The sequence below is a fragment of the Typha angustifolia genome, chromosome 4 (genome assembly GCF_048772165.1).
Source record: "Typha angustifolia cultivar Huaian chromosome 4, ASM4877216v1, whole genome shotgun sequence".
Classification (NCBI taxonomy): Eukaryota; Viridiplantae; Streptophyta; class Magnoliopsida; order Poales; family Typhaceae; genus Typha; species Typha angustifolia.
Window position 1 is genome coordinate 9,318,483 of NC_133242.1, and position 105,209 is coordinate 9,423,691.

Genomic DNA, 105,209 nt, shown 5'->3' on the forward strand with positions numbered 1-105,209 from the left:
ACACCTTTTGACTCATTTTCATATAAACGCCATTATTTATTTATTGTGACATTTTTTATCCTATTAACTATCTCATACCTCTCAACCATCTAAAGATGTTAAAAGACAAAACATCAAACAACTATCTTACTCTTAATTTTCTATCTTTTTATCTTTTAATATAGAGTAAAATAGTCTCTAGATGGATAAAATTGATTGCATGACATTTTTTAATAGAAAAATTAAATGTATAACTAATAAAAAAAGGTATTTGAGAGCTTTTATTCATATGAAACCAATTATACATATATAGATGGAGATGAAGAGACAGATAATTCCAATTTTGATTATGTGGGGCTTGCAAGAAAAGTGCACTAGTGTAATAAATGTAGCTCTTCATGCAACCTTAACTTTTAATTTGTGGGACTTTAGTACTAGATTGTCCACATATGCTCACTGTTTTGTATTCAAAATAGAGAAAATTACAAGTAAATGCACTACATTTTCTCTATATTACAAATAAAATCTTCTCCTTTTATTATTTGTGAATAAAACTCTCTGTTTGTTAAAAACACACCAAGCTATCTCAGTCATATGATAGATTATAATTTAACCTGACCATCAAATTAACTTAATTAGAGAACTAAATTAAGCCTCTAAAATACTAGATTTGAATACAAATAAGAAATAGCATAAAATTATTTCTTTCCCTTTATTCCTATAATTTTATCTATTTTTTTGTACCTTTAAATATAATGATCCTAATAAAATTCAAACAATTTCTTGTTAAAGAGTTTACAAACTGGGCATAAGTTTCCATGAGAGAGAAAAGGATGAACTCTTCTTTTATTAATTGGTAATAAATGGTTTGGTGAGTTCATTCATAAGCATTACGGTTGCTATTTAATTCTCGATCACAAAACAATTAAACTAGTCAAATTGTTCACAACCTCCTGCTAAGTAAAGGATAATATGGGGGATATACCAATCACATTATAAATCAATGCCACATAATTATGGGTAAAAAGGGGGTGTTAGTGTTAGATTTTTTTAGTTCAGAAGATCAATGTGTTATTACACAATTATTCAAGAAGTGTCGATGTAATTCAACCTAAAAAATAATGTACCAAAGTGAAATTCATTTATTGTGGAATAAGAAAATTCTAACTTTGATTTAAGACTCCTTATATTAGTATAGCAAGTAAACAACCACTTAACTTGAAAGTAGTATAATATTACATACTTCTCTCTCTTCTTTTCCATATAATATTTTTATATTTATCAATTACTATTTTACCCCTAAAAAGATATCACTTTAAATGAATATCATTTCAATCATTCTCTTCCTTTCCTCTTTCTACTCATTAACAAGAAAGTGAGAGTCAAGGTCAAAGAAAAACTCTATTTTCTCTCATCTCTTCACATATCCATTATAAAGAGTATTCTAATCATTTGCCAAATTATTATTTTAATTTTTTATCACCTCAAGTAAAATTGTTACCCACTATAACAAATGAACGGAGTATGTGATTGAGGACGTAACTTATTTACCTACATAGAATAGTATTTATCAATTGATAAAAAATAATAATTTAGTAAGTGAATCTAGGTACACGTAATAAATTGGAATCGCTTAACTCAATCAATTATTCAGCACCTTCACATGTTAACGAATACCAATTAAGAATCTCTCGTATATGAATTAAAATCGCTAACTCAGACAGTAATTCATATATTTTATTTGCATAGACTAGAAATAATTTACTCTATGTGAATAAGTTCGAGTTGGCCGACATAATGTCGGAGTTTATCCATATATAAAACCTATTGCCAATCACATACTAATCCACTCAATCTAGCTAAATTCTTTGGACTCCATATTTAGTAACATGGAACCAAAGTTTGGTGCATTCCACTCATCTATCTCTATTGCATTGCATGGCCCTACGTATAAATTTTTATCGGATAACGTGCCTGCTATTCTCTCACAAGTTGTCTCATGCTCCTCGTACTTATGCGCGTCCACCAATGCATCTCCTATAACTTATTCCAATAACAAAACAATAGAATAGGAATAGGAATAGAAAATAGAATAGAATAGAGCTGGATAGAATAATCCCTGGGACTGAGATCGCTGTCGTCTGCCTCGAGTTCTGTGGACGATGTTGCTCAGACTTTGGTGGGTAAGATGGATTCTTCTCTCTCTCTTTCTCTTTCTCTTTCTTCAAAATTTGGGTCATGTGAACATTCTTTTCCCTTCGTCATAAGGTTTGAGTTATTCTCTCGAGAGATTATATTTTATTCATTTATTTATTGTGAGAATAGGTGATCCAATTCGAATAGGAATCTCTCTCTCCCTCTCTTTCTCTTCCACTCGGGTGGGTGGTGAGTGCTCAGTGGGGCCACTGCTCATCACTCGTATTTGACCCAACTTTTCTCTGTCTACTGCTCAATTGGCTCCAAGGCATTTTAAACTTCAAAAAAATTATATATTTTTTTCTCATTTTATATAATTCATTTTTTTAGTACTTAGTGAAAAGTATAGAGGGAGTGAATTTTTTTTCCAATTAGTATATAAGAAGATGAATAGAAATAGATCTGAATGCTCTAAAAAGATGAATGTCTGGGGTTGGGCTGAGCTTGGGAACATATATTTGTGAAGTTTCCCTATCAAATTGAACACCCTCCATTCCTTTTTCGTAGCATAAGCTATTAACATGTAGACTTCCACACACTTATATACAAATTGCATTAAATGTAAGCATGGAATAACAATGAATGCTTAACAAGTCCATCCTCACTCCTAGTCCTCGGACCTAATTAATTTCTTTGTCGGCTTCCTCTCTCCTCTCTCTAACTTACTTTACTCAAAGTTTTTGCATAGGTTGGGGATCCATGGACTGGACCGCTACAAATCCATTTCTTCTCTCTCCTCTCTTCTCGATCTACTGGTGAGCCGTCTAAGCTCAGCTCAGCTTGTTTAGAACTCGACTTGATATTAGAGTAAATTGAGGTCGAGCATCGTCTTAGCTAAAGCCAATTTTTGAGCCGGCTCAGGCTCAGGCTCAGGCTCAAGCTCGGCTCATTGTTGCTTTACTCTCTCTAACTAGTAGGAAATGAGCTGTCTCACATGGGTGTGGGCAAGAATTGTCGTCCCAAAGCAATGACATGCCTGTGGCTAACCTAACGGTTTTCCAATCCAAATGGAGAGCAACAGTAAGAAGAGAGAGCCCATCTCATCTCGGAAGCCCAATTAAATCCACCTTCTCTCTCTCTCTCTCTCTCTGAGTCCACATGCTTCGTCTTGTCGCTTTCCAGTGGAGAATTTCCTTTCTTTTCTTTTAAGGAAGAGAGAGAAAGAGTGAGAAACCTTGGGAGCCACACCCCCACCTCCACCTCCACCCAAAGGATTGTTCTTTGTTCTCTTCTTCCTCTCTCTCTCTCTGCATGCCTTCCTCGGGATTCCCTCTTCCATACACACTACTCTCTCTCTCCTTCTCTCTCCTTCTTTCTTTCTATATATACACGACTCTCTCTGTACTTTAGAATTCTCTTCTCTCTCTTGGCCCCACCACTACTAGTAGTAATACGCACAGCTTCTAGCTTCTTCATCACGAAATGCTCGGCAATGGAAGGGAGGAGTTTGGGTGGTAGGAGTCTTACAACCCTTTCATCTACTGCTACTACTACGACTACCAATATGTGGCCACAGGTTCGGTTCGGTTCGGTTCCACTCTCCACCCACATGCATGCCCACCTCTCTCTCTCTCTCTAAATCTCTATCAGCAGCATCTGGTCAATAATAGTGCACGCTTCTTTTGTTGTCTAGCTATTTGGCACGGAACCTTCCTCTATGTTCCATTATTCACCCATCCATCTCTTTTATTCCTTACTTGATCTCTTTGTCTTTCTTCTTCTTCTTCCTTCTCCTCTCAGAGTATGGGCAAGAGGCTTCTGATCCCAAGCAACACCACCACCAGTACGGCGGCGACGACGACGACGACTACTACTACTACTAACAACGATAATAGCAATAGCAATAGCAATTGCATCAACAACAAGAAGAGCAATACTATGACGCAGGTTTCATCGCCTGCGAGGGGGAAGGAGCGCGCGCTCGAGTGCCCAAGGTGCAATTCGTCGAACACCAAGTTCTGCTACTACAACAACTACAGCTTGTCGCAGCCCCGCCACTTCTGCAAGGCCTGCAAGCGCTACTGGACGCGCGGCGGCACCCTGCGCAACGTCCCCGTCGGCGGTGGATGCCGGAAGAACAAGCGGGCGAAGAAGCCTGCGCCGATAACCTCCGCGGCGACTCCTCCTCCTCCCGCCGCACCTCTCCTCCCTCCTCTCTCGCTTCCGCCTCTAGAATCCTCTCTCAATCCCCTCTTCTTCTCCTCCGACATGGGTTTCTCTTTTCCTCTCCCTCCTTCTTCTTCTTCTTCTTCTCCTCCTCCTCCTCCTCCTCCCTCCTCTTGCGCTAACTTCGATCTCCAACCTTCTCATCTCAACTCGCTCAGCCTCGGTTACCACCATTTGGTCTCACCGCTGAACAACTCGGATCTTGTAACCACCGACCATAACTTGTTGCAATTCGAGGAGAATGCCAACTCGGGCATGATCAAACTTGAAGCTGGAGACATATTAGCCAGCAGCAACTTTGGCATGGGCATGAGCATGGGCATGGGCATGGGCATGGGTATCTCTTCTTCCACCTCCATTCCTCTTGATCCTTCTTTCCTCTATTGGAACGCCCCGCTCTTTTGATCTTCCTTTCTCCTTGGTGGGTTCTCGATTTCCTTGTCGTTTTGTTTCGATTCCTAGGCTTTGTTTTGGATCGGAGAGATCATGTCGGTTGCAAACTTCTTTTTCTTTTCTTTTTTCTGAGTCATTATGTTTGCTCTGAGAGGAACCTCGGATCCAGGGTTGCATGCACCGCGGTCATTGAATGAAGCAGGAGAAGTAAGTTAAATTAATTGGCTTTCTTTTATGTTATGTTTGTAGATAGGCATGGGATAATGGGATACTATATGTATTATTATTGGTGATGTTAGCTGTTGTTCTCCCATTAGAGGATGTCATGATCTTAATGAGAAAAGAAAAATCTAATGAGTTATTACTTCTCTTTCCTTCTTTCATTTATTTCCTTTTAAAAGGTTGTGGGATCGATTATGTTTCTCAATAATGTGGGCTTTTATCTTGTACTCTCTCTCTCTCTCTCTCTCTCTCTCTCTCTCTCTCTCATGTTAATTTGTTTTGTTCTCTTTGGATTGTATTGATAATTGAGGCCAGATACCACTACTTTTTTAAAGTTTCATGTCTGCAACAAAGCTCCTTATGATCAGAAGATAGTTGTAGTGGAGAAGGAAAAAGGTGGCTCTTTTGCTTTCATGCATGTCAGAATAGGAATTGGAGCAGTTAGGTTAACTTGGCAGTGATCAGAATGGTACAAGATACTACTAGTCTCCTATTGGCATTCCCACAAAGTATGGTGCAGGATTAATCTTTGTCAGCCTTAACACTAGTGCATATGTATATATATATATATGTATGTTGGGATCTGTAGATCACTCAAAATGCTAATGGTTGTACCAGATATATTTATGTCGTTTGAAGGACATGCATTTTTGAACTGTGGTATACTAGTTATTAGTGGATAATTTATTTTTTCTTCTTGTCCAAACTAATTATATTTTTATCTTAAACCCTTCGAACCATTAAAACCCAGTTGAAGCAAGACTCAATTTTTTTTACTTCTATACATCTTCAGCTTTGTACACCTCATGATCTTGATTTGGATTACTACGTTCATGACATAACCCTTGACTTTTAATTTGACAATCAAAGATTGTTGGGTTCTTACAATTCTTGGTTCTCAGTATGTTGCATGACTTTTAAACTTTTAATTAATGGCTTTTGCCTTGACTTTGACTTCAATTAGGATTCAGCATCAAAGTTATAAATATATGCCTAACTTTGACTGGGAAACAAGTGCAAGATTTATCTTTGAAAACACCAAATCAGGAGAAAAGGAAACAATGCTTTTAAGTCATTGTTGCTCCTATATGATCAAATATAACTCCACTTCATTTTTGTTGTTCCCTCAAGTATATTTTGTACTGCTATTCTAGTGAAAAGCAAAGTCCTTAGCCTATTAAATGTTTCATACCTCAACTTTTTCAGTACTGTTAGCTATCTGCTCTTCTATAATGTAGACAATTTCTTGCATTGCTTCCTCTTCCTCCATTGTCCCTTTCTTTGTGCCAGAGATACCATTTCGAATGACTAAAACGATACGAGTAGTTAATGCATGGAAGGATGATCAGGGCCAGAATGCTGCTAGAAGATTTAATTTCTAGTTTTGAAACTTTCAATGATCATTATCGTTAGTACAATGCATTATGCTCTATAGAAGATTATTCGTTTGTGTGTATATACGCTGTTAAACTTGTTTCACCTTTTCTTTTAAGGAAAATTAAACTTGTTTTACTTAAGTATGATACGGATTTTCTCAATTAAGCATGCAATTAATTATAAGGTTTCAACCATAAATCTATAGATCTCATTGCACCTTTGAAATAATGGATCAACATAATGCTTTCTTTTTCCTTTTCCATTATAGATCTACTCATTAATCTCTTATAATTTTGGCGTCCTCTATGCATCAGATATAACAAAAGATTCAAACTTACCTCTAATCTCTCTCTCTCTCTCTCTCTCTCTCTCTCTCTCTCTCTCTCTCTCTATCTAAGGAATATTGAAATTGTATGAAAGTCTATAAAAGTTACCAGAAGTACACTAATTACTAAGACCAAAAGTACTGGTTAATCTTTCAATGTTTTGGGTTAAATATTATGTTTATTTCCTTCTCTCTTTTTGTGGTCTTATGAATCAAACAAAATTTCTAGCTAGCTAGACTAGTGTTTTTCAAGACATACCCACCAAGAAAATTGCTACATAAGTTTTGGTAATTAATTAATCGGTTAGTCTAAGTAATGCACGTAAAATTTCAATTTTAGCTCTTGATAGATCTAAGGGAAAAAGAAGAAAGTCTTAGCAATTTATATTATTGAATCATTGCTCGTCAGATGTCTCCTAGATTTGCTATATCTTGTACTTCAATTTCTTTCTCTTCGTTCACTACCTCTCATGAAGTACTTCAAGTTCTTCATAATTAATTTCTTTTGACTCATGCCTTCCCCTTGTCATTATAACATCCATCCATCACCAATATACGTTATCTTTGTTGAAGTATTTAAGGGATCTCAACCTGGTGGAACAGTTTCTATCGTCACAACTGAGGCTTTGATACTAGATATAACTACTATAAAGAATATGACTAACAATCTAACAAAGAAGAAGATGAACAGGTATAGAAAGACATATTTCGATTGTCGAAGATATATAGCATGAGGATAGTAGCAATTGATGATTTATTTGTGTCTTATTTGCAGGAATTGTGGAATGGATATGGATCGTAAAATTAGATCCCAATTAGAGTCTTCCTGGTTATGTTAAATTCAAACCCAATTAAGCATTTATATTCATATCAGGGCAAAAATTGCCTTAGGGACACAAGTTGGACCACCTGGACGGGCCTATGGACTCGAGTTATTCCAATAGACATGTAAACTCAGGATTGAGCTCAAGTTTAGGCCTAGAAAATCTGTGCTGGACCCTACACTTATGCCTTCAAATGTGTATTACAAATAGCTAAGTGCCCATCAAAGTTTCCATCTAGTTAGACTGACTTGGGTCATCAAAATTTTGGAAACCTAACTCTATGAAGGGAGATATGGCCAAAGCACCTCTTGCTTTGGCAGGAGGGGACGATAGGCCTCCTTGGCCAAGCCAGCCAAAGGCGCACAGAGGGCTTGTGGAGGAGTTTGGCATCAGTTGCTATAGGTGAGTCACAACAAAGTCACTCGAAGGGGTGCATTTAGGAGGAGATCCTGTCTAAACTTAATTTTTAATTCTCAAACGGAAGATTGTGTGGTAGTTGACCCTATGGTGTTGGAAAGGTGTAAAGCAAGATGGAAGCTTCCTTTATTTGGAAGATTTATGAAGAAAGGAGTCCGTCTATAGAGGTTGATATGATACTAGCAAAGCTGTTGAACAACGTAGAAAGGTTTTCTATATCGGATACGGAGGAAGACTTCAATGTGTTCAGATTTGAGGAGAAGAATCTCAGCTATGCTTGCCCGCACAAATGACCTATGGACCATTCTAGGTGAAGTCCTTAACCTTATTCCTTGGGGGAACATTTTTGCCCATTGTCAGAGGCTTTACGATGACTATATATGGATACAACTCTATAACCTTTCCAATGAATATTGGGAGCTTGAAGCCCTCATACCAGTTGCAGCCTACTTTGACAATATGCTAAGAGTGGATGAAATCACCCTAGAGTCCGTGTCAAAATAGATTTCAAGAACCCTCTCAAAACACTTGTGTGGTTGGGACAGAAGTCGGAGAATTTAGATTAGAGTGAGTAGACTAGTCATAGCGGGGAGCAATGCCCTAAAGTTGGTCGAGTGGGGTTCAAGGGAGAAAAAGATAACATACTTAATAATTAAGGTGGAACTGAACCGAGAAATAAAGAGGACAAAGTTGAGAGAGGACAAAACTCCACTTATGGGCTATGGTGTACTATCTAGTGACAATGACATCTTAATTAGGGTGTGCCACACTAGAGGCAACATGATGTGCCAACCAAACCTAATTCTGCAAAGAAGAGTAGTAAACCCCATGTTTCTAGTGAAGGTGGGTCTATTCCATCAAAAGGAATTGAGACCAATAGGGATAGAGCTCCTCCCAATGCAAGCCACCCGATCCATTGTCATGAAAGGACTAGAGGGGAGAGGGTGCAACAATTTGCACGACATAAAGAGAAAGGTAAGTTGGAGGAGGTCCAACCTACCTCGAGCAAATCGAAGGAAATCTCAACGACACATTAGGCCTAACATGCCATGCACATTGTTTATAGCTTAATCGAGTCACAATGGGATAGAAAATACTATAGATCTCCTCTCTAGTGATAGTCAAAAAGTTATTTAATGTGAAAAGAGGAAAACATCAAGTCTTGGATAGAATATTCCCTTACTAGAGGTGCTTGTTCCTAATTAGGGTCTAACCATCATTAATGACATTCCCATTCGGCTTGGATTAGGACACCATTGCTTGTCTCCCTTGGTGTATGCCAAGACAAGCAAAAATAAGGATCATGTTAGACCATGTGAAGGGTTCTATCCAAAGGAGATCCTTCAAGATGTTTCCTCGTAATGGTTGGGTCTGGTCCAATCTTACATATGTAGGAAAACCCCTTCTACTCACGAGGAGGGGGTCATGAACCTTAAGGAGACGTTGCTGCCTACTACGACTGCATAAACAGTGGAGGCCATGGAGCTTGACTAGGGACAATTTTAGTTAGCTCTAGTATAATCAATAGATAGTAAACCTAACATAGTGATCGCAATAGACAAAGAGATCTAAAGTAGCGAGTAGTCTTTCTCCTAGCAAGGGAGGCTCGAATGAGTGCCTCTCTTTCTCACTCCATTCTTTTAATTATCAAAGGTGTTTTTTGGAATTGTAGGGGTGCCCTAAAAAAGAAAGCATTGGATAGATGAAAAAATATGAATAAAGACCACAAGTTGAATATCTTGGTGTCATTAGAGACTCACATTTTTTGCGAGGCATCTTGATCAATGGCTCATGCCCTTGGTCACTGTTAGTTTTGATTTGGCATCTAAAGACATTGTCACCCTATGGAAAAATGACCTAGGTTGGGTGGATTTGGTGGCGACATCTTATTATGCTACTTATATGGTGAACATAGATCACTTTCGTTACATTTGGCTATGGTCTATGGCGTATGCTAGTAGGAACTTGCAGGCATAGCATAAGCTATGGGAGGAGCTCAGAAATAATGCTTATATCGATATCTCTTGGATCATCACTAGTGATTGGTAAACGAGAAAAGAAGTAGGGGAGTCATGGAACTTGGCCATAAGTGCAAAGTCTCTGTCAAGTTTGTGGATAAGGTGGGGATTTGTGACCTTGAATATGAGGATCTCTCATACACATGGTGCAACAACCAAATGGGCCGAAATCTCTTCTAGGTTTGGCTTGATAGGGTTCTTACAAATGTCTCTATGTGTAAGGTTCACCACCTAGCTAGATGGACAACATACCATGTATCTCTCCTTCTCACCTTTCTAGTCTCTCTCACCTGAATAGCTTGTCTTTCTTGGTTCGAGTTATATTTGTTTGGTTATGGGACAGTGAGTATATAGCATCTAAGGCATGGAACCAATACACATGTTAAAACCCTCTATATGGATGCACGCATAAAATGTGCACCATCCAAATTGCTCAACATAACTAGAACAAAATTGTGGTAGGTAACCTTGAAAGCAACCTCCACACCACCAAGAGAACCATCTTGGACCTTAAAAGATGTGATACTACTAGGTAGATAGATGAGGGCAATCTCCTTAACTTATGGAATCTATATAATCATAAATTTGCTCTCAATAGACTCAACATAAAATGGCACCAAAGGTCTCTCCTCAAATGAGCGACAAGAACATCAAGTTCTTTTACCTCTCGGTTTCAATCCATCAGTAGTGCAACCATATTTCAAGTGTTATGAGGGCATCTGGATTTAGGAATCAACAAATGCTAACTAATTATTTGTTGAATTATATTGCAAGTCTCGGTAGTTGGATGAGTGTCCTTATTCAAAACAGCTTTAGTGGGCGAAGTTCCCATCGATCTCAACTGAGGAAGCCCAAGGCCTATTGGAGCCTATGATACTGAATGAATTAAGCATGCACTACGATACGTCTCCCTCATGGTAAAGCATTAGATCCGATGACTTATAAGCTGAAGTATATATTTGCTACTAGGTCATCATTGGGGTGAATATATTTAAAATAGTGGAGAATTTCTTCACCACTATCGTCTTACCTAGTCAATGGCGCCAAACATACATGAACCTCATCCCCAGGAAGGACAACTTGGTGGAGATGAAAAATTATAGGCAAATTGTGCTCTACAACATGGTCTATAAGGTTATTGCCAAGGTGATAGTTGGACAGCTAAAGAACCTCTTAGCAAAGCTCAGTAGGCCAAAGCAAGTTGTGTTCATTTTCGTCAGTGCATTATAGACAATACATTAATTGTGCAAGAAGTGGCTCACTTGATGATTATCAACAAAGGTAGGTAGACAATCATGATGGTAAAAATGGACATGGAAAAGACTAACGATCACGTAAGCTAGGAGGCGGTGTTGGGAACACTCTCGTGCATAGGTTTTTTGGTGACCTACTGCTTATGGGTGCTTGCATCCATAATGCCCCTCGCTTCGCATTGTTTATTAAAAACTTGGTACGAATAGGCAATTTGATTAGTAATGATTTTTAAACAAATTTAAGGATAAAACTTTCGAGAGTTATCACAAATCATCTAACTGTTGGATCCTCTTAAAATTTAGATATATTATCGCTCTAGATGAGAGCTTTTTAAAGAATCAACTCAATAGATCGTGAGATATCAATCAAAGAGTGGGTGCGGGTTGGAAGCGACATACCAGAAATAGAGGCACAAACTCCTAGATATGGGATAGATATGATGGGCCATCAATGATGGGATAGTGCTAGAAAAGATGGTGGTGGTGGCTTGAGAATGCGATAGATGATTAAAGGCTATGATTGGCCTACAACTATAGTAGCAGACAAAGATAAAAATCGTATGGAAGATATGGACGGTTAAGATAAAGAGAGACAAAGAGGGATACGTTAGAGATGAATAAAACAAGAGTCCTAAACCACAAATTTTTTTAGAGAATAAAGATTTGCAAATAGCAAAAATATAAAGTGTAAACCACAAATTTTTTTAGAGAATACAACAAAAGAGTCCTAAACCAAATAACAAACCAGTAGCTTAGATAAGCTAATCTTTCTTATCCTTCTCAAAATAGTGTTTCATTCCGCCGTAGATAGAGTCCGAATCTAAGAAAACTTAAATATGAAAGTTCTACATCACGATGTCGCCGATCTTCTACAATTAGTTTTATAATATTTGGATATTGAATGAACTATGAATATTTTTTCAAAATTGCACAAAATTTAATTTAGCTAATTAAATAAATTCTAACATACTAGGGGTCTAACTAAACTATAAAAGCAGATAAAAAAAATAAACTCATCCATCAAGCCTAATGTCTTCATAATGTGATCCGATTTGACTCGATTCGCATTAAAACTAACCTTCCAAATGAATCACACTTCACTAGGTTCTATGTTAGGGGAATCTTTTGTTGTTATACTTTTCATACTCGTCTCTCAGCTACTCTCTAACCTACTAAACTATAAGGTTATATTTGAGGAACTAATTGGTTTCTAAGTGGGAGACACTCAACTCTCCTATCTCCTTAACTCAGATGACTTGCTCATAGCCCAAGCCACCAAAGCAAATGGGGAGTGCATGCTTGTATGCTTGGATCCTATTCAACGCTCTCCAATTAGAAGGTAAACTTTGACAAGTCTGAGCTTTTTCTCCTTGATTAGCTTGATTCTTATAAGAAGTCTCATTTATGAGAGACGTTGATGGTAAGAATGGCAACCATGCCATTTGTTTATCTTAGAGTCATTATTGCAAGAAGACGAGTTAAGATCAAAGATAAGAAGCCACTAATGGAAAGGATGAAGAGGAAGCTAGTGGGATGGACGCGAAATAATTTTTCATGGCCAATGGATTAATGTTAGTGAATGCCACCTTATTGGCCATCCCTTCCTATTGGCTAGATAGCATTTTGCTTTTGGACTTAGTTTTGGATTCCTGATGCAATGACTAGATCCTTTTTGAGATAATGGAGGACGGAGAGGTATGCATTTTATAAACTAGGACATGGTGACAACTGTTACAGAAGAAGATGAACAGGCAATCTACAAGATCAAGTTGGCGAGGGTGGTAGCACTAGGAAAATTGGCCTTCAAGGCCATCAACACAAGATACATCCTGTGGATCAACCTTCTACAGAGAAAATATGGGAATCTGAATCCGTGGAGATTGAGATGCCCCCGTCCTCATCATGGGTTTGGCATGCCATCTGCCATACTATTGTTAGTATAAAGTGTAGACGTCAAAAGTTAATAGGAAAAGAGTGCACCACCGTAGTTGACCTGTTACTTTGGCATTCGGAGACACAATAGAGTCATCAACCCAAGGTCATTAATCAAGTCCTAGACGAAAATCTCATGGTGACTAATCTCATTGTCGAGGACTCTTGGAGGGTGGACAAACTTATAAGAGAAGCGGGGACTGAGCTTACATTTAACATTGCATCTCTTCCTCCAAGTAATGCCACCATCACCAACTCTCATCACCACCACCACAATCATTACGAATGAAGATAGACCTCTAAATGGTCGAGAATAGGAGTAAACTGATTGTAGAGATAGACTCCTAGAAAAGTAGCCCAAATCCTCTATGGCTTGTCGACTTGCATACGAAGGATTAGAAATATTATTAGCGAGTGTTTGAGACTCATGATATGCTTTGATGTTGTTTCTATTACACATCACATCAAGCACATGCATGTTAGAAATGACAATAGACAAATAAGCCTACATAGAATCTCCTTCAATCTAACACCTATTGCCCTTTGCTTTCATTTAAGACTAGAATATCTACCTTAGTCAAATGAAAGAAACACAGTATTCTCCTTTTTTATATTATTAAGTTCGCGCAAGATTTTTTTATAAATTTAATATATAAAGATTCAAAAGGTAGCTGGCAAATAATAATAAATACAAAAAACAGGGTGATGGTCAGCAAGTATGATGGTTCTAATGATGATATTGCACGTATTTTGTGTGTATCTCATAGGTGGATTTAAAAAACTCCATGAGTTAACTCGGGTTATAGGTGTAATTTTGGCTATATTGACTGCATCTTTTGATGTAATTAGTTATTCCTTACCTCGGGACCAAATTGGTTATTGGGTAGTAAAAGTATCTATAAATTTTCCTGTATATTTTTATTGGGCCCTTGAAATTTTGTATCGAATCATTTAAACCTAGATTAGTAATAATTGCATAAAAATAGGGTGGATCTTATATACCATCACCAAGCTTGTAAAAGTATAAGCTACCTAAGAGAGAACAATGATTTTATTCATTTAGGTGGCTAGTCCTTAAAATCTAACTAATATTAAATCTCAATTTTTAATGTTTAAATATAGTATATCCGTATGTATCCAATTACTTTTAAGTGTTTGGTTGTAAAACATAGCCATTCCACCTAGCTATAAGGCATATAACTCTAATCATTATATCATAATCAATGAAAAGTTATTTTATGTCCATATATCATTATCATTTTTTGACAAATCAAATCACAGCCCTTGTTTTATTGAAACTTAATTAGCGGTGATCTTCCACCAAAATTCACCACAAGTTCAAAATAAGAAAAACCTATCAAAGCAAATGAACTACAAATAAAAGGTCCTTCAAACATCTCCTAACAAAAACACTCTAGCAACCATCAATAAGCTACATCCAAAAAAATGAAAACCAAGCAGTCTATCAAGCAATGTAATAAAACCATCTAATAACACCAAAACACTTTTCCAAGTAAACCAACACAACATCAGACAAGATAGTCCTAGATAGATATAAAAAGATACAAAGATCATAGAGCAGCTTCGGTCATCTTCTAGATCCACCGCATCCTCTAATGAGAAACCTTGCTTCAGTCGACTAGTTTGCTTCACTGCATCTTCTACCTAGATCCTTGCCAACATAGGAATAAGGATATCACTTTATGCCCAAATGCATCAAATTAACTTAACACAATTATGAAAAATTATATTGTTCCTTTTCATCCATATACTCCACATCAATGCACTGAGCCAAATAAACCATCACTTTTTATTTTTTCAACTTCAAATTATCTATTCGGAACGACTCATTCACATGTTTAGATGACTGAGAATTTCCACAACTCTTTTCATTTGACTCAGCACATAATCATCATATTTATAAATTAGGAATAAGTGATCTACCAACTCATCCCTTGAACAGAAAATACAAGTAGAGACTTTGTTCAACGTCTTTTAATCAAATTATTTATGATAGACACTATAGTTACACACTAACTAGAGGAAAGCTCTAACTTTTAGAGGAATCTTCATGTGCTAGATTTTTGGCAAACCTTTTGAGATCATTGAAGAATCTATATAGTGACTTCATAGCCCATTCTTCTCAAAACGCCATTTTATCTTAATCCCTTCCTCTATCATCCTCATCACAATGTTCTTCTACAAGATTAATGAACTGTTGGTCTTTCAAAATCAGATTTTCATAGTATTCTTTGTGTTGGTCTTATCCTTCTATACTTTAAATTCCAGCCTCTTCTCTCAAACCAAACATCACTGATGGTAACCTCTTCATCCCACATAATTTAAAAAGAAGGGAAATCATACCACCAAAGAGCACTCCCTCATCCAAATATCTTACCAAAATTTTGTTATTTTGCTATTGTTAGCCTCCCATTGTACCTAGGGGTGAAAACGGATCGGATACGGATCGGATAGTGCTCAACCCGTATCCGGATCCATATTTTTAGTTTGGATACGGATTCGGATATGGATATTGGACGGATAGTAAAATTTAAAACCATATCCTAACTAAACGGATATGGATAATTTTCGAATAAAAGATCGAATCTTAAACGGATATTAATTGAATTTAAAATAATTATAATATTTTATTCAGATATAATTAACACAAAATTATTAAGAGTTTTACAACAAATAATTTTTTTTAATATCAAATATATAAAATTAGGGAAATTAATCTCTATAAATAATATATAAATTATTATTAGTAACAATATTAATATTTACTATTTAAAATAAGCAAACTAAAAACTTTAAATCATTTAAAAAAATATGCGGGTAAACGTATATCCGATATCCGTATCTGAATCCGAAAAATATATCCGATCCGTATCCGAATCCATATCCGAATTTTTTTCAAAAATTCTATCCGTATCCGAATTCGTATCCAAATCCGATCCGAGTCGGGACGGATAGCGGGTCGGGTCGGAGTTAATCCGACCCGTTTTCACCCCTAATTGTACCCCAATCCATATATCATCATCAAAGGGCATATATGTGAATCTGCAGAGTTTGTATATTTGAGACAGAAAGTGTATATCTACTGTCAGGGTATTCTTTGTGTTGTTCTTTTAGGATGTCAATTATATATACGTACCTAATATCTATCGATCTATCTATCTATCTATCTATCTATCTATCATCTATCAACTTTATAACCACTGATATCTACTCTCCTGCATGACTCCATCCACTAGTGCTTGGTCTGACATGGAAGCCTTTTACTGATTGATTCCAACCCACAATCCCCCCACTCATTGCTTCCCATGGGAGGGATGACAGATCATTGTACCAAATGCAACTATTTTCTAGATTGGAATCCAATCTCTCTCCACACTAATGCCTATTTGTTAGTTTTTCATTGTGTTGGCATATTTATAGATAACACCATGTATTTTATCTTTATTATTATGAATATCTCAATTTTCGGACATTAACGATTCTGTTTTTTTAGGAAAATTTATATATAACACCCTATATGTAAGAAAATTATGGTTTACATCCTACATTTTTATTTTTTTTATAAATCGGGTTTAATAATTTAGCAAATATATGTAGAAAATATCATACTGTTAGATCTATTAGTTAAACTTAACCAAATCTCTAGCGTAAGTTAACTATACTAAGACAATTATAAAAATACCCTCAACTAAGTTATACTAGGATATTTTAGTTATTTTAAAAATACAATATCTCTACTTAACGTAATATTATCGCGGTGTTATTTCAAATCTAATATAGGGTCTTTTTTTACACATATTGGTTAAATCATAAGGCTCGATTTAATTAATAGTAGAAATATAGGATGTAAATCATAATTTTGTTAAAAAGTAGGGTATTATATGCTAATTTTCTCTCTTTTTTTTCTAAACAATACAAAATAAAATAGAGATGTCATATAACAAAAATAGAGGGTGCAATCTATAAATTTTCCTACTACTACGATTATGGGGACCCAAAGGATGTTTGAATGGAATCATTTAGATCTGGATTAGAATTAATTGTACAGAGGAAGCCAATAGAATTGAGCGTAGGTGAGGAACAGGTGGATGGATGTTTCTCTCTACCACCATCACCATGCTCCTAATATTCAAATCATCCACGTTTATATTACATTAATCTAAATTCAAACTATCGATGTCGATAATGATCCAGAATTGAATACGGAGATTGTCAAACTTTTGCTCATATTCTTCTCTAACAAGTCTAATGGTGACGTCTCATGCATGCAATAATTTATTAATGTTGGTTGGTGTCTAGATCCATACCTTCTATTAGCTTCCATTGATCAATAGCTTTGAATAGTTTCTCTTTAATAAATCACATTTTTTTTATTCCTCAAAAGAATACTGTGGGATTAACATTTGTTTTTAAGAAATGGTTATCATATAGATGAGTAAATTAAGTATAGATATAAAATATAAATCACATTTTTATAATATAAATATTTTATCCTTGTATTTTACTTTCAATTCCTCAAAAAAATAAAAAGAAAAAGAAAAAAAGATCCAGATAAAGATAAGATAAACTGGGAGAACTGAACATAAAGTGGTTACAGCTTCAGAGCTGAACAAAATTACTTCTGGTTGCATGAAGATTCAACAGAGACATAATAAGAGACATGCAAATAAAGTCAGCATATGCTCGACCTGCTAGCATAATAGGAATCATATTTTGTTGCAGCACAGATCAAGGTCAACTGGACCTGGCTCTTCCAGAATGTTTAATTTCTTTGCAATTTTAATGTAAAGATTCAATGAAAGAAGCATATCTGAACCAGAAAACCTGCACATCTATATTGGTTCCTTTGACTTCGACCACTGCTACAACAATAGAACAAATAACTAAACACAGTTACAGATAAATAAACAAACTTCAAAGCCCATCTAAATGCATCAACACATAGACCAACCTGGAAAGAGAGTTCTGTCTATCAAAAATAAGACTAGCTCTGGGGTTCATGACAAGTGAGGCAGTGAGTGATAAAATCACAAAATTTAGGAAGCTGAAGTGAGAAGCAAATAATATAACTTAACATTAGTTTACAAAAGGTAGTACAAGAATTTCGAGAACAAAAGTCACCATAACAATTCCCAGAGACATGTTCAAATATGGCAAAAGATAGTATTAATTCAAGGACTTGGAAGAAAAGGGGGAACCCACTCTCTACCTTTGTCTTGTCATTGATTAACTACTGTTGGCTTGTAGTTGACACTAATAAGCTTCTCTAGCGCAGCCAGGAATTAATTAGCAAATTCTACATGCACCCCATACTTAGCAATTCCTTCCGCACTTACAAAAGTGCGTAACACCTTGATGAAAGTTCTCTATGCTCACATCCCTTCCCCTGCATATCAGTAGACATGTATATAACTGAGACAACATTTTTGCACCATAAAGAAGATCTATTTCAATTTTTGGAAGGTGACGACTAATTTTAAACTTCACTTACAATTAAAGTGGTCCACTCATGGGTCCACCACGCCCATGAGACAAGCAAATATGAGACAACATTTTTGCACGATAAAGAGGATCTATTTCAATTTTTGGAAGGTGCTGACTAACTTTAAGCGTCACTTACAATTAAAGTGGTCCACTCATGGGTCCACTCCCATGAGACAACCAAATATGCCCGAAGTCACAAAGGTAAGGTATAAACATCAAACCAAGTTTATATTAGAATGAGGACTGTTGAGCTTGCATATGATTGGACCGAATATTATCAATGAGGGATGTACCACCACTTATTTTGCAATACCCCGAAGGAACCGAACATGATCATTTTTCACCATCTGGCTCGAGCAAGAATAAAAAAAATAACAGAAATAAACCCATAAAAAATCTATATTTTATACAATAGCACATATCATATAAATTTAATGACTCTATGTAAGAAAAGATTTATCAGATTCTATTTTCCAGAGTTGCAACTACAACTATTTATTGCAAAAAATTCTGTTCATATGCCATTCAACATTCTTGATATGTATAAAGCTCCTGAATTACATGGCCGCAGATGGTTTTCTAACCTCTAGAGGTTCTAAAGCTTGGCTAAGTACGTCATGCCATGCTACTTAATAAGATCAAGGGGTTCATGCAAGTATTGACTATGACATGCATGTGACAACTAGATGTTCATAAAATTTGTAAACTCAGCACAGAAAGATTAAAGTAGGAAGGATATGATATATAAATATAATTATATTTTGGGTTTTCTACATACTTGCCACTTAAAACTTTGAAAATATCAGAATTGCCATTAAAATCTTTAGACTCTTCTAGGATTGACATTATGATTAGCTTTTAACAGAATATTCATGACAGATTCTCATTAAAGTTAACAAATATATAAATAACTAACATATCCTTCTTTCTTAAAGTTTAGAGCGTAAAATATTAATCCATAATTTTGCCTTGCATTAAAAAAGATATTTTTTTTTCTTGTACTAGGATATTGGGTTGTATTGGATAGCTTTTGAATAATTTAAAAATAACTTAAATTTTATACAAAGGCAAAATAGTTTATTCTCTAATCTAAGTTCAGTTCTAATTATAATTAGTTAAATTTAACTAATGGAATGACATTTTTGAAGAGTACAAAGATTTGGTGGCAATAAGTAATTATGATATTTTGAAAGCTTTTAGTAGTAATTAGAAAAAAAAATTCCCTATAATTTTTAGCCTTGTAAACAATTTTAAGTCAACTATGTAAATGGCTATTCCTCAAGATTGAGTCCCCGGACTAGCTTATCATAGATCTACAAATATAAGCAAGTGAGCAACAATAAGTAAACTCTCAAATATAGTTCTGGATCAGTCAGTGAACAGCATTAACGAATTACACCTGCTAGCACATAGCAGAAGTGACTTTCAGGTACTTCTTATATCTCATCAACTAATTCAAGCCTTTAAGAATGGTTTAAATTGCAGCATGCTGCAAACTATAGAGGCTCTGCTGCTCATCATGGGGGTGCAATTGGTAGGCGGCAGTTACTGCTTTAAGCCCATATAAGTATGCTTCAGAAGATCTTCTCAGTCTAAAAATTGCTACAAATTTTTCATAATTTATGTATAGGAGGCTATTACTGTTATATGGAAATTTAGAAGATAGAGCATTTCTCTAATACAACAATAATTAACTTCTATGAAACCTGATCCCATGTGAGCTCACCGAATTGCATCAACCACGAGTTTTCCCAAGATGAGTAATAACAATAACAATGAGGAAAAAAAGAACATAACAGGCAAAGTTGCGATGCTTTACAAGCATAAAGGAATGTATGACCTTTACTTCAGAGACAAAAGAACTTAACATGCAAAGTATGCTAAAGACTAGATCTAAAACATTTCGCCAAACGTAAAGAAAAACAATAATCCTAAAGTTGTTAAGACATTTCTAGTGAACATTTGATCTTATTCTTCTTGACAATATATATATATATATATATATATATATATATATATATATAATTAAATCGAACTAACTCTCTAAAATTCTCCAATTTCTCCAGAAACCCTCCTTTCCCCCAACAAGTAACAATTTTTCACTTACCCACATAAACAATGTCACAAATATTATAATGCAAGGAATCGACCAATTGCCCCTATTACCCAACATCACAAATATAACAAATTTCACAAACCAATCAAAGACCAGATTCAAATCCTACTGATGAAACAATAGAGTTGAACAAAAAAGAGAAGTCTTAGTAAGAAATGGATTGAAAATAACAGAGGTTGAGATTGGTGAATACCAATGGAAGGTCTTCAACTCTTCATGGGTTCTTTGAGGGAGACAAGGTTGGCATCCTCTGGTGTGACATCCTCCTTGAACTTGGCCAGCAAGATGTGCTTCACCACTCCCTTCGTGGCCTCCATTTCTCCCTAGCCTTTCTCCTCTTCTGCTCCTCCTAATCTTGTTGGTGAGACAAAGTGAGAGAGAGAGAGAGAGAGAGAGAGGTGTGATCAGTGATTACTACTGAAGAGGGCTGTAATAGGATTTAGAATTATATCCAGAATTATTTGATCCACTAAGTCAGATATGGATCTTAAAAATAAATTTTAAAAAAAAGGTAAATTACAGTTTACTCCCTTGATTTAGATCAATTTTTAGCTTACCACCTTGTATTTCATTTTTAAGTACTTAACCTTCTATGATTCAAGCCAAACTGCAACAGTTACATTTTCCATCTAAAATTAACGCTGTTTCATTAGCATCAAACTATGAATAAATTATATAAGGATAATTATACTTAACCCTCCTGAACTATCATAGTTTTTCACATTCACGCTCTGAACTATTACCATTTTTTTACATAGAACCCCTAAACTAAAAAAAATATCCACATAGGTCTCTCAACAAAGAAAAAAAGTAACTACACGGATTCTCTGAATTAAGAATTTGCTTAGGTAAGAAAGTCTATGCAGTAATAAAAAAATGTTCAAATGTTTGTGGAAAACAATAATTATTTAGGGGGACTAAGTGTAATTAACCTCAAATTATAAAATAATCAAACTATCCCTACCATTTCTCGATGTTTTGAAAGGTGGAATAGGTAGCTGCCATGGCGGGGCGGCACATCGGCCGCCCCACAATGCTAAAATGCGTCGGCAAAAGGTGTCTTGCCCCCTTAGCAGGCCGCCTAGGCGCTAAATAGCGCTAGGCCAGCCGTGTGGCCTGAGAATATGGGTCAGGCAGCCCGAGAAAGCAAGCCGGCACTTTAGCCTGCAAAGTCGAATGTAGATATTAAGTGAAACAGGTTGGGTTTTATAGTGAATCGGGTTTAATAACTAACCGATATATAAAAAAAATATCCAACTCCTCTCTCTCGTCTTTCCTCTCGATCGGTAATCTCTCTCGTCTTTCTCTCTCTCTCTCTCTCGCTGTAAACCCTAGAAGCTACTTTCCTTCCACGGCCGGCAATAGTGAAGGTGACGACAGGTCTTTCGCACAGTAGAGGTGGCGAGCGGCATCATGAGGCAGCGGCCAACAACGTGCATCTCTCTCTCTCCCTCTCCCTCTCTCTTTCTCTCTCTCCAAGTTTCCCGAGCTTACTAGCTTAATTTTCTAATTTCCCCTAGCTTAATTTTTCAATTGCTTACTCTTAATCTGCTATGGTATCCAGCTTAGGAATTAATAAGAAATTTAGAGGAGTTAATTGCTAATTGCCTAATTGGTTTTTGAATTATTGAATTAAGATTTACGATTACTGATTTTTTATTTTTTTCACTGTCTTGCATTATTAATTGGGGGAATTACAGTTGATTGCCTGCTATTAAGTATATATTAATTCCTGATTAGAGGATTTAGGATTTTGAAATGTGATTCTGATTCATGTGAACAGTAATTACTAATTAGTTTCTGATTACTGTTTTAGTGTTTTACTCTTTGTTTTTTACTGATTACATTTTTAGAGTTGTCATCACTAATTAGTGTTTTACTAATTATTGTTTGGACGAATTAAAAATGTGAAATATGAATTATGTTTGTTTTTTACCTTTATTGCCCAATTTCATCTATAGCTAGTTAGATATGGCCACTAATTCCTCTCAAACAATATCTGTGGCTGAATCAACATCATCTGAGTTTTTTGCAATGTTTTAAAAGGCTACCGCAAATGGCCGGTGGTTACCTCACCGCTAAGCCCTAAGGAGGAAGGTAGGTGACAAGACAGACTAGCATTTTTTTATTAAAAAAATAAAAAAATTATATATAATAAATCTATAATTTTTAATACTAATTTAGTATATATAATATTTATAATGATGCACTATGCCACAATATTAAATAACATAATCATAATTCACAACTATAACAAGTTCACAAATATCATAACTATATATCCAAAACAAATAATGATCAAAAATTAAAAATTATCAAATTCAATAAAAGTTCACAAGAATCACAACCAAATATCCAAAACAAATAACTTGACCAAAGATTTAAAAATATCAAATTCATAACAAGTTTACAATCATCACATCGAAATATCTAACAAGTTCAAGTTCACAATCATCACATCCAAATTAATAATAAGTTCACAATGATCACAAGAATCACATTCATAACAAGTTCACATTCAAAATTAGACTTTTAGTCTTCTTCACAAACTTCAAGTGGAGCTTCATTTGTCAATAAATTGTCATCTAAATCATTATCAAGCTCTAACTCAACATCATTCTTTGTTTCCTCATCTAACAGATCAATTGCTCATCTAGAGAAGTAGGAGTGCTACTAGTAGTAACTTGAGCAACTCTAGCACTCCTCTTTAATAATAAAAATTCTTCCACACCTAATACTTTTGTCATCATCTCCCAAGTCAACCCTCCACCTAGGAAGATCTCACCTCTTGCTCTTGAGAATCATTATCCAACTAATCAATTGCATTATTTCTCTTTTTTAAAGCCACGAGATTCTTCTCTTTCGCTATCTTTCAATCTTTCATTAACTTACATTAAATTGTACATAAACTAGATCATTCAATTTTTTCACTTCCAATATATTTGTCTTCTTTGAATAAATTTGAAATAAAAAGACCAAATTAATATGAGTCAACTATAATTTAAAATTGACAACTTAATTAATACAATGATATATTACCTATTCAAATAAGCTCCAATTTCTTTCACATCTGAACGAGATATATGCTAAATTAAGAATCTTAACTACCATGTTTTTCAGGTAAGGGATGCCAGCTCCATATACACTCCACTAATAAGCTAATAACCATACAAATTAGATAATAACTTAGTAACATATTAACATTTATAAACGATAAGACTAAAAAATATATGATTTATTACATATTTTAAACTATTAAAATATGCCTAGGTTGAATTCATCATTATTATTTTTTGCCAATCTTACTAGTGGTCTCTCAAATGTTCAATAACATTCTTATATGCTTTCATTTTCACATTTGTAATATGCACTTGAATAGATAGATAAGGATAAAAATTCTCAACATAACTAAGAACACCATCCATTATATTTAAATCACTCTCCATTTCATTATAATCTCTATTAAAGTAGTATGAATTAAATAATATGTAGTAGCATGAAAATGTGTATCAAGCTTTCTATTTGTGTAGTGATCCATTGCATCGAGAAAGGCTTAAAAGAGGTCTCATTATTATTAAAAATATTTTTAATTTCTTTCTTAGCATCTTTCAATTCACTATATATAAATCTTACACCATCAACAATTCGAAGCAACTTTACCACGGAAGAAAATTTTAATAGATAATGACACTTGCCTCCAAAATTAATTATTGAGAATAGTAGAGTAAGCTCAAGCTCTCTTTCCCCTAGCAATTTTTGACCATTTGCATATTGAATATTCCTCAACTAAACATAAGCCTTAATTTTTCTTTCTTTTCCAAAAGACTTTGTAATGTAAGAAATGAAGTGGCAAATCTTGTAACCCCGAGTCTCACAATCTCCTTTATTTATGTAAACTGACGCATCAAAGTCAATATCTTGAGATGTCCATAAATAAAAACAATGACTTCCCTCTCACATTCATTGAATATTTAATCCTTCTTTCCTTTGATATTATCTCCAATATTAAATTTATACATCGAGCAGCACAAGATGTCTAGTATATATAAGGATATGTTTGCTTTAGTAACTGTGCAGCTACTAAATTAGCGACATCATTATCAATCAAAACTTAAAATACATTTTCTTCTCATACTTCCTTAATACCTTTAACGACAATATGATGGATGTATTAATCTGTATATGAATCTTTAAAACAATCAACTGAATATAAAAAAATTAACCCCTAGCTCACAATTGACATATAAATTCATAATGCTTCTTCTTTTTCAATCTGTCTAAGCATCAGTCAGAATGAAACAATCATTTTTCTTCCATGTATCTCTATGGTTCTTCAAATCTGTTTTAGCCACTTCCTTCTTTAAAAGTGGCTCACATTAATCATGCATTTATCAGTGCCACCATTAAAGAGAATGCCGCACTTATAAACCCAATGAGCTAAGTACATTAGCACTCTATCTATTTGTTCTTTTGCAAAAGTATCTTTTATACTTATTTATACCATCTTCTCCGACTCTCTAATTGCAACTTTTGGTCTTTTACTTCCAACATTTAAATTTCTTTCTTTCTCTTCTTCAAATATGTTTACTTTTGCTCTCAATTTTTCTCTTTTGATTTATCCTCTTTTCTCTTTTTGTTCGCCTCTATATGCTCTTTAATAACATTTTTTGCCTCATTAGTAGCTTTTGAAGAAGACACAATAACACCTCTAATATGTGCAATATGCTTTTTGAATCTACTAATTTCTTTCCTTGCGACCTCACAAAATTTGCATTACATTGTGTTAGCATCATTTTTATTTGGATTAAGGTATCCATATTGCTACCCTAGATCGTTAGAACCAATAGGCAAAAAAAACCAATGTTTTGAAAGGCGGAATAGGCAGCCGACATTGCGACTCCTATGGTAGGGCGCACCGACCGCCCCGCTATGCTGAAATGCATTGGCAAAAGGTAGCTAGCCGCCTTGGCGAGCTGCATAGGCGCTAAATAGTGAAGTTGCTTTGAGTTGTTGATAGTGAAAAATAGTCACTAATGGGATTTATATATAATGGGTTAAAAAATGCTAAGAAAGAAATTAAGATTATTTTCAATAATAATGAGACTTCTTTCAAGCCTTTCCTCGATGCCATTGATCACTACACAATAAAAAACTTGATAACATCTCCATACTGCTAAATATCATTTAAATCCATACTACTTTTATAAAAATTATAATAAAATGAAGAGTGGTTTAAATATAATGGATGATGTTCTTAGTTATATTGAGAATTTCTATCCAAATCAGTCCATTCAAGTACACATTATAAATATGGAGATAAAAGCATATAAGAATGCTATTAAAAATTTGGAAGACCACTAGCAAGACTGGCAAGACAAGTTAATAATGATGAATTAAACCCAGATATATTTAATAGCTTAACATATGTAATAAAGTATATATTTTTTAGTCTTATCACTTATATATGTTAATATGTTACTAAATTACTTTCTAATTTGTATAATTATTAGCTTATTAGCAAAGTGTATATAGAGCTGGCACTCTTTATATGAAAAATATGACAGTTAAAATTCTTAATTTGACATGTAGCTCATTTGGATGTGAAAGAAATAGAAGCTCATTTAAATGGGTAATGTATCATTATATTGATTAAGTTGTCAATTCTAAATTATAATAGACTCATATTAATTTGGTATTTGTTTTCAAATTCATTCAAAGAAAAGAAATAGATTGAAAGTGAAAAAATTGAATAATCTAGTTTATATACAATTTGATACAAAAATGAAAGATCGATATGTAGCAAAAGAGAAGGATCCTATGACTTCAAAAGAGAGAAATAATATAATTGATTGATTGGATAATAATCCTCAAGAGCAAAAGGTCTTCCTAGGTTAAACTTTAGGAGATGGTGACAGAAGCATCAAGTGTGAAAAAAAATTTATTATCAAAAAGGAGTGCTAAAGTTGCTCAAACTACTACTAGTAGCACTCCTTCCACTTTTCTAAATAAGCAATTGATCCAGTCAAACGAGGAAATATAGAATAATGATAATATTGAGCTAAAGCTTGATAATAATTTAGATAATAATTTATTGGCAAATGAAGCTCCACCCAAAGATTATGAGGAAGACTAGAAGTTTAATTTTGAATGTGAATTTGTTAAGAATATAATTCTTGTGATGATTGTGAACTTATTAGATATTTGGATTGTGATGATTGTAAACTTGTTATGAATTTGATAATTTTAAATCTTTGATCATATTATTTGTTTTGGATATTTAGTTGTGATATTTGAGAACTTGTTATAATTATGATTGTCTTATTTGATATTGTAGCATATTGCATCATTATAAATTTTATATATACTAAATTAGTATTAAAAATAATGAATGTTATATATATATATATATATATTTTTTTTTGATATAAAAATGCTAGACTGCCTTGTCACCCGCCTTCCGCCTTAGCGCTAGGCGGTAGGGTGACCGCCCGCTATCCGTGACCGCCTTTCTAAATATTGTCATATTTGCATTAGACTATATTTATGTATCATTTTTTTAAAAATTTAATATTTGTCTCAAGTTAACTGATTGAATTAAGTCCCAATAAACAGAAGGCCTTCATTTGATATTATATCCTAATTAAAATTTCACCCTTGTTTGATTCAAAATGATCCTATTCTAAGGGTTGTTTGGATGTCTAAATCGGATTGAATGAGGATAAATCAAATAGATTAGCCGATTCATAAATATTTCATGCATGTATCAATAATTAGTTTAATTTTGTTGATAAATGAATCAATGATTACAAATAAACTACTTATATTGAATCTTATAAACGATATAATCTAAATTACTAAAAAGATCCAATCAATTTTAAATCCGACAAAATTAAATAGGTCCAATAAGCTTCAGTAGCTATCTGCAAGTATATATTCCTATTCATCTCTATCAAGGAAGCAAAGAGAAGTACGTATAAGACAGTAATGTTTAGCAAATTAGTGAAGGTGCAATATTAATACGAAATGGAATATTACTGATAGTATGTGACTGATTATCTATCAGAATTATTTTTTCCATGATGAACAGATTAATAAAAATTAAAAGCATGAAAATGCGTGCGATAATTTAGACTAGTAAAAAAAGCTTCAATAGGATATTTATCCAAAAGGGTATACAAGTGTAGCAGACAGAGGCCATGTTATTCATAAAGTAGTTTTCAGTTGTACAACATCTTCCAACTTCTGCAGTCCCTCTCCTATTTCTAAATTATAATACTAAATCTTTAGCACCAAATGTTGTTACGCATCAAGTTGTTTTCAGCCTTCTAGGCAACAACCAATAAATACTCAAACTTGGGGCTATAATCAAGTCTGGTTTTCTTCAGTATACAAGGAGGCCAATCCTTTTTATTTGATATTTCGTTACTTTGTGATTAATTGGAGATATGGAACTGTTGAAAAGGAAAGGTAGAGATAACAAGGACAAACCTTCATCCTAACAACTTCCTGTTCACTGTCGCAGCAGCAGCTTGTTCAGAGAGCCAAAGAATAATTCTCGACAAGACCACATACCACTGATCATTTTGCATCCATTTATCAGATTAAAGCAGCAACATTCACCCAAGAATGCATGCTTTATGAAACATTGACTTGATATGGTAAGAGAGTTAATTCAGAGCTTAGCCAACTCCAACCAATACCGATTATCGCTTTCTTGAACATGTATATCTGCAGGACAGAAATGAATTCAATCATTTCATTTGAATGTTAATCTCATAATAAATATCGAGGCCACAATCCTCCCATCAAATATTCATTCTTCAACAAAGATTACATGATCAAGAAGCCAAGGTATATATATTAAGCACCCGCTAGTTCAACAGGATGCAGATCAGGGCTCAGTCTTCCAAATGATTCATCTACTCGTTCCTCATCATGTGGTGGTAATTGTCCAAAGAAAGCTAATTTTTCTGATAATCTTTTCAGAGACTCATGCTTGTTTGCAAGCTGCATTAGAACCTTAATCCTCTTGAATGAAACATTGCTTGGCTTCTGCCCCTTCTCAACCATTTGATGAAAGCACCTTTCTGCCTCTTCCAACTTTCCCTCATCACACAAGAGATCAAACAAAACATCGGACACCAATGTGAACGACCCGAACCCCTTCTCGACCATGTCATTCCACAAATCAAGAGCCATTTGCACCTTATCTTGTCGACGGAATAACCTGATAAGAAACATGCAAGACTGTGTACTCGGCAAGCACCCCTCAGACCGCATTCTTTCATACAACTTCCAAGCATTTCCGAGATCATTAGCCCAATAGAAGCAACGAAAGAACAGATTGTAGCTAGTAGCATTTGGTGCTAAGCCCCTTGCCACCATCTCATCCATCAAGGAAAATGCATCTCCAAGCCTCCTTGCAATACAATAATTACGAATAGCTGCATTATATGCCGGAACATCTGGATAGCACCCCAACTCCCTCATCTCCTTCAAAACTTCCCTAGCCTTGTCTGGCTGACCAATCAACCCCAGACCGCCTATCAAGCTAGTGTATGTAAACACATCCGGACAAATATCCTCCTCCCGCATTTTATCAAACACCTTTTGTGCTTTCTCAACCTCACGGTTCTTACAGTAGACATCAACCAAACAATTGTAAGTCACCAAATCCGGCTTCACTCCGAGCTCCCCCATCTCTGCGAAGAACCCTTCAGCTTCCTCTGCTGACTTCCACCCCGAAAGCAGTATGTTAAAAGTCTGCAAATTTGGCTTGAACTCCCGTTTCAAGCTGTGGTAGACATTCCTTGCATCATTCATACTCTTTTCCTGGCAAAGAGTCCTCAGCAAAGCATTGAAGCAATCAGTGTCAAACTCCATGACAAGCTTTTTAAACTTCCGAAAGCTCTCCACGGTTTGCCGCACCGAGCAAACCTTTGCAATCCTACCAAGAATGATCATAATGGTTCTAGTAGTGATCAAGGTAGGATCTTTCCGCCACATCTCTACTAACAACCTCCAACTCTCTTCAAATCTTCGACTCCTACCCAAAATATACAACATAGTGTCATATGAGAAGGAGGTGTGGAAGAACCCCTTTCGCTTCCCCGCCAGATCAAAGAACTCGAGTGTGCGGAAGGGGTTTCCGTGGCTGAACCGGACTCTCTTCAATACCATGTCGATCAAATCGTTGGAGAGGAAGATTTTGGACTCCTTGAGGGATCTCGCCATGGACTCTGTGGAGGAGGAGGTAGAGATGATGTGAAAAACTGTCGCAACGTCGTCGTTAGGGTTTTTGGCTTCTGGAACTGGGAGAGAAGAGCAGGGTCTTGACAAAGATGGGATTTTGGAGAGATTGGATAGGAGATGGAGAAGAGAAGGGGAAGAGGAGCTTGTGGGAAAGTTGATCGGGAGGCGTTTGGGTACCATTGCCGGTTGTGGTTTTGCTTCTCCGATTTGGAGTCAGTTTTGGGTAGTGGGATTTAAGGGCGAATACCAAATTGATCAAACCTAACAAGATATGGCCAGAAGTTGAGGTAGATTCAATGGAGGAACTTCCTGCAATAGATTGCAAAAATTAGTTAGAGAACACATAGAAGCTAGTGAAAAATTACTAAAATGAATCGTATAAACTTGCACTACATTTTAAGTAGACCAAACAATTTATGCCATTACGACGAAATATTACAAATATAGTGGGCAGTCTCAGTGTAAATTATTGAGCAAAGACGAAACCTTGAGAGTTACTATCACAGTCGACTGGCAAACAATTGCACCTCTTACGTTTAGGAATCCATCTAAGAGAATTATAATGAGACGTTCTCTAAATAATTGCACCCGAAACACGAAGAAAAAGAAGAACGATCGGTAAAATCTCCACTCCAAAAGACAAAAGAAAGTAATCCACCAGAAAGAAAACCCCAAGAAACCAAAATCGCATATCACCCCGAGATCAACTCACCCCACGAGCAGCAGGAATCGATTGCATTGGCGACGAAACCCTAAGCCAAGAGTTCCCTATCGTCCGATTTTCCTTTTGCTTTCTAGCATCAGCTTTCGGTGTCTCCGACTCTCCGTTGCTTCGGCGGGCAGCCTTCGAGCAGAGGTGGCGGAACGAGAAATGAGAGGATTTACGATGGCCGTGGGATAGAGTTAATAGGGTAGGGCAGGGAGCCCGCTTAAAACTTGGGCTGAGTTCGAACCTAAAAATGAGGCTCTGGCCCGAGTTGGTTATTTATTTTGACTGCCTATTAGTAGAGATAATACGGGTTAGGATGGATTTGATGACCCACCAAACTTTAACTAGTTCGATTTATAATTCAGAAATCTACCAGCTCAAGAAGAGGCTGTGAGAAGTTTTGTGCAACAATCTAACAAGCAAAGTTAGATGAGATGAATTATATATTTCTTTTTAAAAAGAAATTAGAAGATTGCTTTAAGAAAGACGGAGGCTCAAAATACATCCTACCAGCACCCAAAAAAATACCCATTTCAAGTGCGTCACTATTCAAAATGGATTGGAATTCAGGCATCTCTGAGCTATCCCAACAAAAAGTGAAATCTATACATTTACTGTAGCCTGCTAACTAATGAGCTACTTTGTTTGCAATTCGATAGACATGTTGAATTTTAAAATTATATCGAATTTCCCAAGGCAGTCATAAAGAGACCTCAAACAACGGGCAATGTTGTAATCAATAAAAATATGCTCAATGATTTCCGTATCTAAACCAGAACCAGACATGTTACATCTAGGGTTCACTGGAATGCCAATTTTAAAGAGTATATTTAGTCGACAATCTTCCCCTCATAAGTTTCCATAAAAACTATTTAATTTTCAAGGCAACATTTATTTTCCATAAGAAATCCCAATTTTAAAGAGTTTCTTTTTAAGAAGAAACTTGTAAGCAAAATTCACAGTTAGAAGGCCCTTATCATCATATTCCCATATCCAAGAGTACCGTGTAGGGAATCTTGGCTACTGTATATCCAAAATCAAGTTCCAAACAGCGGTCCAAACTAAAGATAAACTCTACCGTCATTCTAGATGCCACGACGCATTAATCTAATCACCTTCTTAGATCCAAACTTAATATCCATATTTAAGTAAGTTAGCTTCCAAGCAATTGGCAAAGTGAAAGTCCATGAAACCTGATAGATAATAGTTGATCTACCATACCGAATAAAATGAGTAGAACCATCCCTTAGCTGAATAGCAGAGTTATATAAATGTTTATAAAAACACAAAACAATGTTATCTTTTTCCGTTTGCCCCATAATTTAAACTTTTCATACTTAAAAACCATTAACCTAAGCCACATAGCATTATCATATCTAAGCATCTAAAAATTCTTTGGAGCCATAAAAGTCCACCGAGCAATTTTAAGATCCCTAATATTCAATGCATCTCTATCTTTAGGCAAGTTTACAATACTCCAATTAACTAAATGCAAAGCTTTAGCTTGCTTAGATTTCTCCGAGAGAACCGCATGGTAATATCATCAATAATACTAATCGGCATAACAACATTACTCAATTTGAAAGTAGGAATAACACTAATAGTAGAATTTATGAGCACAACTCTTCTTGGAAGAGATAAATTATCTCAACGCAAGTCTACTGCCAACTTTGGCAGTAGTATCTTCCTAGTCTCTAACTCTAAACCTCTTAGGAGAGAGCTCCACCCCCAAATATCGAAAAGTAAAGTCCTCATGCTGAATATTTAAACACATTTTCATATCTCTAACTAAATCATAATTGCACCAAGAACGCAAACAAAAGTAGACTTATCTCTATTTATCTTCTAATTAGTAAGGCTATTATATATCTCAAACACCTCATTAATGCACTCATAATTTTCCTTAGTAGCGTTAGTGACAACAATAATATCAACGGCATACATAAGATGATAGATTTTAAGATCTTTATCGACATTAAAACCATCTAACTTACTCTGCAGAATTCTATCATTAAGAAGATTAGATAAAATTTGCAAAATCAAAATGAACAGATAAAGCGACGAAGACTCCCCCTCCCTAATACCAGACTTACCCTTGATCCATTTAGAAGTTGAGCCATTAATAATAAAGGAACGAGACAAAGAAGAGATGCAATCACATTTCCAAGAAATCCAAATTGAAGGAAACCCATCCAATCTAAGATAGAAATATTGGCAACTCTACTGTAAGCTTTTTCAAGATCATTCTTGTTTGCTTCAAGAGAATGGGTTATCTCTTGAGCAAGTAAGATGTTATCTCCAATATGTCTCCCTACCATAAAGACAAATTGCTCAGGAGACATGAGCTGCGACAACATAGGTTTTATACTATTAGCAAGCAATTTAGCAAGAAACATATAAGCCACATTACATATAGCTCTATAATCCAAAGTAATGTAAGTATGGTTCCATATTGTTGGGAGGCTACCAGCAAATCTGAAATGATCGTAAAGCTCTACACATCTCCGACCCCATATAGTCCTAGTACTTGCTAAAGGCATACTCTACAGTGTATCTCTGATTTCCTTATCAGTAAAAGCCGCGGTCAACTCATCATTACACAAGGCAAAAATATAGGGTAATTAAAGCCAGTTTGTACCTACATCACTAACATCCACATGTTTCCAAAGATTTCATAAAATGTAATAAAAGCATTTTGAATAGCATGCATATTCTTAGTATGCATATTATCATCTAAAAGCAAAGATTTAATTTGATTTTGCCTTTTTTCTAATCAAAGTGGTAGTGTGAAAATACTTGGTATTTCTGTCTCCAGCATTACCTAGTTATTCCAGGATTTAACTTTCCATTGAGTTTCCAATTGTTTTATCAATGGTTCATGCTTGTTATACAAGGATCTTAATTCCAAATGACAAGTGGGGGCAGTGGACCTCAAGGAATCCACAGCCTCAAGATCAGCTATATTCCTCTTAACCTCTTCAAGGGTATTTTCTAATCTACCTAGGTCTCTTTGGTTCCACATCTTAACCTTTCTTTGAACCTCGCGTAATCTGGACATGAATTCTTTAGAGGTATCCATATTGCTAAAAGCATCCTTGACTAAATTCTCCACAGCAGGATAATCCAACAAAAAATGTTCAAATCTAAAAGGCTTCGGCCCCTTTATGAACCCTAGGACGAGGAATTAATAGTAAGGGAGCATGGTCTGAAGCAGTTTTTACAATGTGTTTAACTTCATATTTGGAAAAATGTGCAACCAATTAGGATTTACAAGGACTCGATCAATCCTACAACAAACTCTACCCTCATGCTCACGGTTATTAGACCAAGTAAATGGAGGCCCAAGAAAACCTAGATTAACAAGGTTAGATTAGGAAATGAAATTAGCAAAGCATTTATTACCATGATCCTTAGCAAAAGGCTTGCCCCCTTTCTTGTCCTCCGGATTAAGAATCACATTGAGATCTCCACCACACACCCATGGAATGTTCATGGATGCACAGTGGGAAAGCTCCTCTCAAAGAGAAAATCTAATAAAATGCATAGGGCTAGCATAAATACTTGAAACAAGCCATGAGGCCTGAGATTCCCTTAAGGTAACAATATTGTGAATAGCTTGATTCATGCTCCTAATCATAGTAATTATCATTTTCAAGGTATTCCACAGTATAATAAGACCAACTGAAAGACCCTACTAGAGACAACATAGTGGCCCAACGTCTACCCAACCTATGAGGCACTAGATTAGCCTTAGTAGTAGAAATACACGTCTTTGAAAGGAAAATATAGAAATCCTATGATCTCTAATAAAATCAAAACAATAATTCAAGGTTGCTCTTTTAAGAGCACCCTTACAATTCTAGAAATTGATACACATAATTAAGGAATTGGCAAAGAATTCCCCTTTGGCCTACAGGATGGCCTTTCAGTTGCCCAACGCAATTTCTTACCTAACAACCTAGATTTTGCACCTAAGCCCTTCTTTCATTTAAGTAAACCACTCGAAGCCTCGAATGCCATCTGAAACTTCATCATTTTTCGATATCGACATGCATCTTTTGATATTTTAGCAGTTTTAATTTCTTTCTCCTCCCCCAAGTCCTAACCCAGACCTGAGTTTGAGAAAGCAAATTGCATAGTTGCAAACACCTGCGAAGCCCTAGCTACCATGGCTTCATGTTGAGCCTCCAAAGTAACATTGCTTTCATTAGTAGTTGCAAATCAGGCTTCCACGGGATAAGATTTAAAACTTGTCCTCTAATAGTACATGGGCCTTTAGTTAATACCCTTATCATGTCTTCCTCCGACGCTAGCCGAAAGAGGTAAAAATTATCTATCAAGTTGGAGACTCGAAAAAGGTCCAAAAACTAGCCAAATTTGGCTAAAATTCTTCAAAGAATTTCAATATTAAGGAACTTACCATGAAGTCCAAACTTCCATTCCTCCAACTTTTCACAAGCAACTCAAGATCGGTCTCAACTGAGTCATCCTCATCTTCCTTGCTTATCATTTCCAAGATGTGTCTTGGTATCTGATACGAACTGGCTTGAGCCGATTCGAATAAGTTTATGGACAGAAATTTATACGGAACTTTAAAGACAGTTTTCTGTATATCCTATCATTGGATCGATATGAATTTGGTAAGTTGTAGTCCTAGAAAAGATCTTTCTAATGAATCTAATTTTGTATAGATTGAATAGTTAGATTAGAAGATATCTTTAGAAAAGTGGATAAAAGTCGGAGGGTCAGCTCTAATACCAATATTACGAACCAGATCTAAAACTATTCGGAAGTAAAAAATTATAAAAATTTAAGTAGTATATCCTCATAAGATAGGGTTCTAATGGATCTAGTTTTACATCAATCGGATGTCTAGATAAAAAGATATAATTAAAAAAGTAGAGCAATGTTAGAATAGTAAATGTCTGATGTTGTGGCGATCATCAGAAGGTGGTGGACGGCCAAAGGTGGTGGTGGACAACCATATAGTAGGGTGCTGCTGTAGAAAGGTGGTGGCTAGGTTTTGGGTGCTTGGAAGAGTTCTGTGGTTATGATATACTCCTATAAAGATAAAAACAATCTAATAGCTATAATAAAAATGGTAAATACGATAATAAAAAAATAACTAAACTCAATTAATTCTCAATGCTTGGATACTTGAATGCTTAGATTAATAAACTAAGAAACTTAACCCCTATATATAGAAGTCGGGTATAATAAGTTATACTCGACCTTAGCCTTAAAAACTTATATGATTCAAATTAGGACTTACCTTATAGGCTTATATGATTTAATTAAACTTGCTTTAATGACGTACCTAACTTAATTGAATTTGTCTTAGTAACTTTTATAACTTAACTAGACTTATCTTAAGGGCTTACATAAATATGAATCAATTAAAAGATAAATAGGCTTAATCCATCGAGCCCAATGTCATCATGATACGATCCAATCTGATTCGATTCTCATCAGTATAGTGTGTGGAGGACATGGCCTAAACTTGAGGTTCATCGGATTATTCCCCATAGCCACCTAAACCCAAGTTCTTGGTGGTACTCCTCCTTGTTGAACAACTTGGATAATCTCACATTTAACCCTTCCACTCTTTGGATCCACCTTAACAACTTTCGGAGTATCATTTAGCTCCTTTGCAGTAGTTAGATCTCTCGGCTTGCTACTTAGTTTAGTATCCAACACCCTCTCCTCTTAGGGTTAAGGGGTTGAGGAGGGTAGGCTTTGGTGAAGTCGATGAGTCAATTTCATCTATAAGAGTGACAGACGGAGTAAAGACAAATCGTAGGGTTCACCTAACCCTAGCAAAGTAGTGACTCAAAGCTCTTGCCTTTCATTTGTTCCTCTAATGTCTCATTATTCCTTTAGTTCTTTTAATTATTTTATTATCCTTTTTTTATCATTCATTTTCCTCCTCTTCTTATCATTATTAGTCTGCTCTTTGCATAAGTTGCAATTCAGCCATGATTTTGAAATCAATCCAGCAGTTCATCCCATCCCATGCTTTTCACATTAGGCTTGCTTGTGCTTGCGCTTGATCTTATCAATATTTATCCTTTACTACTTTAGAACTAAAATTAGATACTCCTATTTTAAGGATCCCAAGCACTTACTTGTAAACCCATAGGGCACACTTCGATAAACAATAATATGTTAGACATTATTTTTTATAGTGCAACATGCAATGTCGGATATGACATAAGCCATATGATATTGTTACCAAAAGAGACATAAAAGATAGATTTTTAATATCACTTTTTGTTGGATTGACACGTAAAAGATTTTAATTATGATGATTATATAATGTGTTACAACTACTTTAATTTTCGTGATGGGATATGTGTAAATCGATGCAAAAATATATATTTATATAAATAATAGTATTTAGCGACAATACAAAATAAGTTTATGATAAATATTAGTGCGGATAGTGGAGAAAGAGAAGGGTGGTGAACCGGTGATAAAGAAGGAGAAGAGAGGGAGAGAGAATGTGTAGAAAAATAATGAGTAAGAGTGGATTATTATTATTATCATTATTATTATTATTATTATTATTATTATTATTATTATTATTATTATTATTATTATTAGGAAAAGTGTGCTTTCTAAGGAAAATAATACTTCAAACTTTTCTTATCCTAAAAAAAAAAAAAATCTCCTAAGTTTATAGGGATTTATGCTATTCAAACCCTTCTTTAAGTGGAAAGTTAAGTCGTTTGACATTATCATTAATGTTGCCTGGACCAAATTGGCTGATTGAAAATGCTCTATGGCTGATTGAAAATGCTCTACCCTCTCAATTGTGGGTCAAGTTACCCTAATTAAATCCATATCTATGCCCACTCTGCCTCTTTCTATTGTGGCCAAGAATATGCACCTTGTTGGTTGGAATAAGGTTTTGTTCTTGCTAGAGACTGGTGGGTTTGGTGGGGATTCCTGACCTCGGGGCCTCATGCCTTAGTTTGCCTAGCTTTTGATCTCCAGAACCAAGCTAGAAAAGTGGGCCTATCTCATGCTGAACAAGTGTGATGATTAGGGATCTATGGGTTGCGGGTTAATCGGGTTTGGGTCGGGTCATGGTAATGCAAATATGAACATGGCCCGATTATCAAATGAGTAAGGATTTCTAAACATGACTTATTTATTGAATGAGTTATATAGGCCATAAATTGGATTATACGGTAACACAAACTATGAATTTCTGTAAGTTATTTAGGTTATAAATAAATTTATTTAGATTATAAATAAATTTTCTCGTGTCATAAAAATATTATTCGGGTAATAAATAGGTTATTCGAGTCATAATTGAGTTATCATATTATAAACATTTTATTTTGTCATAAACGTGTTGGTGGATCAGATTATAAACGGATTAAAGAGTTAAGATAATAAATATGAACACAACTCGATTATCAATAGGGTTATACGGATTGACTCATTTACGATCTAAATCTAATTAGATTAAACTCAAACTCATCTAAAAGTCAAGTTATCATGTCTAGTTATCAGATCAAGTTAATTTTTATTGCCCATAGTGATCGACGACTGTCCGTCGAGGGTTCTTAAAAACTACAGATAACAGTGCCTCTACTAGTGCCCTGAGATCCCTACTTCTCCACCCTCTGAGCTCTGAAGCCTATTAATGCCAATGCAAATCTGGACGTTACCCAAAACCTACATACTACAATACTTATGCATCTATGATCTAACCAAAGACATTCATACACTATGCGAACACATACACTCATGTCATAGATAATTAGACTAATAAGTTAACTTAATTTGGGTGATTATCTAGTTGTGCTTCACAGAACCAAAATTACGAATAAATTTTCATTAAAGTGCATATAAAGGTAGCATCAAGTTCTAAAGTAAGTCCCAAAAATAATTACAAGAAAAGTACAAGAGACATGAAGTTATTAAGTCGACCCTAGATAAGACTATGAAATTAGGTACGTCTTAATTAAATTAGGCTAGGCCATTGGTGATGAAAGAATCTGTTAAAGTTATTAATAAGTTTGACTCCATCAATTAGTAGCTTGACCAACCAACTCTAGTAGAGTTAGCAGGTATCTTGCTCATGAGGTCATGAATTCAACTCTAACCCTAAACAATATTATAGAAAAATTGTTTGGTGGTTACTGGTTTGGTGACTCGGCTCAATTCAGTTGATGGTTCGACAGTGCAGTTAGCTTGGAAGAACAGTTTAACAATACAATGGCTTAGAACAGATCTCGGCGGCATTTGGTTCGAAGCAAATGTTTGGCGACGCATACGGCTTGAAGCCTAGACTAGACAACTAAAAGCTCGGTGGGACTTAAGTGCCTCTGTTCAATTAGTAACTTGGTAAAAATGTTATAATTAGTGCAATTAATTGCATAATCTAGATTATTTTATGTGGTTAAGACACATTATTTACAGAAGATCCTATCAGGTGAAGATAAATGAAAGAAAGAAGAAGCAATGTATCAAACACTGATCAAAGGTGTAGAACTGTTTAACAATCAAAAGATAGGACAATATGAGTAGCATTTGAATTAAAACTTTTCAGGAAGGCTAATTGGTACATTCTCTTGTTGGATCTTCTACGACTGTCAGGGGCAGTTGAGGAGGTTAAGAACACAGAAAAGGATATGGAGGATCCCTCATATTGGCAGACTAGTTCTATATTTCTAAGTCAGACTAACAATGTTTATGTGTCTTACAGTCTAGAGTTTGTAATAGATGAAAGCTAGTAAATTTGATATATGGGCCCAACAAGTCAACAACGACCAAAACAACTATAATAATGAGTCCAGGAGGTGGATGAGGAGGAGATAGGTCTACCCAAAAAGAAACTACTTCGACTCGGGTTCAATTTGAAATTCAAATCAAACCTAAATTTAAGGCTCATGCTTGAGCTGCTCGATTATTTTGACACCCCTTACAACAATGATCGGGAACAACCATAAAAATAAGACCAGAAAAAGAGATCACTTTATTTTTATTTAATTTTTTGTACCTACAAAACTTTCTTCTTGGTTTTCTCTAATTTCTCATAATATAATACACTTATATAAAATATTTTAGTAGTAATTGCTATATATTTTCTCCTCTATTTTACTAATTTTGTTTCCATGGGCTGTCATACATTGAACTGTTAAGGAGATACTTGCAAACAACTTCATCCTATATAATTAGCCAAAAGCTTCTTCGAATTAAAATAAAAATAAAAATAAAAATCATGCCATTTACTTTCACAACCATTTGTCCTTCATGAACTTGGCCTAAAAATTGCTGAAGAAGAGGTTATTTATTTAGGGGCATTTTTATCTCATTTTAAGAAAAAAGAAAATATTTATCAACAATTTTTTATCTCATATTAAATGAGATATATTTAGCTGTAGTATAATATTAAATAACTTTTAACTATTTTTTAATCTAAATTGTGTCTTAACTATGATTAGCTAAAGTTAATTAAAAAGAGGACAATAATTTGAATGTAATTATGATATTTTGAAAATTGTAACCGCAATTATGGTATTTTGAAAGATTTTAGGGGCAATTACATAAAAATCCAATACCTTTATTAATGTTTGGCTAGTAGTCACGTGCAACAACATGCCAAGCAACCGAGAATTGTCGGCGATAGCGTTACATATTTTACTAAATTTCATTAAATTCTTTATATATTACCAAACGCATCCAACGGAACTCGGATCTATAGTATATCTTGCTCATGACCAAAGTAGCCATGAGTTCAACTCCAACCCTAAATAATAATGTGGAGAAATTATTTGGTGGTTAGCAGTTTGATGGCTTGGCTCGATTCGGTTGATGGTTCGGCAGTGCGGTTAGCTTGGAATAACAGCTTGGCAACGCAACGGTTTGGAGCAAGTCTCGACGGCGTTTAGTTCGAAGCAATTGTTCGGTGACGCATATGGTTTGGAGCCTAGACTAGACAGCTAAAAGCTCGGTGGGAGCAAAGTGCCTTTGTATCTAGGGATGGTTGACCATTTGTCTAACCCATATCTAAACTTCGGGCTCATAAATAATAAAAAAGAAAAAAAAATTGGATCCAGAGAATTTGAGATCTTTTTTTTATTTTTTTTATTTTTAAGTTTGTGATGTACAATTATAATTTTCTATGTATTATAAGTAAAATTATTGTAAAATTTAGCATCCTACCGTATTGTGTTAAAAACAGGCAAAACTTAACCTATAAGGGATTTATTATATAATAGAAGTGAGTGAGAGAATGAGATGGACTAATAGTGTATTAAGGACATTATATTTTATAATTAATTTAAATCGTCAATATAATAATTATTAGTTAAGTGGACTAATTTGATTTTTTTTAAAAATTATATAAAAAAATATAGATTGTCTTTCTAATCCTCTACAACTTTGTTTACGAGGATATTCAAATTTAATTTTTAATTTGGTTAAATATATTGGAAAAAGTAAGGGTTGTACTCTAATCTATATCAAAACAGGATAATATGATATAAATAAAAAATATAAAGAGGGTGGAGGGAATTTAAGCCTGGATAAAATATAAGAAAATTAATCAAAATGAGTTAGTTAGTTTTTTTTTTTCTTTTTAAATTTTCAAATAAGTGGATGTAAGTCAAATATAGGGAATTGAACTTGATCCCCGATTCTACTCTTATAAATATAAACGATATTGAGTTTAATTGTTTTTATTATCTTGTGTTTATTTTTTATTGTTCTTATCTTCGTAAGAGTAGATCGTAATCCTATGTCCATTCAAAACCTTCAAACCCTATCACTACTATCCTTTATTATGAGCCACCATACTTTACGGTCGTCCACCACCACCCTTAGCCCTCTGCCATCCTCCGACAATCACTGCAACGTCGAAAAATTACTAATTTATCTATATTCAACATTTCCTTACTGCTTTAATTTTAACTTTTCACTCCTTCGAATTCACATGAAACTAAAGCCAGTAGATCACGATTCTACCATCCATAAAAAGCACACAATTTTTTTACGTCAGATCAGCCTATATCTAGTTCATAACACAAAAACACCTTGCATTCCTCTTTTATTATTGTTTACACCTTATCTTATCGATATTTCTTAATAGGAAGTAACCATATATATATATATTATTTAACTTAACCATAAGTGAAAATGATCAAAATACTCTCTCATAACTTATCCCTCCACTCTTCCCCAGCCAAGTACAAAACGAGGGATAACAAAATATTCTCCATTCCATGTAGGTTAAGTTTAACTTAGGATATTTTTAAAGATTAATAAATCGTATAAAATATAATGAAAAAAAATTAAAACACACAATGTTTTTGATTAAATCCTCTAAATTATATTTTCCCCTTTACTTAATAATACTACAACACAGTGGGGCAGCTCGTGACCAATCCACCAGTTGAAAGAAAGAGCTTGCATAGTTGCATACTTGCATTGCATGCCAACAAAAGAAGCCCAACACTCCTCCCAGGTTCCCTTGTCCATTCTTCCCACCAAACAAAACCTCCTCTTTTATTGTCTACATCCCTCTGACACCTCCAACGCTCCCACATCCTCTTAGCTTTATTAAACTCTCTCTCTCTCTCTCGTTATTAATTTATAACATGTGTCAAGTATCACAGCATGAGTAACAGTAAAAGAGTAAATTCCAGAATCTAACTCACGTTCCTGGAAAATATTTGCTTTCCGTAGTACATTGCCAACTAAGAGCATGATGAGATGAGAAGAGAAAGAGGAGAGAGAGTGTGAGATCTCAACTCCATGGGAGGCAGAGACTATCCCACCTCCTGCTTATCTCTCTCCCTCCTCTTCCTCTGCTTATTCCTCCTTCTCCTCCTATTCCCTTCTCCTTCACTATCCGGTAAGGAATAATTCCCTCCCCCGGGCTATTATCTATCTATCTATCTATTTATCCCCCTTCCTATTTATCTGTCTCTCTTTCTCTCTCTACAGCGGATAACGCTCCGTTCGTGGGCGTCAACATCGGCACCGACTTATCCGGTCTCTTATCCCCGTCCGACCTCGTCGCGTTCCTTCGATCCCAACGAATCACCCACGTCCGCCTCTACGACGCCGACTCCGCCCTCCTCTCCGCGCTCTCCGGCACCGGCATCCGAGTCGTCGTCGGAGTACCCAACAACGAGCTCCTCGCCCTTGGCTCCTCCCAGTCCACCGCTGCTACGTGGGTCTCCCGCCGCCTCCTGCCCCACCTACCGTCCACCCTCATCTCCGCCGTTGCCGTCGGGGATGAGGTCTTCACGTCGACTCCGTCGTCTCTTCCCCTCCTCCTCCCCGCGCTCTCCTCACTCTCGTCCGCTCTCGCCTCGTCGAACCTCTCCTCCGGCATTAAGCTCTCCACCCCGCTCCCCTTTTCCATCATCCGCGACCCGTTTCCGCCTTCCCAGGCATTTTTCAACCAGAGCATGGTCGCAAATTTCGTCCTCCCTCTCTTGCGCTTTCTGTCCAACACCTCGTCGGCGTTAATGCTCAACCTTTATCCCTACTACTCCTTCATGCAATCCAACGGCGTCATCCCCCTCGACAACGCCCTTTTCAAACCCCTCCCCCCTTCTCTCGAAATGGTCGACCCCAACACTCTGCTCCACTACACCAATGTCCTCGACGCCATGATCGACGCCGCGCACTTCTCGATGCGCAACCTCAACATCACCGACGTCCCGGTGCTTGTCACCGAGACCGGCTGGCCATCGTACGGCGACAACAGCACGGAGCCGTACGCGACCAAGGACAATGCCGACAGCTACAATTCCAATCTGATCAAGCATATCCTTGATAAGTTCGGCACGCCGCTCCACCCGGAGGTCACCTCCAGTGTGTTTATCTACGAGCTTTTCAACGAGGACCTGCGGCCGGGGCCGGTGTCGGAGGCGAATTGGGGGTTGTTTTATGGGAACGGGACGCCAGCGTACTTATTACATGTGGCGGGCACCGGAGGGTTCTTAGCGAATGACACGACCAACCGGACTTACTGCGTGGCGGCGGACGGTGCGGATTTGAAGGCACTGCAGGCTGCGCTTGATTGGGCATGCGGACCGGGGCGCGCCAATTGCTCGGAGATACAGCCAGGAGAGAGCTGCTATGAGCCGAATGAGGTGCGGAGCCACGCGTCTTACGCATTCAATAACTACTACCAGATGGAAGGGAGGGGTGCAGGGTCTTGCTACTTCCAGGGAGTGGCCATGATCACCACCACCGACCCAAGTAAGTCTTTTGTTTCTGCTGCATTTGTCCAATTGTTAATTTTGTTATTGATGCCACATTATTTCGAATACTATGTTAGGAGTATGGTTGCTATCTTGGTAGATTGAGTAATGGCCGACTGGGACAGCTCTTGTTTTTATCTGGGTGTGGGGTCTTCGAATAATAATTCTTCTTTAGGGTGATATATGCCTGAGATTTGAAATTTTTGGCTAGCAGAGGGACAGAAGATAGGAGACTGAGCTGGATCTGGCTGTAAATTTTGTTCTTTACTCTGCCCAGATCTGAAGGACAAGAGTCGTGGATAGAGGCATTGGTTCAAATTTGAATTTTTTTCCTTGTGGAGAATCCTGGGGGTATTGGCCTTTTGAGGGTCTCTATCTTATGTCTCAAAGTTGCATAAGAAAGAGAGAATTGGTAGATATTGATTGATTACTTGTTAGTGGGTTTAACATTGGAGGATAGAATGACTAGGGAGAAGTGTAAGAGCAACTGCATACCTAACATCACAAAGGGACCAAACAAATCCAATAAGGTAATTAAGTATTGTATTTGGTGCAAGATGATCTTGTTGAATATCATAAATAGAAGAATACTATGGGCATCATCCATTAACTATGGTGTTTGAAATGGGCAAACTTCTTTGTCTGTGACATCATTCTCCTTAGCTGTCGTAGAAAAGAATATTGTTGTTCTTTCCCATTACTGTGATGGTGGTTTATTTCCAGATCTTGAATAATGTATAGGTTGTGACTTAGCTTTCATTGATGTATGGAACATGTGAAAATCCATTGGAAATGGCCACTAAAGAGTCTAAAAAGTCTGTCTATAAAGAATTCAGGCCTTCTAATGGAAGTTTGAGGCAGTCATCGTAGAGGAACATATAATTTGGGTGAAGGATCAATTTGAAGGTTAGGTAAGTTGATTTGCAATTTCTTCCATTAAATGATTTATATAACATGGGTTGGTAGCTGATATATTAGTTTAAACATCATCTTTGAACATTTTGGTGTCTTTGGTAGGTTAAATGCTATAGTTAGCTGGATAGACTGCTAATTGGTTGTTGTCCCTATTTGTTGATGAAATGCTCATTAGTAGATCTTTTTTCCTCATAGAATTGTTCTCCTTGTTAGTCAATCTATACACTATCAGATGTATCGGGTCGTATTTGGTTCACAATTACTGCACGAGTTGCTAAATCTCTTATGTCCATTTTAGTATTCATAGTAATAAAATTAACTTGTAGAGCATTCTGATGCTATCTTGCTAATGTATTCTTATAATACTGTAGTTAGTGAAAAAAAGAGCGGAAATAATGAAACCACAGTGTCCTCATTGTCTGATGTTTTTTCGTTCTGGATGTGTACCAGACTGCTGGTATTTTGTGTGAAAGAAACCTTAATATTTTTGAGTCTCTCATCCCCAGTTAGGAATTAAACTAAATATTAAAATTGGTTCCTTTTTATAACCCTTTTTTTTTCTGTTTCAAGAAAGTTCTGGTATTATGTAGCACGTTCCCTTTTGAGACAATCAGATGTTTTCATTTGGTTTTTTCTTCTGTTTTAATAGTCATGCTGTAACTGCAGCATTGTGATTAGTTTGTTTGCTCAACAAGATATCTTGCAAAATCCAGTGGCCTTATGCAGCTTAGAGATGCCATGACAATGAACGAATATACCGCTGCTTCTGCAGAGTTTTCAGTCTTTTCCTATCTTTTCCCCATTTCTATCAAATCCCTAATGTCTACGTCACTATAGCTTCAAGAGTGTATGCATTTTTATTATTATACTTTGCGACAAAAGATTAAGATAAAATTACAAGTAATTTTCCTATTTTAACTCTGAAACCTTATATATCCACATACTAGTGTACCAAGTTTGGAGTACAATTTTTTTCCTTGAACAACATAAAGAAAGTGTAGTCTTTTTCTTTATAACCTTTGCTGAAAAGGATATTGCTGCCTCTGCTTTAGTGATTCTATTGTTAGATTGCTCTTCTCTTACGAATTGCATCTTTTGTTCTAAGAGATAGGATGTCAATTAAGCATAGAAATACTTTCCATTTAAGACTACAACTTGATGTCTGATTATCTCCAAAAGTACTTGTGTTTTAAGAGCTGACTGAATGATAAACATTTATTTATTAATATCCTAAATATCTTAATACAAGGTGAATGACTCAATTGCACAAGTTAATCTTCATATTTTGGCTTTTGTTTTTATTTTTCTCTTTTGTTGCTCCTGTTTAAATTCAATCAATACTTCATATTAGAGGATTTGATGCTGAGAAATGTCTTGGGTTTGTGTTGCAGGTCATGGGTCCTGCATCTTCCCGGGAAGGTATATACCTCACCTCCACACTCTATCCACTCTGAAACATCATATTGATTTGGCCATTTTAATATTTTTCTTGTGACAGATTCTCCTCGCTACCTGAAAAATTGTTAGATCTTTTCCAGAAGATACAACTTTGTTCACCTTGGGATAAGGATTTTTCATATATCCAGGAAAATCTATAGCTAGAAAAGTCAAATCTCTTACCAAAGATTTATCAGTAATGCTATGATATATGTATGATGCATATATATGAAAGCTAGACTACAAATTTGATATTAAATCTTTTGAAAAAGCTTTAACACTTCCATAGCAATCGAATGCATCTCGAAAGTATTTTATTTCTCTTCCCATTAAGATTAGGTATTTACAATCTTGAGACACAATCAACAGGTACGTCTTAAAACATTTCCCAGATTTACACGTTTATTATATAAATGTACTGCTCTCGTACTTGTGTGAGGTTGTTTCAGCAAAATGTCATCGGGTAGATGTAATGGTTCTAAGTTAATGGATGTATAACATTTAACAATCTCATACCTTAAAAGTGCCAATTATGTATATTCATGGAATAAAATGCCACTATTAGAAATGTATATAGATCATCATCATCTTGTAGTACTTTGATTGCAACATTCGGAGCCACTATAATGTCTCAGCTGATTACTCACCTTATTTTTCGTGCTCATATGAAGCAAGATGTTTTGCTGGAAAATGTTGGTAACTCTAAAGTGATGAACCTTTATTTTAACTGTTACTATGCAGCAAGCAGGCGAGCAATGTCACATTGGCTGGCAAGAATGGCACTCAGAGCAGCATGGCTGAGGGATCCACCATACTTCGATTGCGAAAAGGAAGGGAAAGTGCCCTCCACATGCTTCCCATAGTCTTGAGCATTTTGGTGACCGTGGCCATGACCACTTCCAACTTTTGGACCTGACATTAGTAGAAAAGCAGAGCAACTAGAGGCCTAATAGAGCATTATTTCAGTCTCTTCATCAGTTTTGTAAAAGCTCATCTCATGCTCTCAATTTCTTCTGTATTAAAATTCTTTTTTTCCTTAATAAAATGTTCAATTTTCTTCTTAAGTTTCGGTGATATAACATTGAATGAAATACTTATTGACAGACTTTATCTCCTCTTTGGGAGAATGAAGTACTCTTTCTTATCGACTATCTGGTTAGGAGTCTGTTTGGTTTTTTTGAGAGAACTGAAGTAATTAGGATGCCACAAATTCTCACTCTCTCTCAAATAATTCTCTCTTGATTACTATCTTTGCAGCAAAAGCATCCAGTTGCCAAATCTTCCAAACCTTCCTCTTCTGCTGTCACTCAAATAAATTTATGAGGTCTTCAGATGATACTGTTGGGATTCAATTTATTATTATCACACAAAAAATAATTATTCTTATTGGTAAAATATATCCACTCTTCCTTTCAACCCATTCTTTTTCCAGATTCTATCAATAATATCACTCCTTACTTTTACACATGGTGAAACAAATTTAGAGTTACTGTAAATACCTGATTGAAAGTTCCAATTCATCAAATAATCTATTTTGGACTGCCAATACTAGTCTTTGTTAGAACACAAAGCAGCATCTCAATTTCTTGAGTTCTGACAACACACACACACACACACACACACACACACACATATATATATATATATATAGAGAAAGAGAGAGAGAGAGAGAGAGAGATCCATTACTTGGTGCATATGGTCAAGAGCAATCCAAAGTGATCACTAGGCAGAACTGGAGCCATCTTTCCATACTTGTTCTTGGCATAAAGGTCAGGTATTGGATCCAATCCAATCATCTCGACACTGACCAAACAAAAATCCCTCAGTTTGCACATGAACCTATCCAACCTCTTTTGCAGTCTCCAGTGCCCTTTCAGCATAGGATTAGCTATGGTGTCAAAAGTCCATCCATCTTCACCACTACCACTCTTAAGCTTTGTCCATGCATCCACCCACCCATCCAGCAGAGGGAAAGGTCCATCAGACTCTTCATCCCAGTTCATGTCGCCCCCGAAGACGATGTTCGTCGCAGAGTTGAGAACATTGATGGCCTTCTCTGCCTGAGCTGTGTGTTTCTCTTTATGCATCTTAGGAAACGCTGGGCTCTTCAGATGCATGGTGGCAACGTACAACTCCTTGGGCAACCCAAGGCCTATTTTGGATATAATGATTTCTTTCCCAATCTCCTCCGTAAATTGCTCGCAGTCCAGAAAACTTGCAGGTAGGTTACTCAACTACAATGACGTAATTAAAGTAGCATTTGTTAATTGCTATTGAGCTGAATGTATTTGTATTAACCACTACAATGAAGTAATAAACACTGTATGTTAGGAATAATCCATGAATATTCTCTTAAAATCAACCAGAATATCGTTTTTAAAAGAGTTCAGTAACCGGCCAAAACTGAGACTGAAATGTTTCCTTTTTCTAAAACTTGAAACCTTTGTAACAAGGATAATGAAATTTGTAAAGTTTTCAATGATGGTATGTTAAAAATGAACCTATATGTACTGTCTTAAACAAGAAAATGTGTCCAGGAATATGAACCTAACCTTTCTAAATTAAATGTATTTGAGATATAATGCATTCAACAATTGCCAAAAGTCTGTTTGAATGCAAAATTACCTCCCATGAAAAGAAGTGGCTGAATTTTCTTTTCGAAATATACGGTCTAGTAATAAAATATTAAAAATAATTTATATATAATTCCTGTATCTAGTGTATATAGTATTTAGCATAATAAACTAAAATTGCGAAATAATATATATAGAATAATCATATAATTACTCAATAAATATTTTCAAGTATGAGAAGAGAAGCTGCGCAATAAAACTAACTTGCTTTTTAAAATAATGAGCACTTCAACACGGTGGATGTTGAACTGCTTAAAAGTATACCAGCATTGGAAAATATTTCTTGGTTTCAGCCTCATCTGGTGAAATTGAGCAATTATACAATTTCCACCATTTGAAGCTCCGGAATATCTCGTAGATTTCTGGAGTAATCTCCTGCAGTGGAAATCATCAATTTGCAATGTGCCATTGAAATATATATATCTATATATATATATTAGCAAACATCAAAGATGGCAACATAAATCTCATGCCTGAAAGAAGACAACATCTGGTGAATGCTTCAGAATGAGGCTACTAATCGATTTCATCCGTGCGTGGATTTCGATATCTTCAGGCCAGACATTATAACTCATAATTTTTATCATTCTTGGCAACTTATATTGTTTAGTGTTTCCTGACATAGAGAGCGGATTAATCAAACAGTTCTAAGTATTTGCATATTAAGGGTGGCAAATAGGTCGAGTTAGTCAGATTCAAGTAAATAAGTTAGAAACAAATATAAACACATCATGCTTAGTAAATAAGTCAGAATTTCTAAACAGAAATACAACTCATTTATTTAACGAGTTAGTCGTAAATGGTTCCAATGCAACAAGTTATTTAAATTTATATAAATTATTTGTTCATATACAGGTTTATTCAAGTCATAAATAAATTCTTTTGTCTTATAAACTAGTTCCTTTTTATAAACGATATTCGGTGATATACGGGTTATTTGGGTCATAATCAAATTATCGTATCATAAACATATTATTATGTCATAAACATGTCGGTCGGTAGGTCGGATCATAAACAAGTTAAATCAGTTGAAATAATAAATGCGAACACAACTTGATTATATATCGAGTTAGACGGATTGACTTTTTTATAACCCGAACCTAACGAGACTAAATCTAAACCTATTTAAGAGTTGAGTTAACATGTTGGATTATTTGCTCAAGTTAATTTTTGCCATCATAAATTGTTATCATACAATTGGGAAAAAAGAATAAGGATGCAAATGCTTTAACAAAAAATAGAGCACCAAACTCGATAAGATCAATTCTGATAAAATATAGCTCTATTGCTACTAGATATAATCATTGGTTGGTCGGGCCGAGTACAGCTCAGGCTTTTCAGGACAATCAGGCTTAATATTTATTGACGGCCCGACCTACCAATTACTTGGGCTAGGGTTGGGTATGTGACTTAATATTTGTTCACTGCCTATTAGCCCATTAGATATGCGGCTTGGGTTGCGTAGAATTGGTCTAAAATAATTGGTTAGATATAAAAAAATATTATATGTAACACCCAAATATAAAAAGGGGGAAGATGCGGGGCACGTTGTCACGGACTAAGTCTTTGAGATAGACAAAGACCGCGCGGTACTCAACTTTCAAGTAGCAAAGTTTAGTCAGCCGTTCGCTTCACAAGCGATGCACCTGTTTTGGATTGCGACAAAGCAAAGACAAGCAAAATACAATGTTTGGCAAACAAGTTCGCGATTCTCTATTAATTGGAAAAGAAGTTACAAGACATGCCAACGACAAGAAATTTAAAGGGGCAGGATAGCCATCGAGGGCAAAATGAACACCATTGAACCAGTAGCACTTCGGTTGCGAAGCTGGCTCACTTAATGCTTCTCGATAGTTCTCCTATACTACTAAGTATGAGCATCCCCAATTCTACAAACCCGGGGGGTTCAAAGGTCTTGTGGGGCGTTACGTTTTGAAAGTAAGCCCCATTTGGGTTTTGGCCCATGAGTTTTATAGGCACGTGCGGGGAAAAACCCAAACTAGTGTTGCGACGACACTAATATTGCGATCCCAAGGTTGCTTCGCAAGGAGCTCTTGAAGGAAACTAAAAGACACTCAAAAATATGCAAAAGACATGGGGTTGGCATCCCATTTACATACTCAAAAAGCGAAAAATACAATAGGACCGACATTGCGAACAAAACGGTCCTAACAGACTCCCCCACTTAGACTCTCGGCGTCCTCGTCGAGGTGATCTTCGGGTGCTACCAAGTGATGCTTGACTTCATCTTGACGTGCTCGCCAAGTTCTTCTTCCGGTAGGCTTGAACCTTGTCTTCTTCATGCCTCAGAGTTTCTTCAAGTTCCCAACTAGCTTCAGACATTGGACGATTCTTCCACTTGACTAAGTATTCGATCTCTGTAGCTCCATTGGGTAGAGTTCGCACTCTGTTCGCTAAGATGGTGTCAACCTGCCTTTCAAGCGACGCCGTTGTGGGGTTTGGACGGTTTGACACATTGCGAGAAGGGTCTTCGCGATCGACATGATACGGTTTGAGGCAACTCACATGAAAAACCGGATGGATTTTAAGCCAAGCGGGGAGTTGCACTCGGTAGGACACATTGCCCACCTTGTTGACGACAGAAAAGGGGCCTTCATATTTACGAGCAAGTCCTTTGTGCACCTTGTGAAAGAACTTGAGCGATGCCGGTTGAAGCTTGACCAGCACCAAATCGCCTTTCTTAAAGTCTCGCGGCCTTCTATTCTTGTCCGCCCACTTCTTCATCTTTTGTGCAGCCTTCTCAAGATAGGCTTTGGCAATCTCCGCATTTCGATGCCACTATTTGGCAAGGTGATATGCCGAAGGGCTGCTGCCTGTGTAACCCACCACCAAGGTATGCGGTGTGGAAGGTTGTTGTCCTATGATAACTTCGAAGGGGCTTTTGATAGATGCAGAGCTCCGCTGCAAGTTGTACGAGAATTGGGCAACGTCAAGTAACTTGACCCAATCTCGCTGATTGGCACTAACAAAGTGCCGCAAGTATTGCTCAAGAAGAGCATTTATTCTCTCTGTTTGGCCATCGGTTTGGGGGTGAAGGCTTGTGGAGAAGAAGAGTTTTGACCCCAAGAGTTTGAACAACTCTGTCCAAAACCGACCCAAGAACCGAGGATCCCTATTGCTCACGATATTTTGTGGAACTCCCCAATACTTAGCCACATGCCTTAGGAACAAACGAGCTGCTTCATCAGCGGTGCAATGCAGCGGAGCCGGAATGAAAGTCGCATACTTTGAGAACCGATCCACTACCACCAACACTGAGCCAATATCCCCGACCTTTGGTAAGCTCGAAATGAAGTCCAAAGAGACACTTTCCCATGGCCGCTCAGGAACAGGGAGCGGTTCCAACAACCCACAAGGCTTCGCGCACTCCACCTTGTCTTGTTGGCAAATGAGACAAGTGCGCACATACTCTTCGACGTCTTCCCCCATCTTTGGCCAATAATACGCTCTTTCCACAAGAGCCAAGGTCCGATGTACGCCCGGATGACCTGCCCACAAGGTGTCATGACACTCTTTGAGTAGTTCCCTTCGCAAGTTGTTCGCCCGGGGCACGTACACGCGGTTTCCTTTTGTCATGATGAGTCCCTCCTGGACCCAAAACCGCCGCGTCTTGCCTTCATCTACAAGCTTCTTGAGGGTCTCCACCATCGGATCACTTTGCATCCCCTCCCGAATCTTTTTCAAAAGCGACGCTTTTACTTGGCTTATACTCTCGTTTGCCACCGCTTTGCGAGTAGCCAATTCCGCCTTGCGGTTTAAGGCATCCGCAACTTGATTTGTTCGACCTGGTTTGTATTCCAAAACCATGTCAAATTCCGCCAAGAAGTCTTGCCATCTTGCTTGCTTTGGAGAGAGCTTCTTTTGAGTTTGAAAGTAACTCAAGACTACATTGTCGGTCTTCACAACAAAGCAAGACCCAAGGAGATAATGCCTCCAAACACCAAGGCAATGTACGACCGCCGTCATCTCCTTTTCATGCACCGTATACCTCCGCTCTGTATCATTCAACTTGCGGCTTTCATAGGCAACCGGATGTCCTTCTTGCATAAGAACTCCTCCAATAGCATAATTCGAAGCATCCGTGTGAACTTCAAACGGAAGGGAGTAGTTTGGCAATTGCAATACGGGCTCTTCCATCACCGCTCTCTTCAAATCAGCAAAGGCCTCTTGACATTTGCTAGACCACTCCCATGAGCGATCCTTCTTCAGCAAATCAGTCAGCGGCGCAGCTCTCCGCGAGTAGCTTGCAATGAACCGCCGATAATAGTTGACAAGTCCCAAGAATGAACGAAGTTCTGTCACCTTCGAAGGGGCTTGCCACTCATGAATGGCACGAACTTTCTCCTTGTCCATGCGAATATGTCCTCCGCCAACTTGGTGTCCAAGGAACATGATTTCCTCTTGTGCAAAATAGCACTTCTCCTTCTTCACAAAGAGGGAGTGTTTCTTTAGCACTTTGAAGATGGCTTTGAGATGTTGGATGTGCTCTTCCAACATCTTGTTGTACACCACGATGTCGTCGAGGTAGACCACCACGAACTTGTCAAGATACTCATGGAACAGCTGGTTCATGAGTGTACAGAAAGTTGCAGGGGCATTCGTCAAACCGAATGGCATCACCAAGAATTCGAATGCGCCATAACGTGTCACACACGTTGTCTTTGCTTCATCGCCTTCCGCAACTCTGACTTGCCAATACCCCGACTGCAAGTCCAATTTGGAGAAGTATCGCGCTCCTCCAAGTTGATCAAATAAGTCCGCAATGAGAGGGATTGGGTACTTGTTTTTTATCGTCACTTTGTTTAAGGCACGATAGTCTACACATAATCGTAGACTCCCATCATACTTCTTTTGAAATAGCACCGGCGCCCCAAACGGTGCCTTTGAGCTACGGATCAACCCGCCTTTAAGCAACTCATCAAGTTGCTTCCGAAGTTCCACCAACTCCAGAGGAGACATGCAATATGGTGCACGGGCTGGAGGTTTTGTCCCTGGCTCCAACTCGATCTTGTGATCCACCGCTCGCCGAGGAGGCAAGGTCTTTGGCAATTCGGGCGGCATGATGTCCCCAAACTCCTTCAAGACCCTTGCGACCCCAAGAGGAATTGGGCCATTCTCCAAAGGATCCGCCTCTAGCTTCAAGGCCGCCAAGAATGTTTGCTCACCCTTCTTGACACCCTTCTTCAGCTGAAGTGCTGAAAGTTGCTTTGTCTCCTTTGTCGTCGTCTTCGCCACCGGGATGACACAAGGGGACTCATCCCCCATCATGCATAGAGCATTAAGAAACGGCATAGGCACTCCTCTCGCCGTTTGCAGAAATTCCATCCCAAGAATGACTTGGAAGTCATCCAAAGAAACCGTCATGAAGTTGGCCTTGCCCCTCCAAGACCTAACCGCAACATGTACGTCCTTCGCTTGCTCGGCGATTGGTTGAGACTTCGAATTCACCGCCTTCATTCGACTTGAGTCCTTTGAAAGGAGCAACCCAAGTCGTTGTGCTTCATGATCCGCTATGAAGTTGTGAGTGGCACCAGTGTCAACCAACGCCTTCGTCGACTTTTCATTGAGCTCAATGTCGACGAACATTAGCTCATTTGGCTTCCGGTTCTTTGAAGGCAAAGTCTTCCGCTTCTCCCCCACTTGAGCCTTGAGTGCATTTAGAAGCCGCAATGCCCCCATGCGAGGGCCCTCAGTCGATTTCTCATCGTCGCTCTCCGAACTTTGCTCTTGGGCTTGCACTGCATTGAGCGACTTCCTTTGCGGGCAATTCTTCACAAAATGTGGCCCTCCGCATAGGAAACACCCCTCCTCGGGACTCTTGCTCGATTTCGCACCCTTTTGCCATGACCCTTCTTCTCGCTTTGCATCACCCCTTTGCCTTTCGGCCTTTGGGGCTTTGCATTGCTCATCGAAGGCTTCTTCTTTGGGTTTTCAGGTGCTGAATAATCCGTCAAGCGCTCCGCCGCAGCTTGAGTCGCCGCTAAGTCAGGAATGTCCCGACGTCGCAACTCGGTTTGTGCCCAAGGCTTCAAGCCTTCCAAGAAGTGAAAAAGCTTGTCCTTCTCTGACATGTCCCGAATGTCCAACATGAGCGTCGAGAATTGCTTGACATATTCTGGAATCGACCCCGTCTGTGTGAGATGTCGCAAACTCCGTCTTGTGATAAACTCCACATTTTAAAGAAGGAACTGCACCTTTAGCTCCCTCTTCAGATCCTCCCAAGTATTGATGTTGCAGCGGCCATCTTGGATGTCCTCATAATGAGTTCGCCACCATAGCTTGGCATCCCCGTCAAGGTACATCATTGCGAAGGTGACTTTGGTTTCTTCCGAGTCCGGTCGCACCACCCGAAAGTATTGCTCAACATCGAAAAGAAAGTTCTCCAACTCTTTGGCATCCCTTTGCGCCCTTAAACAGCGTGGTTCCGGCACTCTAACCCTCCCAGAATGTCCCTCTACGTGTGCGACGGGTTGCACGGTGCTCATGGCTCTTGTGAGTACCGTCACCCTTGCGGAGAGGTCCGCTAGCTGCTCTTTGAGATGTTGGACAGCTTCCTTGGTGTTGTCTCGCAACGTCTCGACCTCGTCGTCGATGTGTTGCTGATACGCCTCCAAGCGATCCACCCTATCGCCGAGAGTGTATATTTGAGCAACACTGGCACTCAGTTGCGAGATGTGTCCCTCCATGTCGTCAAGCCGCTCCCTGTTACTTTGATGCCTTTCAAAATCGCTCAGATGTGGTTCTGTAATCAGCATCGCTGGTCCTTTGCCCAAATCTACTGTATTTGCCGCTTGACTTGTCTCTCCACCTTGTTTGTGGCGCCCCATTTCGCAAGGATGTTGCTCTTATTGACCCGCTCTGATACCATTGTCACGGACTAAGTCTTTGAGATAGACAAAGACCGCGCGGCACTCAACTTTCAAGTAGCAAAATTAAGTCAGCCGTTCGCTTCACAAGCGATGCACCTATTTTGGATTGCGACAAAGCAAAGATAAGCAAAATACAATGTTTGGCAAACAAGTTTGCGATTCTCTATTAATTGGAAACGAAGTTACAAGACATGTCAACGACAATAAATTTAAAGGGGCAGGATAGCCATCGAGGGCAAAATGAACACCATTGAACCAGTGGCACTTTGGTTGCGAAGCTGGCTCACTTAATGCTTCTCGATAGTTCTCCTATACTACTAAGTATGAGCATCCCCAATTCTGCAACCCGGGGGGTTCAAAGGTCTTATGGGGCGTTACGTTTTGAAAGTAAGTCCCATTTGGGTTTTGGTCCATGAGTTTTATAGGCATGTGCGGGGAAAAACCCAAATTAGTGTTGCGACGACACTAATATTGTGATCCCAAGGTTGCTTCGCAAGGAGCTCTTGAAGGAAACCAAAAGGCACTCAAAAATATGCAAAAGACATGGGGTTGGCATCCCATTTACATACTCAAAAAGCAAAAAATACAATAGGACCGACATTGCCAACAAAACGGTCCTAACAACGTGCCCCCTCATCCTCCTCCTCCCCTTTTTCTAACCTTGCCTGACAAAGGGCTTTATCAAGGTGTGGGAAGGGCAGGCTAGCCCTCCCCCTCCCCTCCCTGCACATGCCACCATTAGCGTGCGCCGAGGGGGGGCCGGCCTCGAGCAGAGCGTTGCCACTTCTCCCTCTCTCTCTCCCCTCTCTCTCTCCCTCTCTCCCCCCTTCTTCCCTATTTATCCCCCTCTTAGAGCTCTAGCATCAATTACTTCTCTTCCACCATTCTCCCTCCCACTCCGGCTGTCGTTGTGATCGTCCCTAACGTGGCCGGGCCTGCGTAGTCCTCGTCATTGTCGATAAGTCCTCTCCCTCCTCGTCTTCTCTTTTCCAATTCGGTGATAATGTGGCACTTTGGGCTACGCGTCGTCACCGCCCCTCCTTCCCCTACAAGGCGGTGAGTGGCCATCGGTCCGGTCCCTTGGTGGGGTGGTGGCTTGGGGGGAAGGGGATGTGGTACCTCCCCGGGGCATGCCTACGTCGGGTTGGCTCCCACTAGCCCGAGCGCGGCAGGTGCGCTCAAGCGTGCCCTCCTCTAGGTAGGATTGACCAGCTCGGGTGTGCATGCCTCGGGCTGGCTCGGCCAGCCCGGGTGCACCCGAGCACTAGGCTGACTTGGCCTGGGTTGGGCCTAGCCAGCTCAAGCGTTAGCCTAAAGCCTGGCTAGCCCAAGCGTTGGGTTGCAGGTTGGGCCTGGCCATCCCGGGTTCGACCCTTGGCTGCGAGCTGGGTTTGGCCTAGCTTGACATGCTTCCTCTAACCTTTTCTTCTTGGGCTTTGCCTCACATTTTGGGCCAAGGTAGGGATTGAACCGATTTTCTTTCCCCTTTTATCTTAACCCACAGCATTTAATACTCTTTATCCCTATTTTTTTTGTCCCCAATAAACCCTTTTCAAAGTTTTGGTGCTAACTTAGTGATCCTGTCGTAGAGCATCTTGTGACTAGCGCTCAGTCTAGGGCCGACTGTGATTAGGTGGGGACTACTTTTCGGTAGGGACATTTTAGCGAATCTAGACAAGTGGTCTATCAACTTTTGATTCCTTATTTGATGTGATAGCATAAGCATATATGACCTGCTAATCTTGGTATTTTAGTAAATACCTATCTAATTAGTATATTGCTTGACATAATTTGTTATTAATTTTAATGTGATGTGCTGCATGCTTAGAAATCTTATTTACTATTCCGTTATGCTAAATTTAATTACCATGTCATGACACTTGCACACGTGCACAACTCGAAAGGTGATGATTCTACATCTCGATAGTACTCGACACCTCTCTAGCTAGGGTTAGGAGCGAGGGATATTTTATAATATATATATTGTAGGGCCTACGCCTGAGATCTCAATCTTTGGATCCCAGACAATCAGGCAGCCATTTTCGCTGAGCGATAGGTGGTTTACTGTCGATCGATGAGAATCAACCCCCTTAAGAGTGTTTAAACTAGAAAGTAAGGGTAGGATGACATAGACCTATTAGTACCCGATTACACAGGGTAAAGGTGTCTGTGAGTGATGGCTCATAAGATTTTCACACTATGGCACAACGATGTGGAGCCGCAGGCTTAGAGGGTCGTATCGATGTGCAGTACCGACTTCGATGTGGGCTTATGATTGGGGTCCTTAGTCTGCTGGGGTAGACGACCGATTATGCTATTCACTGGGTTATCGGCATATGATTTTATCTCTAGGCTCTACCCTCCCTTGAGGGCCTGTGTTAGGAGTCGTACCATGCTTAAAGAATGGATAATTAGTTGTAATCCTATTGGACCATACTTGCCAGTTAGTGATATGTATACTTCATGTTATAATGCATATTGCCTTATATAGCGCACTTTACTATATGTTGTGTTGAGTTGGGTGTGATATTATTGCTAATGACTGATTAGGGATAGCACCACTTGCTAAGCGTTAGGCTCATTTCGTGTTGACATTGGATGCAGATTGACTTATACCGTGGCGAGAGGTCTGGCAGCAGCTAGCTAGTAGGGCAATAGGCATTTTAAATTTTATGTTTTATTCTGAACTTACATTCAGGGATTTGTGTCCTCATTTTGTAGCTATTTTGATTGTGTACTCTTTTGTTTGGGATGCTTACCCCTTTATATTGTAGTATGGATGGATTTATTGTGGCCTGTAGGCCCTTCTCTGTTTTTGCTTATTTATTTGGACTTCTTGTTTGATGAAGTGTTGACGGGTTTCTAATTCCCCATGTGACTCTTATGTGAGGGGTAAGCCCGTGAGAGCCACGTGGCGGTATTGGGGTGTTACAACATAGTATCAAAGCCAAGTTTTCAAAAAAAAAAAAAGAAAAGAAAAAGAAAAAGTAGTCCGACAGATCTATCTGAGATACAATACCTTCGAAAATATACAAAAAGGTAAATAATAATGATAATATTCAAGACCTATATGTTTTCCTTTTAGGTTTTAATGAGTTGTCAATTTGCGAATCAAGGATGCCACCCTGTCATCATTTTATCGTCGTCTTTGAGGGCACGTCAACCCAGTTGGGAACCCCAATGTAGAGGCAACAACGGTCAGCATAGAAATATTTGCACACCTGGTCCAGTAGTAGGAGAGATTGATCGAGGAGTTTCTCCATGTCTGTGCAGCCTCCTCACAAACTGATGAGGCTCCCAGCCACCCCGAGAGTAGCAGAGGAGGGACATCCCTGAACCACTTCATGCAGTTGAACCCCCTGATTATTAGTGGCACCACTGAGCCATTGAAGGCTAATAGATGGTTAAGGGATGTCAAGAAGATTCAAGATACCCTGGAATGCCATGATCGACAGTGTGTCTCATTCGCTATCTTCCTTCTTTGCAATGATGCTGAGTGGTGGTGGTAGGTGATAGAGAGGCTGATCCGGCAGACACCCTGGCCGGAGTTTATCACTTGGACCATGTTTTCAGAGGCATTTAATTAGAAATATTTTCCTATGGTAGTGAAGAACAAGCTGCAGAGGGATTTTAATGATTTGAAAGCAAGAAACAATGATAGTGGGTTAGTATGAGGCGACATTCGATGCCCTATCTCATTCGCCACTTACCTTGTTCTTGATGATGGGGTCAAGGCTGAGTGCTTTCATGAGGGCTTGGGTCTTGGCATTAGGGAGTGATTACTTATTCTGGGGCCCCTTCCCTATGCCATGACTATTGAGCGGGCCTTGGTCGTAAAAGATAATATTTTAGAGCAAAAGGTCTTGAACTAAGATCAGGAGCGCTCCGAACGTCGTTAAGGTCGGGGGCGGGATGGTCGCCGCTCTAGTTTGAGCTCAGGGTTGGGTGGCTCCTCCCAATCGAGACCAACTTACCATCCATACCAGGCAGGTAGTTCTACCTCGAGTCAGCTCCTCCTAGTGTGAGCTCCCATAGTTCGGGGCACATTAGTCGAGCCCTCGCTCAGGCTAGCATTGGTGGTCCCATGCGGGGCACCTCGACTGCCATGGGGACCAAGCTCATACCTAGATCTTCCAGGACGCGGGGTTGTTACAATTGTGGCCATGAGAATCACATGTCCAGAGATTGCCCTCATCCACGCCATCCCGCCCAGTGCTTCCTGTGAAGCCAACAGGGCCATCTTTGCGACCACTGCGCGATTTGCCCCCTCTTCGCCACCCATTGCTATTTTGGTGCTCGAAGCCTCTCAAGCTTCTTTCCTAGGTAGTCAAGGTTGTGGATTTGCTAGAGTCGGCCTATCACACTAAGGTAGAGGCTCACGCATCGGTCGGGTATTTGCTATGACAAAGATGGATTCTTTGGCTTCTAATGAGATGGATACAAGTACTATGACCTTATTTTCTCGGCCTGCCAAGGTCCTGTTTGACCCGGGGGCCATGCATTCATTCATTTCTTACACTTTTCTACCTCATACTGACCATCCTACTGAGTTTCTTGATAAGCCTCTCCTGATATCTACCCCCTTGGGGGACGCATATGAGATTGGCCATGTCCTCCATGTTTGCGTCATTGGCTTCGGCGAGTGGGACTTCTGGTAGACTTGCTGCCCTTGGAAATGCAAGATTGTGACATTATTCTATGGATGATTGGCTAGCATCCTACCATGCTAGCATTGACTACTTTTGAAAGGAAGTTGTCCTGTAGTTGAGCGGGGGAGCGGTTTGTCGGATTCACAAGTCACGCCTAGGTCTCTTGGTTCGCATCTCTTCCGCACTCTAGACCCAACAGTTGGCGCTGAACTACTACTCCGACCCTTTCTCCTTGGACTCAGCTCCATCTGGCGGGCCCTTCTTTCTTACAGATGTGGCCGTGATCTGTGAGTTCTTAGATGTCTTCCATGAAGACATTGTAGGGCTGCCCCCTGATCGCGGAGTCGAGTTCTCCATAACTCTACTTCTAGGCACAGGGCCCATGTCAAAGGCACCCTACCAGATGGCACCTTTGGAGATGGCAGAACTTCGAAGACAGATTGACGATCTCCTCCACAAAGAATTCATTCGCCCTAGTGTATCTCCATAGGGCGCGTCGATCTTGTTTGTTAAGAAGAAGGACGATACCCTACGCTTATGTGTCGACTACTGGGAGTTGAAATGGGTAACCGTGAAGAACAAATATCCCCTCCCTTGCATTGATGACCTTTTTGATCAACTCCATGGTGCCTGTGTCTTCTCAAAGATTGACCTATGGACGAGTTATCACCAGCCCATAATTAGGGAGGAGGATATTCCAAAGATGGCGTTTCGCTCTCAGCATGGTCATTATGCATTTTTGGTCATGCCTTTTGGGTTGACCAACGCACCGGCCATTTTCATGGATCTAATGAATTGGGTGTTTCACCCTTCTTAGATATGTTTGTGATAATGTTTATTGATGATATTCTGGTTTATTCTTCCAGTGAGCAGGAGCACGAGCAGCATCTCCGGTTAGTGCTGCAGATCTTGAGGGAGGAACACTTTTTTGCCAAATTCTCTAAATGTGAGTTTTAGTTGGAGGAGGTGGTCTTTCTAAGCCACATTGTGTCAGGAGATGGCATTTGGGTTGACTAAACAAAGATCAGCGGTGTTGAAATGGAAGCGGCCGACTAGTGTTGAAATGGCATTTTCAAAAGTTGCCTCCCCTTTTTCTAGGTTGACCCACAAAAACCAACAGTTTGTGTGGGATAGATTGTGAAGAGAGCTTCCTGGAGTTGAAACATTGGCTGACGATGGCCCCTTTCCTCACGGTACCTCAAAGTGTTATTCCAGGTGTACCATGATGCACCCATTCGCGGCTTAGGATGCTCACTAATACAAGAAGGGAGGGTGATAGATTATGCCTCACGTCAACTGAAGGACTAGAGAACTACCCCATTCACGACTTAAAGTTACCCGCAGTTGTTTTTGCTCTCAAAATTTGGCGACACTACCTTTATAGGGAGAAGTGCGAAATCTTTTCTGATCATAAGAGCCTCAAGTATTTATTCACTCAAAAAGATTTAAACCTTTGTCAGCGGTGATGGCTGGAGCTGGTCAACGATTATGATTGCACCATCAACTACCACCTGGTAAAAGCTAACATTGTGGCGGATGTGTTGAGTAGGAAGTCCTCGAGCAATCTTGCCTTTATGCTTACTAAGCAGCTAGTTTTTTTGAGGGACTTGTGGCATCTGAATACTCCAATACTAGCTTGGAAGGGAGGGAGGAGACCCCTTAGCCAGCTCACAACCAAACCCACCCTTCCGAACAGGATTAAGGCGGCATAGGGAGATGATTCCACTTTTCTCAGGTGCTGAGCAGCAGGAGGAACAAATTTAGTTTGGACTCAGCAGGAGTTTTGAGGTTCGTAAGAGGAAATTTTGGCGAAAGCCTATCAGTTTGCTTACGCCTTGCATTCGGGGGAAACCAAGATGTACCATAGCTTGCAACGACATTTTTGATGGCACAGTATAAATAGGAGCATTGTAGATCGACATGTCAATAGATGAAGATCGAGCATCAAAGGCCTGCAAGTACCTTTCAACCGTTGACTATTCCTGAATAGAAGTGGGAGCACCTTACTATAAATTTTGTTACTGGGCTACCAAGGACCAGGAGAAAGAAGGATGCCATATGGGTAATTGTAGACAAGTTAACTAAATCGGCACACTTCTTGCCGGCCAGTATCTCTGACTTGATGGAACAGCTTGCCATTCAGTTTAGGGATGAGATATTTTGCCGGCATGGGGTTCCTGTCTCCATCACCTCTGATCGGGACCCTAGATTCGTGTCCTTTGGGACTAGGTTGTAGTATAGCACAGCTTACCACCCTCAAACTGATGGGCAGACTGAGCGTGTCATTCAAACCTTAGAGGACATGCTTAGGGCCAACGTTGTAGATTTTGGGCCAGGTTGGGACCGGCATCTGTCGTTAATTGAGTTTGCATATAATAACAACTATCATTCCAGTATTGTTGTGCCTCTTTATGAGGCCCTCTATAGATGCAAATGTCGAACGCCAATCAGTTGGGATGAAGTGAGGGAGAGGAAAGTGGAAAATGTAGTATTGCTACAAGCAACTATCAATAAGGTCCGTTTAATTCGGGAGTGCCTACGCACTACTCAGAGTTGACAGAAGAGCTATGCAGATCGTCAGCATCGTAACCTCGAATTCATATTGGGGATAAAGTTTTTCTCTAGGTATTGTCTTGGAAGGGAGTCTTTCGTTTGGGAGAAAGGGCAAGTTAAGCCCTCGCTTTGTGGGCCTATTTGAGATACTGGAGCGCGTTGGACCCGTGGTGTACCAGGTCACCCTACCCCCTGATTTAGCCCAAATCCACAATGTCTTTCATGTTTCCATGCTGAGGGGTTATGTGCATGACCTTTCCCATATTCTCCAGTATGAGCCCGTCCGCCTCCAGAAAGATTTGAGTTATGAAGAGCAGCCGATACAGATTGTTGACATAGGGGTGAAGACATTGAGAGCCAAGACCATACCTTTAGTCATGGTGCTCTAGATGAACCATTCAATAGAGGAGGCCTCATGGGAACATGGGGACATGAGGATGAGATGAAGGCAACATACCCTTTCCTTTTCAAATTACTAGGTGAGTAATTAAATTTGGAGTCAATTTTTTTTGTAAAGGTAGTAGAGATGTAACACCCAGAAAAAAAAGGGGGAGGATGCGGGGCACGTGCCCTCTCATCCTCCTCCTCCCCTTGTTTGACCTTGGCCTGACAAAGGGGTGGGGAGGGTAGGCTTGCCCTCCCTGGGAGGTGTGGGGCGCAACCTCGGGGCAGAGGGTCGCCGCCACTCTCTCTCTCCCTCTTCCTACCTATTTATCCTCCTATGTTTGTCGACTAAAAATATTATAGAAATATGCATGCATTATGGTTAGGTTATAGATGAGAGTAGTGGATTAGGCTTTTGGGTTGGGCTGGACGGGCAATGGCTTAAGCATAAATCGCCCCGAGGTCGCTGCCTATCTCTCTCTCCCTCTTCCTACCTATTTATCCCCCTCTGTCTGTTGACTAAAAATATTATAGAAATATGCATGCATTATGGGTTAGGTTATAGATGAGAGTAGTGGATCAAGCTTTTGGGTTGGGCTGGACGGCAATGGCTTAAGCATAAATCAGGCTCGGGTCAGGCTTAACCTGATTAAAACCGAGGTGGTTCATATCGAATTTGCACGAATGAGGCCTAATGATCATGTGTAATTACTACCTTATTAGCTATGAGAGGGATGGAAATTAGACACGTCTTATCCGAGCAATTCTTTTCCTTCAAAACCTATGGTTTTAATTTGTGTGGATAAACTTCACATTTATTTTTTTGACAACAATTAGTTCAAATTTATAATAATTTAGCAAACGAGAAGTTATAGATCTTATCTAGAAGGATTGTATACATAATAAAGGGTATTTCCATCTTTTAACAACATAATTCGATGAAGGATATAAACAACCTTAAGCTGTTATTAACTTAATTTTGAAGAAAATTTACCAAAACTTTGCAAAGAAGTACTCCGTCCATTACTGCACGACGACGACGACGACGACGGAATCACGGCGGCGAGCATTCTCTCGTCCATGTTGTCACTCCTTTCCGATGACGATGATGATGACGTGGCGAGTCTCCTTGAACGGAGGGCCCGAATAGCCGTCCCTGTGACCCAGAGCCAGAAGACCCATTCCGGCGCCAGGATTGCCGTCGACCCGGTGACCAAGAGCCAGAAGCGCCATCCCATCTCTCTCAGACTTCTCTACTACTACTCGTTACTTGATGCTCTCCTACTTTCCTCTTGCTTTTCTTAATGGAGTTCTCATGGTGATATATATATAGTTTAAAAGCTATCTAATATTTCACCCGGTATCATGGTACACAAAGAATATAGGTATATTACGAAAGAATGGCACTTTAGTTATTAGGATTATTTTTATTAAAATCTAATTATAAAAGTGGTTCTCAAATAATCAAAAAAATTTAGTGACAATTAAAATATTTTTAATAATATATAATAATAATTATGATATTTTAAAATTTTCAGTGACAATTATAAAATAAATAACTAAAATCTTTAAAAGATAGTTCAAGTCTAATCAAATCGATGGGAATTGGATTCATTCATACAATATACAATATGAGCCCTTTAACCGCAATATTCTATAGTCTTAGTCATAGTTATTCCAACAAACTTAAAAGCTAAGTTGGTTAGAGCAACTTCAACCAAGCTTAACTTCAAATTTAGAGCCCCATCAAAAGAAAAGCTTCATTTTTTTTCTTAAGTTTTTTAAAAGTTCCAACTTCGTCCAATAAATATTTTATTTAATAATTTTAATTTTATCTGTATCCTTTATTAAATAATTTAGTTATATTATTAGTTTTAACAATCAGTTCTTAACAAAAAAAATAATAACGTTAGAAAAGTCTCATCGAGACCTTTAAAATAAGTCAAATATTAAATTATTTTTGAGTTAATTTAAATTTTAATTTTTTTATTATTTATAAAATAAATATTTTTATTACTATTTTAAATTTATGTGTCCTAAAGTATAATTACTCAAAATTATTTTTCAATAAAAATACTAAATATTAACCGGAAGCTATGGAGATGACTTACCAGAATATTAAATATTTATTATTTTTATTATTAAATATTAATTACTGCTTATTTTGTATAATATAATTTTGATATTTTTAGTTAATAACGCATAATGCTTATTTCGATATTTATTTCATGTAATGTAATTTCAATACGTTTAATTAAAAATTTAGTAATTTAAAATTACTTCTGAAACTATTGGATATTAGTCTTATTTTGAAGATCTCGATGAGATTTTTCTAGTCATATATTTTTTATTAAAAAATAATAATATTAAAATGACCTATAAAATGATTTTTATATATGTAATATTAGTTTGGAGATGCTCTTAGAGATCATGTCAGTCGATTATTGATTCTACTACTAGATCACCCGATTAATTACTAGTTTTATCTAAGAAAATTTTAAGATATTTAAATAATATATAGATAGTTCAAAATATTTCAAAAATCAACAAAATAAAAATCTACAAAGCAATACAATTGTATATCTCTTATTATTTAGCCTTTTTAACTGATATTTCTATTTAAGTAGATCAAATAATATGGCTTATACAAAACAATACCTTAATCATACTTTGATTTTACTTTAGGATTAAATAACTCCAAGGAGAAAATAGGAAATAATCAATTATTAATAGTTCACTAGTTTACCCTAGTGACTACTCGGTCCGGTTCCGATAACTATGGTTAAATAATATTTTGACTATAAAGTGACAAATTTAAAATTTATGTTCAAAATGACATAAATTATAAAAAGATACATAATAAAAGCATCACTCCTTTATCTTAACATGGAGCAATTCCATCTTGGTGCTCTTTTCCAACTTTTCAAGATTCGTTTGTACAGGATTCAAAAAAAGAAGTATAAAGTTCATTTACTTAGTCCAGAAGTTTTCTATTGGTTTTGGAGTTCTTAATTTCCAAGATTAGGTAATACCTAAAACTAGGAACACTAATACAACACGAGCTTTCTTTAACTATTTGAGTACTATCTAATTATAGTAAGTCATAGTCATAATTATCATAATTAAATCGAACATTTAATTGGATCCGAATTAGGTCAGTGTGCTATTGTTCAACTAGTAGGTCACTCGGTCTAATAACTGATTTAATATAAAAATATTTTTGAAATATAAATAATATGTAAGTAGTTCTAAATAATTTTAAACAAATATAATTATATATCTCGTGTTATTCGCTATCTTTGAAGAATTATTTTCAATAGAACTTGCTGATTAAGATAGCGAACTTTATTAACTGTCTTTTTTGAAAGTGATTTGCTTAAAGAGATCTATATGAACATCTGGTAAAAACTATATAGTAGTTTGATAAATTGTTTAAAAACTATAGTCGAATGATAATAAATTTGGGGAAGAATAGCAAAAAGATATAATTTCAAATATGGGGGAATAAAGTTGTAAAAGGAGTTATACCAGGTTCACTTAATCCACTTTCAAGAGAAAGAAAGGGGTTAGTGATATCAACCAGCTGCTAGAACTGAGTCCATCTTTATCCAGATGGAAATCATGGGATGAATACTTGGATACTAAGTCTCCTTTGCAGTGATTATAACTTGGATAATAAAATGGTCAGCATCGTGGAACAAAAGCTAAAGTCACCCCAATTAATAGTGGATTATTATGTGCCTTTCCCTGAGTAATATTGGCAATAAAAGACCAGTGAACCAAATGCTTGAAAGCTAAAAAAAAAATTAGAAGTTAGTTTTCTAAATGTTCAATGATTGTTAGTTTTCTAAATGTTCAATGATTTTAATTTATTGATATTAATGGTTGAAACACCTAATGCTAAGTTGAGAAGTTGAGAGTTTGACTTAATGGATGTAATAGGCAGATTTGTTGCTCTCTCCTACTTCCCGTTTGTTTTCCTTTTCTTCGTTGCTTGTTCTAGGTTATGTTCTTAGATTTATAGGTCTTCTCAAATAGGGTTTTCATATGCTCTGTTAAAATCACTGGACTCCGTCAGTAACGAGCCTATATTCCTGTTTGAATTTGCTCCTAGCTTGAATGCTCAATCTTTCAAAACTCATGCTATTCTATCTATAGTGTTGCTCGTTGGCTAAGCAAGAGGTTTATTTCTAGAGCCTCTATTTTACCTCCTCTCTTATTATTGTGCTTAAATACTTCTTTTGATATTTGCTTTTAATATTGTTCGGACTATAGTAAAACCAAGTGTGGGGCTTGTTGTTAGGGGTGTAAACGAGCCGAGCCTGCTCCGGCTTAGGCTCGGCTCGAGTTGATCACGAGTCGAACTAGAGCTTAAAATGAGCCTATCATCAATCCGAGCCGGATCAAGCCAGATTGAGCCTAAACTGAGCCAAAGAAGAAGAAAGAGGAGGAGGAGGATGAGGTAGGGCACCGCAGGTCTGTGGCTACTTGCTGCTGCCGAAGGAGGAAGAGGGGTGGGGCACTACGGGTCCGCCACTGCTTGCCGTTGCCGAAGGAGGAAGGCGGGGCACCACGGGTCCGCGACTGCTTGACATTGCTGAAAGAGAGAGGGGCGGGGCACCGTGAGTCCGCGACTGCTTACCGCTGACGAAGAAGAAGAAGAAGATGATGAAGAAGAAGGATGAGGAGAAGAAGGTGCACCATGGTGGAGGACGGCTAAGCGAGCCGGCTCTAGCTTAGGCTCGACTCGATATTAATTTTGAGCTGATTTTAGTGGCTCAGACTTGGCTCAGCTTTGACTGAGCTGAGCCGGGCTTGAACTTTAGCTGAGCCGTGCTCGAGCCAAGCCCGAGCCGCTCGTCGAGCTTGAATAGCCCTACTTGTCGTTACGGCTCTTGCCTATTCTCCTTTCTTCGATTGTATTAAGTTGTATTCAGTTGATTGAAATGAATGATATGATCGATCAGATAGACTTTCTTAAAAAAAGAAAAGAGTATATGAGTATGTCATCAATATGCAATATATCTCATATGGTTAACTATAGAACTTTAGGTCTCGTTCGGTTTGAATTCAGGAAGGGTCCCTAAACTTAGTCAGTAACTCTTACCTTAGTTTAGTAACCAAATGCCAAATTAACTTTATTTTCCCTAATCAAATTCAATCCCAAATAAACAAATAAATAATACATAAATTCTATTTTTTTTATTTTTTTAACATAACTTAAATTTATCAATTATATATCTAGTAAATGTTATCTCTTTTTTCTCTTTTCCTCCCTCTTCCGAAATCTCTTTCTATCACTATCCCATCCCACCAAACCTATCCTACAATTCTTGTACGAATGAATATTTAAAAGTAAATAAATGGTGGAGCCACTAAAAGTGTAGGTCAAAGTCAATAAACAACACTTTAAAATGACTAATACCTTTGTTTCGAGGTATACACTGTAAAATATTTATTAATAATTTTTATCAAACAGCAAATAAGCCTTTTTTTTTTTTTATTTGTGTACTCCAATATTAGGTTATTTAATATTTATAAATCCAGTTCTATAATTTAGTGAATACTTACAAAATAAATAATACTGTATGGTCTACTAGTTAAACTTAACCAAACATCTGTATCAAAAATGTGTTATACTTAGCTAATCTATACTTACTCAACTCAATCCAAATAAATCTAATCTAACCCAATCTATAATAAAGACATTTTAGTAATTTAAAAATATATTATTTTTAATTAGTAGAATATAATTTATAAATAATAAAAATATATAATGCAAACCATAATTTCACGGAAAGGGATGGTGTTACATTCAAACTTTTTTCTTTTCTTATCCTCCAATTGTATAAAAAGCCCATAAGAATCTTAGAAAGTCCTAAAGGGAGTGATTTGTATGCGTCTCACCGTGAGAACTCCACCCAAACGAGAGAAAGAAAGCTAACTAGCTACGAGAGCAAGTAACTAGTAGTGATAGCAGTTGCAGAAGAGAAGCCTGAAAGAGATGGGATGGCCGTTGTTGATCGCCGCCGCAGGGGCGGCCATTATCGCCCTCCGTGCATGGACGAACCTCGCCGCCAGAAAGGAAGAAGACGAGCCCCAGTCGCCTGGGAGACGTCCAGTTGGTCGATTTCCTCCCACCTTAATTAATTCCTCCTAGCTTGATATTTGCATATATCTCTATATATATGTGTCTCTTAAACTTCTTACTTTCTAAGTGGATAATATAGTTCTTATCCATTATGATTTTATTTTAAAATCATTAGTATTCTTAGGGATGACTCTATTTAGATTCCTCGTAATTTAAATATATATATATATATATATATATTTAAATTAATTGGTTACATACAGTCAAGGAGATCTCAATCATGCAGTGCTTAGTTTAATTTTTTAAGTCCAATTAAATTTAAGGAATAATTTTATTTTCACCGCTAGAACTATCATTACATAATTTTTTCTTATATATATAATGACCTCCTAAACTTTTATTTTTAATATCTAATGACCCCCTAATAGAAAGAGTTAAATGAGGTATTTCTGATAGTTCAAGCAGTAATTATATACCAAAATAAATATTTATGGAGATGATAGTTCAGGAGGTGAAAAAGAAACTATCCCTAAATTTAATTAAAACTTGAATTATTAATTTTAATATGGGCGAAGCTTGATTTAGATTGAGCTTACCGTAAAATAAGCTTAAATATGTAACAAAATCAAACTACAAACCGTGTCATTAATTTTGTCAATTATTAATTATTATGTAGATAAGTAAAGATAACTATAAATATAAAATAATCTTAATACCCTTAAATTAGCATGTTTAGGTTAAGATAAATATAATTGGAGAAGTATATTTTAAAGTCATTGGAGGGATATTTTATTTTATTTTATTTTTAAAACTAACGAAAAATATTCTCCACTCTATTAATTTCTAATACCGTAAAATTAACTCGGGATATTTTTGAGGAGTTTTAGGAAAAATTCACTAGTCAAATAATAAATATCCAAATGATAGAGTATAAACGATATTAAAAATAAAACAATTGTTTGATTAATTCACTCTCTATCTCAGAAAAACTGATCAACATATATTGCCAGGAATTATAAAAATTATGAGTTACAATGTTTGGTGTAAAGAAATTGAAATCCACAGTCGGATGGAATCGATCAGCAGGCTTATACTGAAGCATTTTCCACATATTATCTTTTTTCAGGTATAATATTTGCATTGCCATCTTTGATATTTGCCAAAAGTCAGTCTTATGTTGTTCAATATATATCACATTGCAACTTGATGATTTCTATCTTGTACTGCAGGAGATTACACCAGAAATCTATACGATATTCCGATGCTGTGAGTGGTGGGATTCGTATAAATGCTCAATTTCACCAAATGAGGCGACGAAAAGGAAATATTTTCCAATGCTGGTATAGTTTTTAGCAATTCAGTATCCAGTACTATGTTGAATTGCTACTTGATCTCAAAAATACTTTTAAGAAATATTGGCAATCGTTTGAATGCAGTCAAACACATTACATATAGGTTCCTTTTTTAACGTATCATCATTGAAAATATTTTCCAAGGTTTGAAGAAGTTTTAGAAAAAAGAAACATTTCAGTCTCAGTTTCGGCCGGTTACTGAACTCTTTTAAAAACGATATTCTGGTTGATTTTAAGAGAATATTCATGGATTATTCCTAACATACAGTGTTTATTACTTCATTGAAGTGGTTAATACAAATACATTCAGCTCAATAGCAATTAACAAATGCTACTTTAATTCCTTCATTGTAGCTGAGCAAGCTACCTGCAGAATTTCTGGACCGCAAGCAATTTAGGAAGGCCATCGGCAAAGAAATCATTATAGCGAAGATAGGCCTTGGGTTGCCAAAGGACTTGTTCGTTGCCAGCATCCATCTGAAGAGCCCAGAGTATCCTGAGATGCACAGAGAGGAACGCACGGCTCAGGCGGAGAAGGCCATCGCCCATCTCGACCCTGCGACGAACATCGTCTTCGGGGGCGACATGAACTGGGATGATGAGTCTGATGGACGTTTCCCTCTGCTGGATGGGTGGGTGGATGCTTGGACAGAGCTTAAGGGTGATAGTGGTGAAGATGGATGGACTTTTGACACCATAGCTAATCCTATGCTGAAAGGCAGGAAGCCATTGTTGCAGAAGAGGTTGGATAGGTTCATGTGCAAACTGAGAGATTTTAGTTTGGTCAGTGTCGAGATGATTGGATTGGATCCAATACCTGACCTTTACGCCGTGAACAAATATGGGAAGATGGCTCCAGTTCTCCCCAGTGATCACTTTGGATTGCTCTTGACCATTTGCCTCAACTAATGGGTCTCTCTTCCTCTCATATAATATATATATATATATATATATATATATATATATATATATATATATATATATATATATGGTTTTTTTTTATTGGAATTTGTGCAATGTTTAAACTCAAAGTAATTGAAATGCTGCTTAGTTGTGTTCTAAGTATAAGCGGGGTATTGGCAATCCAAAATAGACTACTTAATGAATTGGAAGTTTCAATCAGGCATGGAAATTCTTATTTTTTAATAAATTTATGATTTTTTAATAAATCAAATTTTATATTTTAGTAAATATGCGTAGAAAATATTCTTGTGTTAGATATGTTAACTAAAGTGAATCAAACCTCTAGATTAAATTATCTATATTAAAAAAAAAAGAGGGCCGTTGGATATTTATCGACTTCTTAGAGTGAACGAGTAGATAGATTGATCATGTTGACTAGCGTATAAAATCGATGGTGCTCCAATGTAAAAGGTTGATTTATAATTATTCTAGAGTTAGGGTTTATTTCACGAGTCGTATAAATAAAGATGCAATTAACTAGTCTAATTTTTCAAACATATAAAACTATAGTTTGGATTGATACACAAATGGAGCTAGATTGTACCATGTGTTTAAAAGTGAATACTTGATGTGTAAGGACCTTTATAAAAAGGATAAAAAAGGAAAAAAAAAAGAAACTACTAATCCCTTCGCACCTAAGCTAAGCTAAGCTACACATCTTATTGTAGGAACGAATCCAAGAAAGTATTATTTTAATTTAGACTTGGATATCCAAATTAAGGTTACTTTGTAGGACAAGTGGAGGAGCCACTGGGATATATACCTCGTTTGCTTTTGAGTTATGAGAGTGTTCTGAACTTGGTTAGGGATCTCTAACCAAATTCAGTTAACTAAATATTATTTTTTTATTTTGAAGGAAAATTTATATATAATAGCTTATTTTTTTATAATTTATATCTTATATTTTTACTATTTATAAATCGAGTCCTATGATTTAGTGAATATGTGAAGAAAACATCTTGAGATAGATCTGAAATAACACTGTAAAAATATTCCATTAAGTAGAGATATTTTATTTATAAAATAACTAAAATGCCCTACTTAGTTGAGGAAATTTTTGTAATTTTTTTAGTCTAGTTAATTTAATTCAGATTAAGTTTAACTAACAGATTCAACAGTAGTGTGTTTTCTGCACATATTGTGTTAAAAATTGACTAATCCGATAATTTAGCCAATAAATCATGCAACTTAGAAGAATTTTTGTAAATCAACAAAATTGCACATTTTTTCTAAATCTACCAAGTTGTCTTTAATCTCTTATTATTCTACTGTTTCTCCCAGTTTTTTAGTCCTAAAGTCAAAATATTTCTTTAAAAAATTGAGGTATAATTAAAATATTTTTAATATAAATCCTATTATTTGATGAGGATTATTTTAAAAAGGATAAAAAAATAGCACATATAGAATTATATTTCTCTTTTAGATACTTTTCACATATTATTATTATTATTATTATTATATATCACCATGAATTCCATCAAAACCAATTAAGAAAGCCTTGGATTAAATCAAAGGTTATTTATCGTAATTTTTTTAAATTTTATATTACATTCAAAATAATTATATATTTTTATTCTAGAAATTATTATTATTAAAATAAAAAATTATTTTAAGTACAACAAAAAAAAACTTATTATAAAATTACCTTTATTCATAAATTGCCTTTCTAACACTAATATCGAGCCTTTTTATTGGGCTCAGCTCGAGCCGAGCCTGGGCCGGGCCTGATCGAGCCCGAGCATGAAATGAGCCTATTATTAAGCCTCATTCAAGCCGAGCTGGCTCGAGCCAATTCAAGCCTATTGCCGGCAAATGGAGGAGGACGACGCGGCGGCTGCTTGGAGAAGGAGGTCGAGGCAAAGCTTAAACGATGGGTGCTGACTACTAAAGGAGTAGGAGGCGGCGAGCGACCGCAGCTCGAGGAGATGAGCATAGGTGCTGAAGTTCTGAACTACCCATTGTCGAAGGAGGAGGCAACGCTAGCTTAAGGAGACGAGCACGGGTACCGACTACCGACGGAGTATGAGGCAGCGGCAACTTGAGGAGACGGCGGCTTGGCTTCTTCGCAAAAGAGGAGGCAGAGGAGGAGGCGGCGACAGCTCGAGGAGACGAGCCAGGTTACCGACTACCGAAGGAGTAGGAGGCGGGGAGGGATGTCGAATGGGAACATGGGATTGGGAATTTAGGATATTAGATTCGGGGATTAGGGTTTATGACTTATGGATTTTATACCGAGCCTATCTAGACGAGCCTCTTTCAGCGGCTTGGGCTCAGCTCTGACCGAGCCGAGCCGAGCTGAGCCTGAGCCGAGCCCGAGCCGCTCATCAAGCTTGAGACCCCTAGTAATCCCTTCTCACCAAACCTATCCTACAAACTTCTACGAATGAATTTATCTTGAAAAGAAAAAAAGGGCCATTAATATAATTTTCAAAGTAGTAAGATAATCAATAGAAAAATTTTAAATGACTAAACTGCCCTTTTTTAATTTAGAGTGTAAAATATTTATTAATAATTTTTATTTTACATCAAATAAGCTATTTATTTTCTTTGTGCACTATGATATAGTCAAATATTGAATAGCTTTTAAACTTTTTTAAAACAAATTATAATGGAATAATATATTTTCAAATCAAAGAGCACAATTTCTTTATGACAAATTTGTAAAATACCCTTAAGAATCTTAAAAAGTCCAAACGGAATGATTTGTTGAATTAATTTGTAATTAATTTTTACCTATAAGTCCAAGAGTCAAGTAAACAAAAGTTCTTATAAGCTGAAAGGTCATACATGAAGTCATGCAAAAACTTCCAAGATTTATGAATCTTAAGTCACTAGCAACTCTAAGAGTCATCTATGTATCTATAAATAGGGTGGACAATGAGATCTATGGGATAAGTCTTTGGTAACATCTTCTACTTTTTTTCAAAGATCTACTTAATATTTTCCTTCTTATATCTTTTTCTTAACATGATTTGCATACAAATCACCATGAGAGCTCCAATCAAACCAAGAGAAAGCAAGGAGAGCAAGTAACTAGTAGCAGAAGAAGGGAAGCCTCAAAGAGATGGGAAGCAATGGTGGAGTAGAATAAGTACTGCAGACTTCTTCAATTAGCAATAGTGCTCACCTCTCGAGTTGTTACCAAAAACAACCTTCTATCCTCGCTCCAATATTGGATGGATATCGCCAACATCAGTTGGAATTGAAATGTAACTCTTCTCAAACCAGGTGTATATCTCGTTGAATTTTCTTCAAGGGAACAAATCTAAAATACTGCCATAAAAGGCTACTATACAGTTATTGGAGGCTCCTATATCTTGAAGCCTTGGTATCTTGAGAGTGGTAATGCAGTGAAATCTGAACTGCAATATTGCTTTTGGATCCTTCTTACAAATATCCTTTTTTTTGTTGCAATGGAGATCAGTTAGGGAAATAGTTAGCCCTTTTGGCTGTGTGGAAGTCTTCAACTTTGCTGAATTATGGGGTAGATATCCATCATACATCAGTGCAATTATATCTTATTCATCACTCCAAGATATTCCTGAGAAGGCATTAGCATCCTTTGTTGGTTTACGTTTTCTATTGACGTAACCACTCAAGGATGGGTTAAGGGCTCTATGAAGCCCGAACTTCCCTGGACGGGTGATGTCCCTACTGATTGGTCTCTTTGGAGAAAGGAGACCTACGAAAATCTCAAACATTCCAATCCTATCAGGGATAATGCCTTGTCAGTTATGCAGGAGAAGATTGAAGCACAGCAAGGTATTTCTACTTCCCCTCAGGTAGCATGGGGACAAAGCCCACCACTTTCACCAGCCATATTTTCTAATCCAATAATTGCAGGAGTTCATGTCGGAGCTTCTGCATGGGATCAAGTTGCCCAAAATCAAAGGGTTAAGCAACTACGTAGAGATCGAGAATCTCCAGCATGACATGACCCAATTTCAAAAGAGATAACTATTGAATCGTTTCCTATTTTGGCGAATTCAATTATGGAAGGTGTGGACCCTCTATCCGAGGACTATTCTTCGGATATTACTCCGGTTTAGACTAAACATAATATACTACCTTGGCTTAATATTTTATGTCCCGTTAAAGGACCACATGTTTAATGTGATTTCTCTTCTCTCTGTAAATTATATACTTATATTGTTCATTAAAAATATAAATAGAGAGTATCCTTTTATCGCAAATATAATAACAACTTTCATTAATGACACATTCGTAAATATAATAACTTTCGCAAATATATAAACAAATTTCGTAGTTATATAACAATGTTCACAAATATAATAATAACTTGTCTTAAAACTACTAGTCATAATAACATATTTCGCAAATATAATAACAACTTTCGTAGTTATATAACAATGTTTGCAAATATAATGACAACTTGCATTAATGACATATTAATAATTTTAGAAACTATATTAACAACGGTCGTAAATATAATAACAACTTCCATAGTTATATAACAACTTCCCTTAAAACAGCTATTCATAATAACATATTTTGCAAATATAATAACAACTTAGTTATATAACAATGTTCGCAAATATAATAACAATTTATATTAATGACATATTAACAATGGTCGCAAATATAATAACAATTTTCGCAAATATATAAACAAATTTCGAAGTTATATACAAAATAACAACTTGCCTTAAAACGGCTATTCATAATAACATATTTCGCAAATATAATAATAACTTTCATAATTATATAACAACGTTCGCAAATATAATAACAACTTACCTTAAAACGGCTAGTCATAATAACGACTTTTGCAAATATAATAATAACTTTTGCAAGTATAATAACAACTTTTGTAAATATAGTAATAACTTTCGCAAGTATAATAACAACTTTTGTAAATATAAAAACTAATTTCATAGTTATATAACAACGTTCGTAAATATAGTATCAACTACCTTAAAACGCCTAATTATATAAACAACTTTCCTTGTTTAACAATGTTGGCAAATATAATAACAACTTGTATTAATGACATATTAACAATTTTCGGAACTATATTAACAATTTTCAAAACTATATTAACAACTATCGCAAATATTTATTGCAGAATTCATAAACTTCACTATTACAAGACGAATATGGTCAAATAAGAATCACGGACAGAGATTCTTGCTTAATTAAATCTTTTAGTACTGGCAACACTCTGGAAATCTTGTCCTTAACAATTATAATGCACGTGGAAGCCTTAAGTTTACACATGTCTTCCTGTTCAAAATCAAATGCTTGCCCTCTGCGGATATAGTCAATATATAACATTACAAATATCGCACAATTAGCTCTACAAAAGAATGCAATATGAATTAGTTACGAATTCAAGAATAACTTACATCATATTTACTAAATGGACTTACGAATCAGCCTGTTTCGAGCAATTGGCTTTGAACAGCTTCTAGTCCCTCATGCGATTTCCTTGCTTCAACACCTTTCTAGGCAAGATACCATATATTTGTGGTGCAAAAGTACGCAACCATCTGTTGACTCATCCCATCTGCATATATAATTGAGTTATTCAGATATCTCACTACAAACACTTGAGTAAATAATGTCAAGTAAAAAAAGTATTCACCATTTTCTTTGCAGCCTATAAATATCTACGGTCTCATAGAGAATTGTAATGAATGCCCTTCTAGTTCTTTATGTCAACCACCAAAAGATGCCAATGGTTGCAAGTGTAAAGAGGGATAAACCAGAACTTTGCATTATTCAGTTATGAAGGATAATTTTCAGTCATTCCAACAATCATCGAGTTATTTTGCATTTGAACCCCTTGATCAAGAAATGTTGATGAAACAAATTCTACTAAAACAATTAATCACTTCATCATCAACTAGTTCATAATTATTTAATAAAGACAGAAGTTTGACACTTCTCCACCATCGCGTGATCATCTTTCCAAACAAGGACCCCTGTATTAGGAAATGAAAGCATTCATTTAATTAAACGTTTATCATCTTCCATCAGCAATTCTGTTCCAGGATAATCAAATGTGACATTTTTCTTTTTTCCTTTCAAATAGACTTTTGTTTTCTTGCCATCTTTGTCCCAAAGGAATTTCCTATTTGCTAGAGAGAATGTTCTCTATCGAATTAATTAGTTTGGCAATAAGTAATTGATCCGATTTGCACATGTCATCGACTATCCTCACTGTGTCTCCAGATTCTAGGTCCACCAAGGTTGATCAGACTATTCTATCTTCTTTTCCCCTCCATTATCTTCCTTATCTTTCTCCTCTTCTCCTTTCCCTTCCTTCTCTTCATCTTTCTCCTCTTTCCCTTTTTTTCTCTTCCTTCTCTTCATCTTCCTTATGTTGTTTACCATCACACTCTTCCTCTTCTTCATCTTCCACCAACATAAAACGATCATTAGGTAGCTCAACAATGTTGGATCTACTACGAAGCATGTTAGGACTTCTTAGAAATCTGAACATCTTGTTTAGGTCCACCACAAATGTCGAACTATTTGAACCAGTCCACTCAGTAGTCCTAGCTACCTTCTCAGTTTTTATCTTCTAAAATTGTCTCCTGAATTGGATATTTTCAGCCTTCAATTAGATAATTTCTCGTTCCATTTCGCTCCTCCGTCTCTTCAAATCATCCACAATTGCACATAAATTGCAGATGTATGATTCTTGTTCCATTTGGCTCGCGTAGATGGATAATTCTTGTTCACTAGGGAGTCCTAACTTAGATTCATCCTGAAGAAAATAAATTTGGCATATATATAAACTTATTGATAATATAAGAAAAATAGTTAAGTATACAACACGTACAGATTTTATTCTGAGTATAATTTCACCTGAGCCATGATCCATCCTTTAACCATTTTTTTTTTCAGTAAACTAAATGGGAGGAAGGATCTGCAAAACATAAAGTTTACATAAGCATGTTATGGACATAATTAAATAACTCTGTAATAAATAACTTTCTAATTAGATCTACCTTCTTAGCACTTAATTGAGGTATAAGAATTGCGAGACTGTCTTTCCGAAACTTGATAACATCAACCCATCGAAATATTCTGGGAGTCATGTTAGGAAAATTAGGTTTCAAAATTTGCCAACGCTCTAGGAACTAAACCTGTGATGAGGAAAGTAAAGATAGTTAAAAAAATCCAAAGTAAATAGGTTTATAATCATCAACATAATCATGATTATCGTCAATACAACAGTATATCCACTCATGAACACTTCATTGGCCAAACTCTCCGTCACCATCATGAAGTTGATCTTCTCAACTTTAAATTGGAGGGAATGGAACATGAACTCACAAACAACCAATCCCTAATTATATTTATAAATATATTGAAGATTTTCAATGTAACGGATAAGCTTTGAGGGGCAAGTATAATTACTACACTAAAATAAAATAATACTGAAAATTAACAAAATTTACACTTTAACAAAATCAATGACACTCTCTTCATCGTCTAAAGGTGACAACTCCTCCAACACAATCTCCATTTATTTTCTCATTATTGTCGTTCCATGAATGAAGTGTCTCTTTACAAAAGAAATGTCGTACAATTCCTCATTCATTTTTCTACCTTTTGGATTGCTCATGTTGAAGACTACCTTTTCACCGTTTAAAGATAATCTAAGAATTACGACAGTTTCCACTGCCTTCAACTGAAGCTTACATTTCCTAAAAACAAATGTTGATCCACTCCTCTATCCCTTAATTACCTCTTGAAGGAGTGGTGTATCTTGTACGACATTAGAAAAGTCAAATAAATACTTGAAAGGTGTTTTAGAAGCAATCTCCATATGTCGATCACGAATGAACTTGAATATCTTACTTATTTTACTTGTATAGCATCGTGAAGTAATCAAGCATGATATAAAGGGCCTATATTTTCTCAACTGACTCTAAAAATTAGATCCCTCTATGGCCTTATCAATCTTCTTCTTTGATGAAGGGGTCTGACTGGTTTGAAAATTATCATCCGAGTCCCTCTTTCTCTTTGATAAAATGGTCTGACTTGATTGAAGTTCTTTCAATTCACTGCGATTAGTGGAATTTCTCTTCCTCTTTGATAGAAGTGTCTGACTTGATTGAAATCCTTTCAATTCATCGCGATTAGTGGAATCTCACTTCTTGGTCTTTGTCATTATATTTCTTCAAATTATATGCAGAAATCATAAGAACATAATATTTCAAACATCCAACAGGTATTTAAGTGTACAACACATAAAATATACGTCTAATTTTGCTAATTAAAATGTTACGGACCAAATCTGGAATGATTCGTCCGTTGGATGATTATGAAAATTTAGGTGGAGGTAGCCTCGTGAGTTAGTATTCTAATGGCTCTAGTTTCACCAAAATTGGAAGCCGGGATGAAAAGATAAAAATAAAATAGTGGAGATACATCAAGGAGGGCAGAATAATAATATCCGACGTTGCGGCGATCATCGGAGGGTGGTGGTGGATGGCCGTGTAGTAGGGTGGTTGCTGGAGGTAGGAGGTGGCTAGGGTTTGGAAGCTTGAAGGGGATCTACGGTTATAATCTACTCCTATGAAGATAAAGACAATCCAACGGTTAATGTAAAAAGATAAGGACGAGAATAATAACGGGCTAAACTCAAATTTCTCTCAATTCAATTCCCTCTAATTATCAATACATTTTCATTCCTATTTATAGGAGTAAAAATCCATAGCGGATCGGATGCACATGCGGATTATCCGATTTATTTGAAATTCAAACAATAAGATAAAGCTAGCTAACTAACTAAATCAGCCTTCTTTATTTTTCTCAGATTAATCCTTCATTTCGTCATAGAAAGATTTTGAATCTAGAGAAGTCTTGAATACCAAAGTTGTAGATCTTGAGGTTTGTGATCTTATCCCGCTAGTTTGATATTATTCGGACATCTGTAGAATATGCTGCCAATATTTTCCCGAAACTGTGCAGAGCTAGATTTAGCTAATTAAATAAAATCCTAACCTTCTAACTAAACCAAATAAGCAAATAAGATAACTAGACTCAATCCATTGAGTCTAATCTCCCCTTAATGTGATCCGATCTGACCCGGTTCGCATCATAAAATCTAAATAATAAGTACAAATATTGTTAATAAACTACGAAACAAAAATAATAAGGATTAATGTTATCAATAAATTGCGAACTAGAAATAATAAGGACGTATGTTGTCAATAAACTGCGAAACCTAAATAAAAACAAGAACGAATTTTGTCAATAAACTACGAAACCTAAATAACAACAAAGAGTAATTTTGTCATTAACTTGCGAAACCTAAATAACAATAAGGACGACTTTTGTCAATAAACTACGAAACCTAAATAACAATAAGGACGAATTTTGTCAATAAACGACGAAACCTAATTAATAGCCAAGACGAATCTTGTCAATAAACTATGAAACCAAAATAACAAAGACGAATTTTATCAATACTGCGAAACCTAAATAACAATAAGAACGAATTTTGTCCATAAACTACAAAACCTATATAACAATAAGGATGAATTTTGTCAATAAACTATGAAACCTAATTAACAGCAAGGACGAATTTTTTCAATAAACTACAAAACCAAAATAACAAATACGAATTTTGTCAATACTGCAAAACCTAAATAACAATAAGGATGAATTTTGTCAATAAACTACGAAACCTATATAAAAATAAGAACGAATTTTGTCAATAAACTACGAAACCTAAATAACAACAAAGAGCAATTTTGTCATTAACTTGCAAAACCTAAATAACAATAAGGACGACTTTTGTCCATAAACTGCGAAACCTATATAACAATAAGGATGAATTTTGTTAATAAACTATGAAACCTAATTAACAGCAAGGACGAATTTTGTCAATAAACTACAAAACCAAAATAACAAAGACGAATTTTGTCAATACTGCGAAACCTAAATAACAATAAGGATGAATTTTGTCAATAAACTACGAAACCTATATAATAACAAGGACGAATTTTATCAATAAATTGCGAAACCTAATTAATTTTTATCAATAAACTGCGAAACTTAAATAATTAGGATGAATTTTATAAATAAACTTTGTTAATTTAATTAAGAAAGCAACATCAATATTATATCATAACTATTCATATCTTCTCATATTCACTAAAAAAACGATGGTCCCACGAAATTAAGAGGGCTTTCTTAATAAATCGCCCCACAAATCCTTATAAACTAAAAAAATCTTCACTATAGAATACGAACAAAAACAAAGAATCTAACACTAATTTAAGAGAAAAAATTTAAACAATAACCTCAATGCTACTAGTCGAAAAATGGAGCAAAAGATTTTGCTTGTTTACCAGTGATGAAGAATACTTCTAGAGGGAATCTTAGACGAGATTTCGGAGAGGGACACAATCAATGAAGCAAAACCCCTAGAGTAGAAAAAGAAGATGGCTACGATGGATATCCCCTAGCCAAACCCTTTTTCGTTCTTCAACTACAAAAGAAGATAATAAAAATATTACTTTTTTTCTTTCAAGTCAATAATTGCGCTTTCTGCAACCTGGCAGCAATACTCGAGTACGAGAAGGACAAAGTTGAAAGAAAAATATGAAAAAAAACCTCAAATGCAAGAAAAACCGAAAATAATCTTGGACAGCCAAATCGAAAACTAAGTAGAGTTTTCGGTGCAAATAACCCTTCTTGTTTTGGGTGGATATTTTCTTTTACTTTTCAAAGATTCGTTCGTAAAGATTAGCTGTGAAGGATAGCTTAGGTGAGAAGGGATTAGTCATTTTTAATATAGGAAAAGGAAGCCATGGATGTCACTGGTCTAAAAGACAGTGTGGACCTCAAAACAAGGGTACTAATCATTTTAAAGTGTGTTTATTGACTTTGACCTACACTTTTAGTGGCTTCACCACTTATCTTACTATAAACATGACATCAGTGGCATTTTTTTGACTTTTAAATATTCATTCCTACAATTATGTAGGATAGGTTTGGTGAGATGGGATTAGTGATAGAAATAGATTTTGAAAGAGAGAGGAGAGAGTAGAAAAGTGAGAAGAGATAAGATTGATAAGATATATAATTAATAGATTTAAGTTATGTCAGAAATAAAATTAAAATTAAAAAGTATTAGAATTTATATATTATTATTGATTGATTGATTTATTAGTGGCACCACTGAGCCATTGGAGGCTAATAGATGGTTAAGGGATGTCAAGAAGATTCTGGATACCTTGGAATGCCCTGATCGGCAGTGTCTCCTTCGCTATCTTCCTTCTTCGCAATGAGGCTGAGTGGTGGTGGTAGGTGATAGAGAGGCTGATCCGGCTGACACCGTGGCCGGAGGTTATCACTTGGACCATGTTTTCAGAGGCATTTAACTAGAAATATTTTCCTATGGCAGTGAAGTACAAGCTGTAGAGGGATTTCAATGATTTGAAAGCAAGGAACCATGACGATGGGTTAGTATGAGGCGACCTTCGATGCCCTATCTTATTTCGCCACTTACCTGGTTTTTGATGATGGGGTCAAGGCTGAGTGCTTCCGCGAGGGCTTGGGTCTTGGCATTAGGGAGCGATTACCTATTCTGGAGCCTCTTTCCTATGCCATGACTGTTGAGTGGGCCTTGGTTGCAAAAGCTAATATTTTGGAGCGGAAGGCCTTGAACTAAGATGGGGAGCGCTCAGGACGTCGTCAAGACCGGGGGCGGGATGGTCGCCGCTCTAGTTTGAGCTCAGGGTCGGGTGGCTCCTCCTAGTCGAGACCAGCTTACCATCCGTACCAAGCAGGTAGTTCTACCTCGGGTCAGGTCCTCCTAGTGTGAGCTCCCATAGTTTGGGGTGCATTAGCCGGGCCCTCTCTCAGGCTAGCGTTGGTGGTCCTACGTGGGGCACCTCGGCTGCCACAGGGACCGAGCTCATACGTAGACCTTCCGGGACACGGGGGTGTTACAATTATGGCCATAAGGGTCACATGTCTAGAGATTGCCCTCATCTGCGCCGTTCCGCCCAATGCTTCCTGTGTGGCTAGCAGGGCCATTTTCACGACCACTGCCCGACGCGATTTGCCCCCTCTTCCCCACCCGTTGCTGTTTTGGTAACGGAGCCTCTCGAGCTTCTTTCCTAGGCGGTTAGGGTTGTGGATCTACTAGAGTCGACCTATCACACTAAGGTAGAGGCCCACACATCAGTCAGGTATTTGCTATGACAAAGATGGATGCTTTTGCTTCTAATGAGGTGTTACAAGTACTATGACCTTATTTTCTCGGCCCGCCAAAGTCCTGTTTGACTCAGGGGCCATGCATTCGTTCATTTCTTACACTTTTTTGCCTCATGCTGACCATCCTATTGAGTTTCTTGATGAGCCTCTCCTGATATCCACCCCCTTGGAGGACACATATTAGATTGGCCATGTCCTCCATGTTTGCGTCATTGGCTTCGGCGAGTGGGACTTCTTGGTAGACTTACTGCCCTTGGAAATACAAGATTTTGACATTATTCTAGGGATGGATTGGTTAGCATCCTACCATGCTAGCATTGACTACTTCCAGAAGGAAGTTGTGCTGTAGTTGAGCGGGGGAGCGACTTGTTGGATTCGCAAGTCGCGCCCGAGTCTCTTAGCTCGCATTCTCTTCCGCACTCCAGACCCAACATTTGGTGCTGGGCTACTACTTCGACCCTTTCTCCTTGGACTCAGCTCCACAAGGGATTCATTCGCCCTAGTGTATCTCTATAAGGCGTGCCGATCTTGTTTGTTAAGAAGAAAGACGATACCCTACATTTATGTGTCAACTACCGGGAGTTGAACTGGGTAACTGTGAAGAACAAATATCCCCTCCCTTGCATTGAGGACCTTTTTGATCAACTCTGCGGTGCCTGGGTCTTCTCAAAGATTGACCTACGGACGAGTTATCACTAGCTCAGAATTAGGGAGAAGGATATTCCAAAGATGGCATTTCGCTCTCGGCATGGTCACTATGCATTTTTGGTCATGCCTTTTGGGTTGACCAACGCGCCGGCCGTTTTCATGGATCTAATGAATTGGGTGTTTCACCCTTCTTAGATATGTTTGTGATAGTGTTTATTGATGATATTCTAGTTTATTCTTTTAGTGAGTAGGAGCACGAGCAGCATCTCCTGTTAGTGTTGCAGATCTTGAGGGAGGAATGCCTTTTTGCCAAATTCTCTAAATGTGAGTTTTGGTTGGAGGAGGTGGTCTTTCTAGGCCATGTTCTGTCAGGAGATGGCATCTAGGTTGACTAATCGAAGATCAGCGGTGTTGAAATGGAAGCAACCGACTAGTGCACCTAAAGTTCAGAGTTTTCTAAGGCTTGCCGGCTATTACAGACGCTTTGTGAAGGGATTTTCAAAAGTCGCCTCTCCTTTTTCTAGGTTGACCCACAAAAACCAACAGTTTGTGTGGGACTCAGATTGTGAAGAGAGCTTCTTGGAGTTGAAACATCGGCTGATGATGGCCCCTTTCCTCACGATACCTCAGAGTGTTATTCCAGGTGTATCATGACGCATCCATTCGCGACTTAGGATGCTTACTGATGCAAGAAGGGAGGGTGACAGCTTATGCCTCACATCAACTGAAGGACTAGAGAACTACCCCACTCACGACTTGAAGTTAACCGTAATTGTTTTTGCTCTCAAAATTTGGCGACACCACCTTTATGAGGAGAAGTGTGAAATCTTTTCTGATCATGGATCCAGCAGTAGTATAGCACAGCTTACCACCCTCAGACTGATGGGCAGACTAAGCGTGTCATTCAAACCTTAGAGGACATGCTTAGGGCCAACGTAGTAGATTTTGGGCCGAGTTGGGACCGGCATCTGTCGTTAATTGAGTTTGCATATAATAACAACTATCATTGCAGTATTGTTGTGCCTCTTTACGAGGCCCTCTATGGACGCAAATGTCGAACGCCAATCAGTTGGGATGAAGTGAGGGAGAGGAAAGTGGAAAATGTAGTACTAGTACAAGCAATTATCGACAAGGTTCGTTTAATCCAGGAGTGCCTACGCATTGCTCAGAGTTGACAGAAGAGCTATGCAGATCGTTAGCATCGTGACCTTGAATTCATGTTGGGGATAAAGTTTTTCTCCGGGTATTGTCTTGGAAGGGAGTCTTCTGTTTTGGGAGAAAGGGCAAGTTAAGCCCTCGCTTTGTGTGCCCATTTGATATACTGGAGCGCATTGGGCCGATGGTGTACCGAGTCACCCTACCCCCTGACTTGGCCCAGATCCACAATGTCTTTCATGTTTCCATGCTGAGGGGTTATGTGCACGACCCTTTCCATATTCTCCAGTATGAGCCCGTTCGCTTCCAGAAAGATTTGAGCTATGAAGAGCAGTCGATACATATTGTTGACACACGGGTGAAGACACTGAGAGCCAAGACCATACCATTAGTCAAGGTACTCTGGACGAACCATTCAATGGAGGAGGCCTCATGGAAACATAGGAACATGAGGATAAGATGAGGGCAACAAACCCTTTCCTTTTCAAATCACTAGGTTAGTAATTAAATTTGGAGTCAAAATTTTTTGTAAGAATAGTAGAGATGTAACACCCAAAAAAATAAGAAAAAAAAAGGGGAGGATGCGGGGCACGTGCCCTCTCATCCTCCTCCTCGCCTTGTTTGGCCTTGGCCTGACAAAGGGGTGGTTTGTCAGGCCAAGGCATGGGGAGGGCAGGCTAACCCTCCCCCTACACAGGCCATCGTTGGTGTGCACGGGGGGGTGGGGCCACCTCGGGCAGAGGGTCGCCGCCTCTCTCTCTCCCTCTTCCTACCTATTTATCCCCCTCTGTCCGTCGTCGTGATTGTCGCTGAGAGCTCGGGTGTCGGTTACTTCTCTCCCACCCTTCTCTTTCCCACTCCATCTGTCGTCCTTCTCCCTCCCACTCCATCCGTCGTCCTTCTCCCTCCCACTCCATCCGTCATCGTGATCGTCGCTGGTCATGAGCAGGTGTCGGTTACTTCTCTCCCACTCCATCCGTCGTCGTGATCGTCGCTGGTCATATATGCTCATGCTATCACATCAAATAAGGAATCTCTGCTTCTTATTTTATTTTTGATGAGTTTAATAGGCTTATATGAAGACATTTTAGTTATCTTTTATGATAACATACTTATATATTGATATATAGTTTACTAAATATTCATGTAGGACTAAAAATATTATAAAAATATGCATGGATTATGGGTTAGGTTATAAATGAGAGTAGTGGATCAGGCTTTTAGGTTAGGCTAGGCGAGCAATGGCTTAGCCTATGCCACCGCCCACTATCATAGCGGGCTTGGGTCGAGCTAGGCCTAAATTAGGCTCAAGCCAGACTTAGCCTGATTAAAACCGGGGTGGTTCATGTTGAATTTGGGCGAATGAGGCCTAATGATCATGTCTAATTACTACCTTATTAGCTACGAGAGGGATGGAAATTTGACACGTCTTATCCGAGCAATTCTTTTCCTTCAAAACCTATGGTTTTAATTTGTGTGGATAAACGTCACATTTATTTTATTTTTTACAACAATTAGTTCAAATTTTTAATAATTTAGCAAACGAGAAGTTATAGATCTTATCTAGAAGGATTGTATACATAATAAAGGGCATTTCCATCTTTTAACAACATAATTCGATGAAGGATATAAACAACTTTAAGCTATTATTAACTTAATTTGGAAGAAAATTTACCAAAACTTTGCAAAGAAGTGCTCCATCCATTACTGCACAACGACGACAACGACGACGACGGAATCACGGCGGCGAGCATTCTCTCGTCGATGTTGTCACTCCTTTCCGATGACGATGACGATGACGTGGCGAGTCTCCTTGAACGTATTTTTAGTTAATAACATGTAATGCTTATTATGATGTTTATTTCGTGTAATATAATTTCGATACGTTTAATTAAAAAATTAGTAATTTAAGATTACTTCTGAAACTATTGAATATTAGTCTTATTTTAAAGATCTCGATGAGAGTTTTCTAATCATATATTTTTTATTAAAAAATAATAACACTAAGAGGACCTATTAAGTAATTTAAAATAGTTAATATAAATATATACATTATATTATTATTTTAATAAATATGGAGCCAGGTGCGTTGGAGTGCACCGGGCTTTTGCTCCATTTTTGGCTGATTATCCGCTGGAGATGCTCTCAAAAGAAAAAAAAAATGGAGCCAGGCTTCCTTGTTTCTTAAGTGTTTTTAAAAATTTCAACTTTGTCCAATAAATATTTTATTTAATAATTTTAATTTTATCTGTATCTTTTATTAAAAAATTTAGTTAGTTAAACTAAATATATTATTAATTTTAACAATCAGTTTTTAACAAAAAAAAAAATAGTAACATTAAAAAAGTCTCATCGAGACCTTTAAAATAAGTCTAATATTAATTTATTTTTGAGTTAATTTAAATTTTAAATTTTTTATTATTTATAAAATAAATATTTTTATTACTATTTAAAATTTATGTGTCCTGAAGTATAATTACTCAAAATTATTTTTCAATGTAAATACTAAATATTAAAATACATCTAACCGGAGGCTATGGAGATGACTTACTAGAATATTAAATATTTATTATTTTTATTATTAAATATTAATTATTGCTTATTTTTTATAATATAATTTTGATATTTTTAGTTAATAACGTGTAATGTTTATTTCGATATTTATTTCATGTAATATAATTTCGATGCGTTTAATTAAAAATTTAGTAATTTAAAATTACTTCTGAAGCTATTTGATATTAGTCTTATTTTAAAGATCTCGATGAGAGTTTTCTAGCAATATATTTTTAATTAAAAAATAATAATATTAAAAGAACCTATTAAATGATTTATAATATATATATATATATATATATATATATATATATATATATATATATTCGTTTGGAGATGCTATTAGAGATCATGTCAGTGGATTATTGATTCTACTACTAGATCACCCTATTAATTACTAGTTTTATCTAAGAAAATTTTAAGATATTTAAATAATATATAGATAGTTCAAAATATTTCAAAAAATCAACAAAATAAAAAATCTACAAAGCAATACAATTGTATATCTCTTATTATTTAGCCTTTTTAACTGATATTTCTATTTAAGTAGATCAAATAATATGGCTTATACAAAACAATACCTTAATCATACTTTGATTTTACTTTAGGATTCAATAATTCCAAGGAGAAAATAGGAAATAATCAATTATTAATAACAACTAGGTAAACATTTTTTTTCGATCAGATAATTAAATCGAAACAACTCAGTTAATAGTTCACTAGTTTACCCGTGTGACTACTCGGTCTAGTTCTGATAACTATGGTTCAATAATATTTTGACTATAAAGTGACAAATTTAAAATTTATGTTCAAAAAGAAATAAATTATAAAATGATACATAATAAAGCATCACTCTTTATCTTAACATGGAGCAATTCCATCTTGGTGCTCTTTTCCAACTTTTCAAGATTCGTTTGTATAGGATTCAAAAAAAGAAGTATAAAGTTCATTTACTTAGTCCAGAAGTTTTCTATTGGTTTTGGAGTTCTTAATTTCCAAGATTAGGTAATACCTAAAACTAGGAACACTAATACAACACGAGCTTTTGAGTAACTATTTGAGTACTATCTAATTATAGTAAGTCATAGTCATAATTATCATAATTATCATAATTAAATCGAACATTTAATTGGATCGGAATTAGGTCAGTGTGCTATTGTTCAACTAGTAGGTCACTCGGTCTAATAAATGATTTAATATAAAAATACTTTTGAAATATAAATAATATGTAACTAGTTCTAAATAATTTTAAATATTTAAAACAAAATATAGTTATATATCTCGTGTTATTCGCTATCTTTGATAACAATATATCCAGTAATATATTTTGTTTAAAGATCTCGATGAGAGTTTTCTAGTCATATATTTTTTATTAAAAAATAATAATATTAAAATGACCTATTAAATGATTTTTATATATATAAATATTAGTTTGGAGATGCTCTTAGAGATCATGTCAGTGGATTATTGATTCTACCACTAGATCACCCGATTAATTACTAGTATTATCTAAGAAAATTTTAAGATATTTAAATAATATATAGATAGTTCAAAATATTTAAAAAAATCAACAAAATAAAAAATCTACAAAGCAATACAATTGTATATCTCTTATTATATAGCCTTTTTAACTGATATTTCTATTTAAGTAGATCAAATAATATGGCTTATACAAAAAAATACCTTAATCATACTTTGATTTTACTTTAGGATTAAATAACTCCAAGGATAAAATAGGAAATAATCAATTACTAATAGTTCACTAGTTTACCCTAGTGACTACTCCGTTCAGTTCCGATAACTATGGTTCAATAATATTTTGACTATAAAGTGACAAATTTAAAATTTATGTTCAAAAAGAAATAAATTATAAAAAGATACATAATAAAAGCATCACTCCTTTATCTTAACATGGAGAAATTCCATCTTGGTGCTCTTTTCCAACTTTTCATGATTCGTTTGTACAGGATTCAAAAAAAGAAGTATAAAGTTCATTTACTTAGTCCAGAAGTTTTCTATTGGTTTTGGAGTTCTTAATTTCCAAGATTAGGTAATACCTAAAACTAGGAACACTAATACAACACGAGCTTTCTTTAACTATTTGAGTACTATCTAATTATAGTAAGTCATAGTCATAATTATCATAATTAAATCGAACATTTAATTGGATTCGAATTAGGTCAGTGTTCTATTGTTCAACTAGTAGGTCACTCGGTCTAATAACTGATTTAATATAAAAATATTTTTGAAATATAAATAATATGTAAGTAGTTCTAAATAATTTTAAATATTTAAAACAAAATATAATTATATATCTCGTGTTATTCGCTATCTTTGATAACAATATATGCAGTAATATGTTTTTTAAAAAAAATTATTTTCAATAGAACTTGCTGATTAAGATAGCGAACTTTATTAACTGTCTTTTTCTGAAAGTGATTTGCTTAAAGAGATCTATATGAACATCTGGTAAAAACTATATAGTAGTTTGATAAATTGTTTAAAAACTATAGTCTAATGATAATAAATTTGGGGAAGAATAGCAAAAGGATATAATTTCAAATATGGGGGAATAAAGTTGTAAAAGGAGTTATACCAGGTTCACTTAATCCACTTTCAAGAGAAAGAAAGGGGATAGTGATATCAACCAGCAGCTAGAACTGAGTCCATCTTTATCCAGATGGAAATCATGGGATGAATACTTGGATACTAAGTCTCTTTTGCAGTGATTATAACTTGGATAATAAAATGGTCAGCATCATGGAACAAAAGCTAAAGTCACCCCAATTAATAGTGGATTATTATGGGCCTTTCCCTGAGTAATATTGGCAATAAAAGATTACTGAACCAATGCTTGAAAGCTAAAAAAAAAATTAGAAGTTAGTTTTCTAAATGTTCAATGATTTTAATTTATTGATATTAATGGTTGAAACACCTAATGCTACGTTGAGAAGTTGAGAGTTTGACTCAATGGATGCAATAGGCAGATTTGTTGCTCTCTCCTCCTTCCAGTTTGTTTTCCTTTTCTTTGTTGCTTATTCTAGGTTATGTTCTTAGATTTATAGATCTTCTCAAATAGGGTTTTCATATGCTCTGTTAAAATCACTGGACTCCGTCAATAACGAGCCTGTATTCTTATTTGAATTTGCTCCTAGCTTGAATGCTCAATCTTTCAAGACTCATGCTATTCTATAGTGCTGCTCGTTGGGTAAGCAAGAGGCTTATTTCTAGAGCCTCTATTCCATCTCCTCTCTTATTATTGTGATTGAGTGCTTCTTTTGATATTTGCTTTTAATATTGTTCGGACTATAGTAAAACCAAGTGTGGGGCTTGTTGTTAGGGGTGTAAATGAGCCGAGCCTGAGCGAGCCTGCTTCAGCTTAGGCTCGGCTCGAAATTAATTTCGAGCCTTAGAATTGGGCTCAAGCATGGCTTAGCTCAACTCGAGCCGATCACGAGTCTGGCTCGAGCCTAAAATGAGCCTATCATCAATCCGAGCCGGATCAAGCCAGATTGAGCCCAAGCTGAGCCAAAGAAGAAGAAGAAGGAGGAGGAGGATGATGCAAGGCACCGCAGATTTGCGACTACTTGCTACTACCAAAGGAGGAAGAGGGGTAGGGCACTGCGGGTTCGCAACTGCTTGCCGTTGCCAAAGGAGGAGGGGCGGGGCACTGCCAGTCCACGACTGCTTGTCGCTGCCGAAAGAGGAGGGACGGGGCACCGCGGGTCCGTGATTGCTTGCCGCTGCCGAAGGAGGAGGGGCGTGGCACCGCGGGTCTGCGACTGCTTACCGCTGTCGAAGAATGAGGGAGAAGAAGAAGAAAAAGAAGAAGAAGAAGAGAAGAAAGCCGCTGCTGAATAAGAAGAAGAAGAAGGATGAGGAGGAGAAGGAGGTGCACCTTGGCGGAGGACGAGGCCGCACCGGCGCACCTTGGCGGAGGACGAGGCCGCACCGGCGCACCTTGGCGGAGGACGAGGTAGGGATTTATATCGAGCCTATCGAGCCAAGCCTAAGCGAGCCGGCTCTAGCTTAGGCTTGGCTCGATATTAATTTCAAGCTGATTTTAGCAGCTCGGACTAGGCTCAGCTTTGACTGAGCCGAGCCGGACTTGAGCTTTAGCCGAGCCGAGCTCGAGCCAAGCCCGAGCCGCTCGTCGAGCTTGAATAGCCCTACTTGTCGTTACGACTCTTGCCTATTCTCCTTTCTTCGATTGTATTAAGTTATATTCAGTTGATTGAAATGAATGATATGATCGATCAGATAGACTTTCTTAAAAAAAGAAAAGAGTATATGAGTATGTCATCAATACGCATTATATCTCATATGGTTAACTATAGAACTTTAGGCCTCGTTCGGTTTGAATTCAGGAGGGTCCCTAAACTTAGTCAGGAACTCTTACCTTAGTTCAGTAATCAAACACCAAATTAACTTTATTTCCCCTAATCAAATTCAATCGCAAATAAACAAATAAATAATACATAAATTCTATTTTTTTTTATTTTTTTAACATAACTTAAATTTATCAATTATATATCTAGTAAATGTTATCTCTTTTTTCTCTTTTCCTCCCTCTTCCGAAATCTCTTTCTATCACTATCCCATCCCACCAAACCTATCCTACAATTCTTGTACGAATGAATATTTAAAAGTAAAAAATGTGCCACTTGATGTCATGTTTATAGTAAGATAAGTGGTGGAGCCACTAAAAGTGTAGGTCAAAGTCAATAAACAACACTTTAAAATGACTAATACCCTTGTTTCGAGGTATACACTGTAAAATATTTATTAATAATTTTTATCAAACAGCAAATAAGCTTCTTTTTTTATGTACTCCAATACTAGGTTATTTAATATTTATAAATCTAGCTCTATAATTTAGCGAATACTTACAAAATATACAATACTGTTAGGTCTACTAGTTAAACTTAACCAAACATCTGTATCAAATTAACTACACTAAGAATATTACAAAAATGTGTTATACTTAGCTAATCTATACTTACTCAATACAATCCAAATAAATCTAATCTAACCCAATCTATACTAAGGACATTTTAGTAATTTAAAAATAAATTATTTTTAATTAGTAAAATATTCTTATGATGTTATCAAATCTAATTTAGTTAAATTATAAAACTTAATTTATAAATAATAAAAATATATGATGCAAACCATAATTTCTCGGAATGGGACGGTGTTACATTCAAACTTTTTTCTTTTCTTATCCTCCAATTGTATAAAAAACCCATAAGAATCTTAGAAAGTCCTGAAGGGAGTGATTTGTATGCATCTCACCGTGAGAACTCCACCCAAACGAGAGAAAGAAAGCTAACTAGCTACGAGAGCAAGTAACTAGTAGTGATAGCAGCTGCAGAAGAGAAGCCTCAAAGAGATGGGATGGCCGTTGTTGATCGCCGCCGCAGGGGCGGCCATTATCGCCCTCCGTGCATGGACGAACCTCGGCGCCAGAAAGGAAGAAGACGAGCCCCAGTCGCCGGGGAGACGTCCAGTTGGTCGATTTCCTCCCACCTTAATTAATTCCTCCTAGCTTGATATTTGCATATATCTCTATATATGTGTCTCTTAAACTTCTTACTTTCTAAGTGGATAATATAGTTCTTATCCATTATGATTTTATCAAAATCATTAGTATTCTTAGTGATGACTCTATTTAGATTCCTCGTAATTTTTTTTGTACAGAATAAATCTCCTAAAATATCTTCCAGTAGTTTTTTCATCCATAAGTTTTCATGTGTTTACACTTTTTTTTAGGATAAAAAGAAAAAGAATAAAACCAACAAAATATTCTTTACAATAAACCTCCTAAATATTTTATTTTTCACTTTTAAAACTAACAAAATATTCTTTACAATAAAATTAACTCAGAATATTTTTGTGGTATTTTAGACAAAATTCACTGGCCGAATGATAAATATCAAAATGATAGAGCGTAAACGATATTAAAAATTAAACACAGAGTGTTTTTGATAAATTTCTCTTTTTGTTTGATTAATTCACTCTCTATATCAGAATCACTGATCAACGTATACTTCCAGGAATTATAAAAATTATGAGTTACAATGTTTGGTGTAAAGAAATTGAAATCCACAGGCGGATGTTATCGATCAGTAGCCTCATACTGAAGCATTCACCACATATTATCTTTCTTCAGGTATGATATTTGCATTACCATCTTTGATATCACATTGCATCTTGATGATTTCTACTTCTACTGCAGGAGATTACACCAGAAATCTATACGATATTCCAAAACTCTCAGTGGTGGGATTTGTATGAATGCTCAATTTCACCAAATAAGGCTACAAACAAGAAATATTTTTCAATGCTGGTATAGTTTTTAGCAATTCAGTATCCAGTACTATGTTGAATTGCTACTTGATCTCAAAAATACTTTTCAGTTCCTTCTTTTCGTAGGAGGTAATTTTGCATTCAAAGAAATTTTGGCAATTAATTTTAAATGCATTCCAAACATTGGTGGTTATTGTTGTTGTTGCTGCTGCTGCTGCTGCTACCATTGCTTATCTCAAACACATTTTATTTAGAAAGGTTATGTTCATATTCCAGGACACTTTTTCTTGTTAAATATATTACATATAGGTACCATTTTAATATATCATCATTGAAAACTTGACAAAATTTCATTATCCTTGTTACCAAGGTTTGAAGAAGTTTTAGAAAAAAGAAACATTTCAGTCTTAGTTTCAGCCGGTTACTGAACTCTTTTAAAAACGATATTCTGGTTGATTTTAAGAGAATATTCATGGATTATTCCTAACATACAGTGTTTATTACTTCATTGTAGTGGTTAATACAAATACATTCAGCTCAATAGCAATTAACAAATGCTACTTTAATTACTTCATTGTAGCTGAGCAAGCTACCTGCAGAATTTCTGGACTGCAAGCAATTTAGGAAGGCCACTGGCAAAGAAATCATTATAGCGAAGATAGAACCCCCTGGGTTGCCCAAGGACTTGTTCGTCGCCAACATCCATCTGAAGAGCCCAGCGTTTCCTGAGATGCACAAAGAGAAACGCACGGCTCAGGCAGAGAAGGCCGTCGCCCATCTCGACACTGAGACGAATAACGTCGTCTTCGGCGGCGACATGAACTGGGATGATGAGTCTGATGGACGTTTCCCTCTGCTGGATGGGTGGGTGGATGCTTGGACAGAGCTTAAGGGTGATAGTGGTGAAGATGGATGGACTTTTGACACCAAAGCTAATCCTATGCTGAAAGGGCACTGGAGACTGCAGAAGAGGTTGGATAGGTTCATGTGCAAACTGAGAGATTTTAGTTTGGTCAGCGTCGAGATGATTGGATTGGATCCAATACCTGACCTTTACGCCGTGAACAAATATGGGAAGATGGCTCCAGTTCTGCCCAGTGATCACTTTGGATTGCTCTTGACCATTTGCCTCAACTAGTGGGTCTCTCTCCCTCTCATATAATATATATATATATATATATATATATATATATATATATATATATATTATTTTTATTGGAATTTGTGGAATGTTTAAACTCAAAGTAATTGAAATGCTGCTTAATTGTGTTCTAAGTATAAGAGGGGTATTGGCAATCCAAAATAGACTACTTAATGAATTGGAAGTTTCAATCAGGCATGGTTATTTTTATTTTTTAATAAATTTATGGTTTACATTCTATACTTTAACTATTTATAAATAAAATTTTATATTTTAGTAAATATGCGTAGAAAATATTCTTGTGTTAGATCTATTAACTAAAGTTAATCAAATCTCTAGATTAAATTATCTATACTAAAAAAAGAAAGAGGACCGTTGGATATTTAACGACTTCTTAGAGTGGTTAAGGTGGTGAACGAGTAGATAGATCGATCATGTTGACTAGCCTATAAACTCGATGGTGCTCCAATGTAAAAGGTTGATTTATAATTATTCTAGAATTAGGGTTTATTTCACGAGTCGTATAAATAAAGATGTAATTAACTAGTCTAATTTTTCAAACATATAAAACTATAGTTTGGGCTGATACACAAATGGAGCTAGATTGTACCATGTGTTTAAAAGTGAATACTTAATGTGTAAGGACCTTTATAAAAAAGAAAAAAAAGGAAAAAAAAAACTACTAATCCCTTTGCACCTAAGCTAAGCTACACATCTTATTGTACGAACGAATCCAAGAAAGTATTATTTTAATTTAGACTTAGATATCCAAATTAAGGTTACTTTGTAGGACAAGTGGAGGAGCAACTGGGATATATACCTCGTTTGCTTTTGAGTTATGAGAGTGTTCTGAACTTGATTGGGGATCTCTAACCAAGTTCAGTTAACTAAATTTTTTTTTATTTTGCAGGAAAATTTATATATAATAGCTTATATTTTTATAATTTATATCTTATATTTTTACTATTTATAAATCGAGTCCTATGATTTAGTAAATATGTGAAGAAAACATCTTAAGATAGATTTGAAATAACACTGCAAAAATATTCTATTAAGTAGAAATATTTTATTTATAAAATAACTAAAATGCCCTACTTAGTTGAGGAAATTTTTGTAATTTTTTTAGTCTAGTTAATTTAATTCAGAGGTTTGATTAAGTTTAACTAACAGATTTAACAACAAGGTGTTTTCTGCACATATTGTGTTAAAAACTGACTGATCCGATAATTTAGCCAATAAATCATGCAACTTCGAAGAATTTTTGTAAATCAACAAAATTGCACATTTTTTCTAAATCTACCAAGTTGTCTTTAATCTCTTATTATTCTAGTGTTTCTCCCAATTTTTTAGTCCTAAAGTCAAAATATTTCTTTAAAAAATTGAAGTATAATTAAAATAAATCCTATTATTTGATGAGGATTATTTTAAAAAGGATAAAAAATAGCACATATAGAATTATATTTCTCTTTTAGATACTTTTCACATATTTATTATTATTATTATTATATATCACCATGAATTCCATCAAAACCAATTAAGAAAGCCTTGGATTAAATCAAAGGTTATTTATCGTAATTTTTTAAAATTTTATCTTACATTCAAAATAATTATACATTTTTATTCTAGAAATTATTATTATTAAAATAAAAAATTATTTTAAGTACAACAAAAAAAATAACTTATTATAAAATTACCTTTTTTCATAAATTGCCTTTCTAACACTAATTTCGAGCCTTTTTATTGGGCTCAGCTCGAGCCGAGCCTTAGCCGGGCCTGATCGAGCCCGAGCCTGAAATAAGCCTATTATTAAGCCTCATTCAAGCCGAGCTGGCTCGAGCTGGATCGAGCCAATTCAAGCCTATTGCCGGCTGATAGAGGAGGACGACGCGGCGGCTGCTTGGAGAAGGAGGGCGAGGCAAAGCTTAAAGGACGGGTGCTGACTGCCGAAGGAGTAGGAGGTGGCGAGCGGCGGTAGCTCGAGGAGATGAGCATAGGTGCCGAAGTTCCGAACTGTCGACTATCGAAAGAGGAGGCGGCGGCAGCTCAAGGAGACGAGCACGGGTACCGACTGCCGACGGAGTATGAGGCAGCGGCAACTCGAGGAGATGGTGGCTTGGCTTATTCGCTAAAGAGGAGGCAGAGGAGGAGGCGGTGACAGCTCGAGGAGACGAGCAAGGTTGCCAACTGCTGAAGGAGTAGGAGGCGGGGAGGGATGTCGGGTGGGAACATGGGATTGGGAATTTAGGATATTAGATTCGGGGATTAGGGTTTATGACTTATGGATTTTATACCGAGCCTATCTAGTCTAGCCTGAGCGAGCCGACACCAGATCAAGCTCGGTTCAATATTAATATCGAGCCTCTTTCAGCAACTTGGGCTCGGCTCAGCTCTAATCGAGCCAAGCCGAGCCGAGCCCGAGCCGTTCATCAAGCTTGACACCCCTACTAATCCCTTCTCACCAAACCTATCCTACAAACTTCTACGAACGAATTTATCTTGAAAAGAAAAAAAAGGCCATTAATATAATTTTCAGAGTAGTAAGATAATCAATAGACAAATTTTAAATAACTAAACTGCCCTTTTTTTAATTTAGAGTGTAAAATATTTATTAATAATTTTTATTTTACATCAAATAAGCTATTTATTTTCTTTGTGTACTATGATATAGTCAAATATTGAATAGCTTTTAAACTTTTTTAAAACAAATTATAATGGAATAATATATTTTCAAATCAAAGAGCACAATTTTTTTATGACAATTTCGTAAAATACCCTTAAGAATCTTAAAAAGTCCAAACGGAGTGATTTATTGAATTAATTTGTGATTAATTTTTATTTCTATAAGTCCAAGAGTCAAGTAAACAAAAGTTCTTATAAACCGAAAGGTCATACATGAAGTCATGCAAAAAACTTCCAAGATTTATGAATCTTAAGTCACTAGCAACTCTAAGAGTCATTTATGTATATATAAATAGGGTGGACAATGAGATCTATGGGATAAGTCTTTGGTAACATCTTCTATTTTTTTTTCAAAGATCTACTTAATATTTTCATTCTTATACCTTTTTCTTAACATGATTTGCATACATATCACCATGAGAACTCCAATCAAACCAAGAGAAAGCAAGGAGAGCAAGTAACTAGTAGCAGAAGAAGGGAAGCCTCAAAGAGATGGGAAGCAATGGTGGAGTAGAGCAAGTACTGCAGACTTCTTTGATCAGCAATAGTGCTCACCTCTCCAGCTGTTACCAGAAACAACCTTCTATTCTCGCTCCACTATTGGATGGATATCGCCAACATCGGTTGGAATTGAAATGCAACTCTTTTCAAACCAGATGTATATCTCATTGAATTTTCTTCAAGGAAACAAATGTGGAATGTTGCCATAAAGGGCTACTATCCAATGATTGGAGGCTCCTACATCTTGAAGCCTTGGTATCTTAAGAGTGGTAATACAGCGAAACCTAAACTACAATATTGCTTTTGGATCCTTCTTACAAATGTTTCTTTTTTTGTTGTAATGAGATATTAGTTAGGAAAATAGTTGGCCCTTTTGGCTGTGTGGAAGTCTTCAACTCTATAGAATTATGGGGTAGAAATCCATCATACATTAGTGCAATTATATCTTATTCATCTCTCTAAGATATTCCTGATAAGGTATTAGCGTCCTTTGTTAGTTTACGTTTTCTATTGACGTAACCATTCAAGGATAGGTTAAGGGCTCTATGAAGCCCGAACTTCTCTGGACGGATGATGTCGCTACTGATTGGTCTCTTTGGAAAAAGGAGACCTACGAAAATCTCAAACATTCCAATCCTATCAAGGATAATGCCTTGTCGGTTATGCAGGAAAAGATTGAAGCACGGCAAGATATTTCTACTTCCCTCAAGTAGCATGGGGACAAATCCCACCACTTTCACCTGATGTTGCTGCGCTGCTGCTACCATTGCTTATCTCAAATACATTTTATCTAGAAAGGTTATGTTCATATTCCAGGCCACTTTTTCTTGTTAAAGATATTACATATAGGTACCATTTTAATATATCATCATTGAAAACTTGACAAATTTCATTATCCTTGTTACCAAGGTTTGAAGAAGTTTTAGAAAAAAGAAACATTTCAGTCTCAGTTTCGGCCGGTTACTGAACTCTTTTAAAAACGATATTCTGGTTGATTTTAAGAGAATATTCATGGATTATTCCTCACATACAGTGTTTATTACTTCATTGTAGTGGTTAATACAAATACATTCAGCTCAATAGCAATTAACAAATGCTACTTTAATTACTTCATTGTAGCTGAGCAAGCTACCTGCAATATTTCTGGACTGCAAGCAATTTACGAAGGCCATTGGCAAAGAAATCATTATAGCGAAGATAGGCCTTGGGTTGCCCAAGGACTTGTTCGTTGCCAACATCCATCTGAAGAGCCCAGCGTTTCCTGAGATGCACAAAGAGGAACGCACGGCTCAGGCAGAGAAGGCCGTCGCCCATCTCGACACTGAGACGAATAACGTCATCTTCGGCGACGACATGAACTGGGATGATGAGTCTGATGGACGTTTCCCTATGCTGGATGGGTGGGTGGATGCTTGGACAGAGCTTAAGGGTGGTAGTGGTGAAGATGGATGGACTTTTGACACCAGAGCTAATCCTATGCTGAAAGGGCACAGGAGACTGCAGAAGAGGTTGGATAGGTTCATGTGCAAACTGAGAGATTTTAGATTGGTCAGTGTGGAGATGATTGGATTGGATGCAATACCTGGCCTTTACGTCGAGAACAGCTATGGGAAGAGGAACCCAGTTCTGCCCAGTGATCACTTTGGATTGCTCTTGACCATTTGCCCCAAGTAATGGATCTCTCTCCCTCTGTCTCTATATGCGTCAATGCGTTTGTGAGAGAGCTTGATTGCATCACTGTACTTTATATATATTATGGTTAATTTTACTTGAGTGTGTGGGATGTTTAAACTCAAAGTAATTGAGATGCTGCTTAATTGTGTTCTATAAGTAGGAGTATTGGCAGTCTAAAATAGATTACTCAACGGATTGGAAATTTCAATCTGGCATTTATAGAAGGGAAATTTATATTTTTGATAAATTTGTGGTTTATACCCTATACTTTAACTATTTATATATAGAGGCTTATATTTTATAAATATGCGTAGAAAATATCCTAACATTAGATATGTTAAGTAAATCAAACATCTAGATTAAGTTATCTATATTAAAAAAGAAAAAGTGCTGGCCCTCTTAGAAGGCTGAAGATGGTGGTAGAGTTCCTAAAGCTTGAGGAATGCTAGATGTTTAGCAACTCCCTTAGAGTTTTTAAGGTGGTGAATAGCCTATAAACCTAACGGTGCTCGAATGTAAAAGGTTGATTTATAATTAGTCTAGATTTTTAAATTTGTAAAATTATAGTTTTGATTGAGCTAGATTGTATGAATGAATCTTGAAAAGTAATAAAAGAAAATATCTTCGTGTGAACCAAGAAAGTATTACTTTAATTTAGACTTGGATATCCATATTATGCCTACTTTGTAGGATAAGTGGCGGAGCCACCAGGATATATAAGTTATATATATATATATATATATATATATATATATATATTACGAAATTATAGTTCACACCCTACATTTTTACTATTTATAAATCAAGCCATCTAATTTAGTAAATATGTGTAGAAAATATCTTGGGTTAGATTTGAACTAACACTATGAGAATATTCTACTAAGTAGATATATTTTATTTCTAAAATAACTAAAATACCTTTAGTATGACTTAGTTGAGTTCTTTTAGTCTAGTTAATTTAACTCAAATGTTTTGTTAAATTTAACTAATAGATTTAACAGCAGAGTGTCTCCTACATATATTTGCCAATTTATAGGGCCTGATTTGTAAATAGTAAAAATACAAGGTGTAAACCATAATCTTATTAAAAGACAGGGTGTTATATACAAATTTTTCTATTTTTATTTTATTTTTAACTAAGTTTACTCTCCAATAAATTAAGACTGAAAAATGAAACCGACTGATTAAGTTCGAAACTTAGCCTCAAATCAAATAAGAAGCTAAGGAGTTGATGTTTTATGTATCTTCTAATTAATATTCCTCTCTAAATAGAATTATAAATTTTGTTTTATAACGTTGGTCACTTTATAACAAAGACAATATTGAACATAGTAAATAGGTGAACTAATCATCAAGCTGGATCGACAGTGGAATAATGCTATTATGGTTAAATGAGATCATATGGTATGCTTGTTTGAATTTGAATCCTAGAGGGATTAGTTTAATATTCCCACTTCTCTTAAAAAATATAAAAATATTATCAAGATGAATTAATTTGGCTATATATTCAAAAGAAGAATCCACCTATTAAAAACTGGTAGTTCAGCCAATAAATCATGCAACTCAGATAAAATTGAAGATTTTTCTAAATCTACATAGTTATGTTTAATATCTTATTATTCTAATGTTTCTCTAAGTTTTTTAGTCCTAAAGTCAAAATAATTTAAAGTATAATTAAAATAATTTTTATATAAGTCCTATTATTTGATGTACTTAAATATGAATATTATTTTGAAAAGGATAAATAATAGCACATATAGAATTATATTTCCTTTTTAGATACTCTTCACATTTTAAAGTTATTATTATTATTATTATTATTATTATTATTATTATTATTATTATTATTATATATCTTAATATTATATATCACCATGAATTCCAACTAAACCAATTAAGAAAGCACTGGATTAAATCAAAGGGTATTTATCGTAATTTTATAAAAAATAAAATACTTTTTTTTAAAAATTATTATTATAATTTTATTCTAGAAATAATTATGCTTAAAATAAAAAAATTATTTTAAGTACAAAAAAAAATTATTATAAAATTATCTTTATTCATAAATTCCCATTCTAATACTAATCCCTCCTCACCAAACCTATCCAACAAACTTCTATGAATGAATTTATCTTAAAAAGTAAAAAAAAAAAAAAAGGGCCATTGATATAATTTTCAGAATAGTAAGATAATCAATAGACAAATTTTAAATGACTAAACTGCCCTTTTTTAAATTTAGAGTGTAAAATATTTATTAATAATTTTTATTTTACAACAAATAAGCTATTTATTTTCTTTGTGTACTATGATATAGTCAAATATTGAATAGCTTTTAAACTATTTTAAAACAAATTATAACAGAATAATATATTTTCAAATCAAAGAGCACAATTTTTTATGACAATTTTGTAAAATACTCTTAAGAATCTTAAAAAGTTTGAGAGTCAAGTAAGCAAAAGTTCTTATAAGCCGAAAGATCATATATAAAGTCATGCAAAAACTTTTAAGATTTATGAATCTTTAAGAGTCACCGAAAACTCTAAGAATCATCTATGTAGGACAATAAGATCTGCGGGATAAGTCTTCGGTAACATCTACTTTTTTTTTCAAAGATGTACTTAATATTTTCTTCTTATATATATTTTTTTAACATGATTTGCATACGTATCACCGTGAGAACTCCAATCAAACCAAGAGAAAGCAAGGAGAACAAGTAAGTAGTAGCAGAAGAAGGGAAGCCTCAGAGAGATGGGGTGGGCGGCTATTGTGGCCCTCCGTGCATGGAGGAACCTCACCGGCAGAAAGGAAGAAGACGAGTCCGAGCCGCCGGGGAGGGGTGGCAGTGGTAGATTTCCTTCCACCTAAAACATCGCCGCCAGAAAGGAAGAAGACGATTCCGAGCCGGCGCACGGAAGTTGGCGAAGAAGCCTTCTTCACCGGCCTTATCCTCACGTCCCCAGCATCCTCACGTCCTCACGTCTAGCTGGCAGTACCTCCAGCATCCTCACATCCCCAGCACCTCCCGCTAGTGGACGGATTCGCGGCGTTTCCCCTCACCGATTCTGTCGACGGTGAGACCGGGAAAGGGGGAGGAGGGCAAGGTGAGGGATCGACTGTCTTGGCCGGCTGGTGCCTGGCTGTCGCAAGCCGACGGCGGGGAAGCGATGTCAGTGGCTGGTGACGGTGAAGGGGCGGTCGGCGACCGTGAAGGGGAGAAGTCGGTGGCGGTGGATGGGGGTAGAAGATGATTATTTTTTATAATAAGTTAAATTTAATTATAATAATATATATCTTTTTATTCTAATTTAGTTAAAGGGTTTACGAGAACATCTATATTATTTTAGAGTTAATTAATTGCCACTTAAGAAAAAAACATAGGTTTTGACATACAAATGTGAAATTTAAAAAGGTATACACACAAAGAAAAAACTTCTGAAGGGAATACATGCAAGAATAACCTTAATTTGATTGGTTACTTAGCTTAGTTTGATTTGTTTCAAGTCCAATTTAAATCTAATTAAAATTTGAATCATCTTTGAAAATATCTCCCCGCCAAAAAAGGCATAACTTTTGGTTTTATTATAAATTACGTTTTATAATATGGATATTTATCATTGACTTTGCATTTTACATAAAATATCTTAAAACTCAATGTCATTAATTTTGTCAATTGTTAATTGCCACGTAGGTAAGTTAAGATAATTACAGATACAAAATAATCTTAATAATTTTAAATAAGCTTGTTTAGGTTAAGATAAAAATAATTAGAGAACTAGATTTTAAAGTCAAAAGAGGAACATTTTATTTTATTTTCTATTTTTAAAAATAAAAAATAAGGAACTTTAGCTACTCTCTCACTTCACCCCTAGTACCACCTCAACTCCCAAACCCAGCTCATCCCTCATCTCGGCCACAACCTTCTCAATAGAGCTATAGTTTTCCATCGCAGCCAACGGCCTCCTCTCTCATAGTAGACCTGCCACCCCATCCCAACCGTCCTCAATTGCCATTGCTATCACTACAACTATAGCCTCATTCCACCGAGCTCGCCTAGAACCTAGCCTCCCATCTTCCAAGCCACACCTCCTCAAGCTCAATCCACCGATTGAGCCTACCAGCATCGAGCTCATCCGTGCATCTCCACTAGCAATCACAACATCGTTCGATCGTCTATTTCTTCGTAGGAGTAGATTGTAACCCTAGAGTCAATTTCAAGCATCCAAACCCTAGCCACCACCTTCCTTTACAAGCCATCCTATTTATGACAGTCCATCACCACCCTTGGTCATCCGCTACCCACCAAGCGAAGGAGATACACGATTTAAATAATGGAAGATCCAATATTTCACAATTGTATCTAGAATAACTAGAAAAGTGGAAATAAGACAAGATATAATTTGATCGTTATGAGCTAATCCAAAATCGTTGTAGAATGAACCTATTATGAGTTCCCAACCATGAGTCAAGTGAAATCGAATCAATAAATCAATAAAATGATCGCCGCAATGTCAAATATTTATCGATATGCCTCATTAAATCAAATGCCCTTCGAATGCGGT

At 36.6% G+C, this 105,209-nt stretch overlaps 6 protein-coding genes and 1 pseudogene across 10 annotated transcripts; 4 read left to right on the plus strand and 3 right to left on the minus strand.

Moving 5' to 3' along the window:
* The first annotated feature begins 3,338 nt into the window (after positions 1 to 3,338).
* Positions 3,339 to 5,100, plus strand: LOC140759793 (uncharacterized). Its single transcript, XM_073096463.1, has 2 exons — positions 3,339 to 3,691; positions 3,916 to 5,100. Exons 1-2 carry the CDS (start codon positions 3,608 to 3,610, stop codon positions 4,744 to 4,746), a joined length of 915 nt encoding a protein of 304 aa, XP_072952564.1. The 5' UTR covers positions 3,339 to 3,607; the 3' UTR covers positions 4,747 to 5,100.
* A 13,073-nt stretch (positions 5,101 to 18,173) lies between these two features.
* LOC140759451 (stress-response A/B barrel domain-containing protein HS1-like) lies at positions 18,174 to 21,040 on the minus strand (annotated as a pseudogene).
* Positions 18,174 to 30,878, minus strand: LOC140759450 (uncharacterized). 3 transcript variants are annotated; one of them, XM_073096018.1, is made up of 5 exons: positions 30,688 to 30,878; positions 28,592 to 30,284; positions 28,212 to 28,451; positions 20,917 to 21,072; positions 18,174 to 18,509 (listed from the first exon to the last, which is right to left on the minus strand). In XM_073096018.1, the coding sequence occupies exons 2-3, from the start codon at positions 30,153 to 30,155 to the stop codon at positions 28,396 to 28,398; spliced, it is 1,620 nt and encodes a 539-aa protein (XP_072952119.1). In that variant the 5' UTR covers positions 30,156 to 30,284; positions 30,688 to 30,878; the 3' UTR covers positions 18,174 to 18,509; positions 20,917 to 21,072; positions 28,212 to 28,395. The 3 variants fall into 3 exon arrangements, with proteins under 3 accessions (XP_072952119.1, XP_072952118.1, XP_072952120.1); XM_073096017.1 differs by having other exon boundaries at positions 20,917 to 21,077; XM_073096019.1 differs by having other exon boundaries at positions 20,917 to 21,077; positions 28,558 to 30,284.
* An 11,446-nt stretch (positions 30,879 to 42,324) lies between these two features.
* On the plus strand, positions 42,325 to 47,325 carry LOC140758968 (glucan endo-1,3-beta-glucosidase 1-like). Of its 2 annotated transcripts, none has more exons than XM_073095397.1 (4): positions 42,325 to 42,553; positions 42,646 to 43,914; positions 46,223 to 46,250; positions 46,330 to 46,952. In XM_073095397.1, the coding sequence occupies exons 1-4, from the start codon at positions 42,454 to 42,456 to the stop codon at positions 46,427 to 46,429; spliced, it is 1,497 nt and encodes a 498-aa protein (XP_072951498.1). In that variant the 5' UTR covers positions 42,325 to 42,453; the 3' UTR covers positions 46,430 to 46,952. The 2 variants fall into 2 exon arrangements, with proteins under 2 accessions (XP_072951498.1, XP_072951495.1); XM_073095394.1 differs by lacking the exon at positions 46,330 to 46,952 and adding an exon at positions 47,010 to 47,325 and having other exon boundaries at positions 42,331 to 42,553.
* A 193-nt stretch (positions 47,326 to 47,518) lies between these two features.
* On the minus strand, positions 47,519 to 64,659 carry LOC140758969 (uncharacterized). Its single transcript, XM_073095398.1, has 4 exons — positions 64,372 to 64,659; positions 49,375 to 49,517; positions 49,166 to 49,276; positions 47,519 to 48,502 (listed from the first exon to the last, which is right to left on the minus strand). The coding sequence occupies exons 1-4, from the start codon at positions 64,613 to 64,615 to the stop codon at positions 47,951 to 47,953; spliced, it is 1,050 nt and encodes a 349-aa protein (XP_072951499.1). The 5' UTR covers positions 64,616 to 64,659; the 3' UTR covers positions 47,519 to 47,950.
* Positions 64,660 to 69,212: 4,553 nt separating this feature from the next.
* Positions 69,213 to 71,942, plus strand: LOC140759249 (uncharacterized). 2 transcript variants are annotated; one of them, XM_073095757.1, is made up of 4 exons: positions 69,213 to 69,502; positions 70,479 to 70,594; positions 70,698 to 70,808; positions 71,184 to 71,942. In XM_073095757.1, the coding sequence occupies exons 1-4, from the start codon at positions 69,382 to 69,384 to the stop codon at positions 71,727 to 71,729; spliced, it is 894 nt and encodes a 297-aa protein (XP_072951858.1). In that variant the 5' UTR covers positions 69,213 to 69,381; the 3' UTR covers positions 71,730 to 71,942. The 2 variants fall into 2 exon arrangements, with proteins under 2 accessions (XP_072951858.1, XP_072951857.1); XM_073095756.1 differs by having other exon boundaries at positions 69,221 to 69,502; positions 71,175 to 71,942.
* Positions 71,943 to 93,594: 21,652 nt separating this feature from the next.
* LOC140759225 (uncharacterized) lies at positions 93,595 to 95,997 on the plus strand. Its single transcript, XM_073095726.1, has 4 exons — positions 93,595 to 93,859; positions 94,403 to 94,518; positions 94,585 to 94,695; positions 95,236 to 95,997. The coding sequence occupies exons 1-4, from the start codon at positions 93,739 to 93,741 to the stop codon at positions 95,791 to 95,793; spliced, it is 906 nt and encodes a 301-aa protein (XP_072951827.1). The 5' UTR covers positions 93,595 to 93,738; the 3' UTR covers positions 95,794 to 95,997.
* The last annotated feature ends 9,212 nt before the right edge of the window (positions 95,998 to 105,209 follow it).

Excerpts from the sequence above, each read along its gene's own strand:
- LOC140758968 (XM_073095394.1), top strand. The coding sequence starts at position 42,454 with ATGGGAGGCAGAGACTATCCCACCTCCTGCTTATCTCTCTCCCTCCTC. Across the intron at positions 42,554-42,645 it reads CCCTTCTCCTTCACTATCCG|CGGATAACGCTCCGTTCGTG; the intron begins GTAAGGAATAAT and ends CTCTCTCTACAG. Across the intron at positions 43,915-46,222 it reads GATCACCACCACCGACCCAA|GTCATGGGTCCTGCATCTTC; the intron begins GTAAGTCTTTTG and ends TTTGTGTTGCAG.
- LOC140759793 (XM_073096463.1), top strand. The coding sequence starts at position 3,608 with ATGGAAGGGAGGAGTTTGGGTGGTAGGAGTCTTACAACCCTTTCATCT. Across the intron at positions 3,692-3,915 it reads CTACCAATATGTGGCCACAG|AGTATGGGCAAGAGGCTTCT; the intron begins GTTCGGTTCGGT and ends TTCTCCTCTCAG.
- LOC140758969 (XM_073095398.1), bottom strand. The coding sequence starts at position 64,615 with ATGGGATGGCGCTTCTGGCTCTTGGTCACCGGGTCGACGGCAATCCTG. Across the intron at positions 49,518-64,371 it reads TACTTCTTTGCAAAGTTTTG|GAAACACTAAACAATATAAG; the intron begins GTAAATTTTCTT and ends TCTCTATGTCAG. Across the intron at positions 49,277-49,374 it reads CAGATGTTGTCTTCTTTCAG|GAGATTACTCCAGAAATCTA; the intron begins GCATGAGATTTA and ends TTTCCACTGCAG.
- LOC140759450 (XM_073096018.1), bottom strand. The coding sequence starts at position 30,155 with ATGGTACCCAAACGCCTCCCGATCAACTTTCCCACAAGCTCCTCTTCC. Across the intron at positions 28,452-28,591 it reads GCATCCTGTTGAACTAGCGG|ATATACATGTTCAAGAAAGC; the intron begins GTGCTTAATATA and ends TCTGTCCTGCAG.
- LOC140759249 (XM_073095756.1), top strand. The coding sequence starts at position 69,382 with ATGGGATGGCCGTTGTTGATCGCCGCCGCAGGGGCGGCCATTATCGCC. Across the intron at positions 70,595-70,697 it reads CACATATTATCTTTTTTCAG|GAGATTACACCAGAAATCTA; the intron begins GTATAATATTTG and ends CTTGTACTGCAG. Across the intron at positions 70,809-71,174 it reads GGAAATATTTTCCAATGCTG|CTGAGCAAGCTACCTGCAGA; the intron begins GTATAGTTTTTA and ends CCTTCATTGTAG.
- LOC140759225 (XM_073095726.1), top strand. The coding sequence starts at position 93,739 with ATGGGATGGCCGTTGTTGATCGCCGCCGCAGGGGCGGCCATTATCGCC. Across the intron at positions 93,860-94,402 it reads GCCGGGGAGACGTCCAGTTG|GAATTATAAAAATTATGAGT; the intron begins GTCGATTTCCTC and ends GTATACTTCCAG. Across the intron at positions 94,519-94,584 it reads CACATATTATCTTTCTTCAG|GAGATTACACCAGAAATCTA; the intron begins GTATGATATTTG and ends CTTCTACTGCAG.